Source organism: Bubalus kerabau, chromosome 3 (assembly GCF_029407905.1).
Source record: "Bubalus kerabau isolate K-KA32 ecotype Philippines breed swamp buffalo chromosome 3, PCC_UOA_SB_1v2, whole genome shotgun sequence".
Lineage (NCBI taxonomy): Eukaryota > Metazoa > Chordata > Mammalia > Artiodactyla > Bovidae > Bubalus > Bubalus kerabau.
This window is the reverse complement of record NC_073626.1, coordinates 175359747-175496986: the sequence shown is the minus strand read 5'-3', so window position 1 is coordinate 175496986 and position 137240 is coordinate 175359747. Positions and strand designations below refer to the sequence as shown.

General features: G+C 47.4%; 10 protein-coding genes and 3 non-coding genes across 18 annotated transcripts in view; 10 read left to right on the top strand and 3 right to left on the bottom strand.

Annotated features, from left to right (window-relative positions):
• KPNA6 (karyopherin subunit alpha 6) overlaps positions 1–50111 on the top strand; it is a 59641-nt gene extending 9530 nt beyond the window's left edge. For both annotated transcript variants that reach the window (XM_055573834.1, XM_055573835.1), the window contains 13 exons: positions 30656–30789; positions 31657–31749; positions 33949–34048; positions 35192–35286; positions 36268–36399; positions 37858–37946; positions 38770–38869; positions 39188–39351; positions 39520–39598; positions 41289–41414; positions 41730–41857; positions 42820–42998; positions 44914–50111. In XM_055573834.1, the coding sequence (XP_055429809.1) occupies positions 30656–30789; positions 31657–31749; positions 33949–34048; positions 35192–35286; positions 36268–36399; positions 37858–37946; positions 38770–38869; positions 39188–39351; positions 39520–39598; positions 41289–41414; positions 41730–41857; positions 42820–42998; positions 44914–45101 (1607 nt within the window). In that variant the 3' untranslated portion in view covers positions 45102–50111. The remainder of the gene's footprint in view (positions 1–30655; positions 30790–31656; positions 31750–33948; positions 34049–35191; positions 35287–36267; positions 36400–37857; positions 37947–38769; positions 38870–39187; positions 39352–39519; positions 39599–41288; positions 41415–41729; positions 41858–42819; positions 42999–44913) is intronic.
• Positions 28075–28222, top strand: LOC129648129 (small nucleolar RNA SNORA79). The gene has a single exon (XR_008712712.1). It is a non-coding gene; the product is annotated as a small nucleolar RNA SNORA79 (small nucleolar RNA).
• A 5072-nt stretch (positions 50112–55183) lies between the features above and the next one.
• Positions 55184–67861, top strand: TXLNA (taxilin alpha). 4 transcript variants are annotated; one of them, XM_055573830.1, is made up of 11 exons: positions 55184–55365; positions 55857–56066; positions 56921–57259; positions 59020–59111; positions 59698–59868; positions 61206–61400; positions 62419–62538; positions 62793–62867; positions 63379–63471; positions 63772–63867; positions 64589–67861. In XM_055573830.1, exons 2-11 carry the CDS (start codon positions 55889–55891, stop codon positions 64913–64915), a joined length of 1686 nt encoding a protein of 561 aa, XP_055429805.1. In that variant the 5' UTR covers positions 55184–55365; positions 55857–55888; the 3' UTR covers positions 64916–67861. The 4 variants fall into 4 exon arrangements, with proteins under 4 accessions (XP_055429805.1, XP_055429806.1, XP_055429807.1 ...); XM_055573831.1 differs by having other exon boundaries at positions 55190–55324; XM_055573832.1 differs by lacking the exon at positions 55184–55365 and adding an exon at positions 55412–55753.
• Positions 67862–71597: 3736 nt separating this feature from the next.
• On the top strand, positions 71598–75730 carry CCDC28B (coiled-coil domain containing 28B). The gene is made up of 6 exons (XM_055573825.1): positions 71598–71725; positions 72941–73128; positions 74269–74435; positions 74534–74727; positions 74939–74961; positions 75534–75730. Exons 1-6 carry the CDS (start codon positions 71612–71614, stop codon positions 75586–75588), a joined length of 741 nt encoding a protein of 246 aa, XP_055429800.1. The 5' UTR covers positions 71598–71611; the 3' UTR covers positions 75589–75730.
• A 150-nt stretch (positions 75731–75880) lies between these two features.
• On the top strand, positions 75881–78857 carry IQCC (IQ motif containing C). Its single transcript, XM_055573823.1, has 5 exons — positions 75881–76052; positions 76629–76772; positions 76982–77246; positions 77467–77585; positions 77706–78857. The coding sequence occupies exons 1-5, from the start codon at positions 76011–76013 to the stop codon at positions 78540–78542; spliced, it is 1407 nt and encodes a 468-aa protein (XP_055429798.1). The 5' UTR covers positions 75881–76010; the 3' UTR covers positions 78543–78857.
• Positions 78858–79033: 176 nt separating this feature from the next.
• Positions 79034–83942, top strand: DCDC2B (doublecortin domain containing 2B). The gene is made up of 9 exons (XM_055573829.1): positions 79034–79598; positions 80496–80547; positions 80973–81049; positions 81233–81364; positions 81682–81828; positions 81932–81971; positions 82612–82747; positions 83150–83253; positions 83647–83942. The coding sequence occupies exons 1-9, from the start codon at positions 79336–79338 to the stop codon at positions 83719–83721; spliced, it is 1026 nt and encodes a 341-aa protein (XP_055429804.1). The 5' UTR covers positions 79034–79335; the 3' UTR covers positions 83722–83942.
• Positions 83943–84062: 120 nt separating this feature from the next.
• Positions 84063–89502, bottom strand: TMEM234 (transmembrane protein 234). 2 transcript variants are annotated; one of them, XM_055573827.1, is made up of 5 exons: positions 89383–89502; positions 88951–89102; positions 87711–87777; positions 85010–85192; positions 84063–84833 (listed from the first exon to the last, which is right to left on the bottom strand). In XM_055573827.1, exons 1-4 carry the CDS (start codon positions 89396–89398, stop codon positions 85053–85055), a joined length of 375 nt encoding a protein of 124 aa, XP_055429802.1. In that variant the 5' UTR covers positions 89399–89502; the 3' UTR covers positions 84063–84833; positions 85010–85052. The 2 variants fall into 2 exon arrangements, with proteins under 2 accessions (XP_055429802.1, XP_055429801.1); XM_055573826.1 differs by having other exon boundaries at positions 85100–85192; positions 89383–89501.
• EIF3I (eukaryotic translation initiation factor 3 subunit I) lies at positions 89386–97249 on the top strand. Its single transcript, XM_055573824.1, has 11 exons — positions 89386–89521; positions 89615–89707; positions 90943–91030; positions 91333–91398; positions 92479–92628; positions 92716–92843; positions 95554–95664; positions 95775–95864; positions 96175–96248; positions 96763–96855; positions 96983–97249. The coding sequence occupies exons 1-11, from the start codon at positions 89519–89521 to the stop codon at positions 97062–97064; spliced, it is 978 nt and encodes a 325-aa protein (XP_055429799.1). The 5' UTR covers positions 89386–89518; the 3' UTR covers positions 97065–97249.
• A 55-nt stretch (positions 97250–97304) lies between these two features.
• LOC129646906 (myotubularin-related protein 9-like) lies at positions 97305–104959 on the bottom strand. Its single transcript, XM_055573822.1, has 10 exons — positions 104246–104959; positions 103881–103989; positions 103545–103670; positions 103256–103429; positions 102567–102793; positions 100383–100544; positions 100058–100199; positions 99755–99975; positions 97711–97862; positions 97305–97637 (listed from the first exon to the last, which is right to left on the bottom strand). Exons 1-10 carry the CDS (start codon positions 104428–104430, stop codon positions 97507–97509), a joined length of 1629 nt encoding a protein of 542 aa, XP_055429797.1. The 5' UTR covers positions 104431–104959; the 3' UTR covers positions 97305–97506.
• On the bottom strand, positions 99591–99662 carry TRNAE-UUC (transfer RNA glutamic acid (anticodon UUC)). Its single transcript has one exon. It is a non-coding gene; the product is annotated as a tRNA-Glu (tRNA).
• Positions 104960–108825: 3866 nt separating the features above from the next.
• Positions 108826–110179, top strand: FAM167B (family with sequence similarity 167 member B). Its single transcript, XM_055574826.1, has 2 exons — positions 108826–109083; positions 109710–110179. Exons 1-2 carry the CDS (start codon positions 108826–108828, stop codon positions 109938–109940), a joined length of 489 nt encoding a protein of 162 aa, XP_055430801.1. The 3' UTR covers positions 109941–110179.
• A 1865-nt stretch (positions 110180–112044) lies between these two features.
• On the top strand, positions 112045–132776 carry LCK (LCK proto-oncogene, Src family tyrosine kinase). The gene is made up of 13 exons (XM_055574825.1): positions 112045–112141; positions 124371–124480; positions 124775–124856; positions 125008–125098; positions 125315–125413; positions 125568–125671; positions 125854–126003; positions 126310–126462; positions 126614–126793; positions 129128–129204; positions 129296–129449; positions 129532–129663; positions 132118–132776. Exons 2-13 carry the CDS (start codon positions 124376–124378, stop codon positions 132318–132320), a joined length of 1530 nt encoding a protein of 509 aa, XP_055430800.1. The 5' UTR covers positions 112045–112141; positions 124371–124375; the 3' UTR covers positions 132321–132776.
• On the top strand, positions 115241–115313 carry TRNAG-CCC (transfer RNA glycine (anticodon CCC)). The gene has a single exon. It is a non-coding gene; the product is annotated as a tRNA-Gly (tRNA).
• Positions 132777–137240: the final 4464 nt, after the last annotated feature.

The window sequence follows — 137240 nt, the reverse complement described above, 5'->3', positions numbered from 1 at the left end:
CTAATGCATCCCTCCCAGAAAATTTTAAAACACAGATACACTCTATGGTTTTTTATGTGCAATAAGTATGTCTCTGCTTTATACATAAAAAGAGTAAACATAAAACTTACTTTATTCAATGCAAGGTTAAGAATGACTGAACAAGATTTTTAGATTAAATTAAGACTATTTACATTTAGCTAAATTTTATAGCTGTATTTGCTGGGTAACTTTGATTTAATTACTTATATAAAGTATATTAAATTGCATATGCAAATTAGTATTTATAAATACAGAAACAAACTAATCAAAACTTTAAAAATTATATAAAGCTGTTCATTTTGCAGCAAAAGCGAAACAGTAGAAAAAGTCAGTTTCTTGAAATTATTGTTAGTAAACTTTTTAACTTTTGCTTGATATGAGAAAATAACAAGCTGCTAGATAGTCATTCGGATAGTTAACATTGTTTATTTTTAGCACTTGGTGTAATTAATTGGAACAAATTTTAATTTGTAGAATTAAATAATAAAATGTAAAGTTTTAATTACCAAAACCCATGTCACATACAAAAGCACAGGGGATCAAACATAAATAACATCCACATAACAGGCATGCTCCTTGCTCAGACCACCTCTTGTCATATGACTTCAGAATTCAGCCATCAGTCAAGAGAAAGTCCCCCAGTCGTGGCCATCTGTTTGCCAAAGCTTTGTAGTACAAGCCTTCTATACCTTTTTTTTTTTTTTTGTCAGCCTTTCATGAAGTCAGTGTCAGTGCTGCTCATGGAATACTCAAGAAAATCCAGCAAGAAAAATTAAATACTAGGGAATAAAACATTATTGATAAAGGTTGAGCTTTGGAGGGCCACATACCATTGTAAAGTCTAAGTTCTTCCCCTCTCTCATTAACCGGTTTCACCCTTTTGAGTGGATAACACCTTCAGCAGGGTCTGGGATAGAGCCCTGTATAGTCAAATATGATTAATATTTTCTGGCAAAGCATTTGAACATTGAGTGAGATTAATAAGGGCTCTAAGAAAGGCAGTGCCAAAGAATGCTCAAACTACCACACAATTGCACTCATCTCACATGCTAGTAAAGTAATGCCCAAAATTCTCCAAGCCAGGCTTCAGCAATATATGAACCGTGAACTTCCTGATGTTCAAGCTGGTTTTAGAAAAGGCAGAGGAACCAGAGATCAAATTGCCAACATCTGCTGGATCATGGAAAAAACAAGAGAGTTCCAGAAAAACATCTATTTCTGCTTTATTGACTATGCCAAAGCCTTTGACTGTGTGGATCACAATAAACTGTGGGAAATTCTGAAAGAGACAGGAATACCAGACCACCTGACTTGCCTCTTGAGAAATCTGTATGCAGGTCAGGAAGCAACAGTTAGAACTGGACATGGAACAACAGACTGGTTCCAAATAGGAAAAGGAGTACATCAAGGCTGTATATTGTCACCCTGCTTATTTAAGTTCTATGCAGAGTACATCATGAGAAACGCTGGACTGGAAGAAACACAAGCTGGAATCAAGATTGCTGGGAGAAATATCAATAACCTCAGATATGTAGATGACACCATCCTTATGGCAGAAAGTGAAGAGGAACTAAAAAGCCTCTTGATGAAAGTGAAAGTGGAGAGTGAAAAAGTTGGCTTAAAGCTCAACATTCAGAAAACGAAGATCATGGCATCCGGTCCCATCACTTGATGGGAAATAGATGGAGAAACAGTGGAAACAGTGTCAGACTTTATTTTTCTGGGCTCCAAAATCACTGCAGATGGTGACTGCAGCCATGAAATTAAAAGACGCTTACTCCTTGGAAGAAAAGTTATGACCAACCTAGATAGCATATTCAAAAGCAGAGATATTACTTTGCCAACAAAGGTCCATCTAGTCAAGGCTATGGTTTTTCCAGTGGTCATGTATGGATGTGAGAGTTGGACTGTGAAGAAGGCTGAGCACCAAAGAATTGATGCTTTTGAACTGTGGTGTTGAAGAAGACTCTTGAGAGTCCCTTGGGCTGCAAGGAGATCCAACCAGTCCATTCTGAAGGAGATCAGCCCTGGGATTTCTTTGGAAGGAATGATGCTAAAGCTGAAACTCCAGTACTTTGGCCACCTCATGTGAAGAGTTGACTCATTGGAAAAGACTCTGATGCTGGGAGGGATGGGGGGCAGGAGGAGAAGGGGACGGCAGAGGATGAGATGGCTGGATAGCATCACTGACTGGATGGACGTGAGTCTGGGTGAACTCCGGAAGTTGGTGATGGACAGGGAGGCCTGACGTGCTGCAATTCATGGAGTCGCAAAGAGTCGGACACGACTGAGCGACTGAACTGAACTGAACCGAAGTAGTCTCATGTTAGTTTTTGTTTTTAATATTTATTTATTTGGCTGTGCTAGGTCTTAGTTGCAGCATGTGGGATCTAGTTCTCTGACCAGGGATAGAACCCTGCCCCCTGTAGTGGGAGCTTGGAGTCTTAGCCACTGGACCACCAGGGAATCCCCTCATGTTAGTTTTATTCAGATTTTGTTGCTTAAATGTATTTTGAGGTTACATATACTAAAAACATTCTTAATTTCAGTGCTCTTTTGATTCCAGAAATCCAAATAAGGAGTTGTGGTCAATGAAGTGTATAAAGAATGAATGAAGAGCAGGTTTATGGAGACAATGCTGACTTAAAAAAATTTTGTTTAAAGCATTTGAGGTGCTTATGGAACATGGGTAGAAGGAACACCTTGAGTGTTAGGTATGACTGCATATGTGGATTTGAAAGTCATCAGCTTTTAAATCTTCCAAAGAAGCAATAATTGTAATGAGACATGATTAGAATTGCTTATTTTGCAGTGAGGTAAATGTTGGAGAACCAGCCCTTTTAAAAAAATCTGGCTCATTGGTTCTTACAGTTTAGCTTTGGAAGGAATGAAGATGGAATAGAAGGTAAAGATGAAGAGAAAGGAGCTACAGTGTTAGGAGAAAGGAAGAGGAAAAATCATCTATTAGTGGAGAGTAAGGAAATAGAATTGTTCTTTTTGACTCTAACTTCCAGGAAATTGCCCTCATGGGGAATTGAAGATTTTCAGAGTAGGATCTGGAATGAAAAAGGAAATACCACTGATTCAGCATTAGGGCCTAGACACTTTCACATTACCTCTTCAGTCATATGGGGCTATAAAGTTTATTATTAAAATGAGAAGCAGAGATTCACAGGAGTGGGATGGGAAGCAGTTCACCTGACTCCCAAATCAATGCTCTATATTACTATATAATATTGGAAGGAGTTGACAGGGTTTGAGGGGCAACACTGAGTGTCTGTCTCTAGTCCTCTAATGAGGACAGAGAGGATTCCCTTTGTGTGGCCTCTTAGTCTGGCTCTTCCCAACATTGTCCCAGGCTCTTTGTACAGAGAGTCTCAGAAGATCACATTCCAAAGCCAGCTCCTTTTTGGATTAATTTATACAGGTTAGAGAAATCCTACTTTTAACTTGTCAGAATGGCTGTTGGAAAAGCTTTCTCCTGTTAACCAAAGGTTGAAATGAAGACCTGAACAGAAGGATTTGTGTAATCCTCCCACAGGTAATGCAGAACCCTCCTTGTCGGAAGACGGGATGCAGGGGTGCAGTGCTGCAGGACGGGGACCAGCAGTTCACTCTTGTGTCTCAGAGACATTCTGCTTGTGGGCCTTTGTGTTTATACCTTTCTAACCCAACTGGTCTTGTTCCTCAAACCAGCCTTGGGTTTTCTGATCTCTTTGCTTTGGACTGCTCTCCCTCCCCCACAATTGCCTTCAGAAATAATAACCATCTAGCCTTCAAAGACTACTTCAGAGCTCACCACACAGTAAAAATAGTTCTCACTTCCACCCTGTGATGTCACTGCACACTTAGATTCTTTTTTTTTTTTTTTTTTTTAATTTTTTTTTGGCCCTGCTGCTTGGCATGTGGGATCTTAGTTCTCTGATCCCGAGCTCCTTGCAGAAGAACTATGGAGTCTTAATCACTGGACTGCCAGGAAGGTCCTTTTTGGTTCTTGATGGTGTGAAACTAAATTAGATTATAAAGCTTCCTGAAGGCAGAAACTTTAGCAGAGTGCCTGGCACATACATTTTATTAAGTGAATAATAAATCACTTATTTATATGAGTCAGTTTAGAGATTTAACCATTTGGATTTTTTCCCCCTTGATTCCTTGAGCAGTATGAGTACTTGAGAGTTATTCAGTGAATGTTTTGGCATTGACTTAAGTGTAAGGTGAGCGCTTTGATTTTTCTATTTTTAAATAATTCATTATAGTTCCTTATAGCACCTAGTGGTAGTGGCAGTGGGGTGTCCCTAGGAAGGTAAGAGCCTCTAGATTCTGCACAGTCTACAAGGGATATTTGGAGCTTTTCTTCTGGAGAAATCGGACTACAGCTATCCTGTTGTTTAGTTGCTAAGTTGTGTCTGACTCTGCAATCCCATGGACTGTAGCCCACCAGGCTCCTTCTGTCCATGGAATTTCCCAGGCAAGAATACTGGACTGGATTGCCATTTCCTTCTCTAGGGGATCATCCTGACCCAGGGATCGATCCCATGTCTCCTGCATAGGCAGGCGGATTTTTTACCTCTGAGCCACCAAAGGAAGCCCGTAGCTATCGTAGACCTCACCTGTATCTCTCGCCACCCCTTACTTCCCCATTCCTAGGTCTGAGCATTGCATTTATATATATATAGATAGATTCAAGGGCTAAAAGGACTAGTAAATGCTAGGAGAGAATTAGGACTAGAGAACTGGGACTATCAACTATCTGGTTGATTCGGTACCTCAGAATGCCATGCTTCTCTTAGGTCTCGAGCTTTGAATATATTAGTTGTGTGTACAAAAGATGTACATGATCTTTTAACCAGACCTCCTGGTTTATAGATTCAGCTTTGTTTCCTGGAGTGATCATTCTTCAGCCCAGTCCTGTGAGGATCTGCCAGAATATGAGCAGCCTTTTATGGCTCCATTATGGACTAATCCAATTGTCCATAGAGAAGTCTCTCCCATTGTCTTGGTGATTAGCAATTCTGACAGGCTTGCAAATAACCCCCTGAGAGCCTCATTCTGTCGGACTGTTTCAGTACTGTTTTCTTGTTTGTAGTATTGTTTGTTCATAGAGCTCTGAGAGAAATTCCAGAAGTTTGAAAAACTATTACCAAACCAAGTCTTACCTTGCCAGAAGAGCATTTTATTTTTCACAAAGCACTTTTCGTGTGTATTCTCATATGACCTTAACTGTAACTCTGATGTAGAGAGGGTAAGGGTAGGAAAATTGAGAGCCAGATAATAGACTGGTTCCAAATAGGAAAAGGAGTACGTCAAGGCTGTATATTGTCACCCTGCTTATTTAACTTATATGCAGAGTACATCATGAGAAACCCTGGGCTGGAAGAAGCACAAGCTGGATCAAGATTGCTGGGAGAAATATCAATAACCTCAGATATACAGATGACACCACACTTATGGCAGACAGTGAAGAGGAACTCAAAAGCCTCTTGATGAAAGTGAAAGAGGAGAGGGAAAAGTTGGCTTAAAGCTCAACATTCAGAAAACTAAGATCATGGCATCTGGTCCCATCCCTTCATGGCAAATAGACGGGGAAACAGTGGAAACAGTGTCAGACTTTATTTTTGGGGGCTCCAAAATCACTGCAGATGGTGACTGCAGCCATGAAATTAAAAGACGCTTATTCTTTGGAAGGAAAATTATGACCAACCTAGATAGCATATTGAAAAGCAGAGATATTACTTTGCCAACAAAGGTCCATCTAGTCAAGGCTATGGTTTTTCCAGTGGTCATGTATGGATGTGAGAGTTGGACTGTGAAGAAAGCTGAGAGCCGAAGAATTGATGCTTTTGAACTGTGGTGTTGGAGAAGACTTTTGAGAGTCCCTTGGACTGCAAGGAGATCCAACCAGTCCATTCTAAAGGAAATCAGTCTTGGGTGTTCATTGGAAGGACTGATGCTAAAGCTGAAACTCTAGTACTTTGGCCACCTCATGTGAAGAGTTGACTCATTGGAAAAGACTCTGATGCTGGGAGGGATTGGGGGCAAGAGGAGAAGGGGACAACAGAGGATGAGATGGCTGGATGGCATCACTAACTCGATGGACGTGAGTCTGGGTGAACTCCGGGAGTTGGTGATGGACAGGGAGGCCTGGCGTGCTGCGATTCATGGGGTCGAAAAGAGTCGGACACGACAGAGTGACTGAACTGAACTGAACTAAGTGACGCCCAAGGCTGCACACTTGTTAAATAGCAGACCAGAAATCAGATAGTCTGTTGCCAGTGTTCCTGCTGGTGGTCCATCCAGCACAGCTGCCTTCTCTCAGCCTAAGTATTTCTAATACAAACCCTTGGAAATAGTCTGCCCATTCACATAATCTTGAATTTTAAAAATAGATTTCAAGCCCTACACCAGAACTGGGAGGATTAATTCAAATGGTTGTTTTTGTTTTTCCTTTAAAGTGGCAGATAGCCTTCAGATGACTACCTAACTACTTGCTAGTCCCTACAATTTTCTGCTTCTGTTCATATCTGTCTTGGTATCTTCTGATATTTGTATTCCCTAATCTTGGCAAGAACTGGACCACATCTCATTGACGGATTTAGACAGGCAATGGTTAGGGTGGTAGAATCCAAGGAGGAACATTGACATTTCTTCCAAGAAATAACAAAGGAGTTCCCTGTGGCTAGTATGCTGTTAAGTAGAATATATGTAATAGAGCTTTGACTTTAGTCAGAAAGATCTGGATTAGCGTCTCCCACTTATTATTATCTGAGGCCTTCTGCAAGTTGTGCCTCAATTTTCTCACCTCTAAAATGGGGGTTTTATATAAGCTTAGACTTAAAAGCTAAGCAAATTATTACTAAGTCATTACCAATCAAATTTGAATTGTCCCTGGGAACATACCCTCTGTAGAGGTTAGAGATGACTTTGGCATTTTGAAAGAGCTTTCAAAAGGGATATCTTGATTTATAGTCCAGATCTAATAGATAAAAACATTCCACTATGGTTAGAAGCTTTGGAAAACATTCTGGACTGGACTTGAAAAGAGTGCTTCATTCACATCAAGCAGTGAGGACACAGGTGTTTAATTTTCAGCAGGAGCATCATGCTCCTTGCCTGCCTTGGTGCCTGACAGAGGTGTCCTAGCAGGACATGAAAATAAGTAGCATGACACATGAAAGGAAATTATATACAGCAATAATTTGTTAGTTTAGTAGATTGGTTCTGTCACAAAAACTTTGAAGGCATGTTAGTGCTAAATTCGTTAAGAAAGGACTTGTGTGAACCACAGGATTACCCTAACATGCTATTGCTATATATAATGCCTAAAAAGAATAGGTATGCATATGCAGAAGAATGAAGTTGGACTCCTGCCTTACACATAAAAATTAACTTAGTGGATCAAAGACTTAAATGTAAAGAGCTAAATCTATAAAACTTTTAAGAAAGCATAGGAGTAAATCTTTATGACTTTGGATTAACAGCATTTTCTTAGATATGACACTAAAAGCACAAGCTACCCCTCACTCCCCCCCAACCCAAAAAAAGATAAATTAGACTTAGTGAAAATTTTAAACTTCTGTGCTTCAAAGGGCACAGTCATGGATAATAAGAATTATGTAAGTGCTCACTCATAATTGCTTTATTTTGGCTGACAGGTAGCTGACACAACAAAATGCAAGTCAGTTTTAATAATTAAATGATTCTTGGGTTCTGCTTATCTACATTCATCTTTTCTCATTTTCTATACAAATGTGTATATTCCTTTTCCAGATTTTGGGTTTGGTATTTTTATTTTGTTGAATTTATTGTAAAACTGAAATTTTTAAATGTTGAGTTTAATATTTGAGAGTATTCATGTGCTGTGGGCTGTGCTATAGATTCTTAATCTCAAAGATTTAATGATCTGGAAGTGAGAGGTGATGAGTTGTGACTAAAACAGGATCATTGATGGTTGTCAGTGGGAACCAATTTATGGTAACAGGTGTCACAGATAAAGCTGGACACTAGTTAAAGTGGTAAGGACAAATTTTAATAAGTAATATACTATTGCAATAGGGAAAATTGTGAACTGATTTCAACTTTGATTTGTACAGAGTTAACTTTAAAAGAAAAAAAAAGGATGAAGGAACAAGGGTCGGGAGTGAGAGAGAACTCCATATGGTCAGGGAAATGAAAAATTACAAACTGCAAGGCAGGGGAGGTGGTTCACATGAAACCAGCCGGGCTTGCTGCTGGTGCTTATTGAAAGTAGTCTCCTACCCTCCCACAGAGCCTGGGAAACAGGAACCCTATTTTCAGATGCTAGCTAAAACAGTAAATTCATTCAGCAGCCTTGAGATTTTCCCAGGCAGGCACTTTTAAGTGTGGCTGGGGTCATCTAGCAATGTGACCTTGAGCTGTTAGAAACTGTTAGTGTTTTTTATTCACATCTTTATAGGCCATGGTTGAGCCTCCTCGAAAAAGGGCTCAGAGGAGCCTGGATAGAGTTTAGTTAAGGACAAAATCTTTGGTACAGCCTGTCATCTTAGAGGAATAGAAAGTTCATGAGTGACTCTGAGACCAGGTGAATGGTAATGGCATGAATTCTGAACGAGGGAAGCTAGGGGAAGTAACTGGTTTAAGGAGACAGAAAGTGAGGTGGAGCTAGCCAGTTAGGCATTTGAAAGTACAGTTGACAGATTGTGACACTAGAGACTTGGTACGTGGTGTAAAAGTGGACCTTGAAGCTAAGGGAGACCATTGGGAAAGGAGGCTGCTTCTGCTGAGAAGAGGACTAAAGGTAGATACACTGACACTGAGGGGCTGGTGTTATGAAACCCGAGGAGGAGTGGTTAGAAAGGTAAGAGGACGGGCAGAGGGTGGTGCCCTCGGAATCACGGGTAGAGTTTCAAGAGGGCAAAGTGATCGTCAGTGGCAAAGTAGAAAGACAAATACAATGAATTCTGACAAGGTTACTGGATGCAGCTGTCTAAAATGTCTTTTTCTGAGTCATTTGTGTCCTGAGATCTTTCTTCTTTTAAGTTGTTTTTCTTGTGTGTGTGTGTGTGTGTGTGTCTCCTTACATCAGAGCGTTTCCATTCAGTTTTCATACCCATTCTGGAGGAAACTTATGGTTTCTGGATTTCTAGGAAGAAATCTTTTTAAATTCTGCTCTTAGAAGATCTGCTTCCCTCCAGTCCCAAGGAAGATTCCTTTGCTGTACATTTCTTCCCTTACCTTATACTTGCTGGCAAACACGTGTTAAGCACCTGTTATGGCTAGACCATATATCTGGGACAATGTAGGTGTTCAGTAAGTATTGAGTAGGTATTTGAACAGTGATTCATTCAGCAAATACTTGTATATAGCATAGATGCTGGAAATACAACAAAAGTTTTTGTAGAACTTACACAGCTTATGGAGGAGAACAGATACAGATTGTAAATAGTGTAATGAAGGAAATAAAACAGCTGTTCTGACAAAAATGGAGTCGCTTACTTTGTGGTGACAGGGGAAGGACCTAGCAATTCTAAGAGCTAGGAAAGAGAGTTGTGGGCTGAAAGAAAACAGGAAATGTGAGGACGGAGTCCAGAAACAGCTTGATAGTTTCCAAATACTGAGAGCCATTGTGACAGGAGTATTTGAAGACTGAGGGTGAAAAATTGAATGAGATGAGATGAAGATATAGACAGGGCTTTATGTGAAGATTTTACATGGGAGCAGTGGTACAGTCTGGTTTTGTTTTGTGGTGGTGGATTGGGGTGAGTTGTTGTAGTTGCCAGGCAAGAGATGACTTTGGGAAGGGGTGCTGTGCTTCGTCGCTCAGTTGTGTCCAACTCTTTGTGACCCCATGGACTGCAGCCCCACAGCCTCCTCTGTCCATGGGGTTTCTCCAAACAAGAATGCTGGAGTGGGTTGCCATGCCCTCCTCCAGAGGATCTTCCCAACCCAGGGATCGAACCCATCTCCTGCATTGCAGGTGAATTCTTTACTGTTTGAGTCACCAGGGAAGCCCATGAATACTGGAGTAGGTGGCCTGTCCCCTCTCCAGGGTATCTTCCCAACCCTGGAGCTGAACCACGGTCAACCGGGGTCTTCTGCATTGCAGGCAGATTTTTTACCAGCTGAGCTACCAGGGAAGGGGTGAGAGAGATGTAAATACATTCAGGATACATTCAGGATTTGTCAGTAGATTTGATCAAAGAGATGTGAGAAGAGAAGGAATCAAGGATGATTTTTTTTTTTAACCTAGGGTTTGGATTAAGTAACTTGTAAATACTCTTGCTATTGACGACATGGGGGGAGTTAGAAATTGTTAGTTTTGGATACCAAAGTGAAGATTTTGATGTGTGTGTGTGTACAGTCACTAAGCCGTGTCCTATTCTTTGTGACTCCATGGACTGCAGCAGACCAGGCTTCCCTGTCCTTCGCTAGCTCCTGGAGCTTGCTCAAATTCATGTTTGTTGAGTCAGTTATCCTAACCATCTCATCCTCGGCCACTCTGTTCTCCTTCTGCCTTCAGTCTTTCCCAGCACCAGGGTCTTTTTCAATGAGTCAGCTGTTCACATCAGGTGGCCAAAGTATTGAAGCTTCAGCGTCAGTCTTTCAATGCATGTTCAGGGTGATTTCCTTTAGGATTGACTGGTTTGATCACCTTACAGTCCAAGGGACTCTCAAGAGACTTCTCCAGCACCACAATTTGAAAGCATCAGTAGGTAGTTGCAATGAAGACCCAGCACAGCCGTAAATAAATAAATAAAACTATTTTGAAAATTAAAAAAAAAAAAAAAAAAAGGACAGAAATTTCCGTCCATGTGGAGTTTGTAGGTAACCTTGATAAAAGCAGTTTTTCTTTGGAGTAGAAGGAATGAAAGTCAGATTTGATGAGTTAGAAGAGTGAAATAGAGCTCAAAGAGTCTACAGTATTGGCAGTGCCTTTTTTTTTTTTTTTAAATATTTGGCTGCGCTGGGTCTTAGTTGTGGCATGTAGGATCTCGTTCCTTGATCAGGGATCAGACTCAGGCCTCCTTCGTTGGGAGTGTGGAGTTTTAGCCAGTGGACCACCAGAAAAGCTCAGCAATGCCTATTTTTTAAAAATTGGTTATTTCATTATGTTGTTATATGTAAAATGTGTAATATTCAAGAAACATTACATTAATTGTATGTGAATGGAGACTTAGGGTATGTAGATGACTTTCAAGAAGAGAGATCTGATTGCCCTCAGATTTAGTACCATCTGGACAACCTGCCATTAGATGCCTCCTATGTGATGTGGTATGCAGCACAAAATATCACCTGTATTCTTGCAAAAAAGAAAAAAAATATATGTATATATTTTTTTAATTTTTATTTATTTTTGGCTGCACTGTCTTTGTCACTGATCTGGCTTTTCTCTAGTTTCGGTGAACCGGGCTACTGGTTGCGGTGAACTCTTTGTTGCAGTAAGTGGACTTCTCATTGGGTGGCTTCTCTTGTTGTGGATTATGGGCTCTAGGTATGCCAACTTCAGTAGTTTTGGCTCACAGGCTCAGTAGTCGTGGTGCAGCTGAGGAGCCAGGCTCAGTAGTTGTGGCGCCAGGCTTAAAAGCCCCACAACATGTGGAATCTTCCTGGAGCAGGGCTTGAACCCATTTCCCCTGCATTGGCAGGCAGATTCCTAACCACTGGACCACTGGGAAAGTCCCCTCCCCCAAATATAATTGTAACTTAAATCTGTTCTAGCCTCTAGACCTAACTTCCCTTTTGCAGGAAAAACAGGGCATAAGGGTACTTTGTCAACAAAGGTCCGTCTAGTCAAGGCTATGGTTTTTCCAGTAGTCATGTATGGGTGTGAGAGTTGGACTATAAAGAAAGCTGAGCACAGAAGAATTGATGCTTTTGAACTGTGGTGTTGGAAAAGATTCTTGAGAATCCCTTGGACTGCAAGGAGATCCAACCAGTCCATCCTAAAGGAGATCAGTCCTGGGTGTTCATTGGAAGGACTGATGCTGAAGCTGAAATTCCAATCCTTTGGCCACCTGATGCTACGAGCTGACTTATCGGAAAAGACCCTGATGCTGGGAAAGATTGAGGGCAGGAGGAGAAGGGGACGACAGAGGATGAGATGGTTGGATTTCATCACCAACTCAATGGACATACATGGGTTTGGGTAAACTCCAGGAGTTGGTGATGGACAGGGAGGCCCGGCGTGCTGCGGTTCATGGGATCTCGAAGAGTCGGACACAATTGAGCGACTGAACTGAACTGAAGGGTACAAATTAATGACACAAAACTAGAATGTAGGGCATTCATTAAGACAACTAGTCCTTTCAGAGTCAGTATCACAAGTAAGCAAAAAGGTTGGGGGAAAGGAGGATAGGAACATTGTAGATTAAAAGTGTCCAAATGTTGAAATAATGATGATGTAATTTTTAAAAAGTACCAAAATTTTGCCGTCAAGTTTGTAGGCATTCACCATAGTTATCTGCTAAGTAGACCAGCAAGCAGACAGGCAAAATTTAAGCCTGTCTGTGTTTTCTTACGGCATCGTTGGTAAGAAACGGGACCATGTAAGTTTTAGAACATCTTTAAAAAATGATTGTATTTATTCGTCTCTTTATCTATCACTTGTGTTATCTTCCCACCCTTCCAATCCCAGCATCATAGTGGGTTTTATACACTTTGGAGGAGTTTTGATTTCATTAATTCCAATGGTACAGGTGTTCACAAAGGGTCAGATGTACTTTAGATTTTATGGTTGATTGGATTTGTGGTTTAGGGAGAGAACTCACTGCAAAAGAAAAACCTATATTATGAAGTTGAGTTTCTAAAAGTCATATGGTGGGTTGAGGGGGGAAATCTTTCATGCAGATGTCTTTAGTGCTAGTTCTTATGCACCTATTAGAGAATTGATTGCCAGTAACTTTGTTTTTTTTTTAAAACAAGATAAAAATTTAATGGAAATTAGTCATTGGTCAGTAACTCTTAAAGTGAGTAAATAGATCAAGATGGATAGAACCTACTCTAAGATCAGGAGCCAAATCGAATCGAATTATGTGTCTTTTCAGAGAATTGAAACAAAGCAGTTCTTCAACACTGGGTGAAAAGAGAACACTATGAAATTAGAGTCTAGGTCCCAGTCCCAGCTTCACAGTTTAATAGCTAAATAATCCTGTGCAAGTCATAGCACCTCTGAACCTGGTCTCCTAGCTATTAAGTGTATGTGCTTCAATTGACTAATATTTCTCATTGGTTGTGGTAGAGTTCAATTAGATGTTGTAAATGGAAACATTTTTTGAAAAGAGAGGTATGATGCTGGGGTTTGTTTGATTGTCTGCAAATGAAGGGCTGTTTAACAGCTAATTTCACCCCAGCTCTTGTTGAAATTAAATTTTATTTGGTACAAAATTGAATGTCCCCCAAGAAATAATTTTTTTTTAACCCAAAATTGAATATGAGTACAGTCCCTGCTGTCCTGTTATAACCGTCCTGTTAAAAATCATTAACTCCTTGGGAATTCCCTGGCAATCCAGCGGTTAGGATTTGGCGCTCTCACTGCCGTGGCTGAGGGTTCAGTTCCTGGCTGAGGAACTAAGATCCTGCAAGCTGTGCAGCACAGCCAGTGCATATTTGATAGAGAATTCATAGTGAGAAGTAAATGAGGCACCTAAGCTGAGAAAGCCATTTGAGTCTGGGAGGAATCAGGCTTCTTACATTCTTGAAGGAAGAGGCACTAAGTTTAGCTCATTTTCTATGCCTGAGACAGTACAATAATATTTTATTAGAAACTTGCCCTCTGCAAAGAGAAGTGCTCACTCAGTTTAGCACCAGGACAAGAGAAGTCCCTTTATTTATTTAGGCCACACCTAGAGACTTGTGGGATGGGGGAGCCTGGTGGGCTGCCATCTACAGGGTCGCACCGAGTCGGACACAACTGAAGCGACTTAGCAGCAGTAGCAACAGCAGAGACTTGTGGGATCTTAGTTCCCTGACCAGGAATTGAACCTGCCCTCTTGGCAGTGAAAGCATGGAATCCTAACCACTGGACCACCAGGAAATTCCCCCAAGAAATAATTTTTTTTTAACCCTAAGAAATAATTTTAAAAGGCTGAATGATTGCTTCATAGTGTTAAATACAGACCATGAGTGTAAGACGTAGATTGGGAAAGTCCTAGACCCAGTGGCTGCCCAGGATGTGAGTGTAGCAATGTCATTCCCGTTCCATACACAGGACTGTTGGCTATATGTATTATGTCTTTTTCTGAGAAAATATGCATAATTTTAAAATTTTATGAATCTTAAAAATTTTAAACATACCATTGATTAAATGGAGTACTGCAATAATCTGGCTACTCCCTTAGTGTGTGACCTTAGACTCAGGTTATTTCTGTGTCGATGAGGGCCTGTATTAATTTGCTAAGACTAAATAACAAAACAGATTGGATGGCTTAAACAACAAAAATTTATCCTCTCATAGTTCTAGAGGCTAGAAGTCCAAGATCAAGATGTTAGCAGGATTGGCTAACCCTGAGACCTCTCTTCCTGGTTTCCAAATAGCTGTTTTCATGTTCACATGGTGTTCTCCTGCTATGTACATCTGTCTCTTAATCTTCTCTTATAAAGGCACTGGTCATATTGAATTAGGGCCTTACTCCAGTATCCTCATTTTTTAAAAAGCTATCTCCAAGTACAGTCACATTTTGAGGTATTAGGATAGACTTCAAAATATGAATCGGTGGAGGATGAGGTATAATTCAGGCCATAACAGAGTCCACACTTATTTTGTATTATTCTTGCTAGTTCCTTGGTTCTAAGAGCTTAGGAAATGCATGGCAACAGTAGCCGTTATTTCCTAGAAACAAGAGGTGCAAGCAATTTCAGGGACCTATTCAGAGAGTTCTTCAACTAAGAAAACTCAAAGTCTGCCTGAGACAGTCAGATGTTTGAAAAGGTATGTTTGTATTGTGGATTTCTTGGTCCAGGCTCAGCAAGTAAGGGAGTGCGTGATGAAAAAGCCCCTTTGCCTGCTAGTCCCTGAATGAGAGTCCCAGCATTCCTTTGGTTGCTGCTTCCAGATGTGCTTCTGCAAATGTTCCTCCTTCCAATCTAACCTCCCCTGTTTGGCTTCTCCAGTGAAGTCATAAGCAAATATTTGTGATAGTTTCTTGTCACCATGGTGACTAAAGCACAGCCTAGTTCTCCTTCCAGCTTCACTGTCAGCTCTGCTTGAAGGAAGAGACAGCCCTCTGGGAGAGCCCAGGCTCAGAGTCATGAAAAACCATGTGTCAGGTATTGGGGAACAGCAGTCCATAGTGGAGCCTTTAGGAATTTGTCCTGTGCCTATTAGTCTCCAGGCATAGGGGTGATCAGGGACCCCAAAGGGAGGCCACTGCATTCCCCTAGAACTTTATTTTTTAACAGTAAATCGACCTGGGCTTTGCTAAGTGGATGTAGAAACTTGTACCTCATACGACCTCTACTGCTGTCGTGGTTTGCCTACCTGCTCTCTGGAATGAACAGAGGCACCTTTTCTGAAGCTTCATTTCCTTAGTATCTCTAGCTCTAGAATTCAGCCCTCTCCTCAACTGCTTCCATTTTGATTTCTCTTTCATGCAGATTCTCTTAATAGACTACTTCCCCCCTCACATTTATGTAATTTCTTACTGCACTTGAATCCTCAAGGTGGTCTCCTGCTTGAAGAACCAGCCCTAATCTTACCTTCGGGAGATTTCTTTTTAAGCTCTCATTATGATCACCCCAGAACACTCCCCCAAAAAATGATATTAGAGTTAATTGTCCCTTTCTGTGTGCCTCTAAAATTTATTTTTCATCCCTTTTGTAATACTTTTAGTAACTGTTTCAGACTAGAAATTTAAAGGGTAAGAAATGACTATAAAGGGTAGACCAAGTTAATAAGGCTCCTCTGCTCGTATTTCTACATAATCAGCTTCACTTTTATCAGTTTTTTAAATAGTGATGTTGTTTTTAAAATGTCAATATTGAGTAAGATATGATAAAGTCACTGAGGCCACAGGAGGAAACACAAATGAGGCTTGGCAGGAGGAACTTTATTATGGGTCCGCGGGCTGTGGGAGGTGGGTTACCACTTGCCACACAGGGTCACAGAGGAAAACACCAGGGTGGTCAGGGGGCAGAAGGGGCACGAGCAAGCAGAAGGTTTAGGCCAGATCCTTTATTGCAGTTTCAGAGGGAAAGTGAAGGCAGGGCCAAATAAGCAGTTTAGTATTGGCTAATTTGAATAATTCTGGAGGGCTTTGGGCTATAAGAGTAGTCTCTAGTTACCCACTACTTTTGGGGCCCTAGGATGAAGCAGAGGAATATTGCCTCCTGGGTATACAGGCAAGATAAAGGAAATATGACTCTGGGTTGGTTCCTTTACAAAGGCATGCTCTTAGACATGTTGTTATCTGTAGGAATTAGCTAGCCATGGGAGTGTTGATCTCTCCTGGGTTTGTAGGTTCCCAAATGGCAAAACATCAGGAACTCAGAAAATAAGAAAATATAATTGACCCTGTGATGAATGAATACAAGTAGACAAATACAAAATCTTACACACACACACAAAAAATAACTAAGATTCTATGTTAATTTAATTGGAAGAGATATGCTGCTATTTATAAATTTTGTGGTAAAATATGATACCAGAGGACTTCCCTGGTGGCTCAGATGGTAAAGTGTCTGTCTACAATGCGGGAAACCCGGGTTCGATCCCTGGGTTGGGAAGATGCCCTGGAGAAGGAAATGGCAATCCACTCCAATACTATTGCCTGGAAAATCCCATGGACAGAGGAGCCTGGTAGGCTACAGTCCGTGGGGTCGCAAAGAGTCGGACACGACTGAGCAACTTCACTTCACCCTTCATGACACAATTCACCACTTTAATCATTATTAAGCAGCATCAGTTGCATCTACAATGTTGCTCAACCATCACCACTATCCATTTCCAAGCTTTTCATCACTACAGACAGAAACTTTTCCATTAAGCAATAATTTCTCATTTCTCCCTTCCACTTGTACCTGATAATCTCTAATCTACTTTGATAATCTCTAATCTACTTCAAAATCTAAATCAAATCCCTTATGATTATACAGTGGAAGTGAGAAATAGATTTAAGGGCCTAGATCTGATAGATAGAGTGCCTGATGAACTATGGAATGAGGTTCGTGACATTGTACAGGAGACAGGGATCAAGACCATCCCCATGGAAAAGAAATGCAAAAAAGCAAAACGGCTGTCTGGGGAGGCCTTACAAATAGCTGTGAAGAGAAGAGAAGCAAAAAGCAAAGGAGAAAATGAAAGATAGAAGCATCTGAATGCAGAGTTCCAAAGAATAGCAAGAAGAGATGAGAAAGCCTTCTTCAGCAATCAATGCAAAGAAATAGAGGAAAACAACAGAATGGGAAAGACTAGAGATCTCTTCAAGAAAATCAGAGATACCAAGGGAACATTTCATGCAAAGATGAGCACAATCAAGGACAGAAATGGTATGGACCTAACAGAAGCAGAAGATATTAAGAAGAGGTGGCAAGAATACACAGAAGAACTGTACAAAAAAGATCTTCACGACCCAGATAATCACGATGGTGTGATCACTGACCTAGAGCCAGACATCCTGGAATGTGAAGTCAAGTGGGCCTTAGAAAGCATGACTACAAACAAAGCTAGTGGAGGTGATGGAATTCCAGTGGAGCTATTTCAAATCCTGAAAGATGATGCTGTGAAAGTGCTGCACTCAATATGCCAGCAAATTTGGAAAACTCAGCAGTGGCCACAGGACTGGAAAAGGTCAGTTTTCATTCCAAAGAAATGCCCAAAGAAAGGCAATGCCAAAGAATGGTCAAACTACCGCACAATTGCACTCATCTCACACACTAGTAAAGTAATGCTCAAAATTCTCCAAGCCAGGCTTCAGCAGTACGTGAACCCTGAACTTCCAGATGTTCAAGCTGGTTTTAGAAAAGGCAGAGGAACCAGAGATCAAATTGCCAACATCTTCTGAATCATGGAAAAAGCAAGAGAGTTCCAGAAAAACATCTATTTCTGCTTTATTGACTATGCCAAAGCCTTTGACTGTGTGGATCACAATAAACTGTGGAAAATTCTGAAAGAGATGGGAATACCAGACCACCTGACTTGCCTCTTGAGAAATCTGTATGCAGGTCAGGAAGCAACAGTTAGAACTGGACATGGAACAACAGACTGGTTCCAAATAGGAAAAGGAGTACATCAAGGCTGTATATTGTCACCCTGCTTATTTAATTTATATACAGAGTACATCATGAGAAACAGAAGAAGCACAAGCTGGAATCAGGATTGCTGGGAGAAATATCAATAACCTCAGATATGAAGATGACACCACGCTTATGGCAGAAAGTGAAGAGGAACTAAAGAGTCTCTTGATGAAAGTGGAGAGTGAAAAAGTTGGCTTAAAGCTCAACATTCAGAAAACGAAGATCATGGCATCTGGTCCCATCACTTGATGGGAAATAGATGGGGAAACAGTGGAAACAGTGTCAGACTTTATTTTTTGGGGCTCCAAAATCACTGCAGATGGTGACTGCAGGTTATTGATATTTCTGTCGGCAATCTTGATTCCAGTTTGTGCTTTATCCATCCTGGCATTTTGCATGATGTACTCTGCAGATGGTGACTGCAGGTTATTGATATTTCTGTCGGCAATCTTGATTCCAGTTTGTGCTTTATCCATCCTGGCATTTTGCATGATGTACTCTGCAGATGGTGACTGCATGCTATGAAATTAAAAGACGCTTACTCCTTGGAAGAAAAGTTATGACCAACCTAGATAGCATATTGAAAAGCAGAGACGTTACTTTGCCAACCAAGGTCCGTCTAGTCAAGGAATTGGTTTTTCCAGTGGTCATGTATGGACATGAGAGTTGGACTGTGAAGAAAGCTGAGTCCCGAAGAATTGATGCTTTTGAACTGTGGTGTTGGAGAAGACTCTTGAGAGTCCCTTGGGCTGCAAGGAGATCCAACCAGTCCATTCTGAAGGAGATCAGCCCTGGGATTTCTTTGGAAGGAATGATGCTAAAGCTGAAACTCCAATACTTTGGCCACCTCATGTGAAGAGTTGACTCATTGGAAAACTGAGACTCTGATGCTGGGAGGGATTGGGGGCAGGAGGAGAAGGGGACGGCAGAGGATGAGATGGCTGGATAGCATCAGTGACTCGATGGATGTGAGTCTGAGTGAACTCCGGGAGTTGGTTATGGACAGGGAGGCCTGGCGTGCTGTGATTCATGGGGTCGCAAAGAGTCGGACACGACTGAGCACCTGAACTGAACTGAATCTACTTTTTGTCTCTGCAAGTTTCCAGGTACCTCATGTAAGTGAAATCATGTAATCTTTATCCTTTTCTTTATCCTTTATCCTGGCTTGTTTTTACTTAACATACTATCTTTAGGGTTCTTCAGTGTTGTTGTTGTTCAGTTGCTAAATTGTGTCCGACTGTTTGCAACCTCATGGACTACAGCACGCCAAGCTTCTCTGTACTTCACTATCTCCCAGAGTTTGCTCAGATTCATGTCCATTGAGTCAGTAATGCTATCTAACCATCTCATCCACTGCTGCTGTCTTCTTTTGTCTTCAATCTTTCCCAGCATCAGAGTCTTTTCCGGTAAATCAGCTCTTCTCATCAGGTGGCCAAAGTATTGGAGCATCAGTCCTTCCAATGAATATTCAAGGTTGATTTACTTTAGGATTGACTGCTTTGATCTCCTTGCAGCCAGGGGTCTTTCAATAGTCTTCTCTCACACCACAATTTGAAGGCATTAGTTCTTTGGCACTCAGCCTTCTTTATGGCCCAACTCTCACATCCATATATGACTACTGGAAAAACCATAGCTTTGACTGGATGGACCTTTGTTGGCAAAATGATGTCTTTGCTTTTTTACACACTGTCTAGGTTTGTCATAGCTTTCCTTCTAAGGAGCAAGCATATTTTAATTTTATAGCTGCAGTCACCATCCAGAATGATTTTGGAGCCCAAGAATGTAGCATGTGTCAAATCTTCATTCCTTTTTATGGATGAATAATATCCCATCGTATGTATATGCCACGTTTTGTTTATCAATTCATTTTTAATGTCTTTTTAAAAATATTTATTTTTATTTATTATTTTCTTTTTGGCTGCACCATGTTAGTTGAATATGCATGGGATCATGTGGGATCTCCTTCCCTGACCAGGGATCAAACCCAGGCCCCCTGCATTGGAAGCATCGAGTCTTAGCCATTAGACCACCAGGAAGTCCCATTTGCCTATGTTTACTTTTTATCCTTTTTTTTTTTTTTTTTTTTTTAATTTTTCATTTATTTTTGGCTGCTCTGGGTCTTCATTGCTACACAGGGGCTTTCTCTAGTTGCAGAGAGAGGGGGCTGCTCTCTTCTTGGTGGTATGGTTTTCTTGTTGCAATGACCTCTCTTGTGGAGTGCGGTTAGAGAGCTTCAGTAGTTATGATAGGTGGGCTCAGTAGTTGTGGAGCATGGATTTAGTTGCCCCATGACATGTGGGATCTTCCCGGACCAGGAATTGAACCAGTGTCTCCTGAATTGGGAGGCAGATTCCTAACCACTGGCCCAGCACGGAAGCCCCCATTTGCCTATTTTTAAATTGAGCTGTCTTTGCTGTTGAGTTGTAGAAATTCTTTATATATTCTGAATATTAAAACCCTTATCAGATAGATTTGAAAGTTATTTCTCCTGTAAGTTGTCTTTTTACTTCCTTGTTAATGTCTTTTTTTTTTTTTTTTTTTTTTGCTTGTGCTTTTGATGTCATAACTAAGAATCCATTGCAAAATCCAAGATCATAAAAATTTACCCATGTTCTAGTGTAAGAGTTTTATGGTCTTTGTATATTTAGGTTGTTGATCCATTTTAAGTTTTGTCTTGTGTATGGTATAAGCTAAGAATCTGACTCCATTCTTTTGTATATGAACATTTAGTTGTCCCAGCACCAGTTGAAGAGACCATTCTTACTCCATTGAATGGACTTAATACCCTTGTCAAAAATCAATTGGCTGGGGAAATTCCCTGGCGGTCCTGTGGCTAAGATTCCCTGCTCCCATTGCAGGGGGCCTGGGTTTGATTCTGGTCAGGGAACTGGATCCCACATGCCTCAGCTAACACCAGCACAGTCAAATAAGTAAATAAAAATATTTTTAAAAATCAGTTTACTGGCCACGGATGTATGAGTTTATTTGTGGACTCTCAATTCTGTTCTCTTGATTATAGAATTCTCTCTCAATTCTGTTCTTTTGTTTATCCTTACACCAGCATCGCACTGTTTTGATTATTGTAACTTTGTAGTAAATTATGAAATCAGGAAGTGTGAGTCTTTCAACTTATTTAAGAGTCTGTTGTTTGGTTTCCATATATTTATGGATTTTCCAGTTTTCTTTTACTGTTATTTCTAGTTTCTTTCCACGTGGTTAAAGAAGATAATTTGTCTTAATATCAATCCTTTAGAATCTGCGGAGACTTTGTGCCTTAATACAGTTGATTCTGGAGAATATTCCATGCATTCATACTTGGCAATACTTGCTCTTGCTGGGTGGGACTGTTCTATGTGTCTTTTAGATCTAACTGATTTATAATGTAAAAGTCCTGTTTCCTTATTGATCTTCTGTCTAGGTTCTATTCATTATTGAAAGTGGTGATTAAAGTCTCTAAATGTTATTGTAGAACTGTTTTTCCCTTTACTTTGTTGTAACAGGTTTTTACTTAAAAATTTTTGTCTGATATTTAGTATAGCCATCCCAGCTCTCTTTTGCTTGCCATTTGCATGAATATCTTTTTTCACCCGTTTACTTTCAACTTCTTTGTGTTTTCAGATATACAGTAAGTCTCTGCAGACAGCATGTAGTAGTAGATCATGGTTATTGTTTTTTTTAATCTGCTGCCCATCTCTGCCTTTCAACTAAAGAGTTTAATCTATATAAACTCCTCTGTTTATGGAATCTCCAGGCAGGAATACTGGAGTGGGTACATTCCCTTCTCCAGGGGATCTTCCCGACCCAGGGATCAAACCCATATCTTCTGGGTCTCCTGCATTGCAGGCAGATTCTTTACCATCTGAGCCACCAGGGGCTATTAAGTATAATATAATTACTTGGGAGTTCACTGGCAGTCCAGTGGTTCAGTTCAGTTCAGTTGCTACATCATGTCCGACTCTGCGACCCCATGGACTGCAGCATGCCAGGCCTCCCTGTCCATCACCAACTCCTAGAGTTTACTCAAACTCATGTCCATTGAGTCAGTGATGCCATCCAACCATCTGATCCTCTGTCGTCCCCTTCTCCCACCTTCAGTCTTTGCCAGCATCAGGGTCTTTTCAGATGAGTCAGTTCTTCGCATCAGGTGGCCAAAGTACTGGAGTTTCAGCTTCAGCATCGGTCCTTCCAGTGAATATTCAAGACTGATTTCCTTTAGGATGGAGTGGTTGGATCTCCTTGCAATCCAGGGGACTCTCAAGAATTTTCTCCAACACCCCAGTTCAAAAGTATCAATTCTTCAGCGCTCAGCTTTCTTCACAGTCTCACTCTCACTCCATACATGACTACTGGAAAAACCATAACCTTGATTAGATGGACCTTTGTTGGCAAAATAATGTCTCTGCCTTTTAATAGGCTGTCTAGGTTGGTCATAGCTTTTCTTCCCAGGAGCAAGCGTCTTTTAATTTCATGGCTGCAATCACCATCTGCAGTGATTTTGGAGCCCAGAAAAATAAAGTCTCCCACTGTTTCCCCATCTATTTGCCATGAAGTGATGGGACCAGATGCCATGATCTTAGTTTTTGAATGTTGAGCTTTAAGCCGACTTTTTCACTCTCCTCTTTCACTTTCATCAAGAGACTCTTTAGTTCTTCACTTTCTGACATAAGGGTGGTGTCATCTGCATATCTGAGATTATTGATATTTCTCCCGGCAGTCTTGATTCCAGCTTGTGCTTTTTCCAGCCCAGCGTTTCTCATGATGTAGTCTACATATAAATTAAATAAGCAGGGTGACAGTATACAGCCTTGATGTACTCCTTTTCCTATTTGGAACCAGTCTGTTGTTCCATGTCCAGTTCTAACTGTTGATTCCTCACCTGCATACAGGTTTCTCAAGAGGCAGATCAGGTGGTCTGGTATTCCCATCTCTTTCAGAATTTCCCACAGTTTATTGTGATCCACACAGTCAAAGACTTTGGCATAGTCAATAAAACAGAAATAGATGTTCTTCTGGAACTCTTGCTTTTCGATGATCTAACAGATTATGGTAATTTGATCTCTGGTTCTTCTGCCTTTTCTGAAACCAGGTTGAACATCAGGAAGTTCACGGTTCACATATTGCTGAAGTCTGGCTTGGAGAATTTTGAGCATTACTTACTATTTATTAGTGTGTGAGATGAGTGCAATTGTGCAGTGGTTTGAGCATTCTTTGGCATTGCCTTTCTTTGGGTTGGAATGAAAACTGACCTTTTCCAGTCCTGTGGCCACTGCTGAGTTTTCCAAATTTGCTGGCATAGTGAGTGCAGCACTTTCACAGCATCATCTTTCAGCATTTGAAATAGCTCCACTGGAATTCCATCACCTCCACTAGCTTTGTTCGTAGTGATGCTTCCTAAGGTCCACTTGACTTCACATTCCAGGATGTCTGGCTCTAGGTCAGTGATCACACCATCATTATTATCTGGGTCGTGAAGATCTTTTTTGTACAGTTCTTTTGTGTATTCTTGCCATCTCTTCTTAATATCTTCTGCTTCTGTTAGGTCCATACCATTTTTGTCCTTTATTGTGCCCATCTTTGCATGAAATATTCCCTTGGTATCTCTAATTTTCTTGAGGAGATCTCTAGTCTTTCCCTTTCTATTGTTTTCCTTTATTTCTTTCCACTGATCACTGAGGAAGGCTTTCTTATCTCTCCTTGCTGTTCTTTGGAACTCTGCATTCAAATGGGTATATCTTTCCTTTTCTCCTTTGCTTTTCACTTCTCTTCTTTTCACAACTATTTGTAAGGCCTCCTCAGACAGCCGTTTTGCTTTTTTGCATTTCTTTTTCTTGGGGATGGTCTTAATCCCTGTCTCCTGTACAATGTCACGAACCTCCATCCATAGTTCATCAGGCACTCTATCAGGTCTAGGCCCTTAAATCTATTTCTCACTTCCACTGTATAATCATAAGGGATTTGATTTAGGTCATACCTGAATGGTCTAGTGGGTTTTCCCTACTTTCTTCAATTTAAGTCTGAATTTGGTAATAAGTCCCGTGGTTAAGACCCTGCATTTCCACTACTGGGGGCCCACATTTGATTCCTGGTCAGAAAACTAAGATCCTGCAAGCCAGTTGGCACTACCCCCCAAAAAAAAGTATAATGTAATTATTGATAAGGAAAGACTTCTGCCATTTTGTTCTTTTTTCTTTCTTTCTTATACCTTTTTGTCCCTCTCTTCCTCTGTTACTGCCTTTTGTGTTTAATTTGTTTGTTGTAGTGAATTGTTTTCATTCACTTCTCTTTTCCTTTGTGTATATTTTTATTTTGTGTGTGTATGTATGTATATATATAGAGAGAGAGAGAGAGAGATTGTGGGCTTTACATTTAACATCCCAAATTTATCACAATGTAGTTTGAATTGATACCAACTTAACTTCAGTAGCATACAGAAACTTTTGCTCATTATTATTTTATGCATTTGTCTTTTTAATAATTTCCTTGTTTTTAGTGAGTCTTCCTTGTGGCGCGCAGGCTTTCTCTGTTTGTGGCGAGCAGGGCCCTCTCTTGCTGAGGAGCACAGGCTCTGGGGCACACAGTAGTTGCAGCTCTCTGACTCAGTAGTTGTGGTGCACAGGTTTAGTTGCTCCACAGCATGTGGAATCCTCCTGGACCAGGGGTCAAACCCACGTTCTCTGTATTGGCAGGGGGATCCCCATCTAGTCTACCACCAGAGAAGTCCTACGTTTTCTTTTAAATCATATAGAAAATAAAAAGTGGCATTACAAACCAAAAATCCTCGAAAACTGGCTTTTATATTTCCCCATGTAGCTTCAAGTTACTGTGTAATGTCCTTTCATTCAACTTGAAGGACTCCCTTCAGCATTTCTTATAGAGCGGGTCTGGTGGTAACAGATTCCCTCAGCTTTTGCCTGAGAGTATCTTGGTTTCTCCGTTGTTTTTGAAGTGCGGTTTTGTCAGATACAGAATTCTTTGAACGTTTTTCTTTAGCGCTTTCAATATCTATACATTTAAAGATCTCAGTGCCTTTTTGATGAAAAACTGGCTTGTATGTGATGAGTCACTTCTTCCTTGCTGCTTTGAAGATTTTCCTTTTGTATTTGGTTCTCAATAGTTTGATTATGTTTCTAGATGTAGACCTGAATTTTTCTCCTTGAAATTGAGTATCTTTCTGTGTACATTGATGGCTTTTTTTTTTTTTTTTTTTGCCATTATTTCTACAAAATTCTTTTCCCCTTTATCTCCCATTTCTTTGACTCCCATAATGCATATTTTGTGATTTGATTATTGGAGTTTCATGGATCCCTAGGCTCTCTATTCACTTTTCTGCATTATTTTTCCCTTTCTGCTCAGACTGCATAATTTCAATTTTCCTATCTTCAGGCCTGCTACTTCTGTCTGTTGCCTGCTCAAATGTGCTGTTGAACCCTTCTAGTGAATTCATTTCAGCTATTATATGTTTCAACTCCAGAATTTCTTTTTGGTTCCTTTTTTATTTGTTGAATTACCTTCTGGTATCATTTTCCCTCTACTTGAAGAACTTTAGACTTTCTTTAGTGCAGGTCTTAGAGCTTCCCTGATAATTAAGTGGGTAAAGAATCCACCTGCAGTGGAGGAGATAAAGGAGAAGTGGGTTTGATCCCTGGGTCACGAAGATCCCCTGGAGGAGGAAATGGCAACCCACTCCAGTTTTCCTGCCTGAAAAGTCTCATGGACAGAGGAGCCGGGTGGGCTACAGCCCATGGGATCGCAAAGAATCATACAGGTCATATGTGACTGAGCACAGCGGACACAATGCAGGTCTGCTAGAGACAGTCTCAACTTTTGCTTGTCTGAACAAGTTTAAAGTACAATTGATGATGTTATTTCATTATCCTTTTAAATTTTATTTTTTGCTGAAGTATAATTAATTTTCAGTGTTTTAGATTCAAGTGTACAGAAGAATGATTCAGTTATGTATGTGTGTGTGTGTGTGTGTGTGTGTGTGTTCTTTCTCAGATTTTTTTTTTTTTTTGGCTGCACCATGTAGCATGTGGGATCTTAGCTCCCCAGTCAGAAACTGAACCCATTGTCCCCTGCAGGGTAAGTACGGAGTCCCAAACACTGGACCACCAGGGAAGTCCCTCAGATTCTTTTCCATTGTAGGTTACATTATAGATTTTACAGGATATTGAGTGGAGTTCCCTGTGTTACACGGTAGTTCCTTGTTGTTTACCTACCTTATATATGGTAGTGTATATGTGTTAATCCCAGACTCCTCATTTTTCTCTCCCCCACCTTGTGCTGGTGTTATTTGGAGTTTTTGTAGCTTCAGACATGACTAAACAACTGAGCGTGCACATCCTTGTTCATAAGTGATACAGGAAATTATAGGACCTTCTCTCATGTTATCCTTCTTTGGTATTGTTATCAAAAGAATGTCCTTTTTCCAGAAGGAAGTATGTGTAAGAGTGAAACAACTTATTTAAAAAATTGGTAAAACTCGAGAATTCCCTGGTGCTCCAGTGGTTAGGACTCTGAGCTCTCATTGCCAAGGGCCTGGATTTGATTCCTGGTCAGGGAACTTAAATCCTAGAAGCTGCATATTGTAGCCAAAAAAAAAAAAAATTTTTTTTAAATCTCATTTGTAAAACCATTTAGACCTGGCATTTTCTTTGTGGAAATATTGTTTAGTGCTGATTCGATATATTTAATGGTTATAAGGCTAGTTAGATATTCTGAGTCACTTTTAGCAAGTTATACTATTCTAGAAATTTGTCTTTTCAAGCAAGTTAGCTAGCATAAAGTTGTTCATATTCCCTTTTTTATCTTTTCAGTTACCTGTAGTTATGTTCTTTTTTCATTTCTAAAACGTGTGCCCTCTTTTGTTCCTGAGAGATCTAACCAGAGACTTGACTATTTTCAGTCTTTTGAAAGATCCAAGTTTCGCCCTTGTTGATTCTCTCTACTGTATAATTTCTCTCTCCTTTCTACTTTTTTTCCCCTAACCTGTGTACCTAAGTCATTAATGTTCAGACTTTATATTAACTTCCTAAGGCTTATATCCAATTAATTAAATTTCAGGCAGATGAAACACTGGCATGTAAAGGGCAAGCCTTAAAACTTTCAGAAGACATCACAGGGTATCTTTCTGACCTTGGGAGCATTAAAGGATTTATTAAACAAGACACACAGAAAGAGCTAGGTATTAAAGCAAAACTTCCATTATAGTTAAGAACTTGTTAAAGAACTCCATAAAGTGAAAATTGAAAAAAAGTGAAAAGAGACTAGAAGGTATTTGTAATACAAATACTCAACAAATAGTTAATAACTAGAATACCTTAAGAACTATAAATCAATAAGAAAAGGACAAGTAATTCAATGGAAAAATATTCGACGTACCATAAACAGACATTTTTCACAGAAAGGGAAACATGGCTAATTAACATAAAATCTAATAACCCTATTAGTAATGCAAATCTTTATCCTAATGAAGTACATTATATTCAGTAGATTGGCAAAAGTGACCGTTCTAAGTAATAGGATGAGTATCAATGAGAGCTCGTGTATTGCTAAGCTAATATGAATTGGCATCACTTTGGAAGGCAACATGGTACTTAGCTGATGAAGTAAGACTTGATGGTAACACATGAAACTTGTTAAAACTCCTATAAGAAGACACAGGAAAAAAAGACCTTAGTCTTGGCAGTGATTTTTTTGGAGGGGGGAGGGTGATATAACACCAAAGCACAAGCAGCAAAAGCAGAGATAAACAAGTAGGACCCATAAACTAGAAAGCTTAAAGTAGAAAACTTAAAAGCTTCTGCACAGCACCCCTCCCCCCCAAAAAATAAAAAGATCAGCATTTGATGGCTGTTTCTCTCACTGCTTGGAGCCTTAAGTAGTGGGATTTTAGCCTATCATATGTCTAAGCTGACTTACCTTCACTCAGGGCATCATGGGAATTGGGTGGCTGTCTGTCAGTGCCTTCTGATTTTTGCAGAGTCAAACAATTAAAAAGAAATGGTCAACAAAATGAAAAGGCAACCTGTGGGAAAAAATATTTCCTAACTCTATATCTGACAAGGGATTAATATCCAAAATATATAAGGGACTCGGTGATGCCATACATCCATCTCCAAATCAACCACCACCAAACCAATGGACATGAGTTTGAGCAAACTCCAGGATATAGTGAAGGACAGGGAAGTCTGGTGTGCTGCAGTCCATGGAGTCACAAAGAGTCAGACATGACTAAGAAACGCCACAGCAACAACAATATAAGGGGCTCATACAGATCAGATCAGATCAGTCGCTCAGTCGTGTCCGACTCTTTGTGACCCATGAATCACAGCACGCCAGGCCTCCCTGTCCATCACCATCTCCCGGAGTTCACTCAGACTCATGTCCATCGAGTCAGTGATGCCATCCAGCCATCTCATCCTCTGTCGTCCCTTTCTCCTCCTGCCCCCAATCCCTCCCAGCATCAGAGTCTTTTCCAATGAGTCCACTCTTCACATGAGGTGGCCAAAGTATTGGAGTTTCAGCTTTAGCATCATTCCTTCCAAAGAAATCCCAGGGCTGATCTCCTTCAGAATGGACTGGTTGGATCTCCTTGCAGTCCAAGGGACTCGCAAGAGTCTTCTCCAACACCACAGTTCAAAAGCATCAATTCTTCGGCACTCAGCCTTCTTCACAGTCCAACTCTCACATCCATACATGACCACAGGAAAAACCATAGCCTTGACTAGACAAACCTTTGTTGGCAAAGTAATGTCTCTGCTTTTGAATATGCTATCTAGGTTGGTCATAACTTTCCTTCCAAGGAATAAGTGTCTTTTAATTTCATGGCTGCAGTCACCATCTGTAGTGATTTTGGAGCCCAGAAAAATAAAGTCTGATACTGTTGCCACTGTTTCCCCATCTATTTCCCATGAAGTGGTGGGTCCGGATGCCATGATCTTCGTTTTCTGAATGTTGAGCTTTAAGCCAACTTACAACTCAGTAGCAAACAAACACAAATATTGCAAGTGAAATTGGGCAAAGGATCTGAATACACACTTTTCCAAAGCAAACATATAAATGACCAACAGGTTCATGAAAAAGATGCTTAACATCACTCATCATTGGGGAAATGCAAATGATGATGTGTTTATACAATGAAATAATATAACATAGGAAAAATTAATGAAATAAGGCTTCATGCAAAAACATGGGTAAATCTTAGAAATCCAATGGAGGGGGTATAATTCTCAGTAGACTGAACATAGTATGGTACAGTATTTAGGGGTGTACATATATGTGATTCATAAAAATGAAAGCAAAGATAATGACAATTCATAATAGCAGTTTTCTTTTGGCTGGAGTTGGGATGGAGGAGCCCGGGACAGGGGGAGACCTTAACTACTAGATTCAGGTATATTAATCTAGTTCTTGGATTTAGTGGTGAGTTGACAGGTGCTCATTGTATTATTTTGCTTGGTAACTTAACGTGTTTCATCTTTTTTGTATGTAGCAAATGTTACAGAATAAAATTTTAAATTTCTTTAAAAAAATAGAGGAATGGCCATATGAGTTACTTAAAAATATATATATACATGGTATTCCACTGAATTGGGTACACTGTATTTCACCTTGCTAGGTTAAATATATTTGCATTTATTCAGCAAGTCATGTAACTTTTCTCTCGTCGTGGAAGTGATCGTAGCTTGTGAGCATTTACCATATGCCTAGTGCTGTTCTAAGTTGTTGTTATTGTTCAGTCACTAAGTTGTGTCCAAATCTTTTGGCCCCATGGACTGTACCCCGCTAGGGTCCTCTCTCTGTGGGATTTCCTATGCAAGAATACTGAAATGGGTTGCCATTTCCTTCTTGGTCTAAGTAGTACTTCACATGTGTTAAGCTGTACAGTCCTTCTAACAACTCTGTTTTAAAAGATGAGCTCCTGAGGCACAGAGGTTAAAGCAACTTACTGAAGGTTGCACAGCTAACAAGTAGAAGCGTCAGTATTGGGACTTCCCTGGTGGTCTAGTGAGTAAAGACTTCATGCTCCCGGAGTCGGGGCCTGGGTTCTATCCCTGATCAGGGACCTAGATCCCACATGCTGCAGCTAAGACCTGGGACAGCCAAGTAAATAAACAAATTTAAAAAAGGAAAAGCTGGTATTTGAATTCGTACAATCTGCTTCCAGGGCCTACACCTTTTAACTACTAAGCTTGTATCAATTGTTATAACAGCACTTATTTAATAAACTTGTTAAGGAAACTGTGTTGTTGGTGTGGGGGTGGTAATAGAGACCTCAGGGGAAGTTATTGAGATCATCAGGCTTCACTGGGAAGCTGTGAGTCCCCCTTAGTAGGGGAGGGTGGGAGGGGAAGAAGCCAATGAGCAGAAAATGCTGTCCTTTTAAGAACCTTTGCCAGTGTGTTTGTATCTTCCCTCCTTCCAGAAACCATGGCGAGCCCAGGGAAAGACAATTATCGAATGAAGAGTTACAAGAACAATGCCCTAAACCCTGAGGAAATGAGGCGAAGAAGAGAGGAAGAGGGCATTCAGCTCCGGAAGCAGAAACGGGAGCAACAAGTGCGTTAACCTGAGTGTTCTCAAATGTGCTCTTTAGGGAGGTGGTTCAGCCACCATGGTTGGCCTCCACCTTACATTCTCACTTTCCCCTTGTGAAAGTAGCTTAGCTCTGTGGGCCACTCACCCAGTTTCATTTGTTGTGAAGAAATGTTGGAAGCTTTGAGAAAGAGCTGTCCCTTATTTCTCTTCCATAATTTTGTACACCTTGTATCATTTTAATTGTCTTCAATATAACTTTCTGGCGCTAACCCCTTGTTTTTACTCAGTAGTCACTGTTAGGTCTGGCTTTCAAGGCCCAGTCTCAAGCCTGGCCTTTTAAGAAGTTTGTCAACCATTTTGGGCTGCCTTCTATTTCCTGAGTCCATTCTTTGTAAGTCTCTCTAGAACTGAGACTGTATTAATGCTTCATCATCTGCACTCTGCCACACATCACCACCAAATTGGTTCCTTGCCCAGGTCTGGATGCTAACCTGCTTTTGCCCACCCTTATTTCTCTTCTTTGAAGCCTTTTATATATGTGTGTATAAGGACATATATATATATGTGTGTGTGTGTGTTTTTATATATATATATATAGGGTATATATAGGGGGTGTGTGTATATATATGTTATATATATGTATATCTGTGCCCTTTTATACAAAGGGCACAGAAATTTTAAAAGATTCACTTATAAAAATGTTCTCCAAAAATATAAACAATAGATGTAACATAGAAAGTAAAGCCCTTGAATATCTTTCCATATCAGTTAGATAAAGCTTGGCATTTTCTCATACACTAGCATTTCCTTGACAGTCATGCCGTAATTTAACATTAGGTCGTTCTTTGTTCCTTGTTTCTGTACACCATTTCTTCTCTTTCCTTTCAGCTTTTTAAACGGAGAAATGTGGAGCTGATCAATGAAGAAGCCGCCATGTTCGATAGTCTTCTCATGGACTCTTATGTGAGCTCTACCACTGGGGTAAGACCCTTGCATGTGCTTCAGGCAAGCTTGAGAACTACTTGCTTCTACAGAACAGAAATTGAGCAGTTCATATCATCTAGTAGCTTTACCAACAATTATGCTAATCTCTTTATTCCATGGGCCCTTTTGTATTAGGCTAGTGCGAATGTAATTACTGTTTCGGACCATGAATTTTAAATCATTCTAACTAGACTCAAACACATCTTTATTAATCAAAACAGGAGCCATTACAATCAATTTGTTTTTGCCAACAAGAAATAAGTTTTTTTTTTCCTGTAGCATAAAAATCTGCGCTTCAGGATTCAACAAACTCTTAGAAAGCATTTTCTGCCTCCTGCTGGTTGGGGAAGCATTTTCCCTAGAAAAAGAGGTGCTTGAAGAAGTGGCAGTTGGTGAGAGGTCAGGTGAACGTGGCAGGTGAGACAAAACTTTGTAGCCCAACTCGTTCACCTCTGAAGCATTAGTTTTACGACAGCCAGGCATTGTCATGGAGAAGAACTGGGCCGTTTTGTTGACCAGTGCTGCTGCCGCATTGTCGTTTTCAGTGCATCTCATCTCCTCGCTGAGCGTACTTCTCAGATGCCGTGGTTTCACCGGGATTCAGAAAGCTATAGTTGATCAGACAGGCAGCATACAACAACAGTGACCATGATCCTTTTTTGGTATAAGTTGGCTTTGGGAAATGCTTTGGAAGCTTATTCATGGTCCAGCCACTGAGCTGGTCATCATCAGTTGAAAATCCACTTTTTGTCACATATCACATCTGATCAAGAAATGATTCGTTGTTGTTGCATATAATAAGACAAGATGACACTTCCAAACAACAATTTTTTTTTATTTGAGGCACCCACCTATTGTGTTTTTTCACCTTTCCAATTTGCTTCAAATGCCAAATAACCATAAAATGGTCAACATTGAGTTTTTCACCAATTTCTCATGTAGTTAGATTTAAGAGGATAAGTTTCGATGGATCCTCTCGATTGATGTTGTCAACTTCCGATGGCTGGCCACTGTGCTCCTTATCTTCAAGGTTCTCGTCTCCTTTGCAAAACTTCTTTAAAAAAAAAAAAATCAGGCATTTATAAACAAGAAAGCGTACATTAATTACATAAAAAGAGTTTTCGAATAGTAGAGTAGGTCATTAGAGTATTGTCATTAGCAGCAACAAAGGAGAGAAGGGGATGGTGATGTGGACATTCCTCGCGAGTACCAGGGTGCAAAACTTCTTGAACACACTGCACTGTACATTCATTAGCAGTTCCTGGGCCAAATGCGTTGTTGATGTTGCAAGTTGTCTCCACCACTTTACAACCCATTTTAAACTCGAATAAGAAAATAGCTCAAATTTGCTTTTTGTCAAACATCATTTCTCTAGTCTAAAATAAATATAAAATAAACAGCAAGTAATAAAACGGGAACTGGTGATGGACAGGGAGGCCTGGCGTGTTGTGGTCCATGGGGTTGCAAAGAGTCGGACATGACTGAGCGACTGAACTGAACTTAATAAGTCATTAGCAAAAAAACAAAGTGATAAATGCACATTAAAGTGATGTATAACATAACCACATTTATTTAAGAATGTATTCCAGTATCAGGCGGCCAAGTTCAACAGTGCAAAACAGCAATCACTTTTGCATCAACTTAATACCCAGTCAGCTTAAGGAGTCAACAGGGATTTGTCTCTGGTGAAAACACCAGAGAAAACATTTAAGAGGAGCTTTCAGTTGCCTCAGAGGTTAAGAATCACTTCTAAATGTTCCAGCTTGAAGCAGCTATGGATTAAACATCTGAGCTGCTGTTGTGCCTTCCTCTTGGCCTCAAGTCTTTTTTTTTTTTTTTTTGGCTATGCTGGGTCTTCATTGCTACGTGCAGGCTTTTCTCTAGTGACAGCTACTCTCTGGTTGGGGTACAAGGGCTTTTCACTGCAGTAGCTTCTCTTGTTACAGACTATGGGCTCTAGGAGCACAAGCTCAGTAGTTGTGGCATATGGGCTTAATTACTCCTCTGCATGTGGGATCTTCCCAGACCAGGGACTGAACCCATGTCTCCTGCACTGACAGGCAGATTCTCAACCACTGGACCACCAGGGAAGCCCTGCCCTCAAGTCTTTAGAAAGCAGGATGCCAAACAGGATTATGGGCTTATATCTGGCTCTAGTGTTGGTTTGCAAAATCATGAACCTGTTTTATGTCCTAGGAGAGTGTGATCACCAGAGAGATGGTGGAGATGCTCTTTTCTGATGATCCTGACCTGCAGTTAGCAACCACACAGAAATTCCGGAAACTGCTCTCCAAAGGTACAAAGCCTAGACTTCCCCAGGGAGGCCCTGCATGACTTAGCCTCTTGTTTCCTCTCACTGACCTCATCAACTACTGCCCTTCACTCATTCTGCTCTAGCCCTGCTGGCTGTGGCATCCTTGGACAAGCCAGGCACATTCTTACCTTTGCATGGGCTGTTCCCTCTGCTTGATATCCTTTAGTTGCAGATATCTGTGTGACAGGGCTTCCCTGGTGGCTCAGTAGTAAAGAGTCCATCTGCCAATGTAGGAGAAGCAGGTTCAATCACTGGGTCGGGAAGATGCCCTGGAGAAAGAAATAGCAACCCACTCTAGTATTCTTCTTGCCTGGAAAATCTCATGGACAGAGGAGCCTGGCAGGCTATATTCCATGGGGTTGCAAAAAAGTCAGACACGACTCAGCAACTAAAGAACAACAATCTGTGTGACAGCTGCTTCATTTCTGTGGTTAGATCCTACCTTCTCAACAAAGCCTACCCTGACACCATATCTAAAATTGCAGCTCCCCCCACCCCCTGCAGCATTTTTAATCTCCTTACCTGGCCCTACGTATTTTATTTCCTGTTACACTTATTACCTTCAAACATAACAGTATTTCTTCTCACTAGGATATAAGCTCTATGAGGACAGAGACTTTTGGTTTGATTCACTGTTGTGTTCTTGGTACCCAGAACCACGTCTGGCACACATTTTTTGCTCAGTAAAAACTTGATGTATGATGAGAAAAATATTTTCTTTTCTCCCAAGGACTTTTGTCCTTTGACCTTGGGAGGACTTTTCTTCCTCCCAAGAAAAGAATGCTGATCTTAGAAGGGAAGTGTTTAGACTAGCATTGCACCTACTTTGGTCCTCTCTTTCTTACTTTCTTGCTTGCTTAGGTAGGTAAGGTTATTTACTTGCTTAGATTTAGAAAGCCAAAGGTGAGCATTCTTAGATTAGGATTGGCTTTACTCTTTAGATTCTCAACTATTTGATACAGTTCGAAAATGACCTGCTATTGTTAAAACTACCTCACCAGAAGGAAGCTTGGGAGTGTTTATAAGGATGGTGAGGAGTATTTAGGAAGGATGGTGGACTGACCCCAGTGAATGCATCAGCCAGCCATTCTCCTGACTTCTCTCTTTCCTTTGTCCCTCTCCCAGAGCCCAGTCCTCCAATAGACGAAGTTATCAACACTCCAGGAGTGGTGGATCGGTTTGTGGAGTTTCTGAAGAGGAATGAGAATTGTACATTACAGGTGAGGCCCAGGGTGGAGAGGTACCAGATGAATGCTCTTTTTGCCAAGAAATTGCTATGGCATGCTTCTGCAGACAAATCTCTGAGAATGAAACATTTAAGGGGATGCTGTTACCTCAGAGGACTTGGCCTCAAGTAAGAGAGCCACAAACTCTTCCCTGAAACAGTCTCAAAGGAAAGATACCAGAATAGGACAGATTCATTATTCAGAGGTTGTAATATAGAATAAATATGTATATATATATGTATGTATGTATACATATACATACATAAAACGTTCTAGTCCATTTCTAATTCTGGAGTGAACCACTTTGCTTCTCTGGGTCTCTCTTCTCACAAATGAGTGATGAGCCACTCTACGAGAACTTACTAGAAATTTGGCTGAAAGGGTCCTTGAGAGACCCATCTCACTTTTATCCTGGTTTCAGAAACGAATAAAGTGAAGTGCAGGAAATAAAAACATGGCTTGCCGCAACCCACTCCAGTATTATTGCCTGGGAAATCCCATGGACAGAGGATCCTGGCAGGCTTCAGTCTATTGGGTCGCAAAAGAGTCAGACATGACTTAGCGACTCAGCAGCAACAACCTACTGAGGTGGTGGGGGAATAGTAAGGATTTGGTGTTGCTCCCAGGTTTCACTACTCTTCTTTCATTCTTTCTCCTTCTCCTAACTCTTTCAACCTCTCTGCCTCTAGGAAAAACAAACAAACAAACAAAAAACGTGGCTTGCCCAAGGACTCCTGGGGGCTGTGGTGGTGCAGGACTAGACCTGGGACCATGGAAGCCGAGCTCTGTCTTCCTATTATGTTATGTCACTGCCAGTAATTCTTCCTTTCTTTTAAAGAAGAAGAGGGAAAGGCTTGTGGTGGTGTTTTTTTTTTCAAGTCAGGGGCAGGAGACGTAACTGCTCTGAGCCAGCTGGTAGGCACGGCTGCTCTGTCTGGAATGACCTCTCAGTCATGGCTTTAATCTCACTTTCAGTTTGAAGCTGCCTGGGCTCTAACAAACATTGCCTCTGGAACCTCTCAGCAGACCAAAATTGTCATTGAAGCAGGGGCCGTCCCCATTTTTATAGAGCTGCTTAACTCGGACTTTGAGGATGTACAGGAACAGGTAATACCCAAATTTGACTTAATTCTTGATGATGTCAGCGGTATAATAAAAAATGTATTTTGTCTTTATCCCCAGTTAAGAGGTTAAGAGCAAAGAGCTCCTAAAAACCTTGGGATTTTCTTAGTGATCCAAGTCTTTTGTTATCCCTAAAGAGCACCTTTGCAACACACCTGAGTGTGTGCTCATGAGATGACTCAGGGTGGGGCCCTAGATAGCTTCAGGAAGGGAGGGCTAGTGATCAGAAAGACCAAACTTGGGATTAGAGAATAGGAACTTTTAACCCTGCCCCACCCCCACTCTTCCCACCCCTCCTCCCCAACCTCCCTAGGGATGTTACAGGGGGTAAATATTCGGTTATAAAAATCTTGAACAGTGAGATTCGGAGAGCGTCTGGGTTGGTGCACACTCACTGTGCTGGGAAGGTGACGTGCCTGGAGAGGGCACAGGCGTTCTGTGCAGCCCCTACTCTTTGCCCCACACCCTGCCCTCTGCATCTCTTCATTTAGCTCTTCCTGAGTTGTATCTATTAAACTGCTAAACATGAGTACAGTTTTCCTGAGTTCTGTAATTCATTGCAGAATGTGGAACTCCTGAATTTATAGCCAGTTGGTAAAAAGTATAGGTGGCACCTGGGAGTTGTAACTAGTATCTAAGTGAGGCCAGTCTTGTGGGACTGAGCCCCCTACCATTGAATTGATGTGGTAGCTCATGTGAATTGATTTCCTGGTAGCTCAGTTGGTAAAGAATCTGCCAGCAATGCAAGAGACCCCAGTTCGATTACTGGGTTGGGAAGATTCCCCTGGAGAAGGGAACAGCTACCCACTCCAATATTCTGGCCTAAGAGAATTCCATGAACTGTATAGTCCATGTGGTCACAAAGAGTCAGACACAACTGAGCGACTTTCACTTTTCACCGACACGGTATCAGAGAATTGATGTAGAAGAAAACTCCACATGTTGGGTGTCAGGTGGTGTTGGGAAAAAGATACCACAGTACCCATTTTTCAACATCTATGGATCACAAAAACCCTACTTCCATTTCTTCCGCTGGAGTTTTACTGGTTGACTAGAAGTGGAGTGGTACTGGGGATTTTTCCTCTACTAATACATTAGGGTTGGTCCTATGAGACTACAAGAATGCAAGTTTCCCATCATTTTCTCCTTTTATGGGAGATGAGGTGAGGATAAGGAGGTTTTGGTTTGGCTTCTCTGGCCGCAGGACAGTGGCAGCCTGCTTTCCCCCCTGAACCCAGGAATTCTCAGAGGAAAAGTCCTCACAGAGCAAGCACGCAATAAGGATGTCAACAAGGAGGGCGCCTGAGCTTATTGGGCGTGTTTCAGGCCGTGATGGGGTGTTCGTCCTGGTTACCGCCGTGTGTCACTCTGTGGTTGTGAGTGTAAAGTATTCACAGAAGCCGCTAGGCTCTGTGGCTGACGGTTCCATCCTCGCTTTTTTAGGCAGTCTGGGCACTGGGAAACATAGCTGGAGACAGCTCTGTTTGCCGAGATTACGTCTTGAACTGTTCCATCCTCAATCCTTTGTTAACGTGAGTAATTACTGTCATCTGCACCTGGGGCATCTGTAGGGCAGCCATGTAGCAGATCTTTGGGGGACGGTTTACCTTAAGATGATGAGTAAATCCAAAAATGCTAACTAAAAGTGCATTCTGGTTGACAGAGTAAAAGGTTGTCTTTTGAGAGTAAGAACCTTGTGCCACTGGTCTGTGTCTTGTGCTTCTCACTTCACAGTGCTGTAGAATCTCCTGTTGGTCATACTTGGCTCATTTGCTGAGCCAGAGGACAGAGGAAGAAGTAGCCCATCTGGAAAAACCTAACCTTCTCTGCAAAATGCATTGATTTTCTATGGGTATATGCATAGGTACATTGGAGAGCTCTGTTGTAAACCACAGATCTAAGACCCCATGCAGGGTCATATGGATGTTCCCATCTCTTCCTCTATGCCCTTAAAGTAGAGCTACATCTAAACCAAAGCAGAAGGAGGAGTTTTTCTTCAGAAGTCACAACCTCGTAAGCTACTATTAGAACTCTTTTGTGGGCCTGTCACAGAAAATCAATCCGTACAGCATAGCTAAAGCCCTCACACTAAAACTTCATTTAGCATGCTTATTCAAGGTCCATCTCTTTGTCCTTATTAGCTATGGGCTTAACAACCACATCTGGTCCTAATCCCCTATGAAGATGTAGGTTGGCCCCCTGGACCAAACTAACTCACTTAAATTATGGGTAGGAAAAGACAGTGAGGCGGCTAGAGTCATAGGGGTCTGGTTGGATGTGCTCCTGGGGCTCATAGACAACGGCTGTATGCAAAGGGCATCATTGGTCAGGATCTGGCTTCTCTGTCTCCTTCAGACTCCTTACCAAGTCCACACGACTAACAATGACCCGGAATGCGGTCTGGGCCCTGTCAAACCTCTGCCGAGGAAAGAACCCACCCCCAGAGTTCGCAAAGGTAAAAGAGCTTCTTACCAGTTCCTGAGTAATAGCAGGTTCCTTCATATGGAGGAATTTTGACATAGGAATTTTCAAGTCTTTGGGGAACCCTCAGAGTCTCAATCCACGGGAAACTCAAAGAGGCAATCATCAGTGAAGTAGGTGATCTCATGTGCCAGGGTGGTAAGTGAAAATGTGGGCCTGATGGCTTAATGTAGTAGAAATCTCTGGGCCTTAGACTTACTCATAGAGGAGGGCTCGGACATGTTAGGAAGTTAGTGGTAGAGCTGATGTAACCCTGTCCCGCTACGAACCCCTCTCTCTCTGCTTCCAATAGGTCTCCCCCTGTTTGCCTGTGCTGTCTCGCCTACTCTTCAGCAGCGACTCAGACTTGCTGGCAGATGCTTGCTGGGCCCTCTCTTATCTGTCTGATGGCCCCAATGAGAAGATCCAGGCAGTCATAGACTCTGGAGTCTGCCGGAGATTGGTCGAGCTTCTCATGTGAGTGCTCCTAGTTAGAACGGGTACAGACTCCAAGCTCAGAACTGCAGTTAGCAGTCTGCTGCCCTGTGCAAAGGTCTGGACCCATGAGTGCTACAGGCCTCGGTGGCCAGCAGAGCTGAAAGCTTGGTGCTGGGCCTCTACTGACCAGATCGCCCTCCTCTGTAGGCACAACGATAACAAAGTGGCTTCTCCTGCCCTGAGAGCTGTGGGTAACATCGTCACCGGGGATGACATCCAGACCCAGGTGAGGAGGAGGAGGAGGAGAGCTGTCTGTGGGCAAAATCCTTCCCTGCCGTAGACTTTAGTCCTGGTGGGAGGCAGTGTGATCTAGGAGAGAAAGCATAGGCTTGAAGGAAAAATTCCAGCTCTGCCACTCTGTATGATTTGTGGGCAACTTGGTTGCCTTTATTTTTTGTATAAATTGGAAGCAAGTCATTATCCATTGGGTGCTATTGAAGAAAAACTAAATGGAATAACTTGACTTACTACCTGGGACATGGTAAAGTCCCAGCTTTTCTGTTATGGTACCTTTGAAATAAAATCTTTGGAGCCTCACCCCTACTTCCTAACTAAACCTTTAGGATCCCATGGGTAACCTCATGTTAGTCCTCTGTTAGTAGTACCTCCATAGAGGGCACAGTATGCAAGGTTTTTCTATACACAGGCTGGAGAGCTGGTTATTCTTTTAAGTATAGTTCAGTGCCATTAAGTGCATTCACATTGTTATTTAACCATCACAATCATCCATCTCCACAACTTTTGCATCATTCAGAACTGAAACTCCGTGCTCTTCAAATAATAACTTCCCGTTTCCCCCTCCCGTCATCCCCTGGTAACTACCACATTACTTTCTGTCTCTTGGGAGTTTGACTCCTCTAGAAACCTCACGTAAGCCAAACCATATATATTTGTTCTTTTGTTTCAACTTATTTTAGTTAGCATGTTTTCAAAGTTCATTTCACATTTTAGTATGTCACACCTTCATTCCTTTCGGTGGCTGAATAATATTCCTTGGTACACCTGTGCCACCTTTGGTTTATTCATTCATCTGTTGATCGACATTTGGGTTGCTTTCACCTTTTGGCTAGTGTGAGTAATGTTGCATTGACTATTGGCATACAAATCTCTGTTTGAGTCCCTGTTTTCAGTTCTTTGGGATATATACCCAGAGGTGGAATTACTGGGTCATGGGGTAATTTTATGTTTAACGATTTTGAGGAACCACCATACTGTTTAGCACAATGGCTATGCCATTTTACATTCCCATCAGCAATGTACCAGGTTCCAATTTCTCCACATCTTTACCAACAGTTTTTACCATCTTTACCAACAATTGTATTGCCTGGATTTTTTAAGAATAAAAATATTTTTATAATAAATTTTATAATTATTATAATAAATTTTTATATATAATAATTTTAAGACTATCCTAGAGACTTCCCTGGGGTCTGGGGGTTAAGAACCCGCCTTCTAATGCAGGGGACTCAGGTTCAGTCCCTAGTTGGGGAACTAAGATCCCACATGCTGTGGGGCAACTAAGCCTGCATGCTGCAATGAAGACCCGGCACGGCCAGAAAAACAGAATAACTGCCCTATGAAGTGTGAAGTTGTATCTCACTGAGGTTTTGATTTGCACTTCCCTACTGATTAATGGTGTCTGACATCTTTCATGTGCTTTGGGGCCCCCTGCCTGTTTTCTTTGGAGAAATGTCTGTTACGTCCTTTGCCAATTTTAAACTATGTTCAGCTTGTTTTGTTTTGTTTTGTTTTAATGTATTCTGGATATTCGTCTTTATCAGATATATGATTTGAATATACTTTCTCCCATTCTGTGACTTGTGTAATTCACTCTGTTGAAAGATGTCTTTCAGTGCACAAAAGTTTTAAATTTTTATTAAGTCCAATTTATCTCAATTTGTCTTTTGGTGTTCTAGGTCATTCTTAACTGTTCAGCCCTCCCTTGCCTCCTCCACCTCCTGAGCAGCTCCAAGGAGTCAATCCGAAAGGAAGCTTGTTGGACCATTTCAAATATCACTGCTGGCAACAGGGCTCAGATACAGGTAGAACAAGCAGTTGGGAGATTGACGAGCGGTGGTAGAAAGGCCTAGGATCATGAGACTTTGTGGGATATTGCCTTCTAGACGGAAAAAATTCTCTTTTGAAATTGGGATCAATGTATGCTATTGGTCAAAGATTCTGTGGAGCAGAACCCAGGTTCTTCTGCACCACCTTACGTATATGGGAAGGACAAAGGAGAACTTTGAGGAAGGGGAATGTGTCTAAATCTTAGCTGATTTGTGTTCTGGATTTGCTTATTCTCCTTGAAATGACTTTTTTCCCTCATATCCCACCCCCGAACCCCCAATTCTTCTCAGGCTGTCATAGATGCAAACATCTTTCCTGTATTGATCGAAATCCTTCAGAAAGCAGAGTTCCGTACAAGGAAAGAAGCAGCCTGGGCCATCACCAATGCCACATCAGGAGGAACCCCTGAACAAATCAGGTACCACAGTCCTTCCCATTGTTTGAGTGATATGTTTACTCTACCTGTCAGCTTATGTTAACTGCCTTTGCTGGGACAGGTCTACCCCTGTTCAGTAGGGTTTAACTGATAAGCTGCTAGAGTATAGCCTCTTTTCCCTCCTAGAGAATGGACACTTAAGACACAGACATTCATCTCTCCTCTGCCTCTTTCTACCCACAAGAGAATTTAAATCTGTATAATTCACAATTACTCATACAAATGAAAGAGAACCATGCGATGGCTCATTCAGAGCAGTTTCCTTGAGAAATCATTTTTGACAATGATACTTGGGAGAAGTAAATAGGAAAGCTGTTTTGTGTGAAGATGCTCTTTGATTCTGCTTTCTTTTATGAACTTGAGTTGGAGTGGTGGGAATTAGAGAAGTACCTTGCCTTCAGCTTGTAGCTTAGGAAGGGGGAGTATATTCAGCATATTATATATAAAACCTTAGGAGAAAAGGATAGCTTTTGAGGATATAGGTTTGTGAACAGCATTTTGGACAGGAAAGGCATAAGTAAAAGTACAAAAATCAGAAACCTAGAGACATTCACATGTTTGACTGGAATGTAGTATTCTTGGAAGGGAATAATGTGAGATGAAGCTAAAAAAGCTTAGGAGCCTGATTGTATTGAGAGTAGAGCTTGAACTGTGAAAATTTTAAGCAGGGAAATGATGTTTCAGAGTAGGTAGTACTGCTGCAGGGACACATTACAGACCAGGAGGAGAAATCTGTGGCAGCCTTCTCCATGGAAATGAACTAAACCAGTAGTATTGACGGGGTGAAGAGACTGCGATAAAGCCTGGGTGTTTATGAGGGCTCGGGCAGAGTGAATTGCTAAGAGCATTGATATGTGTGAAGGAGACCTAGGGACCCCGAGCACCGGCCTGGCACCTGCCTTATCTTGTCTTGATTTAGAACTTAACTGGTCTCTGCCCTTCAGGTACCTGGTCTCCCTGGGCTGCATCAAACCCCTGTGCGACTTGCTGACTGTGATGGATTCAAAGATTGTGCAAGTGGCCCTCAATGGACTGGAGAACATCCTTCGGCTTGGAGAGCAAGAGGGCAAGCGCAGTGGCTCCGGGGTCAATCCCTATTGTGGGCTCATCGAGGAAGCCTATGGTATGTGCCTTCTCCCCAAACTAATGTCTGTCATAAGTAGAGTTCAGAACCATAAGTTCTAGTTCAGAACCTCTGAAGTAGTATATGTATGTGAGGGTGTATGGTCAGCATTGAATGCAAAGTTTTATCCCACAAGTTCCATTTCTTCTGAGGAGCAATAGATCAGTTCTCTTTCTGATAGGCTGTACCCAGTAAGTAGGTTATGGTACAGATGCAAAAATAAAGCTCCAGAATTGATAATAGGATAAGTAGCTGGAAGACATGTTTTCAGCTGAGTTTCTAGCAAGTTCCTTTCTTTTGTTTTTCCATTATAAACAAGCTTATTACAAGATACTAGATAAGTTCTCTGTGCTGTACAGGAGGTCCTTGTTGTTCATCTATTTTGTTAATAGTAGTTTGTATCTAAGGCTTCCCAGGTGGCACAGTGGTAAAGAATCCTTCTGCCAATGCAAGAGATGCGGTTTGATCCCTGGGTCATAGAGTCCCTGGAGGAGGAAATGGCAACCCACTCCAGTATTCTTGCCTGGAAAATTCTGTGGACAGAGGAGCCTGGCAGGCTACAGTCCATGGGATCCAACTGAGCAACTCACGTGTGTGTGTGTGTGCACACGCGCGCGCACACACACACACACAGAATTTGTATCTGCTAATCCCAAACTCATAATTATCCCTCTCCACCTTTCCCCCTTTGTTAACCATAAGTTTGTGTTCTGTGAGTCTTTTTGTTTTATAAATAAGTTCACTTCTATCGGTCTTTTTTAGATTCCCCATATGTGATATCATATGATAATTGTCTTTGTCTGATTTACTTTACTTAGTATGATTATGTCTGGATCCATCCATGTTGCTGCAAATGGCATTATTTTATTCTTACTTGGGGCTGAGTAATTTTCCATTGTAAATGTACACCACGTCTTCTTTACCCATTCATCTGTTGATGGACACTCAGGTGCTTCCATGTCTTGGCTATAGTAAGTAGTGCTGCTGTGAACATTGGGGTGTATATATCTTTTCAAAGTAGTTTTCTCCAGATATATGCCCAGGAGTGGGATCGCTGGATCATATGTTAGGTCTATTTTTAGTTTTTCAAGGAACCTCCATAGTGGCTACACCAGTTTACATTCCCACCAACAGTACAGGAGGATTCCCTTTTCTCCACAGCCTCTCCAGCATTTATTATTTGTAGACTTTTGGTTAGTTTTTGGTTTTTTATTTGTCATACCTCTTGGCTTGTGGAATTTAGGCCTTGGTAGTGAGACTGCTCAGTCCTAACCATTGGACTTCCAGGGAATTCCCTTGAAGACTTTTTGATGATGGCCATACTGACTGGTGTGAAGTGATACCCTCATTATAGTTTCGATTTCCATTTCTCTAATAGTGATGTTGAGCATCTTTTCATGTGCCTCTTGGCCATCTATATGTCTTTGGAGAAATATCTGTGTAAGTCTTCTGCTCATTTTTTGATTGGGTTGGGCTTTTTGTTGTTATTATTGAGCCATGTGAGCTGTTAAAAATGTTTTAGAAATTAAGCCCTTGTCAGTTGCATCAGTTGCAAATATTTTCTTCCATTGTACAGGTTATCTTTTTGTTTTGTTTATGGTTTCCTTGGCAAATTCTGTTAGGGGTACTGGATTGACTCACTGCTCATCTCCAAGAGATTCAGAATGGTTAACAATTTGCCCAGGTTAAACCACTGATTAATAACTGACATTTTAGTTGTTTTCCTTTGGGGTTATGTAATTTTAACTAAAGATCGCAGCTCTCCTCTTTCAGATCAGAGAGAGACCTGATCATATTACTTGTGTTTATAAATGCTAATATACCTCAGGGAAGGCAAAATGCATTCATGTTTTATGGACCCATAGTAAAGCACTCCAAGTTCATTCTTCTCCCTGCTTCCTTCTTGCCACCATAGGCTTGGATAAAATTGAGTTTCTGCAGAGCCATGAGAACCAGGAGATCTACCAGAAGGCCTTCGACCTCATTGAGCACTACTTTGGTGTAGAAGATGATGATAGCAGCCTGGCTCCCCAAGTGGATGAGACGCAACAGCAGTTCATCTTCCAGCAGCCTGAGGCTCCCATGGAGGGCTTCCAGCTATAATGTCTGCCTCCAGGGAGGGGAGGGGATGGGAAGCACCACCAACCAGCGGAAGAGCAGCCCTCTGGTGGGCGGGAAACCAGCCCCCCCCACCATCAGCCACCACACACCTCTGCTGCCCTGGAAACTGTGCTCTTGACCTGCTCCGACCCCTTCCCTGGAGGGAGCACCCTCTGGACAGACAGAACCATCTGAGGCTCACGTTTGGGTTTTGTGACAAGAAGGGGACGTGTTGGGTTTTTCTTCCTTACACTATATTTTGGCTGCACATATGTCTTTAACCCAGGAGCCCAGGGGTAGACAAAGGAGGACTGAGGTAACCAATTTTGCACCTTTTTTTTTTTTTTTTTTTTTTTAAATTTTTATTTTTTTCTTCTTTAGTGGTGACTTCCTTCCCTATTATCTTCCTTCATCCTTCCCAGTCCTCTGCCCTGATCTGTGTAACTCTTATCTTGGGTACTTGAGCAGATGGAATATTCCAGAGGTGGGGGGGTGGGAGGGGTGGGGAGAAATCCAAAACAAAGTGTTCTTGCTCTGACAGAATATTAATCTTGTATGCTTGGATTGAATTATTTAATTTTTTCTTTTGCACATTTTTTCTTGTATTAAGATTGCTCTTTCCCAGAGCCATGAGTTCCTGGTATTAAGAAACCCAGCTGCCAGCATTGTCTGGGACTAGAGACTGAGGGGGAGGTCACCATGAGAGAAAGGCCCCTCCCTCCCTCTAACCCCTTGCCCAGACCTCTTTAGTTTGGGAGATCCCCTTCACTCTCCTGGGGCATGTGCACCAGTGGGAGTGAGCAAGGAGGAACACAGGCCTTCAGACAGGGCTTCCCATGTGTTGCTACTGATCACATGTTTTCCTACCCACCTTCCAATGGTGCGACCTGATTTCATTTGTTTACTTGAAAATTCCCCTCAGAGTTGAAATGAACCTCTGAGGTAGCTGTATTTTCTCCTAAGCACGCGACAGAGGGCTGTGGTCCTTGCTTTCTCCTGAGGAGAAAGTCCTTGCTCGGGTGACCCATAAGTTGCAGAGGAGGTTGGAGTGAGAGTGTCATGTATTGGGATAGCCAGGGGATCCTTGCCTTTGGCCTTTCTTCTCCTTCTTCTTCCTCTTCCATAGGTGGATCATGTATATTTGACTTCCAAAGGAGAGAATGTCAAAAAGTTCTGTATTTTTTTATATTCTATATATTAGGTAGGTCAATCTTAATTGGTCTCAAGAGGAAGAACTGTCCCTGTAATTTCTGTAAGTAGGATACCGTGAGGAAGACCAAAAAGAGATGTGGAAGTTCTTTGGCTCAGGAAGCCTGAACTTGATCCGTCTCTCTGCTTGGGTTCCGGGCTACCACCTGGACAAACCCTTCGCTCTGGAGCCTTCATATCACAGGTCAGCCTAGTCTGATTGTCCCAGTACCTGAAGGGAGCAGTGGCTCCAGGGCCTGGTCAAGTCTACCACTCTAGTCCTTAGTGCTGAGCATCCTGCTCGCATCAGGAAACCCAGACAGCAGTCTGCTTCCTCAGATTCAGTCTCAAATGCCCTTGTCCACGTGAGTTATCAGAGGTGGCGTTCTCTGTCACTACAGAAATACAGCAGCTTCAGGACTTTTTTGAGAGTGACTGATATCTTCCTGGATTGGGATCCCTGTACATGGTTTGGATATTGCCCTTCCTGTGACACTTAGAATCCCAATGCCTTGCCTTTTCCCTTTGCATAGAGCTCCTGCAGTGCCTCACTGGCTTGCCTGTATGCGTCAATGGATTACATAGTAATGAAGTAAAGCCCAGCTGATGGGGTGAGTGGAGGAATCTGTTGGCTAAGTGTAGGCCAGCGGTGGAGCTGAAGGCACACTGTGTCTGCCCTGTCGCTGCTTCCCCACAGAGATCAGTTAGAGATGCCCTGGTCCAAGCTGTAGTTTCCCTTCCCCAGAAACAACGCCATTCTTGCTCCCATTCCTGCATATCCCACCTCTGGCTCAGGTGAAATCCGTGCCACTCTGCTTACAGATAAAAAGTTCAGGTCCTTTTGCCCATTGGTTTTGAATCTGCCCTCTTTTTCGAGTATTGAGATCCAACTCCAGAGGCATTTTCTGAGAAAAATGGTGGGGACTAGTGGTTATCACTGAAAAGTGATAGCAGAGCCATACCACCTCAGTGAGTCAGATGCTCCTCTGCAGTTTGGCCATGGTAATTACCAAGCCCCACTCTCCCTGGTAGGCAAGGGCAGGACCCTCTTCACTTGGCCTGCTGACTCCATTACTCCTACAGTTCAAAAGAAAGTCACTCCAACCCCTTGATCTTGTCCAACAGCCAGAGCATTTGAGTAAGAACTACTTCTTGCATCTCTAGCAATAGTTAAGTCCTTGACACTGGGGCCAAATTCTTCCTGCGAGACGTACACATCCTGCCTTGCCCAGCTGTTCCTACTTTTGCTTTAGATCTGGGACATGTACTAAATAGAAGACTCTTCTGATGATCAGTTACTGCTTGAAGGCTGCTTTCTCCAAGGACTCCAAAGGCTGAAGTGTCTCCCAGGGCACAACCTGAGGACAAATTTCTCATCAGATAACATGGCCTCTCGGAGCTTTCCTTTGTTTAGTGTCTTCCTCAGACTATGTTTTCCCATTATATTCCTCTGACCCTCCTTTCAGTTAACAGGTGAAGTTCTTCGAGCCCCCTGAGATGGTAACATCATCTTTTGTGTCCCCCTCTCCTTTGTTCATCTTGCGAAGCAAAATATTGTTTCTTTTTAGCCCAGGCTTGACAGTCACTCTTCGTGGACAGCCCCCATCTGGACTGCAGACCCTGGCCCAGGTGAAGGCAGAGTTTTCTGACAGATTTCTGAATGGATGTTACAGGGATGGAGGGGCTCCCCAGCCTGCTGTAGGGAATAGCCAAAGAAGACGTGTATTTGAAAGGTTAATGTTTTGGCACACGGTTATTTGCATTTTAAAATCTCTGGTGGGTTGGTGATGTTTAGGTGTGGATTAAGGGGACAAGGAACCGTTTTCTTAGCTAAAGTGTTCAAGTACTGTTTTGAACAGCTATTCGTTTTTGCCAGCCTTTCTGGACATCCCACACCCACCCATCTTTGCTAGTCTTAGAAGACTGAGCTATCCCCAGTGACTGGCTGGCCTTGGTATTGGCTGCAACCTTGTTAGAACCACACAGGTTCCATCCTTACCTGGCCAGCCTGTTTACTTCAGGCAGTGGGTACAAAGGACCCTTCCAAGGACAGATGTAGAAGACTTCAGCTTTCTGGGACCCTTTGTGTTCCCCTTTACCTAGAACCCCTAGATCTACTCCCATTCTCTTTTCCCTTGGAAGACTTTCCAACAGCTCTATTTTTTAGAACTGAACTACACAGATTATAGCTGCTACTATGCTTAGTCAGGGAAGAGCAAAAGAAGGCTCTCGGGCACTGACTTGCCATTTCCCTCAAGCCAGACCAGTTTAATCTGAAAACTCTAGCAGAATGAACTGGACTTCCATTTTCTCACGTTTGCCTGCCCTCCCCCTACACTCTATAATAGAGTTACCTTTTCTAGCAAAATAGAAGGGAAGGAGATGAATGCCTATCAATACTTCCTCCTCCCACACACCCCCTTCTTTGAAGGCCTCTCAGCTCATTTGTTCAGGCCATGTCTCTTCTCCCCAAGACTCACTTAGTTTGGTGTCCATCATCTTGAATATTCTTCAGTAGATACATCTTTGGGGCTCATGTTCTGGATTCTCAGTTGAAGGGAGGGAGCCAGACTCTACAGGTCTCTGCAGGCACTACAGGGACCCATAGGGTGCTGGCTGGGGGCCTCCTTGGCAGGCTGGGGAAGGGTGCAAGGCTTAGTGCACGAGCCATAGGAAAGGCTCACAACCATAGGAAAGGCTAGCAACATCTTCCAGGCAGGACTATCCTAGAAATAAGTACATGTGAGACTTGAGAAACTGCTCAGAGTAGGTTTCTTCCACAGCTGTTTTAGGATTGGACATTTTAGACCAATCTTGTCCAGTATTTTTTCTGTCTTTTCTATTTTTCTGTTAAGCCAGCAAGCTGAGAATTGGGCCCTGCAGGGATCCATGTGGTAGGCAATAGCTGTTCTTTGGCCAAGGCGTTCATAAAGGATTCAGTCATCCCATTGACTGTTCCCTAGCCCCACCCCCAGATGAAGACCATGGTAAGGGAAGAATTTTGAGGTCAGTACAAACCAAATAAGTCTGTAAATTAAAGCTGTTAGTTTTCCTCTGAGAGGGCATTTTGCATCAGGCCTGGGCTATGTTCAGAATCAAACCTGAAAAAAAAAAAAAGAATCAAACCTGGCTGTGAGTTAGAAGAAGCACCATTAAATTTTAGACCTAGAACACCCCAGGAAAAAGGTTTGTGTAGTGTGTCATAAAGGCCGTGAGTGTGTTTGGGCCCACCTTACTACTTCTGGGCCAGCCTGACGGCTGCTGTGCACATTAGCACGTACCTGAACCCCTCTGCTAAACTTAAGCCCTGCATCCCTACCTAGGTCAGATGTTCAGCCTCTGGGTTTGGGAAGAGAAAACTGCCGTGGCGAGAATCCTCAAGCCCTGGAGTTGGGTATTGGCTCTTTCAGCAAGTTTTTGTGGGAATTGCCTTTGGTTGGACCACTAAAGAAGCAAATAAGGTGTGAGGTTCCAGTTACCCAAGACAGAGCAGAGGTCCCTCAAAAACATCTTGGGTTCCCAGCTACAGACCCTCGGAAGGTGAATCAAACCTGTTTCCTCACTGGTTTTTCTCTCCAAATTTATTTTGCTTTTAAGAACTATAAACTCTAGCTATTGTTTTCCATGTTCTCAGGGCCCCTGGGTAGACAGACAAAGCTTGATGATTTCAGAGCAGATATAGGCCAAGAAACCATGGCATTGAGTGTGCTGAGTCCAGACAAATGATATTTATATACACATCCAAATTTGAAGAGAAAATGTATTTCTTTAGGTTTCAAACACTGTAATAGATATAAAGCAAAAATAAAAACCTGTTGCAAAGTTCTAAATAGTGTTCTTTGGAGTGATCCTAGACCGGATTTCTTGGAAGTCAGTGAAGTGAAGGTGTTTAAATTTATGGCCTAACAAGTGGAATTAAGAATTGTTAACAGCCTGCTTCTGCTACAAAGCATTTTTGAAATCAGCTTTATTGAAATATAACTGACATACAGTAAATGGCACATATTTAAAATGAACAATTTGTTAAGTGTTGATAAATCTACATCCATGAAACCATCACCACAATCAAGATAGTGAACATACCTACCACCACATGCCCCTTGGGAATCCCTCCTTTCTGCCTAAAGCTCAGCAACCACTGATGAGAGTTCTCACTATGGTTTAGTTTGCATTTTCTAGAGTTTCTATAAGATTTTCACATCATTTCATCACTACTTCACAGCCCACTGAGCCCAAAGTAGTTCATAAACTACTCACTTTGGTTTACATCAGTTCCTAATGTAGCAATTAGACTAGCAGCCAAAAAGTTGATACAACTCAAAAGGAAGGTTTTAGTTGGCTTGAGTGCATTTTACGTTTTAATTCATTGCCAACATTAAAAGATGCAGCTGTATTTAAAAATAGCTGGCACTTCCCTAGTGGCCCACTGGTAAAGAATCTGCCTTCCAATGCAGATCTGATCCCTGGTCCAGGACCTAAGATCCCACAGGCTGTAGGGCAAGTAAGCCAGCAGGTCGCAAATAGAGTCCACGTGCCACAATTACTGAGACTGTGCTCTAGAGCCCCTGCTTGGCAACCAGTGTGCGCCGCAACTAGAGAGAAAAAAAAAGCCTCCCCACCCCCAAATATCTGGCACTCCTGGGCCTGAGCTTCTGCTTGAAGACAATCTGCAAGAGTTCTATTACTGTTTACCACCATTACCAGTGGGCTCTCTGGCAGATATTAATGTTCCCATTTCCTCTTATAGCAAAGGAAAAAGTAACTTTTTAACCCATTTTTCTATCAAATTTTCTTATTCCTTGCCTGTCTGTTTTACTCATTACCTAGCAGGGCTTCCCTGAGAGCTCAGTTCGTAAAGAATCCACCTGCAATGCAGGAGACCCTGGTTCAATTCCTGAGTTGGTAAGATTCACTGGAGAAGGGATAGGATACCCACTCCAGTTTTCTTGGGCTTCCCTTATGGCTCAGCTGGTTAAAAAAAAAAAAAAAAAGCTGGCCCTCAATGTGGGGAGGGACCTGAGTTCGATCCCTGGGTTGGGAAGATAACCTGAAAAAGGGAAAGGCTATCCTACCCACTGCAGTATTCTGGCCTGGAGAATCTGGCCATGGACTGCACAGTCCATGGGGTCGCAAAGAGTCGGACACAACTGAGCGACTTTCATAGCTGGCCCTTGGAGGCCACTGTTGACCCTTCTCTGTACATCACTCCTCTCACCCCATGCATACCTTGTTCTATTGTTTTTATCTCTGCCTAGAACACCCTATTCTTATGTAAATCCATCAAGGCCTGATTCATATGTTACCTCAAGAGATTTCCCACATGCTTTTCTGGAAATAATGCGGGCCTTGGTTTTTAGAGACCTGAATTCCAAACCTTTTTGAGCTTGAGTTCCACCTTTTACCATTATTTCAATACTGCCTCTCAATGTTACTTGGTAGACACTGCCTAAGGGGTGGGGAAGAGCATTGCTCTGAAGTCTCTCCAACTAGGGAAAAATATTTTAACATCTTAAGAGCTCTAATATACCCATCTGAATGCGGACTTCCAAAGAATAGCAAGGAGAGATGAGAAAGCCTTCCTCAGTGATAAATGCAAAGAAATAGAGAAAACAATAGAATGGGAAAGACTAGAGATCTCTTCAAGAAAATTAGAGATACCAAGGGAACATTTCATGCAAAGATGGGCACAATAAAGGACAGAAACAGTATGGACCTAACAGAAGCAGAAGATTAGAAACGTGGCAAGATACACAGAAGAACTATACAAAAAAGATCTTCACGACCCAGATAACCTCGATGGTGTGATCACTCACCTAGAGCCAGACATCCTGGTATTCGAAGTCAAGTGGGCCTTAGGAAGCATCACTATGAACAGAGCTAGTGGAGGTGATGGAATTCCAGTTGAACTATTTCAAATCCTAAAAAATGATACCGTGAAAGTGCTGCACTCAATATGCCAGCAAAACTGGAAAACTCGGCAGTGACCACAGGACCAGAAAAGGTCAGTTCTCATTCCAATCCCAAAGAAAGGCAATGCCAAAGAATGCTCAAACTACCGCACAATTGCACTCATCTCACGATAGCAAAGTATTGCTCAAACTTCTCCAAGCCCAGTTTCAACACTTCATGAACCAAGAACTTCCAGATGTTCAAGCTGGATTTAGAAAAGGCAGAGGAACCAGATATCAAATTGCCAACATCCACTGGAACATAGAAAAAGCAAGAGTTCCAGAAAAACATCTGCTTTATTGACTACGCCAAAGCCTTGACTGTGTGGATCACAACAAACTGTGGAAAATTCTTAAAGAGATGGGAATACCAGACCACCTGACCTGCCTCCTGAGACATCAGTATGAAAGTCAAGAAGCAACAGTTAGAACTGGATATGGAACAACGGACTGGTTCCAAATTGGGAAAGGAGTATATCAAGGCTGTATATTGTCACCCTGCTTATTTAACTTATATCCAGAGTACATCATGCAAAATGCCAGGATGGATAAAGCACAAACTGGAATCAAGGCTGCCGACAGAAATATCAATAACCTCATATATGCAGATGACAGCACCCTATGGCAGAAAGCAAAGAACTAAAGAGGCTTTGATGAAAGTGAAAGAGGAGTGAAAAAGCTGATTTAAAACTCAACATCCAAAAAACGAAGATCATGGCATCTGGTCCCATCACTTCATGGCAAATAGATGGGGAACAATGGAAACAGTGACAGACTTTATTTTCCTGGGCTCCAAAATCACTGCAGATGATGACTTTTAATGAAATTAAAAGACACTTGCTCCTTGGAAGAAAAACTATGACCAACATAGACACCATATTAAAAAGCAAAGATAGTACTTTACTGACAAAGGTCCATCTAGTCAATGCTCTGTTTTTTCCAGTAGTCATGTATGGATGTGAGAGTTGGACCATAAAGAAAGCTGAGCGCCAAAGAATTGATGCTTTTCAACTATCATGACAGTTCAAGACTCTTGAGTCATCTCCAACTGCAAGGAGATCAAACCAGTCAATCCTGAAGGAAATCAGTCCTGAATATTCATTGGAAGGACTGATGCTGAAGCTGAAACTCCAATGTTTCGGCCACCTGATGCAAAGAAAGATCCTGATGCTGGGAAAGATTGAAGGCAGGAGGAGAAGGGGATGACAGAGGATGAGATGGTTGGATCGCATCACCGACTCAATGCACATGAGTTTGAGCAAGCTCCAGGAGTTGGTGATGGACAGGGAAGCCTGGTGTGCTACAGTCCATCGGGTCACAAAGAGTCTGACACAACTGAGCGACTGAACTGAAGAGCTCTAAAACAATGCCCAATTTGCAAAATAATTAAAAATATTCTCTGCCGTCTCAGCCCCCAGACTGATGCTAGGCTTTAGGACTAGAGCTTTTAGCCAACAGTTCTTGCGATGTTCAGTGACTTGTAAGCAAATAAACTCAACACCTCCCCGCTAATGCTGGAGTAGAACTCTGTCCAGACCTAGAAAGCTAAAACAAACTGCAGAGAACTGAAAAGGCTCTGAAGTGGCCTTTGAGTTTAGTGGGCCTCAAAAGATTTTGTTTTGCCAAGAAGGGAATTTTGGAAGGTAGAACAGCACCTACAAAAACCTGGGAAGTCCTGGAAATAGTTAAAGTATAGATGGAACAAAAAAGGCTGAGGGCATGGATAGGACTGGCTGGAAACAGAAGCCATACCAGTTAGGCATTTAATCCAGCACACAGATTGTTGCCTTTTATTTCACTAATAGACAAATAGATCAAGTACTGCAGTCAGTCTCTCACATTTGTCTTGTGGTCTCATAAGGAGAAAAGCTTGCCTTTTTTTCCTGTTTAGCCCCAGTGCAACTGGAACTTTGTAGACGGTGCGCCAGGCAGAGAAAACACTCAGGAATCTGCTAAGGCCAAATTTCCCCTGGCAGGGCCCCCTCAGTACCTTCCAAAGAGTGACTCGAGCTGGTATTCAAGATGGAAAAATAAGTTACTTTCCAAGTTATCTTGATTCATCCTCAAGGAAAGCCTACCATGGGTGGTTATTCTGAGTAAGAGGCAGGTAGATGGACGTGAGTCCGAGTGAACTCCGGGAGTCGGTGATGGACAGGGAGGCCTAGCGTGCTGCGATTCATGGGGTCGCAAAGAGTCCGACGCGACTGAACTGAACTGACTGACTGAGTCAGGTAGTTAGGATGGGTGCCAAACTTCCTGGCTTTAAATCTGCCCTCATCAGTCACTAGCGATGTAACCTTGGACAAGATACCTAACCTGTGTCTTACAGTCCACAGCTGTAAATTGGGAATAACAAAGGTACAGTATTTGAGATACTGGGGAAATTAACGCTTAAAAATATATATATATTAAAAACTTATATTTGAATACAGAAATTGAAGCCCTGGGAGGGAAAAGAATGCCCAGTCACACAGCAAATTAGTGATGCAGCTGGGACTGGAATACAGGTCTGATGCCCAGACCAGTATTCTCCCCCTACTCCTCAGAGCTCCTAGACAGTCACAGATGTTCACATGGACAGAGGAGCCTGGCAGGTTGCAAACAATCTGTGGGGTCGCAAGAGTCGGACACGACTGAGCGACTAAGCACAGACACACACACATAGATGTTCACAGCAGGAGGGAACGGGGTAGTGGAGGCGTGCAGAAAAAAGTAGCCAGGCGAAAGGCTCTAGGAGCTGAATCATAGGTTCTGCGTGATAGAAACGAGGTTGACGTGAGTATTTGTGCAGAATGACTGGCTCCTTTAGGACCTCCTGGGTCTGCGGCTCCGAGGACTGGAGCCCTATTGCATCTTGGGAGTCAGGGGTTAGCCCCGATGCATGGAGGGACGCGTAGTCCTTTCCCTCCCCCGCCTTTCCAACTCACCCTCCTCGGAGGCCGCCTTCGCTTCATCTTTCCCAGCAAGCCCCGCGCTAGCGCCGGCTATTGATTGGCTGCGGCGCGAGCAGAGGCTCTGCCGGCAGCAGTTATCCAGCGTTTCCGGTGCGAGGCCAGAGCGGGCGAAGCCGTCGGGGTGTCGGCGGTGGGGGTGCGTACGGCGGCGGCTAGGGGGAACAACGCGAGCAGAGGGTCTGTGGTCTCAGATGGTTTTGGCCGGTGCGGGGAATCGCGTGGGTTCAATGTGAGGGCTCGGGCCTGGTAGGGGGCAGGGCTGTGGCCTGTGCGCATGCGCGGGCGGCGCGCGCGCGCGGGCGGCTCCTGGGCGCGCGGGGCGTGGGTGGCTGCGCGCGCGCGCGACGGGGTGCGCCCACATGGGGCATGGGGGGCGGGGAGGAACCGGGAATCCAGCGTCCCGCCACGTCAGTCCCGGGCCTTGAGCCTGTTCCGCGTGCGGCCTGTGGTGAGCGGCCAGTGTTGTGCTGGGAAGTGACTTCTGGAAAAAGGAGGCCTGGCTGGGCACACCGGACTGACCAGAGACTGGAGAGAACCGCTGACTCCCTCCGGTGAAGGCCTGCCGGTTTGTTTCAAGCTTTGCGCGCCCCCTGATACTGGGATTTCTGATCCAGGCTGAGGAGAACTTTTCAAGAGTCTGGAAAATAGCAATGTGTTTGTTTCTATAGGATCTGTTCCTAACCTGACATTGCAAACTACAATGAAGAACCAAGACAAAAAGAATGGGCCTTCCAAGCAATCAGGCAACACTTCCAACCCCAAAAACACTCCGGGGCAACCGGAAGCAGGACCTGAGGGAGCCCAGGAGCGGCCCAGCCAGTCGGCTCCTGCGACAGAAGCTGAAGGTTCCACCAGCCAGGCTGCAGGGAAGGCAGAGGGTGTGTGCCAGCTCTGCTTTCCCAATGCGCAGGGGGAGGAGTTTGTGGCGCGCCGGTCTAGCTTCTGGAATTAGAGGCCCAGGCCACTGTTTACCCAGCAGAGAGGAAATGTGGAGAGGAGGCCAACGCTGAGTCTGCGCAGCCCCCCCAGGCGCTGGGGAGTGGATACAGCCTCCGATTCAAAGCACAGGGGCAGACCTCCAGACAAGGCTCTGACAGGATTAAGTCAGGTTGAGGTTGGCAGTCAGATGAGACTCCCAACCAGCAAATCCAGGTTAGAAACACCTCATTCACCAATGGGTAATTGATGTTTATACTTGAGGCATTTCTGGTGCTTTTTTTTTTTTCCCTCAACCAGAGAAGGAAGGATTTATTACTTGAAGAAAGTAAAGAGAAATCTTGATTTCCCGAAGCACTGTCTCCTCCGGAACTGTTTTTTTTAGACAGCACCCAGTGGCTTGCAGGATCTTAGTTCCTACCAGGGATGGAACCTCCCCGTATCTCATGAAGCCCAGAGTCCTAACCACTGGACTGCCAGGGAATTCCCTGGAACTTTTTTAATATCAAGAGGCAACATGCAGGGTGGAGAAGGGAATGGACTAGAGTTTAGATGTAGAGTTCCTGCTACATGATGCCACCCCTGTGTGTCTAATGGTCTGCTTACTTGATTTCTTTTATGCTCAAAACAAGCGTGATTGGGCAGTAGTGAGAAATAATTGGCTTATAGGGAAGTAAACTGAGGCTTAGAGAATTTAGGCAGCATTTAACCCAAACCAGTATGTTTGGGCCTGAAAAATCCCAACCAGCAGCCTAACCATCTTATTTCCCTCTCTGCCCTTCATCCTCTCCTGTAGGAGCACAAGCCAAGAGTGCTCAGTCTGGAGCCCTCCGTGATGTCTCTGAGGAGTTGAGCCGCCAGCTGGAAGACATCCTCAGCACATACTGCGTGGACAACAGTCAAGGGGGTCCAGGTGAGGATGTGGCACAGGCTGAGACTGCTGAACCCGAAGATGCAGAGAAGTCCCGGACCTATGCCTCAAGGAATGGGGAGCCTGAGCCAGAGACTCCAGTAGTCAATGGTGAGAAGGAAATCTCCAAGGGGGAGCCGGGCCCGGACGAGATCCGGACCAGTGATGAGGTCGTAGACCGAGACCACCGAAGGCCACAGGAGAAGAAGAAAGCCAAGGGTCTGGGTGAGCAGAGAACAGCTATTTGTGAGGGGAGGGAATTTGGACCTGACATACCTGGGCTAGTCTGCTCTGCGAGGATTCAGAAGAAACCCAACTTCCAGAGCTGCCAAACCACATAGTCTAATCAAAGCCGGGACAGTGGGGCCATCACGTAGAGGTGTGCGGTTGTTCATTGCATTAGGGGAACAAGTGCAAACCAAAGTCCAATATATATACTCTTTGAGAAGATGGGAAGCAGGAGTCATCAGTAGGCATCCTGTGCTATCACCATTTCTAACTTGCTGTGTGACCTTAGGCAAGACATTTCTCCTCTCTGTTCCTTAGTTTTCACTTCTCTACACAATAAGAGAATTGGACTAGACCAGAGTTGAACACTCAAATAAGTTAAGCTTAGCCAGAGGGCCCCAGAAGACCAAGAGAATGCCTCCTTTATCCAAAGGCTTGACTGCCACTGGTCCCAGTGAGTTGATAGTATGTTAGAACTGTAGCTGGCTGCTTTTTTAGCCAAAAATAGCGTTAGGTGAAATCTCTAGATTTGTAACAGTTGGCAACTAATAGGATAGGAGCCAAACAAAACCCATCTGTGGGTTGGATTTGGCCTGTGTGCCAACGATTTGCATTCTCTGCATTGGTCTCTCAGAGCCTCCAGGGGTTGACACATCAGGAACCTGGCACAGTGCTGTGCATGGTGCCCCCTCTGACTCAGGCACAGGCAGTGGAGGAGTCACTTGGGTGGGGATGGAGAGTGAGTGGGTTAAAGAAGCAAAGGTGATATTATACCCACATCTTATGGGGTCACTACTCCCCCATCCCCTCCCTGTTATCCTAATTTGAAGAAGCGTTTGGGTTTTTTTTTTTTTTAATCTTATGATCAGATATTGAAAGGTATGTTTATTTATTGGCAGGGGTATAGTCATTTTAAAGTACACTGTTGGCTGCCTCTGTTGACTGGAGTGCAGTGTTCTTGAGGAGACCTATTCCTTTTGTGTCCTTCCTTTTTCAAAAGGGCTTTCTTTGCATTGAAAGTGAAAGTCGCTCAGTCGTGTCCGACTCTTCACAACCCCATGGACTATACAGTCCATGGACTTCTCCAAGCCAGAATACTGGAGTGGGTAGCCTTTTCCTTCTTGGGGGGATCTTCCCAACCCAGGGATCAAACCCAGGTCTCCTGCATTGCAGGCGGATTCTTTACCGCTGAACCACCAAGGAAGCCCTTCTTTGCATTGAAACAGCACTGAATTCACAGGTGGGATACATTTTTTTCACCTGTAGGTAGAGCAGGCAGTTTTCTTTCTCCCACTCCTGGTGCTCATCTCTGAGATTTCATAGAGACTCATTCTTTTTTTTTTTTTTCCTTTTTTTTTAAAGATCTTTGTGTAATGGGTGGATTGATTCATTGATTGTTTTGGCTGCACTGCGTGGCTTGTGGGATCTTAGTTCCCTGACCAGGGATTGAATCTGCACCCTTGGTAGTAAACATGTGGAGTCCTAACCACTGGACTGTCAGGGAACTCCCTCAGTCCTTCACTGAATAAGTATTTGTTGAGTGTGTCCTCTGTGGTGGGCACTCAGGACGGTACTGGGGCTATACTGGTGGGCAGAACTGAGTGGGTCCCAGTGCTCCTGAAGCACACCAAAGAGCAGGGAAGGCAGCCAGGTCAGCAAACGGAAATGAAAAGTCTGATAGGCGAGGATAGTGGGCCCAGACCCAAAGGGGGCCTCCAGAAAAGGAGGTACATGCCTTTGCTCCCTGTGCTTTGCAGGAAAGGAGATCACATTACTAATGCAGACGCTGAACACGCTGAGTACCCCTGAGGAGAAGCTTGCAGCTCTGTGCAAGAAGTATGCTGAGCTGGTCAGTGCTCCCCCTTTGTATACCCTCCCTGCCCTGGGAGGTTGGCACATTTTTAACTACCCCAAGTTGCATTATATTTCTTCCTATGGCGCTGAATAGGCATATGGGAGGGGAGCTGAGCTGAGCTGGGAAAGGACCAGGTCTAAGAAGGAGGTGAAGGTCTGAGGCCAGGAAGCAGAAGGATTATCTATCAATAACAAAAAGGCCAACATGATACTCAGAATCATATTGAGGAGAGAAATAGGGAATCAGGGTCTGTTGCTGTATATAAGGAAGAGGGTAGCAGGTGGGCTGGTCTGTCGACACAGGTGTCCTGAGAGTTGGGCATATGTCGTGGTTGGAGAGTGTTACGAGCTTTGAATCTGGAGTCACAGCTTGGAGAGAAACTGGCATCTGCTGGCTGTGAGCCTCTGCTGGTCGATCCTCAGCGTCCATTTCTGTATCCTTGATATGGGACCCTTGGGGTTATTGGGGGCAATGTGTGAAGCACCATCGTAGTGTCTAGCCTGAGCTGCAATGGCCAGAGTTGGGTCAACTCTGGAGACCCTGAGTCCCCATGGGGCTCTTCCTCTGTCCCTGTCTTCAGCTGGAAGAGCACCGGAACTCCCAGAAGCAGGTGAAGCTCTTGCAGAAGAAGCAGAGCCAGCTGGTGCAGGAGAAGGACCACCTGCGCGGCGAGCACAGCAAGGCCGTCCTGGCCCGCAGCAAGCTCGAGAGCCTCTGCCGCGAGCTGCAGCGCCATAACCGCTCCCTCAAGGTGGGCCATCCACTTTTCCTGACCTCACTCGTCTTCAGTAGCTTTCCCCCTAAAAGCAGCACATGCTTTGGGATAGAAAGAGATTTCCCCAGTGACGCTGTGCTTTGAGCGGCTTTACCACTTGACGTGCACTTGTATTAGGTGAGGTAAAGGTTAAGGTGCTGAGGGAATCCGGACGAGGGGCTTCAGGTTTCTCCATTCTATAGAGTCCAGGGGAGCAGCTCTTCTCCCGGAGGGCTGTCAGTCAGGCCTTTGTCCTTGCTGTGCTTCACCTAGGGTGGGTCAGTCTGATTAAGGCTTGGTCAGTACTGTGACCTCCAGATCGTTAAACATACCCTTTGTGTTTCTTTAAAACTTTGCATCAGTATGCATGTTTTGCAACTTGTTTTGCTCAGTTTTACTGTATGTTTTAAAATGTTATAAATTTAATATAGATGTGATAGAGTAAAAGGTGACAAAAGTCTAACAAATCAAAGGTAATTATTGCCCACCATCCTCAACCCCAGCCCCAGTAGAAATTGATGGGAAACAAACCTATTTATATGTAAGTTTAAGCATAGCCGTCTAAGTTTCCTGAGTATAAAATGTAACATAGTTTTGTTTTTTAATGAAATTATTATACATGTATTGTTTCATAGCCTGTTCCATTTTCTCAGTGCCTTATCTTTCCCTATCATTTATATAAGCCTGCCCCATTCTTTTTAACAGTGGCATTATATGGATATACTGCGTTTAATCAGCACCCTAGTTAGTGTGTTTTGTGTTGTTTCCAGTTTTTCACTGTTACAGAGCTACAGTGAAAGTTCTTTTTATATATATCCATGGTTAATTATATAGGATTTATCCATAGGCTGAATCTCAGAAGTGAAATGTCTAGGTCAAAGAGTATCAGATTTTAATTTTAGTAGATCTTGCCTTCCCACCAACAGTGTCCAAGTGCCTAATTCTGCACAACCCTACCAACCCTGGGTATTACTGAATTTTAACTACTTGGTCAGGGTGAGGGGGTCACAGATAAAAGCACATTTAACTGAGACTAATAGACCTTCCAAACTTATTCTGAGACCAGGATGAGTAGGCTTCAGGAGATCTAGATTTCTTTAGAAAGGCACTTATCTCTATACCTATATTTTTCTAGGGAGTCTCTGGCTTGATGTCACCTGTTTACACAGGGGTCCATTAGAAGCCCCTGTTGTTTGACATCTCTTTAGAGCCTGGCTACTTCTCACTGGGAGAGCAGGGAGGGCTACTGGGAAAAAGCATCTGTGGACTGGTGGGAGAGCCCTGTGAGGCTGGAAGCGGTGGATGATGGAGCTGGGGGTGACTTCTCTGCCCAGGAAGAAGGCGTGCAGCGGGCCCGGGAGGAGGAGGAGAAACGCAAGGAAGTGACCTCGCACTTCCAAGTGACGCTGAATGACATCCAGCTGCAGATGGAACAGCACAATGAGCGCAATTCCAAGCTACGCCAGGAGAATGTGGAGCTGGCTGAAAGGCTCAAGAAGCTGATTGAGCAGTATGAGCTGCGGGAGGAGGTGAGGGGTCGCCAGGGGACTGAGGAGTCTGGGCGGGTGCCAGCACTAGGCAGCACTTTCCGGACTTCATCCCTTCACCCATTCCCCCTTCTTACCTTGGGAGGGATCTAGATGAGGAACTGAGGTGATGAGCGGAATCTTGCTTGTGACCACACGGCTGGATCCGTAGTGCCCTGTCCTAAACTGTAGGGCCAGATGTCCTTTGGAATAAAACTGTCCACGTTCTAGACTGGAGTTATATTCATGGATCATGTATTTTGTCGCACCCCAGCAGGGATTTGTGGCAGCACCCCAAATCGGACACGTTAATGCTTATGTAGTTAAACTTCTGAGTATTCTCACCTAGGTTTATAATGAGCCCTACAGTGATATGGGTCAATTTTTTCTGCCTACTTAAGACAATTTCAGTTTTCAGAGTATTTTAGAATTTGGAATCACAGGGTAGGAGCTGGAACTGTGTTCAGTGATCGACTCTAGGGGCTGTGCCCTCCAGTTACTTGCTGCTTTGCTGCCCCCGCCACCTGAAAGGGCAGGATGTCACTCCCTTGACTGGTGTTGACTGCTGTCCCAGGCACTCGAATCCCTCTCTTTGGGTCCCTGCACACTGTCTCTTGGCCCTTGTGGGCCAAGTGAAGGGCCCTCTTCCTCTTCCCTCTCCTTTCCCCCTGGTACTCCCATTTACTAGGGAGCTGGGCTACAAAAGTGCGGGTTCTCAGTCCAGTGGAGTAATGAGGCTAAAGGTTTGAGTGTATCTGTTACTTGGCTTCCTGGGAGGTAATCTCATCCCGTTCATGCCAGACTGACTCTGGGAAAGAAACAAGGTGAGGTTGGGAAGTAGACCTTCCAGGGACTTGGGGCCCACAACCTATGGGACACATGGGAGTCCAGCATGTCATACTGAAGTGGGAGACTGGGCAGTCCCCTGGTCTCTGCATGTGGAGCTTCCTGTGGGCCTCCCCAAGAAAAGCTCCTAACAGATGGAAACCACACACCCACCCCCAACAATGCTTTCCTGCAGCACATTGACAAAGTCTTCAAACACAAGGACCTGCAGCAGCAGCTGGTGGACGCCAAGCTCCAGCAGGCCCAGGAGATGCTGAAGGAGGCAGAGGAGAGGCACCAGCGGGAGAAGGATTTTGTGAGGCTCAGGCCCCAGGGGTGGGGGTTCTGGGAGGAGGTGGGTCGGGTTCTGGCTCAGCTCACAGCTAGGTGTGCCCGGGAGAGGTTTTCTGGTTAGGCCAGGGCACTGCTAGCTCAGAAACCATCTGAGAGCAGGAAGCCTCGGGGGGTCATGGTGCATATGGCTAAAACAGTCCAGATGCAGCCTCTCGGGGCTTCTGATGGAATCTGGGGTCCTGTCTAATCAGACCCCTGTCTGGGGTCCTGAAATAGCTCCTCAAAGAGGCTGTGGAGTCCCAGAGGATGTGCGAGCTGATGAAGCAGCAGGAGACCCACCTGAAACAGCAGGTAAGACTGTGTAGCCTCCCCCGTGCCTCCATGGTCCCCAAGCCAAGTCCCATCTCGGGGGAGGGAAGTGGAACCCTCATTCTAGGCCCACCTTGCTCCTGTGTGACCTTGCCAAGCCTTTGTTCTCTCTGGACCTGGCTGGCACCTTTGTGGTGGTGACCAGGTGGGAAGACAAGCTAGAAGGACTTGTTCCTGGTCCAAAGTGTTGTATTCCTTTTGAGGAGGCGGAGACAGAACAGGTGATTTTAATTATGTAAATTAGACTTCATTCTGGAAGAAGAGTTTGAAAAGGAAGATTACAGGAAATATATAAATCACCCCCAGTCCTACTTTTTAGGCTTAACATTTTAGATTATATCCTTCCAAATAGATGGGTTTTGTTTTGTTTTAAGGAAAACTGGTATCTCAACAGAACTGTTGGGTCAGAGGGCTAAGGGTGGGTCTGAGTGTGTTGACCAGAAGTGCCCTCCAGAAAAGCCCAGTCTTACCTGTGGGCTTCCCTCTCACCCAGCTTGCCCTGTACACTGAGAAGTTTGAGGAGTTCCAGAACACTCTTTCCAAAAGTAGTGAGGTGTTCACCACATTCAAACAGGAGATGGAAAAGGTAACTGTGGTCCAGATTGGGGGTGGCTATGGGGGTGCAAGCAGCTTCATTCTGAATCGAACATGAGGCCTGCCTTCAGGAAGCCCCCATCCGTGGAGTGCTTCATGTGGCACCGTTTACAGTAATATGTGATTGATACCCCATAGAGGGGTAAGAGTGGGCGTATTTACCTGGATACACCCTAAGGTGGCTCAGAAAGCACTGATCTCGCCCCCTTGGGACGGTTTCCCACCTTGGAGACACAGATGCACAAATCGCCTGACCCCCTGACCATTTCCTTCTATGTGTCACATAACCCAGATGACTAAGAAGATCAAGAAGCTGGAAAAAGAAACCACCATGTACCGGTCCCGGTGGGAGAGCAGCAACAAGGCCCTGCTTGAGATGGCCGAGGAGGTGGGCTGAGTACGGTGTGCAGCCGGGCTGGGGGGTGTGTGAAATTCTTGGCCCTTTCCTGTACTTTCTACCAAGAAGGATGCAGTGAGCCCCAAGTGAAGCTGGGATTCATGCGCATGTCTGTCCAAGTCCAGAGGCACCGGCTGTCTCCTCAAGGGAGGTAGTGAGCTTAGTGATAGGTCTGTAGTGGAAGCAAAGAGAGCAAATGGAAGAAAGGAGGAAAGAGCAGGAAAAGCAAGGGGTGCCGATGTGTGTGCAGCTGGCATGCAGAGCCGTGCAGATAATTTGATTTTGTGGCTTGAGGTGAAGGAGGAGAAAGTAATTGATGGAGAGGCTGCTGTGTGCCAGACCCTGCTAAGTGTGTGGATGCGTCAGCTCGTTGAGCTCTCTCAAGATCTGTGAGGTGATGTTAGTAGTCCAGGCTAACTGATAAGGCAACAGACTCAAAAGCCAAGCACTTGCTAAGGCCATCTTAGTGGCCTTAAGTGAATAAACAGAGGAATCCATCACCTCCAAGCCATGCCCCTTCTCTATACCACACCTGTCTCCAGCTGGCAGCCATGTTTCAGCATAAACCAGGACTGTTTACTCGAAAGGGGCCAGCTTTTGACTCTGGCCAGTGCCCAGCGTTGTTAAAATGTGAGTGGTGAATGTTTTCTACCAAGTGGCAGTATGTGGGCGGTTGATTATATGGAACTGAAGGCCCCATTTCTCTCCCTAGAAAACACTCCGGGACAAAGAGCTGGAGGGCCTGCAGGTGAAAATCCAGCGGCTGGAGAAGCTGTGTCGAGCGCTGCAGTCAGAGCGCAATGACCTGAACAAGAGGGTGCAGGACCTGAGTGCTGGCGGCCAGGCTCCCCTCACTGACAGTGGCCCTGAGCGAAGGGCAGAGACTGCCAACGCCTCTAAGGAGCAGGGCAGCGAGGGGCCTAGGGTTCAAACACCGAGCTCCCCAAGAGCCACAGAAGCTCCTTGCTGCCCCGGAACACTGAGCACAGACCCTTCAGGCCAATCGGGGCCCCAGGAACCCACCTCCATCACCGCCTAGGGTGCCCATGCCAGGGGGCGCTCTGGGAAGGGAGCGAGCCGCTCAGCCAGGCCCGGCCTGTGCGAGGCTCCCACCGCTGAGGCCCAGGGTGCTCTTACCTGGCTGACATCTGACTCTGCAGTTTTGGATTTTATGGGTCAGTTCTGCATACATACGGCATATGTGCAAGGCCTCATACATTTATATATCTGTAAGTGTAAAACGGGCTTGCATCACAGGTGGTGGTGTGTACACATCAAGTCAGTGGCTCTTCTGTGAGCTGAAGCGTCTTAAAGGGGAGCTGCCGTCACAGGAAGCTGGCAGGACAAGTGTCTTGAGCTTTTCCCTGCCCGACGTGAGGCCCACCCCTCCCTCCCTGCCCTTCAGAGCTCATGACAGGTGACACACCCAGGCCATGACTGTGTCTCTCTTAGCAGGACTTGGGCAGCTCCAGCTCTCCTAGCTCCCCTGGAAGCTCCTTTGCTTCCCTTGACCTGGAAAAGGGGTCTCCAGGCAGAGCGTTGACAGAGCACTTGGGAGCTGGTGATCAGACTGCTTCCCTGCCTAGGACGAGGGACCTGGAGCGTGTTCTGTGCAGGGTGATGTGCTGGTAGGGAGCCCCTCAGGTGCCGCTTCCCCTGCGTGCTGGTGGTGCCAGGACCAGGCCAGTGATGCTTCGCAGTAGCCTTACCATTCACAGGTGCCTCTCTAGCCTGCACAAATGACGGACAAGAGATCACCCAAAGGATTCTTTCTGAAGGTTTGGGGTTCGGTTTCCTTGGTGTTTGTTTTGCACATGACAGTGTTTGTATTGAGGCTCTTCTGGGGGGTGGGGGTGCTCTACCAGTGCTGCCTGGGTTCCTGGCCTCTAGCGCCCCACCCCCCTCAGCACCCTGCCTGGCACCTTTGCCACATTGGTGCTTAGGTTTCCTGCTTGAAGTCAGATTATTTATGGTAAGAGAAAGGAAAGGGTCCCCATGGCTTTGCCACAAGCTTACCAGTGGCTTCAGTCCTGGGTGGCCACTGCTGATGCCATCACCACTGTCTCCACGTGGCAGATGCTGGGCCCCGGGTCCAACCGTCCCCTTGGCTTGATGAGTCTGCTTCATATATCCATGCCCACAATGTGCATTCTTTTTTGAGATTTGCCCTGATTTTGTTATCCACGTAATAAGAGCTGAGATATGCCCTCCTTGACATCCTACTTGTTCCTGTGTGAGAGCCCCTAGGTCTTGTCCAACAGCGAACGGATAAGAATGAGACTCAGCCATTGACTGAGCCCTAGAAGTCCGCAGAATGGCCACAGATAGTTGTGTCTGTTTCTCCTCTACCCCAACTCCCACCCCTCACACATGCTACTCTGTACTCTGAAACACCTACTGTTTGCAAACTTGCCAGAGCATTAGCCAGTCTTTGTACAAAACACTTCTGGGACAGCAGAATGTATGAGTCTTGCATAAGGAAGCAGGGGTACGCTGGGTTTGGGGGTACCATAACCCCATCTCCAGTTGGGCCTCAGCTTCATTGTAGCTGTGGAAGCCATAGACCAAGATGGATTGAGTGGATGAGTTTTTGCTTCTTGCTGTATTGAAGTTAGTTCATTGTCTTATAGCTCCCTTCATCTTCCACAAATAGTCTGCTCTTAACAGCTCTTAAATCCCTCAGGTGATAAGGTTCATAACGAGTGTGAAGTACTCCTGAATTATGTTAGGACTTAAACCAGAGATGGCAAATGAATGACACGCCATTTCCCCTCTTCATCCATGGGTGGTACCACTAATCTGCTTGAATATTTCCTGCTAGATTCCTGGTATACCCTCATTTCTCAAGATTCCCCCAGCAGCCAGTGTGAGTGCTGAGACCTATTTGCCATCTCTGGCTGAGATCCTGCTCTGCTAGAAGAGCTGCCAACAGGGTTTGCTGGGCTGAGGAAGCACAGGAAGAGGCAGAAGTTTATGCCTGCCCCCTTCAAAGAGCAGGGAGGCCTGCAGTGGCCCACAGGATCACCTGCCCCACTTCAGCTACCTCTTAAAGCCTATGGTGTTGGCAGGGAGGGGACTGCCAGAGCCCAGTATGGTGTGGCAAGTTACAGTCTTCAGAAGCCAAGTCTAGCTGCTTGGTGAGCAAGGTGGCCCCAGCCGTGCAGGGTAGAAGCTCTGCTCTCAGCTCAGCCGTCCGTCTGTAGCCATCCAGGCCAGGCTGTAAGGTGGGGTCCCATTCTTCTCTCCGTTGACCAAATCTTTTCAATCACTACAGCTGCTCTGCTTGCTCTGCTTTCCAAAGTCAGCCCGGGTTCCTGGGTGCTGTCCACACCAGCCAGGGTCCTGGGCCAGATGAAGAGGTGGCCTATCCATGAATGAAGGCCAGTTCCTTCCTCACTGGGGCAGGTCTCATGCCCATGACCTCAGTTTTTGGACCAAGAGCTGTGTTGGTTTCTTAGATTGCTAGCTTTTCCTCTAGGGGACCACCATGGGTGAGGCTCTGCTGACAGTAACTTGTGTTCAGGGTCTTGGCCAGCTGAGAGCTTCGTGTACACCAGATTCTGAGAGGTGGCAGCAGCACTTTTTTAAAAGTTTGTTTTCCGTGAGGTTTTTGGACCATGGGCTGCGCTCAGGCACTTTCTATGAGAGAATGTTATGTCTGTAAAGGATGGTTATTTCCCCGCCCCCGCCCCCACCCTGGTGTCGGTAGGGGAGGGCCCAGGCCTGCTGAGGTGGTTCTCCTGCTGCTACTCCAGCCCTCCCACCTTGCACAGCACAGAGGAGGTCACCCTAGGGACAGCCGGGCACCTGCCTGGGGGAGGGGTGCTGCCTTCTGTCCCTGTAACTGCTTCCCTTATGGCCCAGCCTGGCCGTCCAGATTTGTTTGAAGCTGTGCAGACAGCTTTTTTGTCTCCTTTTGGTATTCACAACAGCCAGGGACTTGATGTATTTTAAAACCACATTAAATAAAGAGTCTGTTGCCTTACTTTTTCTCCCAACCTTCGTGGTCCTTTGCTTGGATCCATCCAGCCATCACTGACGTGTCCAGATCTGTGACATTTCTGGTTCTGCCCTGGTATGGTGCACCTTCCAGAGTGCCCTGCTGCCTTCCAGCAGTCACCGCAGCCTTAGGACACTAGCAGATTCACTTCAACTGCCTGAGCAGAGCCCTTGGCAAAGTTGGCATGATGCTTATCAGATATACATGATTTTTTCCCATCAAAACTTGTCCTCTGAGAGCTCATGGGCTAGTGACGGGGAAAGGTGCTTTTGGATACAGAAAAGTTGGTTGTGCTGTGGGAGCAGAGAGGAGGTCCTGTTCCCTTCACCAAGGGGATAGAGTTGGATCCCAGAAGAGTCTTAGGACCCAAAAGGCAAGTGGAAGCTCGACATTCAGTGAGGAAGTGGTTGATTTGCCAAAGCGGGTGCTCTGGAGGGTAGTGGGAGGAAATGAGACCAGCCAAACCACCATGAGCCGCTGTGCCAGGCTAAGGAATCTGGGCTAGATCGAGAGAGAAGGAACCACTGATGTTTACGAATCAGTCAAGTCTGTGAGAAAGGCACAAAGAGTGGAGACTAAAGAGTGGCATAGGCCAACTAGTGGGGCCCAAATTAAGGTGAGTGGGTGCTGTCGCCATTGCCACTGGGCCTGTCCACCGTGGGTTGTATCTCTGGCACTGGCCCACCCAAGAGAATACACAGGAACCTCCAGGTCCCTTTGATTTCATGCATTCCATCCCAAGACCAGAAGCTGCACTTCATGCTTATGAATGGGTGTGTTTCTTACTCCTGTTCTCCCACCCGAGACGAGGTGTAAAAGTTGAGACTCCTATAAGGGAGACATCCTACTGGTGCCTCACCCAGCATCCTGGTCTCTCCACCTGGGCTGGGCTGGCCCAAAGGATTACATATGAATACCCGCCACATGGCAGAGACAAGTGTCCTTCCCTCCAGGCTTCCACAGGCTTATGTGTCCACACTGATTGCTGAAGAAGTCTTAATGTCTTCCCTTCTGGAGCAGTCTAGATGTTAGAAGCACCTGGGAAACAGCCCTGATGAGGTGCCTTTGGAAAGGGTACCCACCCCTCTGGAACTCAGTGAGGCCCAGGCCCAAGAAAGATGCTTCTGCTCAGTGGGGGTGGGGTGGGGGGAGGGGTAGGTAGGTGCGGTGGTGGTGTGCTGTCCTGGGGCAGTTATCTGAGACTGCAGGGCAGCCTCCTGTTGCATCAGATGCTTCTCAGGAGACCTGAGCTGGGAGCCTCTGACTGGTCTTTTAATAGCTGCCCCATTAATCTGGCCTCCTGGGGCAGCACCAGCAGCGCTGGCTGAGCCTTCATCAGATACTCAGGTTTCCCTCCTGGGGACTGGTGTTAAGTGCTGGGTAATCGCACTGGTTTTGCTCTGACCTGATGCTCCCCACACGTGTCCCCTAGGCCTGGGGGTGGGGAGAGGGTAGGCTTGGTATCGTCATTTCATGAATTGCTGAATACACCCCCATCGCCTACCAGAATGGGTGCTCTGGAGGGAGTGGTATTACCCTCAAAAGAATATTGTCGACTTTTAGTAAAACGGGACAATGACTACCTTCCTTCAGGATTGTTAAAAGGATACATAAAATGCATAATAGGGGACCTGGACTCACTTGAAAGATGGTTGTCTTCTCTTGCAGTTTCTTTCTGCTGCTGCTTTTTGTGTTTCATATTTGTTGTTGTTCAGTTACTCAGTTGTGTCCAGCTCTTTTTGACCCCATGGACTGCAGCATGCCAGGCAACCCTGTCCTTCACCAGCTCCCAGAGCTTGCTCAAACTCCTGTCCATTGAGTCGGTGATGCCATCCAACCATCTCATCCTCTGTCGTCCCCTTCTTCTCCTACTTTCAATCTTTCCTAACATCAGGATCTTTTCCAATGAGTCAGTTCTTCCCATCAGGTGGCCAAAGTATTGGAGCTTCAGCTTCAGTACTTCCAATGAATGCTCAGGATTGATTTCCTTTAGGATTGACAGGTTTCTCTTTGCAGTCCAGTTCAGTTCAGTCGCTCAGTCGTGTCCGACTCTTTAAGACCCCGTGAATCGCAGCACGCCAGGCCTCTCTGTCCATCACCAACTCCCAGAGTTCACCCAAATTCATGTTCTTCGAGTCAGTGATGCCATCCAGCCATCTCATCCTCTGTCGTCCCCTTCTCCTCCTGCCCCCAATCCCTCCCAGCATCAGACTCTTCCAATGAGTCAACTCTTCACATGAGGTGGCCAAAGTACTGGACTTTCAGCTTCAGCATCAGTCCTTCCAATGAACACCCAGGACTGATTTCCTTTAGGATGGACTGGTTGGATCGCCTCGCAGCAGTCCAAGGGACTCTCAAAAGTCTTCTGTAACACATTCAAAATCATCAGTTATTCAACGCTCAGGCTTCTTTATAGTTTAACTCTCACATCCCTACATGACTATTAGAAAAACCATAGCTTTGATTAGACAGACCTTTGTCGGCAAAGTACTATCTCTGCTTTTTAATATGCCTTCTAGATTTGTCATAGCTTTTCTTCCAAGGAGCAAGTGTCTTTTAATTTCATGGCTGAAGTCACCATCTGCAGTGATTTTGGAGCCCAAGAAAATAAAGTCTGTCACTGTTTGCATTTCCATTGTTTCCCCATCTATTTGCCATGAAGTGATGGGACTGGATGCCATGATCATTTTTTGGATGTTGAGTCTTAAACCAGCTTTTTCACTCTCACTCTTTCACCTTCATCAAGAGGCTCTTTAGTTCCTCTTTGCTTTCTGCCATTAGGGTGATATCATCTGCATATCTGAAGTTATTGATATTTCTCCCCTGGCAATCTTGATTCCAGCTGGTGCTTCATCCAGCCCGGCATTTTGCATGATGTACTCTGCATATAAGTTAAATAAGCAGGGTGACAATATATAGTCTTGACATACTCCTTTCCCAATGTGGAACCAGTCCATTGTTCTATGTCTGGTTCTAACTATTGCTTCTTGTCTTGATCTGAATACAGGTTTCTAAGGAGGCAGGTCAGGTGGTCCGGTATTCCCATCTTTTTAAGAATTTTCCAGTTTGTTGTGATCCACACAGTCAAAGGCTTTGGCGTAGTCAATGAAGCACAAGTAGATGTTTTTCTGAAACTCTCTTGGTTTTTCTAGGATCCAATGGCTGTTGGCAATTTGATCTCTGGTTCCTCTGCCTTTTTGTAAATCCAGCTTGAACATCTGAAAACTCTTGGTTCACATACTGTTGAAACCTAGCTTGGAGAATTTTGAGCATTACTTTGGTAGCGTGTGAGATGAGTTCATTTGCACAGTAGTTTGAACATTCTTTGGCATTGCCTTTCTTTGGGATTGGAATGAAAACTGACCATTTCCAGTCCTGTGGTCACTGATGAGCTTTCCAAATTTGCTGGCATATTGAGTGCAGCACTTTAACAGCATCATCTTTTATGTATTTTATATGAATATATATATATGCATTCATTCATTATCTCCCAGCTCCCCACCTCTTTCTCTCCTCCATTTCTGACAAAGCTTCCACCATTTTGCAAGGGATTGTAGCTTCTCTCTTAAACTGATAGGCAGTGAAAGGGTTTTTTGGATTGTCCTCACATAACCAATATCATCACCTTAATTCAAATGGAGACGTGAAGTCGAGTGAAAGGGACAACTTAATAAATGTGGAGATGCTCCTCCCATCTTACTCCATTCACTCTATAAAAGGTCAGTTTCTCTTTAAATGCAAATTACCTACTGCGAGCTCAGCTTCCACCCATTCCTTTTCCCTAGTTGGAGAGTGCTGAGGGCGGAGGGAACCGGCACGGAAGCATCACTCCAAACCCTAAATCTTCAGGTTAGTTTCCCCCTTGGGGGTGGGTGCAGAGGCGGAATGACGCTGATCTCTCGCTTCATTTCGGATCCTGGCTCCCGAGCTGAGAGATCTTTTTGGCACGCGACTTTAGAGACTGATTGTGGAAAATAGATCCCAGGTCGCCACCACGCATTCCTGGGGAGCTGGGGCTCCCGCTGTAATTCTCTCGCGTCTCTAAATGGACTAAGCTGCTGCTGGGCCACGCATTTGACGCGCTTGTTTCCCCAGCAACACACCCCCCTCAGTGCCAGCCGGCTTCGTGCCGTTTTAAATGCTTATGCCCCAGGCGCCACCCCAGAGTGCGGAGTCGGGCTTAGTGGTGGAACCTGGGAGTAAGCAGCTTGGGGAAACCCCGTAAAGGGCCTCCAGACCTCAGGCCGAGGGACCTCCGCGGACCTGGAAGCCGAGGGGGCGGGCCGGGAGGGAGGCCGAGCGGTGCGAGATTTGGCGCAGCCTTTGTTGGAGGCCCAGGCTGCCGGCTGCCCTGCCGGACCACCCGGCCCTCTCTGACTACAGCTGCAGCCAAGAGGGGACTTCCCGACTGGGGAGGGTGAAGCAGCTGGAAGTCTGTCCCAGGGAACTAACGGGAGTCTCCTGGTGTTTACCGTTGGGGGTGGGGTGGAAGAGAGGATGCCAAGTGTATAAGTGCGGGGACTGAGCCCTGCCAGCTCAACCATTGATGCCCATCCTCTAGGGGTTCGACATGGGATCTTCCCAGGTGATCCCATGCACGTTTTGATCCCCTTCCATGCTGAGGTTCGTCAGGGTCTGTCCAGGCAGTTGCTGAATAGAACCGGAGTCTAATTAAAACACCCCTAATCCCCAGCTGGGCTCCTGCCAGCTCACATCCACCCTGACTCCCCGTACATTTCCTCCGCCGGCTCCACCCCTCCGCTACAGGGACTGGAAACCCCGGGAGCAGCTGCAGCTGAGAATAGTGTCTGGTCCAGTCCTTTCAGGCAAGACCTAGGTTTACAGGCTAAGGCTCGAGGGCAGAGGAGACCTGGATTGGGCCACAGGTCTTTCAACTACACAGCTGTGATCTCAGCAGTAGGTGCTGGCACCTGGCCTTGCCCACACTGGAGTGATGAGGGGATAGTTAGAAGGTCCTGGGGCCATCCTTTGCAGTTCTCAGGGATAGCTGGATGGAGGGATGGCTTTGCCTACACCATCTCAGCGGGGCTGCCTCCCTCCCAGGGCCTGAGGTCTAGCCAGCATCCAATGGAGGATAAGAAGAAGAAAAGGAGTCCCAAACCCTGTTTGACCCAGCCAGCCCAGCCCCCAGGCACACTACGCAGGGTCCCAGTGCCCACCAGCCACAGTGGCTCCTTGGCCCTGGGACTCCCTCATCTGCCATCCCCCAAACAGCGGACCAAGTTCAAGAGGTAGGTACAGATGGGAAGTAGGGCAAGGAGGGAGGGACCCTAACTCTGGCCTGAGCCCTGTGGGCAGCAAGGTAAAGGGGGGCTTAGCCTATAATTACTAAGCAGGAATCCATGCCTTCCCTGGGGCTCCCCCTCCCTTCACTGGCCCCTGAGAATTCAGACCCAGTCCCTACTTTCAGGTGTGTTGGGAAAAGACCAGGTGGGTCACAGGGCTCACCCACTGTGATGATGCACCTCAGAGCAGGGAGTGAGCAGCCTTCCAGGAAGTGAGTCAGAGAAGGCTGTTGGGCACACTGGAGACAGAGACTGTTCTAAGCCGAGGGGCCTACCTGGCAGAAGTATGGAAGAAAAATATTGCCTGCAAGGTTCCAGGAATCACAAAGTGGTTTGGTGGTCCCGGAGTGTCATGGGGCAGGAAATGGTGAGGGGATACTCAAGTAAACAATTTGAATTCTCCACTTAATTTTGTTAATGATTGAAAACTTGCCTCCTGCCTTGTAATGTGTCTGCCCTATAGTGTTGCCACTAAACACACACTCCCCCTCTGATTACTGTTTCCCTGCGCCTTTGGCACCACCTACCTAACAGGCATGTTTGGACACGGCCAAGTGAGCGTAGCTGAAGCTCAGGGCTGGGACAGGAATAGTAGGAAGTGCAGTTGGAGAGGCATGGAGGCCAAGCTGGGAAGGCCGTTCAGGGTTCTCCTGTGGGCAATGGAACATTCAAAAAATGGTTTTTATATACAAGAGGGGCAGAAAAATGGTTTTGGAAGTGGTAAAATGGCTCTCATGGCACTAAGGAAGTTAACTGTCCCCAAATTCACTGAAGACCAGTAAGGCCAAGTGATCACAGGAGGAATGAGTGAGGGGTCAGACAGGAACCCAAGAGCCCTGCTCCAGGCGTGGTTCTGGCTGTACCACTGGAAGAAAATGACTTCTTCTGACCTCTCACCCTCACCCCTCTTCATCCATTTGCTTCCCTTAATGCATCCGAGTGCCCCAGACAGGGTCAGAAGAACAAATATCCACTTGTGTTGATGGGTAGATGGAAAGATGAATTAGTGCATAGACAGATGGCACAAAAGACCTGGGGTACCTGGCTTCCCCCACCCTGTGACCATGGCCACACCCACTCACCCAGGGTAGGCAAGGAGAAGTGCCGCCCCGTGCTGGCAGGAGGTGCAGGCGGCTCTGCAGGCGCACCCCTGCAGCACTCTTTCCTGACCGAGGTGACCGACGTCTATGAAATGGAAGGGGGGCTGCTGAACCTGCTCAACGACTTCCACTCAGGCCGGCTGCAGGCCTTCGGTGAGTCCTGGGGGTGGGGCTGGAGGGCTGGGTCTCTGGGGGGTGAGACTGGGACCGCAGTCCCAAGCTTGCTCCCAGAGCTGACAGGTGCTGTCCAGGGAAGGAATGCTCCTTTGAGCAGTTGGAGCACGTGCGGGAGATGCAGGAGAAGCTGGCCCGGCTGCACTTCAGCCTAGATGTATGTGGAGAGGAGGAAGATGAGGAGGAAGAGGAGGACGGGGTGACAGACGGGCTGCCTGAGGAGCAGAAGAAGACGATGGCTGACCGCAACCTGGACCAGCTGCTTAGCAATGTGGGTCAGGGCTGGGGGCTTCGGTTCCTGAGGGCACCAGGGGGTGGGCACCATGCTTCCAAGACCATTCCTGGCCCCTAGGTGAAAAACTGGGGGTGCATGGAGGCAAAAGCTCTGGGCCTCTCAATGCCCACCAGAAGCTGGGCCCCAGAACATCCAGAATTTGGCCTGGTGCCCCTCCTTACAGAAACCCCCCTCTCTCTGTTGACAGCTGGAAGATCTTAGTAATTCTATGTATCCTTTCTAGGGGACTTGACAGTGGGTGTCCTCCCTCCCAGATATAAAATCAGCTTCCACCTCCCCACCACCCTGCAGGAATATTTACAGATAACCAATGTCCTCACCCCTTTCAGTCCTACAGAATTAGCGCCAAACTTCCCCTACCCTGGTAGAGGTGCAGAAAGAATTCCCCAAATGTTAGGTGAAAAATAGTGGTTGCAGGGAATATGTTCTACGTACTTACCAAAATATTTTTAGGCCACTTTAGCTTACACCAATCTATGACAAAGCTTGTCTGATGTCTCCCTATTCTTTCAGCACTAAACAATTATTTTTACTGATCAGATTATCTCCCATCTAGTCCTAACAGAAGTAGTGCACACACACCTGCATGATCTAAACCAGAAGTGAGGGGGTAAGGCACCTGACAAGAGGGGCCAGCAAGGGCTGCAACCCTAGATCACGGACCACCCGAGTCCCTGACCCCCACCCCTTTGCACAGTTGGGGAAACTAAGCTTGTGCAGGCTGGGACAATAGGGCTGGAAGGACCTGGGGTCCAGAGCATCACAGTCCTTGACCCGCACAGACAGAAGCTGCACCTGGCCGAGAACGCCGAGCCGGAGGAGCCGTCAGCTGTGTAGGTGTAAGACCCAGGCCTTGACTGTCCCTTCTCATTTCCTTCAAACTGTGACTTTCTTACGGACTTGAGTGGGTGTTTCGCGGCCCCCCCAGGTGCTATGGGAGAGGGGGGCACTGAATGGAATTAAACCAGAAGGAAAGAAAGCGGTCTGTGTCTTCTCTCATTGCGCCTTTTACTCGGCAGGAGCGCCCGGGCCCCAGCTCTCGCATGGACGCCCCTGCGCAACACACTTCTGGTTTGGGAGGTCCCGCTCGGGCAGTTAGATTCTCCGGGGCTGCTCGGGGTGTGTGGGAACAGCACCCGCTCACGCGGGGTCCTGGCTGCAGCCCAAAGGAGGCGGCGGGGCGGGGCCTGAGCCCATCGGCCCGCGGCGCAGGCCGGTGACGCACTGCGCAGGCGCCGGGCGGGTCAGTTTGCGCCCGGATGGAGCGGGAGCGGTTGGTTCGGAAGGTGACGGCGCTGCAGGTGCGGGGCGGGAGGCTTGCCTGTGATTTCCCCCTACGGGTTCTCGGACTGGGTGGGACCTACGGACCAGATGAGGCTCTCACGTCTAGTAACCTGCCCGCGTGCCCGTGTCCGAAGCTACCGACCCACCCCACCGGCCTGAAGAATGTGGGGACCCCACGGATCCTCGTAGAAGGCAATTTTCCAGTACTCTTGCCTGGAAAATCCCACGGACGGAGAAGCCTGGTAGGCTGCAGTCCGTGCGGTTACTAAGAGTAGGACACGACTGAAGCGACTTAGCAGCAGCAGCACGGATCCTCACGCGTCCCCCCACCCCCACCCCCACCCCCTACTGCCACCACAAGCTCTTACGGGATCAGGGAAAGGGTGGGAAGGGCCTTCAATCGAAGAATTGTGCTGGATCCAGTCCAGCACACTCTCTCGAATCCCCGGAGCCCCAACGCACAGTGTCACCTGTCCTTTCCCCGGGGCCGGGTCCCCTCTTGCAGTCACGCAATGACCTCTCCAGGAGCGTTCCCCCAAGATATCCCCATGTTGCAGTGATAGGGTTTTCTCTCCCCTCGTTCTCCACACCAGGCCTGCATCCGGGGCTTCTTGGTCCGACGCCAGTTCCAGAGTCTTCGAGGTGAATATGAAGCTATTGTACGAGAGATCGAGGGTGATCTGGGCACGCTTCAGTGGACTGAGGGCTGGATTCCCAGGCCCCGATTTCTCCCAAAGGTACTACACACCCTAGAGGTAAAAAATAAAGAGGGACCTGGGCAAGGGCATTCCACATTACCTGCCAACAAGCGTTCCTCAATGGAAAAGGGAACAGACTCACCTCCGCACACCCCAATCCTTAGTCCTCATCAATTGGCGTGCTAAATCAGAATGTCCAGATCCTTGGAGGGTTTAGCCTCGGGGCTCTCACACCTTTGATTTCTCAGAAGGCAAAATCCTGTCAGACCTGGAAAGCCACTGGAGAGAGGGCACCAAATCCAGAGCAGGAACTATGGAGCCGCTTCGCATGTAAAGAGACTGAGAAAGAGACCATCCGGGAGGATATGATACTGAAGAAGTCAGGAGACAGCTTCACAAACGCCAGCAGTCTTCCCTGCAGAGATGCCAGTGCCTGGCTTCAGGATGAGCAGAGCAGGAGGACCGGGAAACCGAGCCAAGAGACCAGAGACGTGTCAAGGATGAACAACCCAGGTACACCTCTACCTAGATCAGGGCAAGCCTCTGCCCTCTGGGCCTAAGCGTTCCCATCTGAAAAGTGAAGGCTTGTGCTAGATAAGCTGTATCCCTTTCTTCCCTCCTTCTGGTTGGGGGCGACTTATGGATGCGTAGGGGGAAGGTGCCAGGGTCTAAGGACTAGGCCAGTGCCTAGTGCCTGCTCCTCAAGGCTTTCTCCCTTCGTTCTCCTTCACAGAAGCTGCAGGTCCAGGACTGTCCCACAGCCAGACTGAGCTCCAGGAGCTCCAGAACCACCGCAGCCACTTGGCCATGGAGCTGCTGTGGCTACAACAGGCCATCGGTAGCCGTAAGGAGGTAGGCACTAATTTGGAGCCTTTTTTGCACATTTAAGGCCAAGGGTGGGGGTGAGGGAAAAGCCTCCTGCCAGGCCCAAGCAGTCCTGCCTGGTACAGTGTCTCTTCTTTTCTCTAACAGTACCTAGTTCTCAAACAAACACTGAGATCCCCAGAAGTGAACCAGAACAGACATGAGCGCAGCTTATGCCAAGATCATGGGGGACAGAGCTGTGAAAAAGCTGGATCACAACCAGGCCCACCACTGGAAGACCAGCCCTACAGAGGCAGGACCCCTGGAGAGCCAGGCCATGTGGATGCCTCCTGCTGGAGGCTCGGATCACAACCCCACAAATTCCCAGAAGGACTGGCCACTCCAGATAAAACAACTGCTGGGGCCAAGTACAGGCACCCATCCTACAGATGGCCTGGTCCACAGCTGCCCACACCATCGGAATACCAGGCCACAGGGAAGAGGCTCACCAAAGAGCTGGACTGTGGAGAAGAGATCTCTGGAGAGACCTGCCTGCAGCTGACAACACTTCTAGAGGATGAAAGCCACAAAGAGCTCAAATCTAAGGGCTCCTGTCCTGGAAAGGCCAGGACACAGCTGCCCACACTCCACAAGGACCCAAACAATGAAGACAACTCTCCCAGGGGGCCATGCCAAAAAGAGCTTGATTGGCAAAGAGCTGTGCCACAAGAGTTGGGCGTCTCAGAGGACTATGTCACCTGGGATGGGTCTTTGGCAGAGCATGGTGGCCTGGATCTCTGGAAGAATAAACCACCCAAGGGCCAGACCCCCAGTGATAAAAGCTCCATAGAGAGAACCTCCAGTGAATCTAGCCATGAAGGATGGCAAAACCAGAGGACTGTACCATGTAGGTCAAGGCCACCTGAGAAACTGTCCACAGGGTCAGACCACACAGGAGAGGATCACTGGAGGGGCAGACAGTGGCAAACAGGACCAGCAGGCTAGACCCTGGGGAACCAGGGAGGACCAGGTTCCAAAGGGCGATGCTGTGAAAGGGCAGTGAGGGAGACAGGACCTCATCCTAGCTCCCTGGTTCCAGTAGTGCCTCCTGCCCCTGCCCCTGGGTATTGGTGGCTAGTGAGGCCAAAAGAAGCTGGAGCACAGAGCTGGAACCAGTAGAGGGAGAAGGCAGGAGGCTACTTTCATCCTCTGCCTGTGGCTCAGCCCACATTTGGGGATAGGGAGCAATCTGGGGCAAGTCAAGCTGGAGAATAAAGGTTGAGAATAAATAAAGATGGAGAATAAAGGTTTTCGTTAGATTCTGAGCCTGGTTGTATTTATCTTCTGCCCCTGGTCAGGACAAGCTTCTGGGACCTCCTGTGTACTTCCTGCTGACATGGGGCATCCTCTCCAGAGCTGGCCGAGAGCCACAGCCCAGGAGCAGACTAGCATTCTTGGGGAACAGCCCCCCAAAGCTGTTGGGCTACAGAGTGGCAGGGAGGCTCTGAGAATCCCTGCCCCGACCCAGTACTGAACATCTGTGTTTCAGTGTGATCTCTGCCACTGCCCCTCTCATTGAGTCCCGGCTCTTCCTTCATACCTAATGACCAGACCCACCCTCCTGTGAGGCCCCACCAAGAGCAGACTGGATGAGACCCTGAATGCAGACAGATGCTCCTATGGAGGCTCTCCCTGCCTACCTGGGTGAAAAGGCAGGACTCCACCTCTGATTGGCATTGCTCCTAACCCTGTCTTAGTTGCCTGGCAACAGCTCTGCGTCTCTAGCCAGGGACACACAATGGCCAGTGGGAGTCCAGCAGCCAAGAGGGTAGTGGTGTACCGGAACGGGGACCCCTTCTCCCCAGGCCGCCAGCTGGTGGTGACTCAACGCCGCTTCCCCACCCTGGAGACCTTCCTCTGTGAGGTGACATCGGCTGTGCGGGCCCCAGTGGCCGTGCGTGCTCTCTACACCCCTTATGGCCACCCTGTCACCGACCTGGCAGACCTGCAGAACGGAGGGCTGTATGTGGCTGCTGGCTTCGAACATTTCCACAAGCTCCCGTGAGTGGGCTGAGGGTGGTCAAAAGCCTGGGGAGGGAGGTAATAGCAACAGCAACAGTTCAGTACTGACTATGTAGCTCACACACAGGACATTAACAGTCCTGTGAGGCGGGTGGTCTTATCCCCAATCTTCGGAAGGGTAAATCAAGATAGTCCTAAGCTGCCTAGGAGTAGACAACACAAGTGGAGCCACTGTTCAAGTCAAGAATCTGATACTGATGATCATGCCTATCCAGCCAGGACCAAACCACGGTAAGAGCAACATTCTCATGCTAGTTGAGCCCCCTTTTCCAAAGGCTCTTCCTGATGGGATCCTTATCACCCCCATCACCACCACCACCAAATACTCTAAATCTATCCATAGACAACCCGTGCTCTCCAGTAGGCTGGGACCACCCTTTACAGGGTGTAGCTGTGCTTTCCAAGATGGGAGACTTCAGTGTCTGAGCTTCCAACTCAGATCTGGCTTCCAGGTCTTCTTCCACTCTCAGCTGAGAGGTTGCTCGCTGTAACCTAAGGAGCCAGGAGTTGGGAGCTAGACAGACTTAGAATCTGGACTTGGTCACTTCCATGTTACTTTGGGAGTCCTTGTTCTGTCTCATACAAAATGAGATGAAACCACATACCCTGCGAAGGAGAACATTTCTCTGAGATATAGGAGGATTTAGACCTTTAATTATGTGGTTTGTGCCCTGGACTGGATGTGCAGCCTGATATACGCAGGGCCTAAGGCAGGTTCAAGTGTCAGCATCTGTTTCTGGACTGAGGTGACTTGAGACTGTTTCACTGGGAAGGGAGACCTGGTGAGCTGGGCCCCAGGCCCCGCCTCTGGCAGCTGCTGGGCTGCTGAGGTCCCCTGGCTCCCCAAGATGACCTGTGACCTCTCTGTCCTTTCAGCTATTTACCCCCTGCAGGGAAGGATCCAGGTGGGAAGAGCAACAGATTGGCAGTGAGTCCTGGGGCAGGCCAGCCCCCAGCCCTCTGTTCTCCCCCTCCTCTGGGATGGCTCCCCCTTTGGTCTGGGAGGTCAGGGGCCTCAGAAGCAGCTGGATCTGCCTGTCTCCACACCTACTCTGGAGCCAGCTGCTACCCTTCCCAGGGTGCAGGATTTCAAAATGCTGTTCGCTGCACCTTTCGCAACCTTTTGTCTCCAGGCTGTGGTCCTCAGAGGAAAGAGGATGCTATAAAACAGAAGGATGGGAGGGGGTTAAGAATGTGACTTAGGGAGGTAGAAGCACCCTGTGGTAAAAGCTGTGACCGGTCTCACGCTCCTTACCCCCTCTTCTGCCGCAGTGTGGTTCCTTTCCCTCACCCTACCTACCCCTGACCAAAGGCCTCAATGCGTTCCTGATTTGGGGACCTGATGGGTTTCAGGGTCTTCCCGTGACTCGGCAGCTGTGTGATGGGGCCCTTGGACGGCAGCTACCTGCAGGTTCCCCCTGCTACATCCAGTAAGTGCCCGTGTTGGGGAGGCGGGGGCATAGATTTTTGTTTCAGTGAGGCCAAGGAAAAGTAGGTGGATTTGTTCCAGGAGCCCGTGCACTGGGTCTCAGACTGTCTTCTGGCCCCGGTGCCATCCTTCATCCTCTCACATGGATGCTCACATCCCCTTACCAGGCTGCTCTTTGTCCCAGTGTGTTCAGGAATGGGGACCTGTTAAGTCCTCCGTTCAGCCTGAAGCTGTCCCAGGCTGCCAGCGAGGACTGGGAAGCAGTGTTGAAGCTCCTGAAGGAGAAGGTGAAATTACAGAGCGGGGCTGTGCGCAAGTGAGTCTGGGAACTGCGGAAACCTGAATGTCCCCAAAGGGAGCCGCCCTACTGGTTCTGGCCTTCCTAGAGGATGAAAAGGCCAAAGGAAAGCATGTTTCCCCAAAGGGGACTTCTTTCTGTGCCAGAGGGAGAGGCCCTTCCGGCCCAGCCCTTGGAGCCAGGGTGGAGCCTGGGGGACTGGCCCTGGTGCCCGGAGAGCTGCTCCCCAGCAGGGCCAAGCACCTTGGAAGAGCTGTACCCACCCCCTCACAGTCTGCTGACTATCAAGATCCACCTTGTTCACTGGCCCTTATGTACTCACCTCTCTCTCCCAGGCTCTGCACCCTGGACGGGCTCCCACTGTCAGCAAGGGAGGCTCTGGTGAGCGGCCATTACTATGTGGCCGTTGGAGAGGATGAGTTCAAGGCCCTCCCCTATCTGGAGCTGCTGGTGCCCAGTCCCTCACTGCCCAGGGGCTGCTGGTATGTATATATGAGGGGAGGGGTGGCAGGTTAGAGCAAAGGAAGCCACCCTGACTCCATGTCCTGCTCTGCCCCCTATAAGCCTTCTCTTTTTTCATTGTAGGCGTCCCCCAGGTCCAAAGTCCAGGCCCCACCAGCAGGTGGTAGGTGACCCAGGGTGTTGTGGGACGGGGGGTGGATGGGAAAGAAGGAAGTGACTAGCTTCCTGCTGAGGCTCTGACCTTATTGTACTGTATCCTCTCAATAATTTTGTGAAATAAAGATTGTTATTCCCATTTTCCAGAGGAGAGGCTGAAGTTCAGAGGAGTGAAGTGATTTGTTCAGGGTAACACAGTTACTGACAGCAGCCAGACCAGAACCAGGTCTGAAAGCCAGCTTATCTGGGCTCTATGAAGATCTTCAGGACTCTGAGTTGCTGGACCTGATGCCAGATTGGATGCTGGGAAAATCAGTACATCTGGCATAACAGGGTCCAAAATGCTTATCAGCTTCCCATCTTATCCCAGGCCTGAGCCCTCCCAAGAGATGAGCCAGTGAGTTGAGGGTAGGAGGATACAACCTGATTTCACTGGGCATTTAGAACACCAGGCATCATCTACTATGTCCCTGGATAAAGCAGCCTGATGGAAGAGGGAGCAGGGAGGGAAGATGCAGGCTATGAAGATGGATGGCTTCTCCTCTCCCAGGCTGCCAAAGGCATCAGAGGCATTCACACCTGGACTGGGAGTGGAGAAGGTAAGGACAGCCTACAACCATGGCTCACGCTCAGTGTTCCCTCCGCAGGCCCAGGGCCACAGAGCACAGGCAAGCCGGTTCTCTCCAAACGAAGCCAGACAAATTGAGCCATCTGCTTTCTATGCCAGACCCCAACGAGCTATTGAGCCACGAAGCATGCTCCCCACGCTCTCATTTCCATCAGGTGAGGGGACCCCAGAATTCAAGGCCTTCTCAGCCAGCCTCTGACAGTGACATGGGATGGTGCCTGCTGGGGATGACACAGGAGGGTGAGGGAGTCCATGGTCCAGAGCTGGTCTTGACTTCAGCACAACTATCTCCTGCTCCCTCGTGTGCACAGCCGGTCCTTTGCCTTTTCATGGGGACCTGGCTTATGAAAAGAAGCATGTGAAAACTTGAAGCCATGAATTTCAGGGGTGGGATTTGGAAGGGTTGGGGATGGGGGCCAAAAGCCTGCCCCTGAACTAACCTCCATCCTCTGCGGTCATGAACAAGGCTCAGGGCCGGGGAGAGGGCTGAAAAAGTCTAAGGAAAGAATGTTGAGGGCTCCTCAGCCTCGGCGTTGGTCTCTTGCCTTCCACATCAGGAACCAAGGGAGTGTATGGGGCTCCCCACCCAAGGAAGGAGACGGCAGGGGCCCGGGAAGTAGCAGATGATGAAGACACCCAGACAGAGGAGCCCTTGGATCAGGTGGGCTGGGGCTGGAAGCCATGTGTTGGCTTTTGTTTTGCTTGTATGGTTTGTTTTTTTGCTGTACCCTTCAGCATGTGGGATCTTAGTTCCCCAGCCAGGGATCAAACCTGCACCCACTGCATTGGAAGCCAGGGAAGTCCCTGGAAGCCACATGTTGGGACAGGAGTTCTGAGCTGGAAACCAGCAGCCCTGGGTCCCAGAAACAATTCTCCCTTGTGACTGTGAACAAATCTAACCTTCTCAGAACCCGAGTTCCTATGTTAAATGAGATGGTGGATCCAGATTTCTGGTCTCTTCCTTTCCTGGGGTTGGGAAACCCCAGGCTAAAGGCTGGAGGCTGGACTGGGGTGCTTAATGGCTCTGTTCTGTGTGGCCTTCTTCCTCCTCCAGCGGATAGCACAGATAGTGGAAGAGGCGCTGTTCCTGGAAAAACAGCCTGGGGCTGGGGCGGCTATCTCAGCCTGATGCCTGCTCCACCATCTTGAGATCGGGCAGCTCCAGCCAGGAACTGGGGACCTTCACTCTGTAGTCACCTTTTATCCTCAGCCTCCAGCAGCCTGTTCTCAAGGAACCAGCGTCTCCTCTGGGCTCACAGGGTATGATGCAACCCCTTCAGTCTGGCTCTGCTGCTCGTAAACCTACACCCCGGTCTTCCTTTCCTTTCGGAGCAGAGAAGCCCCAGCTACAGAGGCCGTTTCCTTATGAGAGTCTCTGGCCAGAGAAAGGAGTAGCCAGCTGGGTTTGGGGGAGAGACCACAAACATGGGAGCGGGTCTGTCACAATAAAAGAATACTTACTAACCTCCATCTGTTTACTACAGATTTATTACAGACAACTGACTTAGCGACTCAACAACAACTGCTCACCCAGCATCACTCCACACGCTGGAGTTGGGCAGTGCCGGGGCCCACGGGCGTTTGAGGTGGGCAGGCAGTTGAGGATTTACGCCCACCTCACGGGAGGGACAGGGAGGCTAACAGCCAGCTCCTCTCCCACACGTCATCTGCCATTCTTACGCACTTTCCCCAGTTCTCCCCTCAACCAGCGAAGGCTGAGCCCTGGAGGCCTCCTGTTTGCATTTCTGGCTCAGAGGCTATAGCTGGCCTTCTCCTTGCAGCTGGGGTTCTGCAGTCCACCACCCAGCTGCTGGGATAGTCCAGGTCAGGCCATAGTAACAGTGACAGGTCTGGGGACCTGACATGACAGCAGAGAGAGTGCTGCTGGGGCACGAGGGCTGCTGAGGGTGAGGGTGAAGTCTCTTGTGCTAAATCTGAGTGGTTGAACAGCATGTGAAAGTTACAAAACCCTTTCACTCTTGTTCTCTTATTACGATCCATGAGGTAGTTATTATCCCAGGAGGTGAGGAAGCTGAGGCTGGGCCTGGGGCCGGGGGTGGGAGGCCTAAGTCCCAGGCTCACTGCCTCTACCTCATGGCCCAAGGGTTTCCTGGACATAGCAGAGCTGGAGGTGGCCTTGGTTCACTCAAAGTGTAGACGGTTGCCCTTGGGTCTTGGTCACTGAGCTTGTGATGCAGAGTGTAATTCCTGCCACGGTGAGCACCATGCCAGCAAATGCTCCTGGGATAATGGGTAGAAATTGAGGAGCTCTGAGACAGCCATGCCAGTAGGAGCTGACGCAGGGCTGAGGGAAGGGCTCAGATGGGAACTACCCAGGGGAAGGCAACCCTGATGGCAACAAGGAGGCAGGAGAGCTACAGAGGAAAGGGCAGGATGAGGGAAGAGCCTCTCCTCACCTGGTCACAGGAGACGGCTCTGGAAAAAACTAACCCAGGGGTGTCAAAGTCCAAGTAGTGGCTTCCCGAACTTGCAGTGTCCTGACTTACGTTTTCCACCAATATCTTCTCCAAGGACCTTCCCAACAATCAGTGTAAAGATGATGGCCAGAGAGTTACTGATGGGCACAGCTAGGGTCAGATCTGAGTGATCAGAATGAAAAGAATCTCTGAGATGCAAAAAAAAAAAAAAGTCTTTCTAGGCACAAAACACTTTCATTACATCATCAAGACAGTTTTAAAAAAGGTGTCTCGTGACCCCATTTTTCAGATAATGTCACAGCAAAGCTCAGGATTCAAACTCAGGTCTCCTGACTTCAAATTCAGTGCTCCCTCAGGATTCCAGCAAGAAGACCTAAACTACAAGGTCTGGGACCATCTTCGTTTGCTGGTAAGGATGAGGTCTTTGCACTCAAACAGAACTACTGTGATCTCAAGGACATCTGGACAGACAGGTACCCCAAAGCCAAAGGATACAGTAGCATGCGTGCAGTAACACCAAACACAAGCAGACTTTACATCGAATCAATCTTCATAACAACAATGCAGGAAGCGCATTAGCATCATAATGGAAACAAAGGCTCAAAGACACCACAGAAATGGAGGCAAATTGAGGATTTAAACTGAGGTCTGCCTGACTCTAAAGGTAGTAGAACTAAATGGATAAGGACGAAGCAAAACAGCAGGTGAAGCACATTTGTTTCTTTTCAGTTCGGACTTGGGCCTCATGGAATTTATGTAAGAAAAAAAAACGTCAGCGGTAGGAACAGGTACAGGACAGGCTCCACAGGGCTGGTTCTTAAGTAGAGGTCACCACAGTCCAGGATCTGTTGCTTCGTTTTGAAGCTCTGACTTCAATAAACGAAACTTCAAAAAGACTTAACGGAGTTAACAATACTCTTAACTTAAAATTTATTACACTTAAATTTTGTAAATTTGAAGCTTTTTAAGAAGTCAGATTTTATGTTGTGTTCTTAAAACACATACCAAAAAATAAATAAAACCAAAAAAACTAATGGATAAATCAGAAACTGAGTTACTTGTTTGCAAAACTCATAACTGCCAGGCAGGCTGTGCATGTTGGCTCCTCAGCACATTCTTTCCCAGCCCTCCCAGGCCTCACCTGTTCCAGGCAGAGGAGGAGAGAACTGCGCAGCTGCTCATCCCCTGCGAGGCGCGGCCATGGCTGGTATTAGCCACCCAAGAAACTGACACAACTGCCGCCTACTCGCTTTCCTTAACCTTGCACAACACAGAACATAGTGGTTGCTAAAGACTGGTTTGCAACAGTAGATGGGAGAGGGAAGCAGCATAGTGTGAGGAAAGAATAGGACACTGGAGTGAGGCAGACCCAGGTTTCCCTACGTGATCTTGGCTAGATCAATCACTCTAAGCCTGTTCCCTACCTGAAAAACAGTGATAGCAAGATAACAGCATCGTCTTACAAAAGGGTTGTTGTAAGATGAAATATGATAACATGTGTATATCCTTGCCTGAATGAATAGTGACCACTGTTCTGATTATTAGAATGGATACAGGCAGGGTAAGTGGTGAGATAAGAGGATCCTGAAATTCCAATTTGCTCAAAACTTGGTAAATGGCTAACTGCAGGCATTTTTCCAGAGCACTCAGTGTTCTGGGCAGCAGGGAGTGCCAGAGGCTTTCAAACTTTATTTTAAATGAAGTCTTATGAGAAGCCCAAAATGTAACACAGATGAAAGTGGAGTGACGCTAGTTGAAGCTGACATGGCAGATCTGGAGGTGGGCCTAGCCCCTCCCATGACTTTCTGAGGGGTTTCCCAGGGTTATTTGGGGTCCAAACTCCCCTCAAATCCCTGGGGGGGGGTGCCCAGGTGAGACTCCAGGTGAGTTATAGCAAAGTTATAGCAAAAACTTCTATTAGCAAAGTTCAAGAGCATAAACTTTAGTAATAGATGGCTTCACATGCTTCTGCACTGACATGCTGTGGGACTTAAGAGGTGAAATAAGTTGCCCAAAGTTTTGTAACTTCATTGCCTTGGTGGAGAGAATCATGTCCATTTTATAAGGTTGGGCTGAGAATTTTTTTAAATGTGTAAAACCAGAACAGTATCTGATGCAGGAGAGGACACACAACAGGGGAAAAGAAATGTATCCTTATTGAGCTCCTCCAGTCCATCGTGCACCAGGTACTGCTCCGGATGCTTCTCAAAACTGAACTTAATTCTCTCAGTGCTATGAAGTCAACCATAAAAAATCAAGGTTCAAATAAGAGACTTGCCCAAGGTCAGGCAGGCAGTTAGCAGTGGAAGCAAGAGTGTCAAAGGCAGCCCTTGGGCAATTTGCTGTCAGTCCGGTGGTTAGGACTCTGTGCTTCCACTGCAGTGGGCCTGGGTTTGATCCCTAGTCAGGGAACTAAGATCCCATAAACTGCATGGTGCACACACACACACACACACACTCAAAAACCCTTCACACGGCCAAAGGAACTTTCTGCTGCTGCACAAGATTGCCAGGCTTCAAACCAACCCTGTGCCTGGCAGCATACTCATAACCAACCCACCATACCTTACTGCCTAGAGAAGAGGGTGCAAATATGGAACCAGATCCCTCACTCATGGAAACAAGGTGTTTGAGACATTCCCTCCATCCTAAGCATAGCGGTTCTAAGCCAGAGACCCACCTGTTGATGCCAAGGTGAGGTAATAGAGAAGGGAGCCACACTGGTTGAGAGAAAAGGGCATCAGGTACTGGAAACAGAAGAAAACTGCAGTCAGTGTGATTGCTTAACTAAGCGGGGCTGCCTTCTTTGAGCTTCAAGATAAGCCTTCCCTTGGAGGGAGGGGGAGCTATAAGGGCCTAGGGCCCAAGCCATCTGAAAAGGACCCTTCCAGGGCAGAGGGAATATCGCTGACTGAACCCCATACCTTTGCCCTGAATCCCCTGCCCCTCAGCCCCGCTGGTTTCTATCCACCCCATCCTGCAAGTCCCTGAGTGCCAGTGTTCCTCTCTCCAAGAAACCTTCCCTCAGTCGCCCAGCTCCAGCCTCCCTCCTCTGAACTCACAAAACAGTTTATCTGTACCTCACTCAAAGCCCTTAGCCCTGAGAGGCAGTTGTGTCTCTGTATTTCCCACCAGCCGAGACTGGCAGCACTGAGCTCAGAAGTAGTACTCTAGATTCTCCCTTATCCCCCTCTCCCCAGGGCCACTTTGAGCCCTAAGCCCTTCCTCTGGAAAAGTCTGTTGGAAGAATCACCATAATAAAATATTAATAGCAGCTCAGGGCATCATAGACTTGAGACCTAATTATAATATATATAAGGCCCACTGCTAAGTGCTTTATGTGCCTCACCTCACTTAACCCTCACAACTGCCCCATAAGACAGTTACCCTTATTATCCCCATTTTACAGAAGACTCTTGAGAGTCCCTTGGACTGCAAGGAGATCCAACCAGTCCATTCTAAAGGAGATCAGCCCTGGGTGTTCTTTGGAAGGAATGATGCTAAAGCTGAAACTCCAGTACTTTGGCCACCTCATGCGAGGAGTTGACTCACTGGAAAAGACTCTGATGCTGGGAGGGATTGGGGGCAGGAGGAGAAGGGGACGATAGAGGATGAGATGGCTGGATGGCACCACCGACTCGATGGACGTGAGTTTGAGTGAACTCCGGGAGATGGTGATGGACAGCGAGGCCTGGCGTGCTGCTATTCATGGGGTCGCAAAGAGTCAGACACGACTGAGCGACTGAACTAAACTGAACTGAACTGACAGATGACGAAACTGAGACTCAAGGCAAACAAGACTCATCCAAGAGCTTCTGGCGAGTAAGTGGTGGAGCGCAGATTGTGACCCTGATCTGTTTGACTCCAGAGACCAAATTCTTAGCTGCTACTCTCTAGAGAGGGCTCATTCACAGACGCACCTCTGGATTCAAGAAGAGGGTTTTCATTTCCTGCAGCAACTGCCGGGCCCAGGTCCGCTCATGAACCTGCTGCAGGCGGGAGGAGGCCCGCTTCAGCAATGGCTGTGTGCCACCCCACAGAGCGGCCACCAGCACCAGAGCCAGCACCTGCCCTGGATGGAGATACGAGTGACAGCCCCCGCCGCCCCACCGCACGGCCTTAGCCCTCCTCCGGCCTCCCATTCCCACCCCGCCGCCCCCACATCCCGTCTTTGCTCTCCGACGCCCCGTGTGTGATTGGCGGGTAGGACAGGCCCCGCGAAGCCGGGGAGATGGATCCTGGAGCCCAGGTTCGGGTTTGTAGCAGGGGTCGGGGTTAGGTGGTGGAGGGGGTATAAGAAATGAACTTGGGATAGCTGTCTGGAAGCCAGGGGAGGGGCGGGGCCCGCTTACCCAGGGTCGCCGCCATGGCAACGCCGCTCCTCTCCTCTTCCGGGAACGAAGGAGGCGGAGACACGTAATCCGGAAGTGGCGCCAAAGCCTCTTCCGGTTCTACTCACGTTGCTGCTTTCCTCGCGTCACCGCCGGGATGGTGAGTTCTTCTGTGTTAAAGGTGTTGCCGTGGGGTTCCGGGCTGGGGCAGGGGCCAATTCTGGGCGCTGACACTGCCGTCCTGTCCCCACAGAAGCCGATCCTGCTGCAGGGCCATGAGCGGTCCATTACTCAGATTAAGTACAACCGCGAGGGAGACCTCCTCTTCACGGTGGCCAAGGACCCTGTGAGCGTCGGCCGAAGGGCGGGCCCGCCGGGACCTTGCGGAGGGGGCCCGGGAGCGGGCGAGTTCATTCTCCCGGGGCGAAGGGTGGACAAGCTAGTTTTGCTGCGAGAAAAACCAAGGAGTGCCCCGTTCTGAGAAGTAGGGAGAGATCATCCCGGGGTTTGGAGGGCGAGAGCATTACACCGATAGATGTGGGAAAGGACTCCATTGTTGATAGGAGGAGGGAGTAGCCACGGAGAAGAAAAGCAAGGGGGCCTGTGGAAAGGGAACGGGGACGTGGGTCATCTTGCTTATGGGGCGGAGAGGAGCTCATTCCGGGGAAGAACAAAACTATTCTACAAGGATAGGGGAACAGACCACCTGGAGAAGAGGGAAGTTGATCCTGGGGCGGCGAGAGATAAAGGCCTTAAAGAAGGTGGTATCATTTCAGTCATCCCTCTTCCTGCCACTCACTCATTGCAAACAGCCCCTCAGTACTGCGTTTTGAGGCACCTCCATATGGAGAAAGTTAACCCTAGTGGCTAACGTGGGGGCTCTGAAACCAGACAGACCTGATTTGAATCCTGAGTCCTGCATTCACTAGCAGTGTGACTTTGAACATGCCATTTAACCATTATAAACTTTTAAGTGCCCCTTTTTACAACTATGGGTAGTAATAGTACCTCCCTCTTGGGGTTGTCTTTAGGATTAAGTGAGATTATTCAAATAAAGAGCTTAATTGAATAATGTTTGTGAGTACCATATCAATGTTAGATGTTTACATTTTAAATTCCTTAGACATTATTTTATTGGAGTCTCACAGCTACCCTTTGAAAAAGGCGTTATTGTCCTGGCCAGTTTACACATGGGGAAACTGAAGTTCAGAGGGGAAAAGCACACATTTTGAGATAATACAGTGAGATAGTAGCAGAACAGGGACTGGAACCCAGGTTTCCCTCCTACCAACTGCTCCCGTTTGGACAGAACACCAAAACACTACTGTTTTGCTAGGCTGATACTCGACCTTTTATTCCTCAACGGGTTTAGGAGTCTGGGGAAAAGGCTGGTATGATGGAGACTTTTTTGCAACCAGGAGGAGAATCCAGGAGTTGGTCTTTTTACCAGCAACCTGCTGTTCCTCAAGAGATGCGCAGGGGAGGGTAGAATCTGGCCTGGCTAGAAGCTTCTGGGGCAAAATAGGCCATGGCTCTGCCTGCGATGCCTATCATCCTGTCACATTGTCCTTGATCCTCCAGATTGTCAATGTATGGTACTCTGTGAATGGTGAGAGACTGGGCACCTACATGGGCCATACCGGAGCTGTGTGGTGTGTGGACGCTGACTGTATCCTTATCTTTGTTCTGAGTCTGTGCTCCCAGGGTCTACCAGCAATGGAGAAGCTGCTAACCTGAAGCTGAGAGTTTGAGATGCTCTGGTGGGGTCTGGAGAATGATGCTACCTACCTCCTACTCCTTGGTCTGTTCACTAGTTCGGGGAACATTTAGGACAGGTTCCAGTTCTGAATGAGGAGGTTAGGATGAGAGAAGGAAGGCTCTCTGGTGCTGAATAGGGAGATGATTCACTTGGCCTTCCAAGAGGACAAGGACTCAGGTGAATTCTGTCATGCTTCTTAACACCCTCTTCAGGGGACACCAAGCATGTCCTCACTGGCTCAGCTGACAACAGCTGTCGTCTCTGGGACTGTGAAACAGGTAAGCCTGGATCCTTCACTTTTTCAGCAAACAGTGAGGACCTATAGTATACTTATTGAGGCCAACAGGTTCTGGGGAAATAGAGATAAATCCAGAGATGGTTCCCAGTCTAGGGAAAAAGAGACAAGAAAATAAGGAAGACAGAGGTGAAAAGAGGCACTCCAGTGAGATATAAGCCTTGTTAGAGGTCGCACAGTGCGCTGTGAAAGCCGAGGGGGAGGCAACTGAAGGCTGAAATGGGGATGGGATCAGCCTGGGAAGGTTTCCCAAAGTAAGTGTCATGTGAGGCGATCGCTGCGGCATACTCAGGAGTGAAAGCACAGCGAGTGTCGCCCAAGTCATCTGCTCTGGCAGGAGCTCCTGCTGCCTGGGGGGTGAAATAGACAGCAGTGGAGAGCTGAGGCAGGCTGGGGCCAGAACAGGCCTTGAGTGTGAACTCGGGAACATGACGTTCTGCAGGACTTGGCATGCTGTGGAAGGTCCTGAGCAGGGAAGAGCCTGTTTAGTTATTTTTTCTTTTTTTTTTAATTTTTGGCCACACCCTGGCAAGTGGGCAAGTGGGATCTTAGTTCCCTGACCAGGGATCGAATCCACACCCCCTGCATTGGAAGGCAGAGTCTTAACCACTGCTGGGGAAGTCCCCAAGCATGTTTAGCTTTGGCAAGCCCAGGTAGCGGTGGAGAACATTGCAGGAACAGAGAGAAGACGGGAGCCTATTAAACTGCTCCATTTAGTAAATATTTTATGGGTACCCAGATCTCTCCCAGGTCTTTGCTGGGCACTGGTGACATGCAGAGAAGTTAGAGCAGGTCTTTGCTGTGGAGAAGCACATTCTCCACAGAGGTGGAGACAGATCAAATGAGTCCGTTGTGAGTGCCACAGTGGCGGGATGTCTAAGGAGGGACTGTGTGGAGAAGTTAAAAAGACCTGAGCCAAAGCACAGCAGTGAGGGAAGAAGACAGGGCGGGGGGCTAGTCACCAGTGTAGGAGGAACAGTGCATTGTAATGATAGGCAGGGGTAGAGGGCATCCTCCCGGAATCAGCAGGGGGCAGGGACTAACCGAGACTGCCTGTTCCCAGGGAAGCAGCTGGCCCTGCTCAAGACCAATTCAGCAGTCCGGACCTGTGGCTTTGACTTTGGGGGCAACATCATCATGTTCTCCACAGACAAGCAGATGGGCTACCAGTGCTTTGTGAGCTTCTTTGACCTGCGGGATCCAAGCCAGATCGGTGAGCCGGGGCTGGGGCACAGGACTGGGGTTGAGGTGAGGGGCGCAGCTCCAGAGCCCAGGGCCTGACATGTGCTGCCCCACACAGACAGCAATGAGCCCTACATGAGGATCCCTTGCAACGACTCCAAGATCACCAGTGCTGTTTGGGGACCTCTGGGAGAGTGCATCATTGCAGGCCACGAAGGTGGAGAGCTCAACCAGTATAGTGCCAAGGTAAGGTGGGTGAGGCCTACGCCCATCAGAATGATTCTCTGTGAGAGGCAGGATGAGCCCGGGGGTTAACAGTGAGGGCCAGATTCACACAGACTTCACCATTTTCTAAGTATGTGATCTTCGTCGTATTATAACTTCACAGAGCTTATTTATCTGTAAGATGTTTCAAGCATCAGATGACCTCAGGTGTTTGAAAAACTTGTCATAGAGTACTCAGGACATGTGACCAGTGATCACAATTAAGCATGTCCCTGCCCCCACTGAGTGGCAGGCGCCATGCTAGACTCGGGACAAAGAAGGGAATCAGACACGGACCCTGCCCTCTGGGAGACAGGCTGGCACACAGTTAGCACGTGGGCCAGGTTGTGAGCTGTGCCACTGTTGAGGGCTCAGCCAAGCACAGAAAGTGCCGTCTGTCACAAAAGACGTGGCATGTACATTAAGCTGCGAAGAATAAATGGAGCTTCAAGCCAGAAGAGAGGGTTGTTCCACAGACACAGGAGCAGTGTGTGCGGAGGCACAGTTAAGGGAGTAGGCAGATTCTGCAGGAATGGGAGTTTGGTCTCACTGGAATATGGTGTTGGGGAAGGGGGACCAGGACTAGATTTCGGGTCCAGAGATGAGGGAGCTGTGATTTCCCCTTAGGCAGGAGGAAATCGTCAAATGGTTATGATGATCAGGTTTTCTCTTTTATTTTTTAAAATATTGATTGATTGATTTTATGTTGGCTGTATCGGGTCCTGGTGGTGGCATCCCAGAGTGTATGAACTCTAGCTGTGGCTCTCAGTCTTCATGTGGGATATTAGTTTTCCAACCAAGGATCAAACACACATCCCCTGCATTGTAAGATGGACTCCTAACCACTGGACCACCAGAGAAGTCCCAGGTTTTTTCCTTTAGAAAGCTCTCACAGGCTAGATTGGAGAATGCACAAAAACTAGGAAGTAGTCACAGGGATGTGGGGTATCTGACAGGAGACATTCAGGGTGATGGATGAGAGGGAGGGTTACCGAAAGGGTGAAGTCCAAGCTGTCTCAGATTTCTGATGTGGGCTCCTGGGTTTCTGGGGAATGCTGGGATGTAATATCCTAAAGGTTGGTCAGTCACTCAACAAGCACTGGCTGTGGTCCACTAAAGTACCAGGCCTACCTGCAGGAAGGAATGGGAACCAAGGTCAAGGCCATAAATAGTGCTTGATGCTAGCGAACAGTGGAGCTGATCTGTGCCCTCAGGTAGGCCTGACTGCAAAACTGGTGCTTCTTCCCCAAAATGGAGGCGCCAGATGCCTCCCTACCATGTGTCCACGGAGGAGACAAAGATACAGTCTTCCCTGACAGTAGGTGAAAGGAACTCAGGGAAGGAGATGGCAGTCTTCTGAGGGTCTGTGTGAGGCCCAGTGCTTGAGGCCATTTAGTCATCTTTACAAATGTTTGCAGAGCGCATGCCAGGCGCCTATCACTCAAATTCAGGTAAGACCCAGTCCCGGTGTCCTCGAGTCAGGAAGACCCCCTGGAGGAGGAAATGGCAGCCCACTCTGGAATTCTTGCCTGGAAGATCCCATGGACGTAGCAGCCTGGGGGGCTGCAGTCCACGGGGTCCCGAGGAGTCGGACACGACTGAGCACGCGCATAGTGTCCTTAAAGGGACCCTGGGGACTTGCTTGTTTGTTACTAGTCCTAACCACTGGACCACCAGGGAGTTACTCCTGGGGCTTTTAATAATCTTGTTTTCTAAATAGAGAAATCGAGGCACAGAGAGGTGTTTTGTTTTTTTTTTTTTTAATTTGGCCATGCTGCAAGGCTTGCAAGATCCTAGTTCCCCATTTAGGGATTGAATCCAGGCCCTCAGTAGTAAAAGCACTGAGTTCTAACCACTGGACCACCAGGGAACTCCCATAGAGAAGTATGTTTAAGGGCAGATTCTAAAACTCTGTACTACATAGTCTGGCAGGTTCTGTAAGTGGGAAGGGAAATCAGATGAAAGAGCCCTTTGAGAAGACCTGAAAAACGGCTGGATGAGCATCGGTCCTCATGAACTGTGACCAAGACCCTGCGAGGAAAGGAGATGCCAGTGGGTTCTGCCTTTTACTGGTTTTGAGATCTCCAAGTCACACCACCTATCTGAACCATAGTTTCCTTTTAAAATTGTGGTAAAATATTCACTTCATAGGATTGTTGTGGGGATTAAAAAAAAAATGTGTTGTTACCTGCTTAGCACAATGCTTGGCAAACAGTGTTGCTGCTGCTGTTGTTATTCAGTCGCTAAGTTGTGTCCATTTCTTGGCAAACCCATGGACTGCAGCATGCCAGGCTCCTCTGCCCTCCACTATCTTCCAGAGTTTGCTCAGATTCATGTCCATGGAGTCAGTGAGGCTGTCTAACCATCTCATCCTCTGCTTCTGGCAAATAGTAGCCATTCAGTATTTTTTGGAAGAAGGATTAAATGGAGCTGCTCTACTGTTTCATGATGGTTAATTAATAGGTGTCACCATAAGTGTCTGTTTTCCTAGGTGGACTAGCAGTGTTCATGAAACCTGCACACTTGGACTGGATTGGGCTTGGGAGTGGGAGTAAATATCAATTCAGGGGATACTAAGGCAGGCCCGACCTGACCTCCCCTCTCCTTCATGGGACGAGAAAGGGTCCAGAATCCTGGCTGAGCCTGGGGTAGTGGGAATGGAGTGGTCAGAGCTTCCCTCTTCTGTCCGCAGTCTGGGGAGGTTCTGGTGAATGTTAAGGAGCACTCCCGGCAGATCAATGACATCCAGTTATCCAGGGATATGACCATGTTCGTCACTGCATCCAAGGACAACACTGCCAAGGTGAGCCTGGGCAAGGAGTCTGGCGGGCCTGCTCCCACCCTCCCGCAGGGCTCTCCACTTCCCCCAAGAAGACTCCTTTTACAGACATCTCCCCGGCCTTCTGTCTCTAGCTCTTCGACTCCACAACCCTTGAACACCAGAAGACTTTCAGGACAGAACGACCTGTCAACTCAGCTGCCCTCTCGCCCAACTACGATCATGTAAGGAAACCCACCCGAGTTTCCTGCTAAAGACTCAGAATGTTTCCAGGATCTAGTTTGTCTAGCAATTAAGAAAAGAGCTTTGGGGGAAAATAGTGTCAGGCAGAGAGGAGATCTCAGAGCAGGAACAAGGGTGAATGATGGGGAAGCCCCGGGGGCAGGGCAGGAGGTGGCTGAGGGATGTTTGTCCCTTACCCTTAATATCTTCCCAGTCTGATGTAGGAGATACTAAAGGCTTATAGGGTTGGGGGAAGAAACGGAAAATGGACTTGCCTGCTTTTTGGGCCCATCTAGAGTTTCTTCCCTTCAGGTGGTGCTGGGCGGTGGTCAGGAAGCCATGGATGTAACCACCACCTCCACCAGGATTGGCAAGTTCGAGGCCAGGTAAAGGGGGAAGGAGCACTTCCAAACAGAAACATCATGAAGTGTCTCTCACAATGGCCACAAACCGGATAATGGAGGAAACTTTGCTTAATTCATTGGCTGCTAGGGAGTGCAGCCAGATTGGGGGCCCTCCTGTGACAAGTGTCTGACACAGCACTTAAGGGCATGAACTCTTGGGCTCACTCTGAAGCCCTGCACATCACTGGAGTTGTCTGTGCCCAATCACCCTTGATTGTATAATGGGCACAGTGATATTATACTTACCTCATAAGACTATGCAGATTAAATAAGGTAATAGTTGTGAAGCTTTTAAGAGCACTGCCCAGCACATAGCAAGGAAGACATTTGGGTCCAATCTTCTCCCAACTTCATCTTGTTTTGTTCTCATTCATTTCCCCCTTATCCCAGTTTCCCTGCTTTATAGTTTTGTTTGGGGAATGGTTCCCGTTGACGTGTTTCGGTAGGAGATGGGGACCAAATGAACTGTTGCTTCCCACCCTGCTCTTCCCTCCAGGTTCTTCCACTTGGCCTTTGAAGAAGAGTTTGGAAGAGTCAAGGGTCACTTCGGACCTATCAACAGTGTTGCCTTCCATCCTGATGGCAAGAGGTAGGGCCTGGTGAAGGGGACTGAGCCAGCCCTGGTTGGCCCACCTCTGCTCCTTTCCCACGTCCTGTCCCCCAGGCCTGCTTCCCAAAGGGCAGGCCTCTGACTGGGCCCTGGCTGTCTCTTCCAGCTACAGCAGCGGCGGCGAAGATGGTTACGTCCGCATCCACTACTTCGACCCACAGTACTTTGAATTTGAGTTTGAAGCTTAATAAGCCAGACCTCTGGGAATTCCCTGTCGGTTCCATGGTCAGGAGGCTGCACTTCCACTACAGGGGCACGGGTGATCTGCAAGCCTCACCATGCAGCCGTACACACACAAAGAAGCCGGATCTCCATCTGAGCCAGGGTCACAGAAGCTTTTGGACTCTATGAAATAAACTAGTTTGGAAATAAATGGTTTCTGGTCAGATATTTGATCATTTTCCCTTCTCAGTGACACCCCAGCCAGCTGATACCAATCATGGATGCTTTTATTATTTGGACCATCCGATACCAATCATGGATGCTTTTATTATTTGGACCATCCGCCTACACTTGGACACTTCACACGTGGATCCGGGCTGGGTTGTAGGCACTCTCCCAAGATCCAGAGGTGCTGAGGGGCCTGGAGAGGTTCCAGGAACATCTCAACCACCATCTAAGGACCAGTACTTAGGGTCCAGGCTCAGAGGCTGAATCTGTTGGCTGAGAGCCTTCTGTCTTCTGATCTGTCACTATTTGCCACACTTTCTCCCACGCTACCTCTGAAGGCTCAGGCGGACGGGTCCCGCGCAGAAACAGGCCTGAGGAAGAGGAAGACAGGTAAGGAAGCTGACCAGAGGCGAGAACTACCCCAGGGAGGAGGAGGAGGGTCACCTTGCCACAGTCGCAGGCTCTGGGGCTCCACCGAGGGCCAGATAGCCAGGGGGTTGGGGACGTAGAGCGGGTTCCGGAGCTTTCGTTGCTCTTTTGACTGACTGAGCCCAGACCACAGGGAGTGTGTTCGAGTTCTCACTTCACACAGGCATCTGGAGGGAGTGAGACCATAAGCTTCCAGACTTTGCTGTGTACTCTAGGATTCTGGGTGGGGGCCCTAGTTAGTAGGGTGACAGCTCCCCCAGGGCAGTGATAACACCTCCCGCAAATGTTACTGGGAGTCAGATCCTGAACTACGAAAAAGCAGGAACAAGGCAAAGTCCTAGTTCTTAAGGAGTTCTGCTTATCTTTGCCTGAAAGGATCATGGAAGGCTAATTAAGAATGTGCCATTTGAGGGATTTCCCTTGCGGTCCAGTGGTTAAGAATCTGCCTTTCAATGCTGGGGATGTGGGATCAGTTCCTGGTGAGGGAACTAAGATCCTACGTGCTACAGAGCAACTACCCCTGGGCACTGCAACTACTGAGCCCATGTGCCACAACCAGAGAGTGTGCACCACGAGCAAAAGGTCTCCATGACGCAACAAAGATCCCACATACTGCAACCAAGACCTGACGCAGCCCAATAAATAATGAAAAAAATTTTAAAAAGAATGTGCCATTTTAGCTGGGTCTAGCAGCAGTTCTTTCACTTTCTAGCAGCAATTCACCAGGTATGCAAAAACATGGAAATACAAGAGCAAAAGCAAGGAAGTGGGAAAGGGCTCAATGTAAATACTCATAGGTCTAGACTGATGAGTTTAAAAGAGAAAAAAAAAGATGAAAGTGAAGATATTATAAGCAGTGAGGAAGCTATTCCAATGGTCTTCATGGAAAGGAAAGTGGATTAGGGAAGTAGAAGGGGCCTTGGATGGGAAAGGACTAAGAAAAGAAATTCTTAGAAGAAAAGCTGAATATGAAGGAGGGGGAGAGGTAAAAAGTTTAACCTGGATAAGCAGAGCTAGTGAAGAAAACGGGACGGGGAGGTCACTGGGCAAGAAAAGATCACTAAATATATGATGGCCTTCATGGAGAGGAGTGAAGCCTCCCTCCCCTTGTCTCAGCCCTGATGAAAGAAAGATGGCTAATGGGAGCAACAAGTCAACCAAATAATGAAAGTAACTACCACTTGTGTGCCCACTGTGCCAGGCAGTGTTAAGCACTTGCTATGGCTCAGAGGGTAAAGCGTCTGCCTGGAATGCAGGAGACCCGGGTTTGATCCCTGGGATGGGAAGATCCCCTGGAGAAGGAAATGGCAACCCACTCCAGTACTCTTGCCTGGAGAATCCCATGGAGGGAGGAGCCTGGTAGGCTACAGTCCATGGGGTCACAAATAGTCAGACATGACTGAGCAACTTCACTTTATGCTTTAACTCAGCTAATCCTCTCACACACACATAGCCCACCTGTAGATTATGGTGACTATTATGATCACCTCCTTGCTACTGATGAAACAGACTCAGGGTTGCTTTTGATCACCCATCAGGTGAATGGTGAGCCAGAATTTGAGCCCAACAATTTGACTCAGCTTTCAACCTCCAATCTATTGCTTCACTAGAATCAACCCTGCAAAGTGGTAGAGAGCCCCAGAAATGATTTTGGCAGCAATTTCCCCCTACAGTCCTCATTTTTAAGCTAGGAGTGCATGGTTCTTGGCTGTGGACAGGGTAGGTAGGTCTGAAGGACTGACCGTGGACCCACTCATTTCTAGCTTTGCAGAAGTTAGGGGAACGTGTGGGATCCGGAGACAGGAGAGGAGAGGACACACGGTTTTTCTACAAGAGAAACTCAAAAGGGAAAGATACCTTCTTTTTTGGAGGGGAGGGAGGAGGGGCAGTCTTAGTTCCCTGACCAGGGATTGAACCCAGCCCCCAGCAGTGAAAGCGCTGAGTCCTAACCACTGGACCACCAAGGAGTTCCCAAAGATGTCTTCTAAGGAAGTAGGTACCCGCCCTGCCCCTGTCTTGTGCCTGCCCTCTGGCCCACCTGGGCACCCCCTTAGCTCACCTCTCCTTTTCATTGTTGCACAGGAAGGTGCCAAAAGGGGAGGCATAGGCATGATCAAACAGCGCCAATAGCATCCCCTCCCCAAACTCCAGTGACAGCGGGAACTGGCGGCCCAGCTGCCACACGCAGTCCAGGAATAGAAGAAAGGTGGGGGCCTCGTGTTTGGGGCGGGCGTGGGAGAAGGCTGAGTGAGCACAGCGCAGCTGGAAGGGGTGGCCAGCCTGGGGAAGGGCAGAGTGATGGGCATGAGGACGTGGAGTTTCTAGATAGAGGTGGGTAGTGCTGGGCTGGGCGGCCACTCACCTGGACCCATTCTCGCTCTATTAGTTCCTGGAATCCAGCCATGGTTCGGCTCAAGGGGTCTAGGATGAGTTGGGCCAGTGAAGTGATGAGCAGGGTGCTGTCCGTGCCTTCAGCCCCATGTACCAGGATGCAGGCCCCTTCCCTGAGGGCCCAGGGCTCATCAACAGTGGCCTGTTCTTCCCTGCCTGGAGTGGCCAGGTCAGGAATAGAATGGGCCCATTTGAAGGCTAACTTTGCTTGCTTACTGAGACATGGCTTTGCATCCAGGCATGGAGAGCCCTGCCCACCCTGCCCTGTTCCCTGTCTTGTAGGGTGGGGGTCTTACTGTTCCATGCTCTGGGCTGCTAGGCAGGCGGTGCTCAGAGTCTCCTTCACATGTGACAGCCAGCGGCAGCTCTCCAGTCGATTAAGCCAGCGGTCCATGCTCTGCTCCAGGTCCCCGCAGGCCTCTACCAGGCGCACAAAGCTCTCCTGTAGGGGCCGCCCCCTGCACAAGCAGAGTCTGGTCATTGTTCCTCCAACCTAAAGCTCTGGTGAGCACAACAGCCTCGGAACAAGGGCTCCAGGCCAATGAGGGAGACACAGAGCCCTCAGAGGAGCCCATCTGACAAGAGGGACACAAGACCCTTTGGAGAGCCCACCTAATCTGATGGAAGTGACGCCCTAATCTTGAGGATTCCCCAATCTGCTGGAGGAGACCCAAGAGCCTTTGGGGAAACCTAGTCTGCTGGAGAGGCATAGCATAGCCTCCTGGAGAAACAGAATGCTCTGTTGTTGTTTAGTCGTTAAGTTATGTCCAATTCTTTGTGACCCCAAGCAGCACGCCAGGCCTCCCTGTCCCTCACTATCTCCCAGAGTTTGCCCAAGTTCATGTCCATTGAGTCAGTGATGATATCCAACCATCTCATCTGCTGTGCTTCCCTCTTCTCTTTCATGGATCACAGCCTTGTCGTGGCGAAGGGGCTTATGTAACTCAATGAAGCTATGAGCCATGCCATGCGGGGCCACCCAAGACCAACGGGTCATAGTGGAGAGTTCTGACAAAACATGGTCCACTGGAGGAGGGACTGGCAAACTGCTCCAGTGTTCTTGCTGCGAGAATCCCATGAACAGTATAAAAAGGCAAAAAGATAAGACATTGAAAGTTGAGCCTCCCAGGTTGGAAGGTGTCCAATATGCTCCTGGGGGAGAACGGAGGGCAATTACTAATAGCTCCAGAAAGAATGCTCTGGAAACTCCCAATTTGATGAAGGTGTCACAGTCCCCTTGATGTACCCCAGCCCAATGGGAGCTACACAGTACTCCCTTGGGAGAACCAGTCTGACAAGAGGTATAGAATACTCTTCAGATTCTGGAATCTTCCCAGGAACTGTTCTGTTCTAGATCACCAGGAACCTTCTGCCAGAAAATCTAATTGGTACTTTTTTCAGGCTTGTTTAAAAGCCTTCAATGACTCCCCATTGCCTTTAGGATAAAATCTAAGCCCATTATCATGGTACTCAAGACCCTTGCTCTGGCCTGGGTCGCCCCTTTAGCCTCCCTACCTCCACCTCACAGTCCACACTCCCAACACACAGTGCTGTGCATGCAAAGTTGCTCAGTCGTGTCCAATTCTTTGTGACCCCATGGACTGTAGCCCACCAGGCTCCTTTGTCCATAGGATTCTCCAGGCAAGAATACTGGAGTGGGTTGCCATGCTCTCCTCCAGGGGATCTTCCCCGACCCAGGGATGGAATCCACATCTCTGCTAGTGGTTCTTTACCACTAGCGCCACCTGAGTCCAAAACAGGGCAATTGATTAGGCTGCCTGCTGCTACACACCTGGAGGGCCTTCCACCTGGAATGTCCTTCTCCCACCCTCTGGCTTACCCCTGCTGTGTTTCGGATCTCACCAAAGCACCCTATTCTCAGGGAAGCTTTCTTAGGATGACCTGTTCTAAGAGGGGAGTGCTGCCGCTTACCACACTGAACTCTAATTGCCTGTTTACTGCTGATCTGCCAGCTATGTCTGGGCTGGCCACCACCTCAGCCTCTCTGCTGGGTCAATGTTGGTCAAATAAATGAATAAACAGTTTTGTATTCTGGATAGGGGAGCAGTCCACTCTCCTCAAAGCACAAAAGTCCCTCAGGACCTCCTCTTGGTACTACCAGCACCTGGAGACAGTGGGAACAGATAACAACTGTGGGTACAGCCCTCAGGGCAGAGCTGGGACCAGGGCAGAGAGAGAGAGAGTGAGAGTATGTGTGTGTGTATGATGAAGTTGTTCCTAGAAGACAAATTTCAGTTTAATGTAAAGAAGAGATTTCTCTTTCGAGGCAAAGTTGGGACGCCTAGAGAGGAAAGAGCTTTGTCAGTGGGTGCCTACAAGTGGCCATGCCCACCTGGCAGGATGGCTACCAGGAAAGATCAAACAGTCTTGGAAGTTCCTAGAAGACGCCAGTCCCCCAGCCCCATCCATTAAGAGTCCTAGAGGAAACAACCTTAGGAGGGCATGAGAAAGCCCCTTACCTCTCCAGGGGCCGGTGCAGTCGTTTCCAGCCAGGGTAGGCAGCCTTGGCCTCGGTGCCCCCGCCAGTCATGCGGGCCTGTTTGGCGGCCTGGGGCGAGCGCGTGTCCACGATGAAGCCCCGGGCCCCGGGCCGAGCCCCCGCCAGCACAGCTCTCAGCAGCTCCTCGTCCTCAGAGCAACGCCGCTTCTGGGGCCCAGTCAGGGGCTGACCGGCACGTAGCAGCACCTGCAGACAGGGATCCAGCTCCAGAAACTGTACCCACCCAGGCCTGGTTCAGGAACTTCGCTCAGGACATCCCTTAGGCCGGGTGTACACACTGGAGCGCATCTAGAGCTGGCTGGGGCAGGCTGGATGGCGCTCAGGAACCCTACGGGCTTCGAATCGGGTCTCGGTGGGTTGTGGCAAGAGCGGGAAGGGACCCGAGAGTAGGCCGTGGGCGGGTCACGGGTGGACAAAAGAAGAGGAAGTTTCGGGGAGGGGGCCAGACCAGCCGGAGACGGAGCCAGAGGCAGGGGAGATCCCAAAACTGCGGAGAAGAGCGGGGTCAGCACCGGTGAAGGCACGATGAGCCGAGGGGGCGGGGCCATGTTACGGCCCGGACCGCAGAAGAGCGGGCCAGTGCAGAGTGGAGCCAAATAGGGAGACAGAGGGTCCTAGCGGCGGGGTCTGGGGAGGGGCGGGGCTCACGGTTCCGCTGGGAGCGTGGTAGTAGCTGAGCACAGGGAAGCGGCCTCCTTGGCGGAAGCGGGCGCTACGCGTCACGGCACTGTCGTCCACGGCGCGAGGCACGATCACGGCGCGGGGGTAACTGGGGCACAAGCTGAAGTCCTCGTTCGCCTCGCTCAGCCGCCACGCGTTGGTCTGCGGCGCAGGGACGAGTGAAGACCCGGTCTATGGCACCCGATGCGTGACCGGTCCCCGCGCCCCTTCCAGACCTGGCTCTCCCACATCCCCAGCCCCACACGACCGCGCCCACCTCGCGAGCTACTCGTTTGTAGTAGCATTCGGGAGGGTGGAAGTGCCAGGCGTCGCCTAACCTCAAACCTTTGGGACGGTAGAAGAACGGAAAGGAGGTGATGACCGATTCCAGGGAGGACAGCGCCTGGGGAAGGAAGTCAAGGGATCTGGAAAAGATCGGAATCCAGTCCTCCGTTCCGCAGCTCCTGCCTCTCCACGCATTCCAGACCACCCTGCATCCCCTTTTGCTCCGGAACAAACCTGGATCCTGAGCCCCCTAGAGAAGTAAACCCTGCTGACTCCTCCCGTTACGGGATAGGGCAACTTAAGTGCCTCCACTGCATCCTTGGCATACCTCGATGGAGCGGGCAATGTCCAGCGTCGCCTCCACGCCCTCTATGTCCAGCTGCAACACTCGCAGGTCCTTACAGCGCAGCGTGATGGTGCCCGAGTCACCCGCGACCCTGGGAATGCACAAGCTTTAGGTTTAATGTCCACTGACCCCCACCAGGGGGAGGAGAAAGGAGTTCACCCGCGACCCTAGGAATGCACAAGCTTTAGGTTTAATGTCCACTGACCCCCACCAGGGGGAGGAGAAAGGAGTTTCTTATGATTGTACGTTGTGCAGCGGGGCACCAGCTCCAACTGCTCTAGCCCTTTCCCCTCTCCCTGCCGAGCCACGCGCTCCCCGACTACGGGGACGCCCCCGCCACGTCTCACCGCTTCTCGATGGAGTCAACGTTACGCAACAGCAGCAGCCACAGGTCTGGAGTCGCCTGGGGCCCTGGCGACAGCAGCAGGTGGTGGCCGGTGATGCAAAGCGTGCCACGCAGTGGGGGCTCCTCCGGACCCCGCAGGAGCTCGGCTTGGGCCTGACCGGTGCGGATCATCTCCGCGAACTCCATTCCTCCAGCGGCGGGCCTGACGCCCGGCAGGGATTGACTCCGAGCGTCAGGCGGGGTGAGCGCGGGCTCCGAAAGGGACAGGAACTGGCTGGGCAGCTGGCGACGCCGGCAGGACAGCTGTTAAGGAGGCCCCTTGGAGGAAGAGATCTCACAGTTTCACAGGAATTCCCCCACCCCCACCCCATTGCTAGCACTTCTTAGTGAGGACCCCGGGACTAGACTCTGTTAGGGAAACCTCAATTTCAGCATCTGTGAAGTGGGGGAGAAAAATCTTGCTAAAGTCCTTTAAGACCTCGTGGGTCGCAGGAGGCATTAAAAAAAAAAAAATCTCTAAGGTGCTAGCACTCCCACCGATTTAAAAAACAAACAAAAATACCCGTCTCTTCTCCTGTACCCTGGTGGGAGGGGTGGAAAGGGTGAGTGAGAAACTAGGAAATGTCCGCATCCTCTCCTACAGCTGAGGCTGGGTGGGGAAATCCCTGGGTCCACCTTAAATGCAAGCAGCTGTGTAGCTGGCACCCCTCCCCCACCACAGCTGGCAGTCCTTGCCTGAGGGCGCCCTCTATGGGGGGCCACTTCTGGTATAGTTCTGCCCTCTGGAGCCCCATCCCTCCTCACTCCATCCTTTGTCCAAAGGGGAATTGCCTATACACTGAGCTGGGCCCTAGGGACCCAAGGGTGGCTGAGGAGGGTTTCCTTCACAGGGTTTTCAGTCTGGCAAGAATCACACTTAAGCTGGTAAATTACAAGAGTTTAAATCTATTTACTGGAGGACCCATCCATCCAGATATTCTTTTATTTCTTAAACAATGATGCCTACAATGTGTTAAGTGATAATCACTAAGAAAAATAAAAGGTACTCCTGCCTTTAAAGAGCCTTCTGGTCTACAAGGTTCCAGGCTTTTGTGTGTGTGCAAAACCCTTCTTTCAAATAATGAAATCATAAGTGGATTCCCCACACACACACACATGCATAATATAAACACAAAGTTGGAACTGCTCTATAAAAGGAACTAGATATAAAAGAGTATAAATTGTAAAATTCCAGACCAGGAGCATCAGCTGGGATGGGAATTCGTTAAAAATGCAAATTATAGGCCCTACCCCAAACATACCGAATCTGAATCTCTGGGAATGGGGCAGTCTATTTTATTAAGTCTCCAGGGGATTGGGATCTATGTTAAAGACTGAGAAACACTGGAAAGTATACAAAAAGGCAAAACTAATCCAGGCTGTCAAAAATTAGGGCAGTATTACTGAAACTGGGTTCCCCAGAAACCAAGTTCCCTTACTGAGTTTATGATTAATCACTCTATTCAAAACTTTTTTATCTTTTTTATCCCCTCTGTCTAGTCAAAGCTTTGGTTTTTCCAGTAGTCATGTATGGATGTGAGAGTTGGACTATAAAGAAAGCTGAGCGCCAAAGAATTGATGCTTTTGAACTGTAGTGTTGGAGGAGACTCTTGAGAGTCCCTTGGACTGCAAGGAGATCCAACCAGTCCAGCCTAAAGGAAATCAGTCCTGAATATTCTTTGGAAGGACTGACGCTGAAGCTGAAACTCCAATACTTTGGCCACCTGATGCGAAGAACTGTAAAGACCCTGATGCTGGGAATGATTGAAGGTGGGAGGAGAAGGGGAAGACAGGGGATAAGATAGTTGGATGGCATCACCGATTCAATGGACATGAGTTTGAGTAAACTCCAGGAGTTGGTGATGGACAGGGAAGCCTGGTGTCCTGCAGTCCATGGGGTTGCAAAGAGTCAGACAAGACTGAGCGACTGAACTGACTTCAATTCTGTGCTAGATGAACACTAATCAACCAGAGTCGGAAAACTCCCTGGTGGTCCACTGGTTAAGACCTTGGTTGGGGAACTAAGATCCCCCATGCCTTGTGCCTAGGCTGAAAACTAAACAAACAAAAAACCCCCACAGAGTCAGATGTCTAAAATTGCTATTGTCCATAATATCATTAATGTACTGAAATTGCTATCCTAGGTATCATCATTAACATACAAATTCAAGCTGTTTCTCTAGGACAAGATGAGGTAACAACTCATCAGCCCCCAGCCATGGGCCCCCTGGCCAGATAATCATAAACCAGAGACATTCCTGTACGCAGGTCAGGAAGCAACAGTTAGAACTGGACATGGAACAACAGACTGGTTCCAAATAGGAAAGGAGTACACCAAGGCTGTATATTGTCACCCTGCTTATTTAACTTATATGCAGAGTACATCATGAGAAATGCTGGGCTCTAAGAAGCACAACCTGAAATCAAGATTGCCGGGAGAAATATCAATTACCTCAGATATGCAGATGACACCACCGTTATGGCAGAAAGAACTAAAGAGCCTCTTGATGAAAGTGAAAGAGAAGAGTGAAAAGGTTGGCTTAAAGCTCAACATTCAGAAAACTAAGATCATGGCATCCAGTCCATCATTTCATGGCAAATAGATGGGGAAACAGTAGAAACAGTGACTGACTTTATTTCTGGGGGCTCCAAAGTCACTGCAGATGGTGACTGCAGCCATGAAATTAAAAGACACTTGCTCCTTGGAAGGAAAGTTATGACCAACCTAGATAGCATATTAAAAAGCAGAGACATTACTTTGTCAACAAAGATCTGTCTAGTCAAAGCTATGGTTTTTCCAGTGGTCATGTATGGATGTGAAAGTTGGACTATAAAGAAAGCTGAGTACTGAAGAATTGATGCTTTTGAACTGCGGTGTTGGAGAAGACTCTTGAGAGCCCCTTGGATTGCAAGGAGATCCAACCAGTCCATCCTAAAGGAGATCAGTCCTGGGGGTTCATTGGAGGGACTAATGTTGAAGCTGAAACTCCAATACTTTGGCCACGTGATGCGGAGAGCTAACTCATTTGAAAAGACCCTGATGCTGAGAAAGATTGAGGGCAGGAGGAGGAAGGGACAGCAAAGGATGAAATGGTTGGATGGCATCACCGACACAATGGACATGGGTTTGGGTGGACTCAGGGAGTTAGTGATGGACAGGGAGGCCTGGCGTGCTGCGGTTCATGGGGTCGGGAACTGAACTGAACTGAACTGAACTGAAGAGACATTCTGACTCTGAAACTACTATTAAGAAATGTCACAGAAACATCACAAGGTGATGATTAATCCCAGCCTCTTTGTTCTTCCCCTTTTTTTTTTCTTTTCTTTCTTTCTTTTGGCCATACTATGTGGCATGCGGAACTTCCCCAACCAGGGATTGAACCCGTGCCTACTGCGGTGGAAGTCTTAACCACTGGACCACTGGGGAAGTCCAGTTCTTCCCCTTTAAAAACAAAAAGCAAAAACCTAACACTCAAAGACCAAGTTGATGTGGATCTGAGACTTGTCTCTTACTCCCCTGCTTGGCCCCCCTGCATGGCCCCCCTGCAATAAACCCTTACTTTGCTGCAAACACCCTGTCAGAGTTCAGCTTTCTCAACTGTAGGTACATGAGCAAGCTGTGCTTGGTTACATTACCCTTAGAGAATTGGTCTAGAACAGCAACACAAAGGAGCTTCCTGGGTGATGGTAATACTCCTTTGCTTGATCTGTTTATATCAGAGTGTTCAGTTGGGGAGAATTCATCAAGCCATGTATTTATGGCATGTAAATTTTTCTGGGTGTGTGTTATATTTCAACACAAAGTTTTAAAAAGGGAAATGCTCTGGTTGAAGCCCTGGGAGGGGCAGGGAGAGGAAGGTCGAGGAGCCCATCCACAGCTCTGCCCTTACCCCAAACACAGTCCTTGTGGGATCTCCAAGGGAACCTAAAGTTCCTTAGAATATAGCTTGAAATCACTGATCTGTCCCAACAGAGTCAGTGACTTGTCCAAGGTCCCACGGAGCCAGCACCTGAACCCAAGTCTCCTGACTCCCAAATTGAGGATCTGGACACTATTTCTTTGCTGAAGGGCCACAGTCATGAGTCAGGACTGGGGGCAGCTTGTCAGCCTCCTATCCCCTCCCCAATCCCTTAACTTGGGTCTTGGGAAGAGGGCCAAGACTCTAGTGTGGACGATGCTTTTCTTATCCTGGAGCAACTTCCTTTCTGGGAACTGGGTGTCTCCTTTTGGGCAAAGACAATAAATTTCATCCAAGGGGCCAGAGGCGCAGGGCTCCTCCTGCCCCCACCCGGATGGGCATCACGTGGCTCCTGGGATAGCAGTCCAGGAAAATCCCAGCCCTTGCACACTCAGCCTCCCACACCCATCTGCTTACCCTGACACTATCAAGCCTCCCTGACCCACCTTGAACATTCACCATCGCACACTCCCTGGCACATTTCTTTCACCCTCAGCTTCTCCCGCCTCTTCCTGAGTAATACTGCCAGCCTTTCCCTAACCCCAGAGCTGCAGCCTTTCCCTGTCACTGCTCACCCCCTACCATGTCCCTGGGACCATTAAAATTCCAGGCAGTGGGTGAAGATGAGGAGGATGAGGAAGCAGAGAACTTGGACTCTGTGAAGGCACTGACGGCCAAGCTGCAGCTACAGACACGACGGCCATCATACCTGGAGTGGACAGCCCGGGTCCAGAGCCAGGCCTGGCGCAGGGCCCAAGCCAGACCCAAGCCCGGGGGACCTGGGGCCATTTGCGGATTCGACTCAATGGACTCTGCCCTTGAGTGGCTCCGACGGGAGCTGGTGAGTCTGGTGGGGTGGGCAGCCTTGCAGAGGGCCTTGAGGGCAGTCCTCAGGGCCCAAAACCCCGGGTATGGGGAGGGAATGAGAATGACCCTGCCTCCAGCAACTGCCCTCTTCTGTGGCTTTGTCCCAGGGTTGAGGAGCCAGGAATGGACTTGTCCAGTGTTTTATTCAGGGAGCCTTACTGAAGAAGGAGTCCATCAGTCTACTGACCTTGTGCTCCTGTGGCTCAGAGGACAGAGTCCTGCCCTTGGGGGCCACCAGGGATAGCTGGGGAAGGCATGGCCTCCCAGTCTCCTCTGCAAATTGCTATACCCCAAAGATACAAAGGAGGCACTAACCACACTGTCCCCAGAGGAGGCCAGTATTAACTAGGTGGCTCTTAATCTAATATGTGCAAATATAAAAATGTCAGCTTCCAGACTGGAGATTCCATCGATTTGATCTAAGATCAGGCCCCAGGTACCTGTACTTGTTTAGCTTGGTTTTAGAGCAAGATCTATGAGATGGGCTGTATAGAGCCGGGATATGAGGGGGTGGGAAGGACATAGCCAGGGCAAAGCCCCCGGGGTGTTGACCGGAAGAGAATGGAGGTTCAGCGGGCTCATGCCCCCTCTCGGCTGCAGCGGGAGATGCAGGCACAGGACCGGCAGCTGGCAGGGCAGCTGCTTAGGCTGCGGGCCCAGCTGCACCGGCTGAAGGTGGACCAAGTCTGTCACCTGCACCAAGAGCTGCTGAACGAGGCCGAGATGGAGCTGGAGATGGAGCCCGGGGCAGGCCTGGCCCTGGCCCCGCCACTGCGGCACCTGGGCCTCACGCGCATGAACATCAGTGCCCGGCGCTTCACCCTCTGCTAAGGGATCCCTGCGTGTCTCCTGCACCACCCGCTACCCATTCCCCAGCCCACCTGGGACGAAGGAAGAGAGGGGCGCCCCAGAGGAGCCAGCACCTGGAGAAGGGTCGGGGTAGAGTTGGGGAGATGCTCAGCGCTCTGGGAGCTTAAAGCTCCAGCATCCTGGGGCCCTGCTGCCCGGATTGGGGAAGAGGGCGGTTTGAAGGAAGGGGAGGAGTTCACAGACCCTCAGTCTCCTCAATAAATCTCTGCTTCCCATCAAGGTCTCTGCAGTCCTTTATTCAGGCCCGGGTTCACTGTCTCGCTGGTTGCTAGGGCCAGGGGTTCTACCTTGGGAGAGGAGGCTGGCCTTGAGGGTAGAGAAGCCCTGATGGATCCTCATCTCCCCCAAAGCTCCACTTCTATCGCTCTATCGCATCAAGATCAGGACTGGAAAAGAATTTAACCTAAATTCTAAATCACCCCTATGGAATGTGACTCAGATAAATGAGCAGCTGAAGAACGCAGGATCTTGTAGACCTGGGTTCAATGCCAGCTGCAACATCGATTCTATCAGACCTGGAGGAGCTCTCTTAACCCCTGCATCTGTCTGTTTATCTTTACAATGGAAAATCCAACTCCACAAGTAGTTAGATACATCTTAAGTGAGATAATGTACAGTAAGTCCTCAATAAAATGTGCATTATTATCACTAGCCCCAGTCGTGTTCTTACTGTTGTCCTGGGGCCCAGAGATGGACTGTGAAGTGCTCAGGTTCATAGCAAGGGGAGCTGGGGCCTGCAGCTGGGACTCTGGGCTCTGTGTCATTCTGTAGGGCTGTTTTTTAGTTGGTTTTTTTTTTTTTTTTTTTCAAAAAAAAGCTTCGTGTTTCTCAGCTTTTGTTTCTGTGTCACCCTCTTTGTCTGACTTTCCAACTCAGGCTTCCTCTTCCCCCCACCCATTTCCTGTCTCCCCCTTCTCTCCGCAGCAGCTGAAGGTGCATACAGCATCAGCTTCCACCTCACAAACCCCAACAATGCTCTGTGGGCTTCCCCTCCCCCAGCCTGCTGCCTCAGTGCAGGCTAAGGCGGTGGCAACAGGTTTCTGTCTTCCGATGGGTGCGGTCAAGGCCCAAATCTTGGGCCCGCGAGAGGCCACGTAGAGTTCCTCGTAACACTGGTGACCTGGCCCTCAGCCTCCGACATATGCCACCCTCAGCCTGGCTCCTGGGGAAAAGGAGATTGTTGGCCTGACCCTTGTGACAGGGTCCCTGCCTCCTGCCTGTCTGTCGCCTGCACCGGGGGCCTGGGCAGGAGTGTTTGTTCTGTCTCCCACCTGTTGCAGGAGGTGGTGTCAGGCCTTCGCCTCTGACAGGCTGTGGCCTTGTCTCTGCCTGGGTTAGAAGGGTTGCCCTACTCTCCAACCATAATTAGGGGGTGTTGTCCTGCCCTCTGCCCACAAAAGAGGCTGTGACTCTGCTCCCTTAAAGATACCGGGTTGTCCTGTCTGCTTCCTTGAACAGCCTGTTGTCCAGCAGACTGTCTGTAAGAGGAGTGTTAGCCTCCCCTCTGCAAATAATAAAGCTGTTGCCCCATGCCCTGAGATGGCATGGCTGTGGTTCCACTGTGTGGCTAGCAGCTGTGTGTGCCTGGTATCTATCTGACTGTCTAGCATCGTATCCCCCCTCCAGTGATTTTACAGGGATGTTGTTCCCCCCTGAATCTGAGGTGATGTTACTTTTGCCCTCTGACTGTATTACAAGGGTCACCTCGCCCTCAGACTGACAGCCGTGCAGCTTGCCCTTCACTGAAAGCTGAGTGGGTGTCTACTTGCCTCTTGCTCACTGGGGCTTCAAGGCAGCCCTTGAATCTCTGGTCCAGGTGCTCCCTGGGGGCGCGGAGGAAGTTCCATCCAGTATCCTCCTCCACCTCCGGGTGCCACCTTGGAGGTGAATGGGACCTGGACTGGGGTGAAAGGACCCTCGAGGGCTGAGAGGCAGGGGGCGATGGCAGCAGGAAGCTTGGGGTGCTGGAGGCTTGCGGTTGGGCTGCTGGGGCCCCGTTGGCTGCGGAGCCCTCAGGAGGAGGCAGGAAGTCAGGGTGGGACGTGGGCGCGGGGAGACAGCCGGTGGCTACGACGGTGAGGGGAGCCGAAGCTGTGTCTGGGCAGCCGGGCTAGGCCAGGAAGACCATGTGAATGGGGCCAGGGGGCTCCTGGGCTGGGCAGGTAAGGAGCGCCGGGAACAGGGGCCTAAGGGCTGGGTGTGGGACCTGTGAGCAGAAGGCTGCAGCTGGGCCTGGGGTCAGGCTCCTCCGGGATGCAGCAGCCTTTCAGGCTGGGGTCAGAAACACCTGGAGGTCAGGTGGGAGGCAGGCTGAACAGCCAGATTGCCTCTTTCCTGTGTAGTTGCTGCCTCCTGCCTCTACCACACTGCCTGCCATCAGCGCCAACCTCACTGGGAGCTTTTTCCTTGGGAATCTCTTAGGTACTGAAAAAGCGTTCAGAAATCCCTACATCCAGCCCCTCATCCCATGATGGATAAGCCTCCTGAGCCCCAGATTGGGCAAAGCGCTCCCTCCCCATAGTCCTTCAGCAACGCAGAGGCAGAGAGGGTGATGGCCCTGGGAGAGGTGATGGCCTAGGATGTGATTCCCCCTTGGAGCAAGGTGATGGACAGGCTTGTGTCAAGGGTCCCAAGAGTCCTTCTGCTTGTCACTGGGAGCAGACCCCAGTGACAAGACTCTCTTGAGACAGCGAGGGGAGTCACCCAGAGCATTCTGACAGACACGTGAGAAGTGACTTTAGCCTTGACCCACACTGCTTGAGAGAAGCAGAGGGTCTTCCTTTGGGAATGGATGGACATGCAGGGGGATATTTATCACCTGGGATGGGGCCTGGGGCGGAAGTACCTGACAGGACTCCGGGAAGTTGGGGGGTGAGAGGATGATGGGAGAAAGGAAGAGGAAGGGCTATTTTTATCCTGGACAGGGGTGCTGTTGGCCCTGGGCAAGGACCGTCTGGGTTTCCATCTGGAAAATTGCCACTCCTGCCCCTGCCAAGTGTGCACAGGATATCCTTTCCTCTTGCCTTTGCTCCCTCCTGCTGGCTTCCCCCACCCCTGCCATTGCCTGATTAGGGCCAGTGGGTCCTGCTGGGTCCTGCTTCAGACCCTGGGAAGGTGGAGGCCCAGGGAGTCAGAATCAGCTCCCTGTCCACCCCCTCATTTTAGTTCTCACCCTGCAGTTTATGGGGTAAATCCCCACCTGAGCCACACTTTCCAGGTTTCCCCTGCCTCCCCCACTGCCATTGGAGTTTTTCTTGAAACAGTTTCCACTCTCTCAGCCATGTTGCAGTCTTTCTTTTGTCCCCAGCTCCAAGGTCTGCAGCCTCTTGTGGGGCCTAGAAAACAAGCTGGGTCTTCCCTAGACTCATCCAGACCCTGGATTGGCATTGGCCATCCCCCACCCCAGCCTGTGCTGAAGGATGATTCAGGGTCCCTCGCCCTCGAGGCTCTGGGACAGAGGCGCTTCTCAAAGGGAAAAAGGGCCAAGTGATGAAGCAAGAGAATGGGTGGAAGCTCCGGAGGAGGTCGAGAGGAGGCTTCCCTTGGGTGATCGGAAGGCTTCCTGGAAGAGTCAGGCGGTTATGAGAACAAAGGCCCATTTTGCAGAGTACCTAGGATATGCAGCCAGGGTCACTGTCTCTGGGTTGTTCGTTGGGTCCTAGGAGGGCAAAGACCTCAGGGCAAGACCAAACACAAGAGAGCTAGCGGGTCTGGTGTAGCGCAAAAGATATGCATTTCACAGTCAGGCTGACCCAGGCACAATTCTGGTTCTGCCATTTCCTTGAACAAATAACTTCACCTCTCCAATTCCAGTTGCTTTATTGGTAAAGAGGCAATAATAAATCCCTCCTTACAGAGTGCTGGTGGGAAATCAAAGAGAAAATGGCCGTGATGTTCCGTGGGTAGTACCTGGCATGCCGAAGGTGCTTAACAGAGGTTAGGCAACCATTTCTCCTGCAAATGGTGCACCCAAGGGTGTGTGTGTGGTGGGGGTGTTGGCGGGGGGAGCTGTCCATACCCGGAATTACTCCTACTCAGCGCCTTGGCAGGCCAGTGGGCAGCCCATTCCTTCACACTTGTGGTGTAGCTTTGCAAATGAGCTTGTTTCCTGTGTGCTCTAGTGGGTGTGAGAATTCTAGGCTGGCCCACAGGGTCTGTCTTGGAGGAGGGTCCCATACATACCTTCCTACAGACACATAGATACACACACACACACACAATCCTTCCCTCCCTAGCCCAAATACCTTTCATATCATCACTGGAAAATGTAGGTGTGCATGGATGTTCAGAGGCAGAGGCAGGGACCACATACACATCACACATCAGTTCAGTTCAGTTCAGTTCAGTCGCTCAGTCGTATCTGACTCAGCAACCCCACGGACTGCAACACACCAGGCCTCCCTGTCCATCACTAACTCCTGGAGCTTACTCAAACTCATGTCCATTGAGTTGGTGATGCCATCCAACCATCTCATCCTCTGTCATCCCCTTCTCCTCCCACCTTCAATCATTCCCAGCATCAGGGTCTTTTCCAATGAGTCAGTTCTTTGCAACAGGTGGCCAAAGTATTGGAGTTTCAGCTTCAACATCAGTCCTTCCAGTGAATATTCAGGACTAATTTCCTTTAGGATGGACTGGTTGGACCTCCTTGCAGTCCAAGGGACTCTTAAGAGTCTTCTCCAACACCACAGTGGGATCCTATAAATCCATGCACACACCCACAAGCTGATGGCTTCAAGGCCAAGCTCAATTCAGTGAAAGCAATGCTGAGGGGAGCTGAGTTTGTGGGTGGGATGGAGGCAAGTGGGGCCTCCATCCAGGTGTTGGTTGGAAGGTATCTGAGCTATATTTCCAATGCTTGGTCTAAAGAATGCTAGTCCCACTAAGCATCCGGAAAGAAAACAGTTCTGGGTCCAAATCAACACGGCCTCAGCTATGAAGTGTCCCATGTGAAATTTACCATCAACGTTAGCTTGTGGAAACTCTGAAAGTCTCCCCAGAGAAGGCAGCTGTTTGCTTTTGTCTAACCTGGTGTTTCTCAGACTTCGGTGGTTGCAGAACCTTTTTTCTTATATCCCTAGTTCCTTGCCTGCACCTCCGGAGACAAGGGGAGCAGTGGAAGGACAGCTGTAAGGTTGATTCTTCTCAAAGGACTGTGTCTCTTACCAGAGTTTTTGCGTTGGTGGGGACTTGGTTGTTTTCTGTTTTTCAATTATAAAATTAGCACATGGCTGCTTCTAAAAATTTTAACAGTAGGGACTTCCCTGGTGGTCCAGTGGCTAAGACTCTGTGCTCCCAGTGCAGGGGGCCCAGGTTCGATCCCTGGTCAGGGAACTAGATCCCACATGCCACAACTAAAGATCCTGCATGCTGCTACTAAGACCCCGTGCCATTAAATAAAATAAATAAATATTTTTTAAAAAATTTAAACAGTACAGAGACATATACAGAAATATAAGAAATGCAGCTCCCTCCAATCTCACTTGTGGGCTATGCTCACTGTGAACAGTTTGGTGTACATCCTTCTAGATTTTCCCCTACGTGGCCACTGAAAAGCATATTAGTTAAGAACTTAATCCCTGGAGACAGATAGCCTGAGGTTCAGCTACTTATTTCTATCACTTATTTGTTATTAGGCCTCAGACAAATAGCTTTACCCCATTTAGGCCTCAGTTTTTGCATCTGTGAAATGGGGATAATAATAGCACTTACTTGATAGGATTACTATGAGACTAACATGAAGTCATGCAAATGAAGGCTTAGCACAGAATCTGGCTGAAAAGAATCCCCTAGGTATCCATATTCAGATGCAAATAGGAGGATTCCCTGGTGGTCCAGTGGTTAAGAATCAGCCTGCCAATGCAGGGGACACAGGTTCTATCCCTGTGTCCACAGACACGTTTGCTTTCACACGCCGCTGGGCAACTGGACAGTAGCCCCCACTCTCCATAACTAGGGAAAGTCTGCACACAGCGACAGAGACCCCGCGCAGCCAAAAATAAACAAACAGGTAAATAAATGTAACATTAAAAAAGAAATGCAAATAGGCTTATACTCTACATTCTGTTCTGTGACTTACTTGCAATGTTATCTCTGGAACATCTTTCCATGTTTATGTGGAGATCTACCTCACCTTTTCAGTGAAAGTGAAGTCGCTCAGTCGTGTCCGACTCTTAGTGACCCCATGGACTGCAGCCTACCAGGCTCCTCCGTCCATGGGATTTGCCAGGCAAGAGTACTGGAGTGGGGTGCCATTGCCTTCTCTGAAAACCACAGTGGTTTTAGCTAAATATTGTGAACTTGGTTAGTGGGCAATGTGGTGATTTTAAGATGCTGCTTCCTGGACAGTATTGCTGTTTGGTGTTGTTAGTGTTGTCAGGAGTTACTGACCAGTGAGCTAAAGATAGGCCTTACTGCCTCCTGTGAAAATAGAGTGACCCACCAGCGGGGCACCCACCTCTGTCGCAGAGGGCAGAGTCAAATGGACGGGAACCTCTGACTATTCCCCTGTGTGTCTGTGTCCCCAACTCTAGATCAGAGCCTGGCACATAAGACGTACCCATTAAATTGTAATCGGTAGGCTGGCCATGTAAGAAAGTCGTGCCTCCTCTCACCTACCAAGCGAGGCCTAAGCTCAGAGCTCCGTTCCACAGTGCGGCATTTCCCCAGATACCTCGTCACTGATGCGGCTGAGTGATCTTAGGGGGTCATGAATGAACATGTGCAAATGTGAATTTAGGTATTATACCCTGTGTTTATTTTAATATATACTGATTTCCATTTATAGATGGTGATACTAATTTTCCATTTTTTTTTAAAAAGTACACTCGATTTACCGTGTTCTGTACTTGTTTTCCATTTATGGTAGCAAAGTTTTCATTTGAGGTAAATATATTAAACGTGAAAAATGGTCTGTGGAAGTGCCAAAAATCAAAAAGGAAAATGAATATGTTTAAGGCTGGGGTCATGAAATACCCATGCTGGCCTCAAATAACAATTTTCATTTACTTAGTCCTTACTGTGTACCATGTTAAGTACTTTATTATATGAGGTCATCTATAGATCACATATTATGTTCACAACAGCCGTGGACGCAGGTCCATTTTTAATTTCCATTTTGAAGAAAAAGGAACTGAGGGAGGTTTATGTTCTTTTTCTTTTTGGCCACACTGCGAGGCATGCAGGATCTTAGTCCCCTGACCAGAGTCCAGGGATTGAACCTGTGCCCCCTGCAATGGAAGCACGGAGTCCAACTACTGGACCACCCAGGAATTCTCTGAGGGAGGTTTAGACAGGTGTAGTAACCTGCCCAAAGGCCTTCTATCAGTGAACAACTGGGAGGCCTTGGGAATGAACTTGGATGACCATGACATGGACATGGTGAGCTGAACCTCTCTGATCGGCAGACTCCCAGAAACTTTAATAGAGTGGTGCGGATTGCCAAATTTTAAGTAATACTTCGTTTGTCCTGATAAAACCCACATGATGCAAAATACAGACAAGGTACATAAGGAAGGGGACGCAATAAGAGGAATTACTCAATATATACAAGTTACTAGTTGGAGGACCTCTACCCAAAATACAAGCTTTAGAATAATCACTCTATTGCCCTTGTTTATGGCAATAACTAACTAGGAGAATCAGTTCTGTGTTCAAACCACTCTCAGTTTGTAAGACTAAATCCATCTTATTTGCATATAAGAAAAGACTCATCCTTTTGTTCTCTGTTTTTGAGAACTCTGTGAACTCACAGGGTTTATTCCAAACCAGTATTATATCAAAGAGGAACATGTGAAAAAGGAAGGAATTCAGGATACATCCCTGTTTTACCCACTAGAAATTACTTGCCATGCCTGTCAACCCTGATTCTCAAGTACCGTGCTAAGGGTTCAGCACGGGCATCCACAGCCCAGGCTCTTCACTGAACATATGTATCTTCGCCAATAATCAAATCTTGACCAAAGAAAAAGGCCAAGAAAATGCTTTAAATTATTCCTAACAGATTTTGCCACAATGTGGCCCAGAGTACGGCAGTAGCCTGGGTCAGTGAAATAGCTTGCCTTCTCTTGACACACGCATTGTCCGGGCAAGAAGCTGGCACACATTTTGGAGAGAATGTTCAATAAATGAATAGGTTTACAGTTCAGGGGAGGGAAAGTCTTGTATATTTTTTTAAGGGGACAAAACACATTCTAGGCCCAGTCAGGTGAGACGATGTCTATGGAGTTGGTAAAAGTAAACGAGCTGGCAAGAATCAGAGCTTGTTATGGTTTTTTTTTTGTTGTTGTTGTTTTAATACCAATGCTTTATTATTAACTAAATAATAGTTATTTAGTTTAGTCACACTGTATTCAGGTTTTAAAAAGTAATGAATTAATTTGGCTAAGTCGGGTCTTAGTTGCTACATGAGGGATCTTTAGTTGCAGCGAGTGCGATCTACTTCCCTAACCAGGGATCAAACCCAAGCCCTCTGCATTGACTGCTAAATGGAGTCTTAGCCACTGGACCACCAGGGAAGTGCAAAATAGAGCTCACTGTGGTATGATTCCTAAAAAACCCTGGGATCGGAAAATTTGGTCCAGGAACTTCATGAAATCTGGGATTTTTGATCAATTCTACACGGAGTATGAGCAGGGAGATTACATGGGTGGAGGAGCCTGGCAGCCAATAGTCCATGGGGCCACAAATAGTCAGACACCACAGTGACTAAACAGCAACGATGATGAGCAGGGCACTGTGTGTGTCGGGCTCTGTGAAGCGACAAGACAGATGGGACCTGAAATCTAGCCCTCGCTCCACTCTCCAAGTTTGAAACCCCAGGGCGGGGTGGCCCTTTATAACTGGCACAAAGCCCTCTGTGGACCTTGGACAGACCTTGAGATTGACCGAGAACATTACAGACACCAGTCAGAGAAGGTCTAGAATCTACAAATTTCCTCCTATGGCAACCCACTCCAGTACTCTTGCTTGGAAAATTCCATGGATGGGGGTGCCTGGTAGGCTACAGTCCATGGGGTCGCAAAGAGTCGGACACGACTGAATGACTTTACTTTCTTTCTTTCTATAGTTCCTTTTGGAGAAGGAAATGGCAAGCCACTCCAGTGTTCTTGCCTGGAGAATCCCATGGACAGAGGGGCCTGGTGGGCTATAGTCTATGGGGTTGCAAAAAGTCAGACATGACTAAGCAACTAACACACACACACACATTGACCTTAAATTCTTGATTTGGGAGAAAAGAATGTCCTGTTTCATTCACCCTAGCATCTGCCTTTTGTTACTGATTCTGAGAGTCCTGGTGATTCTCTGGATCTGCTTCCTCTCTCTTTTTCTTTCTTTCTTCATTCCTCTCCTCTCTTACTTTCAATGAGAAATTTATATTAAGCTTTAATTTTTATTTTCTTTTTGCTAACTTCATTTATTAACCTGGTTTGATCAGACTAGAATGGGACCCACATTTTGTACAAAGAAATATATGCATATATAACCTCACAATTACATAGGGACCCGTACAAACCATACATGCCCCCATTTCATTGTACAGCCATCTGCATACATGGATTCCTACACACCCATGGGTATGTACACATAACATGATGCTCAATGATTAATGTGCCTCGGTAGGCACAAACTTGTATTCACCAGCCAGAGAAATGTATACTCAAAAACATGCATTTTAGGAGACTTGGTTGGTGGAGCAGTGGATAAGAATTTGCCTGCCAATGCAAGGGACATGGGTTCAATCCCTGGTCCCAGAGGATCCCACATGTTAAGGTGTGACTGAGCCGGTGTACCATAACCACTGAACGACTGAGCCCATGTGCCACAACCACCGAGCACACTCGCCTAGAACCTGTGCTCTACAACAAGAGAAGCCACTGCAATGAGAAGACCACACATCGAAGGGAAGAATAGCCCCTGCTCACCGCAACTTAGAGAAAACCCGAGCAAAAAGCAATGAAGACCCAGCACAGCCAAAAAACTGAAAAATAAATAAACCAAAAACATGCATTCGAGATAGATGGAGAATTGTCTCAGAGAGAAAGGCCTATTAAGAGCGCAATGTCACATTTCTGATGGAGAGTAGACTCCATTCTGTCAGACCTCCTTCCCTGCTCCATTTTCTCCATCACCTCTCAGGATTCCCTACACTCTTTAGGTTTTCCAGGAAGTGAAGTACAGAGCAGAGTACCTGGATAGAGGAGGTAGGGGCCTGATTGGAATTCTGCCTCTGCCAAGAGCCCTCATGTGCTATTGGGAAAAACCACTTAGCTCCTCTGATCTGACACCATCTCCATCTTTAAAATGAGCCTGGTGAATTACACTAGTGCTTCTTCTTTTATTTATTTATTTATTTTGGCTGCACTGGATCTTAGTTGCAACTCTTGGGATTTTAGTTGCAGCATGTGAACTCTTAGTTGTATCATGGAGGATCTAGTTCCCTGACCAGGGATGGAACTCAGGATCCCTGCATTGGTAGCAGGGAGTCTTACCCACTGAACCACCAGGGAAGTCCCTACACTCTTGCTTCTAAACTCTTCCCTCTAATGACTTACTTGCCCTTCCTCTGTCGTACTTTTCCCCGCTCCCCCATGGCTCTCATGATTTTGAGAGTTTTGCTGACTAAACTACCTCATTTAGGTACTAATTTTGTTGTTTCTAGTTCAAATTTTAAGCAGAGACTTAACTAAGTATGCATTGTATGTGTGTGTGTTCAGTCACTCAGTCAAGTCCGACCTGTGTCCGACTGTGTGACTCCACAGACCGTAGCCTGCCATGCTCCTCTGTCCATAGGATTTTTCCCAACAAGAATACTGGAGCGGGTTGCCATTTCCTCCTCCAGGCAATCTTTCCAACCCAGGGATCAAACCCATGTCTTCTGCATCTCCTGCATTGGCAGGTAGATTCTTAACCACTAAACCACCTGGGAACCAAGTGGCTAAGCCACCAAGTATGCATTGAAGAAACAATAATGCAGTTTGTCAAACTGAGAAACAGATCACTTGCAAGCCTACAGTGTTATTCTGGGGCCTCATAGGCGCATGTGGCTCCCAGTGGCTGGGAGCCACTCACCAGAATTATGTCTGACACTACCAGGTCTTGGGGTCTTCTGATTGCTGCCAGGTGTTATACTCCAAAACTCACTTCTGTATAGGGCAGGGCCTGAAACCTGAAGCCGGAGGGCTCCATGGGCACTACACAAGTCACACAAGAAACACTAAGGGTCAGATACCCAACAGAGTTATCAAGTACCATTTTCCTTAATTTAACACAGCTTGACTTTTTCTCACTCCTGGCCCCAGTCTTTTATTTAATTGACATATAGTTTACTTACAATATGGTGTTAGTTTCAAGTATACAGCGAAGTGATTAAGCTATGCATATATATATATTTTTCTGATTCTTTTCCATTATAGGTTATACAAGATACTAAATATAGTTCCCTCTGCTATACAGTAAATTATTTCTTTTATATGGAGTGGTGTGTATCTGTTAATCTCAAATTCTTAATTTATCCCTCCCCTCCCCCACCCCTTTCCCCTTTCGGTAGCCACAAGATCATTTTTCTAAGTCTGAGTCTGTTTCTGTTTTGTAATAAGTTTATTTGCATTAGTTTTTAGATTCTGTATATAAGTGATATCATGTAATATTTGTCTTTCTGTTCCTGGCTTACATCACTCAGTGTGATAATCGTAGGTCCATCCATGTTGCTGCAAATGGCAATATTTCATTCTTTTTCACCTGGTCCCAGTCTTCAGGGACATCATCATGTCCTCTCTGGCAGGTCCAGATTTACCCAGGGTATAGGTCCTGCCTGCATGTTTTCCTGGACCCTCACCCAAGGCCAGGTGGCTCCTCTTCTCCCCGCATGTGACCCCAGCCTGGACCACGTGCAGTATCCAGCCCTAGATTCAGCATAGATTTCTTCTGCAGGTCTACCAGCCTCTCCTCACTGCTGCACCCCAGTTCATCCCATTTTCTCAACCCCAGGCTTTTCTCATCTTGCTCTTATCCTTTCCAAAGCCCCTGAGAATGTTAGGCCTAGAAGGGACTTACTGATCTAAGTTGACACCTTATCTGATGTTGGTGTTCTCTGTATAATATAGCCAGCTGGTGGTTTTCCAAGGGCTGTTTGACTATCACAAAAAACAGGTTGCTCAGGACCTCAGACCCTAGACAGTCAGCTTATCTAAGGCTGGTTCCAGAATGTAAACAGTTCTTTTCTGGAGGCTTTTGCTGTTAATCAGTTCTAAGCCATAATAAAAGTAGCAATCGAAAAAATAAAAAAGCCATTTGCAGCCACAGAGCCGAGCAAGATTTCTCAAATGTCTCCCCAGGACTCCTAAAGTAGGAGGGGAAGAGTATATGCGCGAACACCTTTCCTTGAAAGTCTCTTGATTTGGCTTAAAATTTCATGTATATTTTGTATTTTCCTCTATTTGTAATAGATCTGTTTATTTAACTATGTGAATAAGGTTTAACTACGTGTTTAACACTCATGCTTTGAGAGGTACACACCCGTGACTTCCGGTACCCATGAAAGGTTATAAGTATCTCAGTTTAACAGGCATGAGCTTATCAACTATACTCCAATATAAAATAAAAATTATATATAAAAAAAAAAGAAATGTGAGCTTAAAGCCAAGAGGATTATTTACTAGTCATATTCTTCCACTTTCCAAAGCAGGGGTTGGTAGGGCAGAATGAGCACTCCTGGAAATCTTTGTAAGCTCTAAACCAAGCCAACATTTATCTAAGCTTCTGAGGAAGGGATGACAATTCCCGGTTGACAGAAAGGCAGAGTGGAACTAGAGGAGAATGATTTCAGCAAAGTGACACAATGAGTATTATTCCCAGAATTTGAACATAATTCCAGGGACTATCCTTGAATCTTTTTTTTTTCTTTTTTTCTTTAATTGAGTTATAATTGAATAGGTCCTTAAGTCTTACAAACTAAAAACCACCACTGCTCCCCACTTCTAGTTGACCTCAGCATGGATTAGCAGCTCTAGCTTTGTTCTGCCCGTAACAGTTGTCTGAGTTTGAGCAGAACTTTCTGGTCCTCTGTTTGCTCATCTAAAATCTGAGGTTAGACTTGGTGGTTTCTAAGACCTTTGCAAATGGGAGAATCTGTGCATTAACCCTCCACATACCAGTCAACATTTATTAACAAGAATTGTCCTGGGTGGTGGGACATTCAGGCAAATAAAACACAACCTCTGCTCTTGCTGAATCCCTGATCTCACTAAGCGGGTAGGAAAGGCAGGGGGACTGACACATAAATTAGTGTCATCCTGGCACTCGGTGGAAGTTGATGATTGTGGCTGGTGAGAGTGGAATGTTGTAGGAGCAAAGAGCACTGGGCCTCGGGGAGGTTTCACAGAGAAGGTGATATCTGAGATGAACCTTGAAGATTGAGCTAGAGTTCAATAGATGGGCAAGAGTATTTCATGGCAGGTGAACCACACATGCAAGGCATGTTGTAAGAAGAGTGTGAGTTTTTTGGGGAAGAGGAGCTCTGAAGACAGATTCTGTGTGTGTGTGTACACGTGTGTGTATTGCAGAATAGACCGAGGAGATGGATTTGATCTTGATATTAAAGGTTCTTGAATGCATAAATTAATTTATCTGAGGACTGGTATTTCCAGGGGTCCAGAGGACCAGCCCTGGGCGAGGAGGTTCTGTAGGGACTCCTGGGGACTTCAGGGTGAGATCCCCATTCTGCTTCAGGCGGAACAGCTCCACTTTTACCTGCTTTATCTACGGGGTTCCGCTCGATTTCATCTGACAAAAAGTTTCCACTGCTAAAGCAAGCAAACAAATACAAAAAGAATGTATGGCCAATAGGGCCATTGAGGGGTTTTCTGCTAGGGAGAAGCAGAAAGAAGCCTCTGAAGCAGACTTTGTGGGGGATTTGGGGGAGCAGAGGCCTGATGGCTGACATTCTGCAGAGAGGGTCCCTCATTCAGTGTCATTGGCAGCAGGGGGGACTTGTAATTAGGCGGTCAGGTACACGCACCCCACTGTAGGGGAGGATCAAAACTCAGGTCTCCCCTAGGGCTGGGGGAAGTGTATGTGATCTCTAGTAGGTAGTCCCCCAACTTGGGGGATGGGCTGAGAGAGTGGGAGGGGGAGAGGCAGGAAGTGGGCAACTAGACTAACAAAGGTGCCTCTGGCGGTTTACCCAGCCCAGGTGGGAGGGCGGGGCCTAGGTCTCAGCGGGGGGCCACGTGTGACTTTATTGGGAGCTAGGACCCCATTTCAGCTTTTCTGCAGCTGGATAATGGCGGCTGGGGGGCTGACAATCTCAAGCACTTCTGGAAGTTCCCAGGGCTAGGCCCTAGCATGTCTGATGTTGGGGGAGCCCTTTCAGCCCCCTCTCCATTCCCCCAGGGACCATGGGCTGTAGCTGCAGCTCAAACCCAGAAGATGACTGGATGGAAAACATCGATGTATGTGAAAACTGCCACTACCCCATAGTCCCACTGGATGGCAAGACCACGGTAAGAGGCAAGACAAGGGGCTTGGTGAGGGAGTTGGGTGGGATGCAGGCATCGGGAGAAAGGAACAGATCATCCCTACAGGTCCTGGAGGTGACAGCGGGCCCCCCTGCCACACAGAAAGGAAAAGAACCCCAGACAGGAAAGGGACTCTTCTAAGGTCCCACAGCAAGTGGTGGACAAATTCAGTGAGAAGATCCAGCCAAGCTGAAGTGAAGGAGAGCAGGAGAGTGGGGAGGCAAGCCAGGGTCTCACCTAGTCTCCAGATCTCTGACTTCTCTCATCCCACACCCACAGCTGCCCATGCGGAATGGCTCTGAAGTGCGTGATCCACTGGTCACCTACGAGGGATCCAACCCCCCAGCTTCTCCACTGCAAGGTGACCTCAACCAGCAGGGCCGGAAAGACAAGGCCTGTGGATCCTTGGCTGTCAGCCTCCATCTCCTCCCCCATCCCCAACTTCTAACTCCTAAACTCACCCTCCCAGTCTGCTCCAGAAGTCTTCTCCCTAACTGCCCCTGTCTTTACAGACAACCTGGTTATCGCCCTGCACAGCTATGAGCCTTCTCACGACGGAGACCTGGGCTTCGAGAAGGGTGAACAGCTCCGTATCCTGGAGCAGTGAGTGCCCCCCTTCGCCCTGCCCATCCTGGGGTATCTCCAGTACCGCAAACCCCTGCGGTCCCGGATTGCAGTGGGAGCTTTGCAGACAAAAATGGGAGGCTCCGGAGTGCTGAGGGGAGGGTGGGGTGGCATGGCCTAACTGGGGGCTCCGACGGAGGGTTTCCAGCCGAGTCCGAGGCTATGCAGACCATGCTAACTGCCGCCGTCGCGCAGGAACGGCGAGTGGTGGAAGGCGCAGTCCCTGACCACGGGCCAAGAAGGTTTCATCCCCTTCAACTTTGTGGCTAAAGCGAACAGCCTGGAGCCCGAACCGTGAGTGGGGACGCGTCGTGGGAATGGTGGGACGCAGATCCAGGGACCTCAGAGCAGAGGAGAGGTGCTAGGGGTGGTGGCGGTGAATGCTTGAGGGTAATGAGGGAAGACCGGACTAGCGGACCCAAGAAGCCTTCGCTTCTGCCTTGAGCAGCTGGTTCTTCAAGACTCTGAGCCGCAAGGACGCGGAGAGGCAGCTCCTGGCGCCGGGGAACACGCACGGCTCCTTCCTGATCCGGGAGAGCGAGAGCACGGCGGGTGAGCGGAGATGCTGCTGCGGGGCGTCCGGAGGGGGCCGTGGGCTGGGGCCGCTAGCCGAGGTCCGGGGTGCAAGGAGCCCGCGGGGATGGGGGGCGTGGGAACCGCGTTGGCGGAGGGGCGACTCGCTGAAGGCCACCCCTCCCCGTCTTTTGCGTTCCTTCATCCCTTCTTTCGTTCAGGATCGTTTTCACTGTCGGTCCGGGACTTCGACCAGACCCAGGGAGAAGTGGTGAAACATTACAAGATCCGTAACCTGGACAAAGGCGGCTTCTACATCTCGCCCCGCGTCACTTTTCCCGGCTTGCACGAGCTGGTCCGCCATTATATGAGTGAGCACACACCGCAGGAGTCTTCACCTGGGCCCTACCCTATCAGCCTGTCTCCCCCACTTCCTCTCGGGGGTCCCCCTCCACCCCTCCCCCGCCCATCTCTCAGCATGCTCCTTCATTCCCCCCACCCCCACCCAAGTGGGTGAGGGGCGGTACCTTGTAGCCTCAGAGATCAGGTGACAGCCCCATACCTCCCCTGCCTGACCATTTCCCCAGGTGGGGACTGAGTGAGCTCCCCCCCACCCCCCGACCCCCAGTTCCTTTCCGCCTTATTGACAGCCCTTCGCCCCTCCCTTGACCTCATAGATACTTCGGACGGGCTGTGCACACGGTTGAGCCGCCCCTGCCAGACCCAGAAGCCCCAGAAGCCGTGGTGGGAGGATGAGTGGGAGGTTCCCAGGGAGACTCTGAAGCTGGTGGAGCGGCTGGGGGCTGGCCAGTTTGGAGAGGTGTGGATGGGTGAGTGAGGCCCTCCAGGACTGCGGGCAGGTGGGGAGGGGAGGCGTCTACCGAGGTCCTAAGAGTTCTAGACAGTACCCTGTTTCAGGGCAGCTGCCTAGCTCTGGGTACATGGGCTGCGAGTGACCCTCCCAACCCTTCCCTGCCCTAGGGTACTACAACGGGCACACGAAGGTGGCAGTCAAGAGCCTGAAGCAGGGCAGCATGTCCCCCGATGCCTTCCTGGCCGAGGCCAACCTCATGAAGCAGCTGCAACACCAGAGGCTGGTCCGGCTCTACGCGGTGGTCACCCAGGAGCCCATCTACATCATCACGGAATATATGGAGAACGGTGGGCGCCGCCGCCGTGCGCGGCCGCTGGGGGGCGCTGCCGTGTCCTCTGCTCCTTCCCGGAGTGGGGAGGAGCTATGCGTGGCTGTGCCCTGAGGTTTTCCTAGAGGAATTTTGCTGAGCCCTCAAAGACTCACCTTCAGGGGCGACCAGAGGGTGTGTGGAGAAGAGGGTGTGCTGTTTGAACCGTATCTGGGATTCCAGCTTGAGGTGGCAGGCTCTGGTTGTTCAGCCTCTCAGTCGTGGCCCACTCTTTGCAACCCCGTGGACTGCAGCATGCGAGGCCTTCCTCTCAGGTTGTGGAAGAGGATTCAACGCCCATTTTCCTTCACCTGCAGTACTGTTTGCCTTCTTCAAAGCCTTATCTTGATCTAAGGATGCTTGATCTCAGGAGATGAGTAGGTCGCTAGCCCCTTTTCTATATCTTCTGCTCCCAGCCTTGGGAGGTCTGATCTGTTCCAAGGCCCTCTTTTTCAGTTCTTGGTGAGCCTCTCCCCATCCCTTAGCCCACTGTTGGACAGATTGAGAGCCCAAAGAAGGGGAGTTTAAATAAATAGGAATTTCTAGGCCCAGCTTTGGGCCAAGTCTCTGTCCTGCCTCTGGTGCTCAGTTCCCTCAAGAATACCAGCAGAAATCTAAACAGGCTTATCCAGAAAGTAGTAGTCATTAAGGGCTCTGACTGCTTGGGTTGGAATCCTGGCTTGAGGACTGTGTGGCCATGGGCTAATCACCACTTCCCTCTGCCATGGTTTCCTCATCTGTAAAAATGGTGATAATAATGCAATCAGTTCAGTTCAGTCGCTCAGTCATGTCCGACTCTTTGCAACCCCTTGAATAGCAGCATGCCAGGCCTCCCTGTCCATCACCAACTCCCGGAGTTCACCCAGACTCATGTCCATCGAATAGTAACTTTCTTATAGGATCTTTGTGAGGATGAACGCTAATGCATATAGAGCAGTTAGAACAATGTCCGCTGTATAGTAAAATGGCTCAGTAAGTTTGTTGTTATCTGACTCTGATTCTTTGGGAGTATAAAATCTGTCCTTCTTTCAGGAAGGGAAAAAAGCTAATTGGCTAATGGATTCTAAAAATGGCAAGTAGCAGGCCACCTTCAATTGGTAGTTGCTTGGAGCTCTGTGTTGAGAAGGATTCTGAGGTTCATTGGAAGTGAGCACTGGGATTGATTAGCAATATCTGCCATGGACACAATGGAGGAATGACAGTGTCTGTCCACATATTTGCTGCCTTTGGGTGAGGTTTTGTCTCAGTGACTAATTCAGCACTCAAATGGGGACATTCAGGTTGTTGTCATCTTCACACAGGGTTTTATTCTCTTGAGAAGGGCCAGTGGTTACTAGCTCTGTTCCAGCCACTCTAATCCCTGGTCTTCTTCTAGTTATCCTCTGCTACCAGAAAGATGGTCCCTCACTCCCTCATGATACCTATTTTCATACTCCTATTTTAATATATTCAGCATACATTTATTGCTATTTTCTGTGGGCTGGGAGGAGCTTCCCACGTGCCTCAGTGGTTAAGAATCCGCCTGCCAATGCAGAAGATGCAATTTTGGTCTCTGGGTCAGGAAGATCCCCTGGAGGAGAAAATGGCAACCCACTCCAGTATTCTTGCCTGAAAAATCCCACAGACAAGAGAAGCCTGGTGGGCTACAGTCCATGGGGTCCCAAAGAGCCAATACAGCTTAGTGACTGAGCATGCATGCACTGTAGGCTGGGAATATTGATGGACAAAATAAGAATCTTGCTATCAGAGAAACCTTGCTTTAATTATGCACCCTAGGAAAACCAGTTTATGCCATAGGAAAGTCTTAGCAGGTAGATGATAATGATACAATTTATTATTCTTGGTACAATCTAGAGAGGGTTTTTAAAGGAGGAGTCTAGCTGAGCCATGACCAAAAAGAAACTGTAGCAGAAGAAATGGGACAAAGAGACTTTCGAGTGGGAACCCAGTGGTCTATGAGAAAAATCTCACAATTATCTAGGGTAGATGGAGTAAAAGAGGCAGGAGTGGAGGGAAGAGAAGAAAACTGCAAATGTGGACTATTCAGGGCTTGGATGCCTGGCTGAGGAGTTCAGGTTCCACCCCACTGGTGGCAAGAAGCTTGCAGACACCTCCAAGTGGCATCTTAGTCCCCAGGAAAAGGGCATCACACCTCTCAGGCACCCTTACTCTGAACAGATACTCCTCCATTTTCAGCTCTTACTCTTCCTTTCCACACATCAGACATGGCTTCTAGACCCCTAGTTAGGGGAGAAGGGTCTGGGAGCTTTCCCCTGGGGCAATTTGGGTCAGCAACTCTTGCTTATGTCCATAGGAAGCCTGGTGGATTTTCTCAAGACCTCCGAAGGCATCAAGCTGACTATCAACAAACTCTTGGACATGGCAGCCCAAGTAAGGAGACTGGGGAGGGGCTAAGCATGGGCACAGGGCAATGGGATCCAGATGTCTGGCCCAGGACTGCTGACCTGTACCTGGTCTGCAGATTGCAGAGGGCATGGCATTCATTGAAGAGCGGAATTATATCCACCGTGACTTGAGGGCTGCCAACATCCTGGTGTCCCATAGCCTGAGCTGCAAGATCGCAGACTTTGGTCTAGCACGCCTCATCGAGGACAACGAGTACACAGCCAGGGAGGGTAGGTATGGGATATGAGGGAAGTTAGGGGTCTCCAGGGTCTGGCCTGGCAGACCCTGGTGACCTCACTGCCCTCCCTCCAGGTGCCAAGTTTCCTATTAAGTGGACAGCACCAGAAGCCATTAACTATGGGACATTCACCATCAAGTCGGACGTGTGGTCTTTTGGGATCCTGCTGACGGAGATTGTCACTCATGGTCGCATCCCTTACCCAGGTCGGGGTCCAGGCAGGAGCTGAAAGGGTGATGGGGAAGGGCAGCAAATTCATGTCTTTCTACTTCCTCCTGGGCTCAGAATATGAACCTTTCCAGCTGCTTCCCCTCTATCCTCCTAGGGATGGCACTCGTGCATCCCCGATCAGGTGCCACATCTCCTAGGTCTGGCTTCCATTTCTGTCCCTGAATCTCTCTTCCTTCAATAATCCCAGCTCTTTTCTTTAATTCTAACACAGGCAGCCTAGTAGGTAGAAGAGGATCTGGTCTGAGAGGCAAGAAGCCTGCTTTCTTTTTTCATTTTTTTCCAAGTTTTATTTCTTTATTTTTTGGCCAAACCTTGCAGCATGTGGGTCTTAGTTCCCCAACTAGGAATCAAACCTGCAGCTGCTGCATTGGAAGACAAAGTCTTAACCGCTAGACCGCTGCGGAAGTTCCCAAAGGCCTGCTTTTTATTACCAGATCTGCCACTGATGCTTTCTGTTTGACTTTGATCAGATGATTGCTTCTTTCCCCAGTTGTAAAACGTGAGGTTAGAACAGTATTTGACCCATACAAAACACTCAAGAGTGTTAGGTTTTATTATTAATCACTTTGGGCAGATGACTTTGGGCAGATGACTTTACCTTTCTGAGCCTCAGTTTCATGATATGAGAAACAAGATTATTTTTGAAAGAGCTTGACTCATAGTAGATGCTCACGAAACACTGACTTCCTTTCCCTCTAAAGCCTTCCATGTAGAGTGAGAGAGATGTGTAAGCAACCAATTCCCACTCTCTCCCACCCCTCCCTCTATCTCCTCGACAAAGTTCTTTACCGCTGAATTCAGCCAGGACAGGAATGGAATTTTTTTGGAAGGAACTTGCTAGAAAACTCTGGGGAAAGGAAACAGAACACAAAGACAGGGTTGGGAGCTTGTGCAGCCCGGTGGCCAGACTTGGCAGAAGCTTCCCACATCCTGAGCAGTGTGCACAGAACTTTGCTCCTGGGAAGGTAAAAACACCTTAGAATTAGGTGTGAGTATGCAGGCCTTCCCTGGTCTGGACTTGCCCCATCAAAGAGTTCAAGGGCAGCGCTGGGGCTAGAAACATACTCTTGTCATCCTGCCAAGAGCTCACACTGCTCCCTTAGAGAATTTTTCTACTAGAAGAATAAAGGCAATGAAAGCACGATGATAAATGGCAACTGACGCATAGTTTCAGGGTCAGGGAGACTATGGGGAGTAATGGGGACCTGGGTAAACTCATCTGCGCCAGCAGATGGTTGCTATTAAGACACAGGGGCCCAAAAAGCAGAGCTGTGTTTTTTCAAGAGAAGCCAAAGCTTGGAGTTTTAGGAAAATTTGCCCGTTTCCAAATATTGGTGATGATTCAGATTGTTTAAAAACACAATAAGGGGCCAAGTCAAAGTGGGTCTGTCTGTGGGCTATATTTAGGCTGGGTGTAGCCAATCGGTTTGCACCCTTGACTCTATCCATCAGTGTTGTTTCCTAGCCTATGTCTTTCCGTGCCCTGATTTTTAAATGTGAGGGTCACATAGCTAGAGGCTCCCCAGGCGCAAGGCCTGAGGAAGAGAGGTCTCTGTTGACTAGGTTCCAGTTTGAAGCTTTGTAGGAGTGAAACTACTGTTTTGCTAGGACATCTAGGAGTTAGGCTTCTTTTCTCAGGAGAATGAAGGAGAAACCAGAGGCCACACAGGTAATTTAGAAACAGGGAGCCTATTTCTGCTGTGACCATTCGGTTCTCCAGAGCACCATCTCTTGGGGTCCACATGTAATGGGCCTCGCTGGTGAGGCTAGGATCAGTACAAAGGGAGGGAACTGGTCCAAAGATGACTTCATCTGGGTCACAGAGGGGCCTAGTGAATCTTCTGTGCCCAATGCAGGGTCTGCCTGGCTAAGGCCCAGGATCCACCTGGCTTCCTGATGCAGCATCTCATGTGCCTGTTCCCAAAGCTGGAGAAACTTCCCCATTGTCCTGGCTGTGGGCCCCCATCCTGCGCTAGGCCCTGATGGCTTCATCCTTCCCCACCAAATAATAATCATCACAGGCGCTCTTTATGCTCCATCTCCTCCTCCAGGCGCCATCCTCAGGGCCGTGTACACACTTTCTCATTCAATCCTCACAACATCTCTAGGAGGTAGGAGCTCCTATTATCCCATTTTCCAAATAAGGAAACTGAGGCTCAAAGAAGTTTAGTGGGTCACTCAAGGACTCACAGCCAAACACGTCTGTGTTTCTGCATGTTTAAGCCATAGCAGACACTCCAAGTGGCGTGACTGACCTTTCACAGGTACTGCCAATATAGCCTTACCATCCTTACCATCGATGAAGACCAAGATCCCTTTGGATTGGTGCTCACGCCATACCTGTTGTCAAATATCTTCTTGACCATCACCCCTGCCTCTGGGCTTCCGAAGCCTGGAGCCTTGATGTCAGTTCTCCCATCAACCTCTAGGGATGACCAATCCTGAGGTGATTCAGAACTTGGAGCGAGGCTACCGCATGGTACGACCTGACAACTGCCCGGAGGAGTTGTACCAGCTTATGATGCTGTGCTGGAAGGAGCGCCCGGAAGACCGGCCCACCTTTGACTACCTGCGCAGCGTGTTGGAGGACTTCTTCACAGCCACGGAGGGCCAGTACCAACCCCAACCCTGAGGGGCCTAGGTGACTGGGGCTTGCAGCCCTCCCACCATCTAGCCAATCTGGCTGGGGGAGGTGCAGTTCCTGTGTCATACCCATGTGGCCTATGCACATTTGGACTCAGCATGTGAATCCCGCCCACGTGTGACACATACACTTCTCGTGTCTTGTACACGGGATCTGTAGTTGGGTGGGCTCTGCACATGTGTCTTGTACATGTGTGGCCTGTGCATATATGTCTTGGACACTTGTCTAAGTTGTCCTTTCTGGGCGCTCCCCTGACTTCCAAGACCACCAAAGACAGGAGAGAGGCCTATGATTAACACCTGCTTCTCCCTGTCCCCTTTTCCTTTCCCCTAGTCATCAAGATGCTCTTTGAGAGCTGGGACCTTATCTAAAATACCTCTGTGTGCTCCTCTTTGGTGTTGGCTCACATAAGGAGCTCAATAAATACCTGTTGGCGAAGATTGTACATCTTTCTGCTCCCCACTCCAGTCTCCTCTTCCTTGCGGGGGGATGTGGACATTCAGAAGATGGAAACTGAGGCACCCTGAATTGGGGTGAAAGGTGGGAGGGATGAAGGGATATCTGAACTTTTTCCAGCCCTGCTGATGTTGGGTGCCAAGAGGAGGTCCTTATACTTTGCGGTATGTGTTCTTTGAACCCCTTCAAACCTCCACCCCAAAGAATTATGGGCAGCCTAGCCAGAACCTCCTAGAGAGTAGATGTGTCCCAAGACCCTTCCTTTTCCATTGCATAAGAGTGACTGCCTTTTCCTTTTTACAGCTACTGATTCAAGAGCTATATGTTCGATTCACCTTAAAGGTGTTTTTAAACACTGAGTTAATCCACTCACTTAACAAATATTTATTGAACATTGACTGTGCACTAGGCCTGGAAAATCCCATGGACGGAGGAACCTGGTGGGCTGCAGTCCATGAGGTCACGAAGAGTCGGACATGACTGAGCGGCTTCATTTTCACTTTTCACTTTCATGTATTGGAGAAGGAAATGGCAACCCACTCTAGTATTCTTGCCTGGAGGATCCCAGGGATGGGAGAGCCTGGTGGGCTGCAGTCTGTGGGGTCACACAGAGTCAGACACAACTGAAGTGACTTAGCAGCAGCAGCAGCAGCATACTTCTCCCTTCATGTCTAACAAATCATTGGTAAAATTTACTAGGTTATAGTTTTATAGTTTACTAGATTATAGACCTGGAGAAGGCAATGGCACCCCGCTCCAGCACTCTTGCCTGGAAAATCCCATGGACGGAGGAGCCTGGTAGGCTGGAGTCCATGGGGTCGCAAAGAGTCAGGCACGACTGAGTAACTTCACTTTCACTTTTCACTTTCATGCATTGGAGAAGGAAATGGCAACCCACTCCAGTGTTCTTGCCTGGAGAATCCCAGGGACGGGGGAGCCTGGTGGGCTGCCGTCTATGGGGTCACACAGAGTCGGACACGACTGAAGTGACTTAGCAGCAGCAGCAGCAGGCAGTGGATAAGGTCTCTGGGGAGCTCACAGGGAAGCTAGACAGTAAGCATCACAAACAAATAAATGGTATGGTGTGCTGCAAGGTGACAGTGCTAAGGGGAAAACAGAGCAACGAAAGGGGAATTAGGAGTGTCATATTTGGGGGAGGTTTGTAGCTTTAAAGAGGATACACTGGGAAGGTCTCATAAAGAAGGTGAATTTTGAGCAAAGATTTGAAGGAGGTGAGGGAGTAAGTGGTATAGGGGAGGAGCAGTCAGGCAGAGGGAACAGCCTGAGGCAGAAACTTGAGACAAAGGGCAAGAAACTTGGAAAGCGCAAGCTCTGAGACATAAAGGCTGCCTGAGGGAGGAGGATAGATCCTATGGGGCTTTGGGGCCTGTGGCTTCTGCAGGAGCCATTTTGAGACTCAAATTGTAAAAGAATGGCTCTTACTGCTGTCTTAATAGATTGAGGGCCTTCCCTGATGGTCCAGTGGAAGACTCCATGCTTCCACTGCAGGGGCCATGGGTTCTATTGTTCTTCTGGGAATTAAGATCTTGCATGCCAAGGCACAGCCAAAAAAGTAAATGTGTGCTGTGTGCTAAGTCGCTGCAGTTCGTGTCCAACTCTTTGTGACTCATGGATTGTAGCCTACCAGGCTCCTGTCTCTATGGGATTCTCCAGGCAAGGATACTGGAGTGGGTTGCCATTTCCTTCTCCAGGGATCAAACTCCAGTCTCTTATGTCTCCTGCATTAGCAGGTGGGTTCTTTAATTAAATTAATTAAGTAGGGCTTCTCTGGTGGCTCCATGGTAAAGAATCTGCCTGCCAGTGCAGCAGACACAGGTTTCATCCTTGATCTGGAAAGATTCTACATGGTGCAGAGCATCTAAGCCTGTGCTCCATAACTACTGAACCTGTGCTCTAGAGCCTGGGAGCCGCAACTGAAGGCCCTGTGCCTTAGAGCCCATACTCTGAAACAAGAGAAGCCATTGCAATGAGAAGCCCGAGCACGGCTCCTAGACAGTAGTCTCCGCTCGCCAAAATTAGAGAAAAGCCTGCACAGCAGTGAAGACCCAACACAACCAAAAAATTAAATTTATAAAAAAATTAATTAATTAAAAAAAAAAAGAAAATAGACTGAGTTAGCAGTCAGTTTATAAAACTGGGGCGGTTTTGCAAAAAACTCCAGATTTCTGTCTTCTCTTGAGAAAAGAGGAAGATTTGGCTCCTTTAGATTTACCTGGCCTCATGGAGCTGAGTAATGGCCGCCGCCTTTAGGTGGGGCATGAGCTCTGCCTTTCACACCCTATTGCTCTCAGATTATGAACCTAAGTGTTAGTGGCTATTTATCATCATGCTTGTGCTATGGTTTTTATATTAAAGAGGCAAATGAAAAATTTTTGCACACCATATTTCTATTACAAAGTGTGAAAATTAAAGATGCCTGAAGATGGCAGTGTGTTTGAAGAAAGATGGGAGGACATATTTCTTTCTGAAAGTAAAAAAAAGAATCCAGTTTTAAAAATAAGCAAAGTACCTGACTCAAACCAATATAACTATAATACAAATCCACTCATTTACACCACCTTCCTGACCTCTGTAGGCATCCGAGTTGGTGATTCCTGTTCAGCATTTTATAAAATGCTGCCACACCCATGACCTCATCTGATCCCACCCTCCTCCTTTTTTTGGACATGGCTGCAGCCACAGAGTTGATGAACTTTGTTTTCTTACACACTCCATTTTACTAAGCGGGAAATGGGGACACAGAAAGGTTCTTGGCTGGGAAGCAGCAACACAGAACTGGCAATAGGGATTATTTCTTGGTCCTTTGCTGTTTCTGTAATAGAAGCGCCCAACAACACCACCTAAAGGTTGAACAAAACAGCTAAGCCAACCCTCCAACCGGACCCCTGGACACACCCCTACGCTCACCCCATATAAGGAACAAGCTTCACCCCCCACACCCCCAGGCGGTGGAGGGTGGGGGAGCTAGCAAGCAAGCACGGAAACCTGTTGTTTGTTCTCGCTCCCTGATGCTGTCGGCTGCTGCCCTAGGAGCCCCAATAAAGCCTTGCCTGAAAAAAAAAAGTGCCCAGTCTTAGATCTCCTGTTACTTTTATAATTAAAGGCTCAAATGCAGTTCCCATGTGAGGAATACAAGTGCCCAGGCTGTCTTTAGACTAAGTCATGTCTGACTCTTTTGCAGCCCCTGTCCTCCACCAGCCTGCTCCTCTGTCCAGGAGACTTCCCAGGCAAGAATACTGGAGTGTGTTGCCATTTCCTTCTCCAGGGGATCTTCCCAACCCAGGGATGGAATTTGTGTCTCCTGCACTGGCAGGCTGGAGAAGGCGATGGCACCCCACTCCAGTACTCTTGCCTGGAAAATCCCATGGATAGAGGAGCCTGTAGGCTGCAGTCCATGGGGTCGCTAGGAGTCGGACACGACTGAGCGACTTCACTTTCACTTTTCATTTTCATGCATTGGAGAAGGAAATGGCAACCCACTCCAGCGTTCTTGCCTGGAGAATCCCAGGGATGGCGGAGCCTGGTGGGCTGCCGTCTATGGGGTCGTACAGAGTCGGACACGACTGAAGTGACTTAGCAGCAGCAGCAGCAGCAGCACTGGCAGGCAGATTCTACTGTAAAGAGGCATAAAAATGTATCTTATTGACTGTAGAACCACGAGTAACTTACTTGGCACACAGTAAGCACTCACTAAATATTAATATTGTTGTAGCTGCCTCTTTAATAGCCCACCACAGTGCTTTTCGGCTCTTAGCTTTCAATAATGATTGACTGATTGATCTAGTGCAGTGGTTCTCAAGGATAGGGTTGGGGGCACTTTTATACTTCCTCCAATCCTCTCCTCCTTGCCCTGGAGACATTTTGCCATGTCTAAGTACAATTTTTGTTGTGACAGCTGCAGAGGGCTGGGGCAGCGCTACTGGCATCTAAGAGAAGTGGCTAAAGTGAAAATGTTAGTCACTCAGTCATGTCCCACTCTTTGGGACCCCATGGACTGTAGCCTGCCAGGCTCCTCTGTCCATGGAATTCTCCAGTATCCTTATACTGGAATGGGTAGCCATTCCTTTCTCCAGGGAATCTTCTCCACTCATGGACTGAACCTGTGTCTCCAGCATTGTAGGCAGATTTTTTACTGTCTGAGCCACTAGGGAAGCCCACAGTGCACAGGATGGCCCCCCACAGCATATTTGGATATTATCCAAAATATTAATAGCTTCAGTATCTTTAGAAACTCCGCTCTGGTGTAAGCGACAGTTTTCTCCCATCTAAAGGCACTCCTTAGCCCTCCTAGGTGACTGCATCAGGAGTAAGAAAGGACTGCATTTGAAAAGAAAGACTGCATTTGGAGTAAGAAAGGCTGGGTTCTGCCATTATGATATGTGCTTCTGGAGTCGAGTAAGCGTTTAAAAAAAATCTGTGGTTGAAAACTGA

Excerpts from the sequence above, each read along its gene's own strand:
- FAM167B (XM_055574826.1), top strand. The coding sequence starts at position 108,826 with ATGTCCCTGGGACCATTAAAATTCCAGGCAGTGGGTGAAGATGAGGAG. Across the intron at positions 109,084-109,709 it reads AGTGGCTCCGACGGGAGCTG|CGGGAGATGCAGGCACAGGA; the intron begins GTGAGTCTGGTG and ends TCTCGGCTGCAG.
- LOC129646906 (XM_055573822.1), bottom strand. The coding sequence starts at position 104,430 with ATGGAGTTCGCGGAGATGATCCGCACCGGTCAGGCCCAAGCCGAGCTC. Across the intron at positions 103,990-104,245 it reads GTTGACTCCATCGAGAAGCG|GGTCGCGGGTGACTCGGGCA; the intron begins GTGAGACGTGGC and ends GTGCATTCCCAG. Across the intron at positions 99,976-100,057 it reads TAGAGCGAGAATGGGTCCAG|GCTGGCCACCCCTTCCAGCT; the intron begins GTGAGTGGCCGC and ends GCCCTTCCCCAG.
- LCK (XM_055574825.1), top strand. The coding sequence starts at position 124,376 with ATGGGCTGTAGCTGCAGCTCAAACCCAGAAGATGACTGGATGGAAAAC. Across the intron at positions 126,463-126,613 it reads GTTTGGAGAGGTGTGGATGG|GGTACTACAACGGGCACACG; the intron begins GTGAGTGAGGCC and ends TCCCTGCCCTAG. Across the intron at positions 129,205-129,295 it reads TCTTGGACATGGCAGCCCAA|ATTGCAGAGGGCATGGCATT; the intron begins GTAAGGAGACTG and ends CCTGGTCTGCAG.
- EIF3I (XM_055573824.1), top strand. Across the intron at positions 89,708-90,942 it reads TCACGGTGGCCAAGGACCCT|ATTGTCAATGTATGGTACTC; the intron begins GTGAGCGTCGGC and ends TTGATCCTCCAG. Across the intron at positions 92,844-95,553 it reads TCAACCAGTATAGTGCCAAG|TCTGGGGAGGTTCTGGTGAA; the intron begins GTAAGGTGGGTG and ends TTCTGTCCGCAG.
- CCDC28B (XM_055573825.1), top strand. The coding sequence starts at position 71,612 with ATGCAAATTACCTACTGCGAGCTCAGCTTCCACCCATTCCTTTTCCCT. Across the intron at positions 74,436-74,533 it reads AGGCCGGCTGCAGGCCTTCG|GGAAGGAATGCTCCTTTGAG; the intron begins GTGAGTCCTGGG and ends GGTGCTGTCCAG. Across the intron at positions 74,728-74,938 it reads TGGACCAGCTGCTTAGCAAT|CTGGAAGATCTTAGTAATTC; the intron begins GTGGGTCAGGGC and ends CTCTGTTGACAG.
- DCDC2B (XM_055573829.1), top strand. The coding sequence starts at position 79,336 with ATGGCCAGTGGGAGTCCAGCAGCCAAGAGGGTAGTGGTGTACCGGAAC. Across the intron at positions 80,548-80,972 it reads GGAAGAGCAACAGATTGGCA|GGTCTTCCCGTGACTCGGCA; the intron begins GTGAGTCCTGGG and ends GATGGGTTTCAG. Across the intron at positions 81,365-81,681 it reads CAGAGCGGGGCTGTGCGCAA|GCTCTGCACCCTGGACGGGC; the intron begins GTGAGTCTGGGA and ends TCTCTCTCCCAG.
- TXLNA (XM_055573830.1), top strand. The coding sequence starts at position 55,889 with ATGAAGAACCAAGACAAAAAGAATGGGCCTTCCAAGCAATCAGGCAAC. Across the intron at positions 59,112-59,697 it reads GCAAGAAGTATGCTGAGCTG|CTGGAAGAGCACCGGAACTC; the intron begins GTCAGTGCTCCC and ends CCCTGTCTTCAG. Across the intron at positions 59,869-61,205 it reads GCCATAACCGCTCCCTCAAG|GAAGAAGGCGTGCAGCGGGC; the intron begins GTGGGCCATCCA and ends TTCTCTGCCCAG.
- TMEM234 (XM_055573826.1), bottom strand. Across the intron at positions 85,193-87,710 it reads CCTCACCTTGGCATCAACAG|ATCTGACCCTAGCTGTGCCC; the intron begins GTGGGTCTCTGG and ends CTGATCACTCAG. Across the intron at positions 84,834-85,099 it reads AGAAGATATTGGTGGAAAAC|GAGCATTTGCTGGCATGGTG; the intron begins GTAAGTCAGGAC and ends CCATTATCCCAG.
- IQCC (XM_055573823.1), top strand. The coding sequence starts at position 76,011 with ATGGAGCGGGAGCGGTTGGTTCGGAAGGTGACGGCGCTGCAG. Across the intron at positions 77,247-77,466 it reads GTCAAGGATGAACAACCCAG|AAGCTGCAGGTCCAGGACTG; the intron begins GTACACCTCTAC and ends TCTCCTTCACAG. Across the intron at positions 77,586-77,705 it reads CCATCGGTAGCCGTAAGGAG|TACCTAGTTCTCAAACAAAC; the intron begins GTAGGCACTAAT and ends TTTCTCTAACAG.